This window comes from Enoplosus armatus, chromosome 11, assembly GCF_043641665.1.
Source record: "Enoplosus armatus isolate fEnoArm2 chromosome 11, fEnoArm2.hap1, whole genome shotgun sequence".
NCBI classification, from domain to species: Eukaryota; Metazoa; Chordata; class Actinopteri; order Centrarchiformes; family Enoplosidae; genus Enoplosus; species Enoplosus armatus.
In genome coordinates this window covers 14,436,095-14,576,218 of record NC_092190.1, presented here as the reverse complement: position 1 = coordinate 14,576,218, position 140,124 = coordinate 14,436,095, and the positions used below count along the sequence as shown (strand labels likewise).

At 42.1% G+C, this 140,124-nt stretch overlaps 5 protein-coding genes across 7 annotated transcripts; 4 read left to right on the top strand and 1 right to left on the bottom strand.

The window, feature by feature from the left end:
- Positions 1-28,895: 28,895 nt before the first annotated feature.
- On the top strand, positions 28,896-60,893 carry myo10l3 (myosin X, like 3). Its single transcript, XM_070914047.1, has 38 exons — positions 28,896-29,006; positions 30,088-30,275; positions 30,455-30,589; positions 30,954-31,078; positions 31,197-31,210; positions 31,347-31,431; positions 31,892-31,998; positions 32,313-32,442; positions 33,623-33,741; positions 36,236-36,382; positions 37,521-37,621; positions 37,968-38,034; positions 38,682-38,774; positions 40,006-40,074; positions 42,019-42,101; positions 42,215-42,323; positions 43,544-43,624; positions 45,509-45,633; positions 45,825-45,939; positions 48,626-48,732; positions 50,319-50,612; positions 51,039-51,816; positions 52,671-52,794; positions 53,184-53,427; positions 53,576-53,671; positions 53,886-53,979; positions 54,846-54,901; positions 55,001-55,143; positions 55,331-55,525; positions 55,728-55,885; positions 56,351-56,474; positions 56,660-56,957; positions 57,069-57,276; positions 57,461-57,597; positions 57,771-57,894; positions 57,981-58,436; positions 58,843-59,034; positions 59,131-60,893. Exons 1-38 carry the CDS (start codon positions 28,896-28,898, stop codon positions 59,233-59,235), a joined length of 5,937 nt encoding a protein of 1,978 aa, XP_070770148.1. The 3' UTR covers positions 59,236-60,893.
- Positions 60,894-61,990: 1,097 nt separating this feature from the next.
- pttg1ipb (PTTG1 interacting protein b) lies at positions 61,991-65,394 on the top strand. The gene is made up of 7 exons (XM_070914865.1): positions 61,991-62,113; positions 62,538-62,593; positions 62,716-62,824; positions 63,381-63,483; positions 63,867-63,932; positions 64,474-64,520; positions 64,861-65,394. Exons 1-7 carry the CDS (start codon positions 62,014-62,016, stop codon positions 64,902-64,904), a joined length of 525 nt encoding a protein of 174 aa, XP_070770966.1. The 5' UTR covers positions 61,991-62,013; the 3' UTR covers positions 64,905-65,394.
- A 1,133-nt stretch (positions 65,395-66,527) lies between these two features.
- On the top strand, positions 66,528-70,317 carry sumo3b (small ubiquitin like modifier 3b). 2 transcript variants are annotated; one of them, XM_070914152.1, is made up of 4 exons: positions 66,528-66,627; positions 67,622-67,750; positions 67,919-67,990; positions 69,055-70,317. In XM_070914152.1, exons 1-4 carry the CDS (start codon positions 66,607-66,609, stop codon positions 69,118-69,120), a joined length of 288 nt encoding a protein of 95 aa, XP_070770253.1. In that variant the 5' UTR covers positions 66,528-66,606; the 3' UTR covers positions 69,121-70,317. The 2 variants fall into 2 exon arrangements, with proteins under 2 accessions (XP_070770253.1, XP_070770254.1); XM_070914153.1 differs by lacking the exon at positions 67,919-67,990.
- A 4,222-nt stretch (positions 70,318-74,539) lies between these two features.
- fmnl2a (formin-like 2a) lies at positions 74,540-124,158 on the top strand. Its single transcript, XM_070914007.1, has 26 exons — positions 74,540-74,695; positions 91,395-91,478; positions 95,297-95,377; positions 100,220-100,296; positions 103,226-103,309; positions 104,353-104,508; positions 107,736-107,844; positions 108,075-108,151; positions 109,272-109,365; positions 110,840-110,914; positions 112,154-112,264; positions 112,568-112,717; positions 113,042-113,143; positions 113,541-113,862; positions 114,141-114,323; positions 116,374-116,498; positions 116,596-116,798; positions 117,094-117,328; positions 117,467-117,535; positions 117,622-117,702; positions 117,791-117,920; positions 118,029-118,192; positions 118,324-118,425; positions 118,902-118,997; positions 119,431-119,554; positions 122,789-124,158. The coding sequence occupies exons 1-26, from the start codon at positions 74,582-74,584 to the stop codon at positions 122,896-122,898; spliced, it is 3,258 nt and encodes a 1,085-aa protein (XP_070770108.1). The 5' UTR covers positions 74,540-74,581; the 3' UTR covers positions 122,899-124,158.
- Positions 124,159-125,686: 1,528 nt separating this feature from the next.
- Positions 125,687-139,829, bottom strand: prpf40a (PRP40 pre-mRNA processing factor 40 homolog A). 2 transcript variants are annotated; one of them, XM_070914057.1, is made up of 26 exons: positions 139,799-139,829; positions 136,811-136,954; positions 135,405-135,488; positions 134,758-134,776; positions 134,638-134,657; positions 134,455-134,496; positions 134,193-134,303; positions 133,738-133,858; positions 133,397-133,421; positions 132,959-133,174; positions 132,642-132,747; positions 131,185-131,249; positions 130,922-131,086; positions 129,737-129,845; positions 129,411-129,561; positions 129,113-129,246; positions 128,758-128,872; positions 128,373-128,464; positions 128,081-128,197; positions 127,680-127,817; positions 127,388-127,483; positions 127,210-127,296; positions 126,973-127,063; positions 126,813-126,874; positions 126,554-126,709; positions 125,687-126,301 (listed from the first exon to the last, which is right to left on the bottom strand). In XM_070914057.1, exons 1-26 carry the CDS (start codon positions 139,799-139,801, stop codon positions 126,212-126,214), a joined length of 2,559 nt encoding a protein of 852 aa, XP_070770158.1. In that variant the 5' UTR covers positions 139,802-139,829; the 3' UTR covers positions 125,687-126,211. The 2 variants fall into 2 exon arrangements, with proteins under 2 accessions (XP_070770158.1, XP_070770159.1); XM_070914058.1 differs by lacking the exon at positions 139,799-139,829 and adding an exon at positions 137,087-137,161.
- Positions 139,830-140,124: the final 295 nt, after the last annotated feature.

Sequence of the window (140,124 nt, the reverse complement as noted above, 5' to 3'; positions counted from 1 at the left end):
GAACATATAAGGTCAATGATTACTGATACAACAGTTAATGGGAAAGCTAAATGCTGAGCTGTCTGTGATTCACACAGTTGAATCATAAGACATGAGGCAGTGCTGCAGAATTCCCCACAGGTCTCTATATCATCCCTGAGCTCAGGACACTGTGAGGAATGTCCCCTGTCTGTTTTCTCAGGCTCTGAATGGCCAGTGAGTCACTGCAGGGCTCACTGATGCTAATGCGCTGGACTCTGAGAGAAAATTTCTCTGGGATACTAAACAATAAAGAACAACATCCCAGTAACGTGACACAGGTCCAGTGGCATGTTTGCATTATATAAGTGATTTAACTCAGCAATTGTTTGCATCCTCTGTGTCATTTTCCCGGTTTCTTAAAGCAATTAAGCCAGAGATAGGAACAGATAGGGAGTAGAATACAATCTTACTGTGGGAGCATTGAAATATGAAGCTTTATAAACAAACAGGAAGTTGACAGTGCGGGGGAGCATGGGAAGTGTGTGAGCTAGGCCTCATTCCTCAGCCTCAAGGAAGGTATGGTATGCGTTTGGAGTGCAAGCATGTCTGCGGAGGAATGTTTGTGGTGAGATATATTGTGAAATCCTGCTGCCTGGACTCTGGTTTAATTCCATTAAACCCACAGAGGTCCATCATAGCTAACGGAGGGGCTTATTATGCCAAATTAATCACGATGATGAACGTCTTTCTTCCGCTCTTTCCGCCTTCTTTTCTAGAGATATGTTGACTGTCAAACCATAAGCTTTCTCAATTTGTAGCTTTATTTTTAGCCACATTGGCAATTAGCTAATGTTTGCAGGGTCGTAAGCTAAGGTAAGATGGTGAACATGGTAAACATTATACGTGCTAAACATCAGCATGTTAGCATTGTCATTGTTAGCTTGCTGATGTTAATATTTAGTTCAAAGAACTGCTGTTAATAAGCACAGCCTCATACAGCATGGCTGTTGTGTTAATGTATTTATTTGTTTTTTGTTAATGTGTGTTTGCTTTTGCAATGCCCTGCATGTATTTCAGGCCTGTAACTTTGACATTTAGCTTTCACCTCTGTACCACATAAAGCACTTAATCTTTTACTTTTTAGTCTTTTTGAGACATTTTGAGTTGAGTTGAGTTTGTTGTTTTTTTCAAATTAAAGGTTTGTAAGATTTTTTAGATTAAATTTACCTTTTTTGATTGCCTTAATAAGTTTTCCTTTATATGCACCTGTTTATGGAAAAAACACTGACAAAAACAGTAACATTTTATTGAACAAAACCACCTATAATTGAATCCACTGAATTGTTACCACTTACAGAATGTTTTTGTGCCCTCTATCATAAAAACAGCATAGATTGTTGATGTAGGTGTGAGTAATGCTTTCAATTGGAGACCTGTTGGCTCTGTGGTGTTCCAGGATCAGCCACGTAATCTAATAAATGTGGCACCAGGATTTGCCATTGACCACATTAATGCGATGCTGCCAGCGAGAGTGATGCGATAAAGATTGGATCTTTTTTTAGTGATATTGTTACACATTTATCTCAATGTTCACGTTGTCTCCTCTACTCTTGCCATCCATCTTAGCCAAACTACATTTGTTTCAATCAATTTTATCCCTCCCTCCCTCCCTCTGTCTGTGTTTGCTTTGTTCCCTGGGTGAGTCCAATAATCCACAGCTCCCCTGACACAGCGGTCCCCATCCTGGAAGACGAATAAGCAATGATTAATTTCATTTGTTAAATTCAACAAGAAGAATAACTACATCATTACTCTCATTTGCATGAATGGCTTGACGAATCATGTAATGCGTCACTATAACTTCACATATTACAGATAACCTATACATATTAAATGTATTACACTTATTATTTACTTAATGTAGTCTGTACTTTATTTACTTAAATCGTGATTCTGTTTCTTCGTATTGTAATTCTGCTACTGCTGCTTGACATCTATGTGATATCTAGTGCTCTGATTATCTGTTGCTCTGTCTGAGGTTTCTTGCTTTGTATTCCTGTTAAAGTTTTTTTTTTCTATATTTGAATCAAGTGTCTATGGGTGTTGCATGTTGTACAAAATTGTAAAGCCCTCTGTGTCAAATTTGTGATTTTGGGCTATATAAATAAAATTGACTTGGCTATAATGCCCTGGTATCCGAGTGGGTGTCTTTTTTAATTTATTCATAGATTATTTATTGATATAATGACATTTCCAATAGTGTCACAGATGTCAAACACCCTTTTAGTTAACACCACGTCAGTATTTGCAGGTCTGACACCAGCCACGCTTGTGTAATATTTCCAGATAAATAACTGGAAACTGTGTCTGGATTTCTAGTACTTGGATTTGGAGGCATAAATCATTTAAAAAAGCAGATGGTGCCATAATGATACTGAGCGTGGATCAATGTTTGTGCTTGTTGTTCAGCTGGCACTCAGAGTTCAGGCAATAATACATGGATGGGTGCTTTTTACATAATCAAACCACCTCCAGTTAAGTGATTATCATGGTCTGGGTGTGACCAACAGCACATGGCTGTGGAGAGATTAATCAAACGGTCACTCTCGGCTCTTCAGCCGACCTGAATGACTTTGCCTGAGGTCTCGTCAGCCGATGGGAGGGTCATCATAGACTCTCTGTCTCCATTAGCCCTAAATACACAATTCCTCACATGTCATGCTCTGTTTTCACGCTTAATCAGATGTATATAATAGAGCTAGAACATTGATCTGAAATGGTCACATTACCCTTGCTTGGAACTTAAAAAACTGTCTTTCATGCATGAGGTATATCTAGAGCTCTGGCTGTGTCTGCTGGTGCCACTAAATGTGGCTGTAGACACCATTTCTGGAGCCACAGATCTTTCCACAAATGGACAGTGACTATAAGAGCAGGAAGTGGGGGCAAAGATTGTACAGTGTGTGTGTGTGTGTGTGTGTGTGTGTGCTGCCTCGAGACTTTTCATTTTACAGCTTGTCAAATACAAAACACTAGAGAGCATTTTAAAACATTTTGTTGCTGTTTTATATCCCTTACAGCTCCATTCTCTTTATCCTCAGCCTCTCCTGGTGATTTTCACTGGTGACTCACAGGGTGAAGGACTGATAAGCGTCCTGCATTATGAGAAGACATCTACTCGTGGTTTTCAATTTCACACTGAACACAAACGCTTTGCATAAAAAACCTTGGAGACCTGACACTCAGCTGATCATTTTGTGGTGTGCCTGGCGTCTCCTTCAGTAGGGTCACTGGTCTGTTTTTTCAACCGTAATTGAAAACTCCCTGACACTGACAGCCATATGTTAAAAGGTTAAGATAAGATAAGAAGATAAATTAAGCAATTTCTCAAGGTATGAGTGGAGAGTAACAGTAATTTTGATAATGCAAGTAGTGTAAGGTATTGTTTTTATTTACTTTATCCTTTAAAGCATTAAATATATGAATTAAAAGCACAAAAGCAAAGTACTATTGGCTCTCAATGCTATTCTAAACAAAATCAGGATGTTTTCCTCTTTAATGGGGAGTGATAGTCCACCACTGTTTTTGGATATTAAATTCTCTTTAAAACAATATTAGACTTCAAAAGCATTGCTCACACTTCACCTGCACGATTGTTCTCCTCAAAGGACCAAACTAGCATACCGGTATGTTGACTTGTGGCCTGATTGAGGAGTCAAGAACAGCAGGTCTTATGATCCCCGTCCCTTCCCCCGGTCCCTCTGGGGATCTTGATGACCAAATGGATGTTTTGTTCCTGTCCTCTTTGTCCTCTCAGGTAGAGTGAAAGAAGGCCTTGCTCTAGATCTACTCTCTCGCCTGCCAACTTGCCACAGTTTCACATCGAGGGGTCGAATTAGTGACTGACTCAAATGGCAGTTCTTTCACTATTGTTTGGTTTTGGCAAATGTGTAATGGGTAATTCTTAATCGGTGCAATGCTGACCATCCTCAGCATGCCACGTTGGCTCCTCTCAGTCAGGGCTGGCATTCATCTCTGATTGTATGATTAAGGTCAGATCACCTGAGACTTGATGTTCCTGCAGAAAGAATGTCATCAATATACACTGCCCAGTACAACACCACTCACAAATCCTAAAACGTCCTCCAAGCATGTTTCGATACTAAGCTGCGGTTTATGTTGGGGTTCATAACAAAATATGACTGTTCTTCTGAAGATACTTGCGACACATAGCTAGCACTGCAACTAATCATACATTTACTTCTAAGAACACTTAGAAACTGTATGAAACATTTGATTGTTCAAGTATTATTCTCTTAAAGTCTTTAGAGGAACACAAAACAAGGATTGGGTTGTTCTCATTAAAGCTGCTCCTAACCTTATAATCAGGAATTACTGACTCAGTACATTAAACTTGTCCAATCTCATACAGACAAATAACACTAACTCTACATTTTTATATGGATTAGAAACATTTTTTTTTATAATTGAAGTCTACCTTAAATCATTAAATCTATTACATGTTAGTATACTGTAAAGGCAAGGCTTGAGTTCACCTTCACATCAATAATTCAAGGATAAATTGAAGAGCATTTGCAATATCCTTTGGTCTATTAAGGATCAAATTAAGTGGTGCCCTAATCTTATGTAAACATTTTACTTATTTTTACTAACTTGCCTGAGAGAGATGTTATAAAAACAGCGCTCTTTTGGGTTTAAGCATTTGTTTCCTGTGGAGATATATGGGTTGTATTAATAAAAAACAAACATACCATATTTCCAAAAAAGTTACATTACAACAAAGTAGCGTGAACTATACAAGAGTAGTGTTAACCTACTAATATTGTTAATACATCCACAAAACTACCACATTTACCAGTCCAACAAAATTTAAAAAGGTAGAAGAGTTTAAAATGAATTGGCTTTAAAGTAAAAAGCTTTAAACAACATCATCAAATGAATTTCAGAGAAAAACATTCTGCCATGTCACTCTATTAGCTGCCACACAGTCAACACTGAGTACTTGACAATTTGCCAGACTGGATCTCTTACACGACTATTGCGTATAGATTAACTTGTGTCTGTTTATCTAACGTCCTCCACAGGTCACGACCGGGAGGCTGATCTTTCTGGCATAAGGTCGCAGATTAAAAAGCTTGTGTTTTTCCTCTTGTTCATAGGAACTGATTGCATAAGCTTTAAAGACAACCAGTAAGATTCCATCTGGTACAAAATGCAAGTAACAATGAAAAGCCCAAAATATTCCTTACCCTGAAAACAAGCAAAAAAAGACAAATATATTTTAGAAATACATGTAAGTAGTTAGTTAAGTTAAGTTTGCTACAAGAATAAAATGCTGACCTGAAATATATCCTATAAAGCTAATAGTGTCAGTTATGTGGGTTTTAAAGCTGTGAGAAGTGATTTTTGAAAACTAGGGGCCGGAAAGACTCCAAATGGCTTGTGTATTAGCAAACATCCTCCTTCTTGAAGTGTGTTCAGATTGAATGAAAAAAAGAAAATCAATGCAAAAACAGGAGTGGTCACAAACTGATGCAAATTCACCCTGGGCAATGCAAATTGAGGCAATGGTGGGTCCTCACTTGGTGAAAATGTTACTTGAGCGAAAGGTTAGTGCTTATCCCAAGTCTTTATGAGTCCACTTCATGTATAGAGAGACAAGAGGATACACAGGAGAGACACTGTGACACAGTCAAACAGCAGGACTTCCATGTGAGTTTTCATATCAGAGTCTGAGCTCTTACAAAACACACACAGTCACACAGGTGACGTGTACATTCTGAACTACACGAATACAAACTTCACAACCAGTCCAGTGGTCTAATTTGCACAAATAACGCATGGAAATAAATTCAAGTCCAATCTTTGATCTTTACCTAACTCTACCTACCAACTCATGAGAAGGTGTTTTGGTCGTTTGCATGCTAGGTGCTCAATTTTCTCCACCAGCCAAAGTTTCCTCTGACTCTTTTCTGTCAGTTCTCAATTGTTTTATGTACTCCGGTGCTGGAGACACATTTAAGTGCAATACCCCAGCCAGGGTTTCATCTATTGGACCAGTCTCACAAAGGTTTATCCATTTCCTTTATCACAAAATACCTGCATTACATAGCATTTACTAATGTCCTGCACAAAAAATCCAACTGCACATGTCCTGAGACCCACATAACACCAACAAATCTGACTTTCTCTCCCCCTCTCTTCCTTCTCAGTTTATTTTTCCGAGAGGAGGAAGTCAAAATAATTATTATCCTCAGTCTAGCACATGTACATCTTTGGATAACTGGGAGTTACTTCAGTGTGATGAAGCAATTGACCTGGTATCTTTCATTAGGCAACAACTGTCTTAAATATTTCTGTCTCAAATAAAGAGTTGACCGGGTGAGGAGGGGTGCACATCCTTTAAAACCACCAGTCCCTTTGTAGACATGGACACAAAGAGGGCGTATGCTGAGGGGAGGTCCGCGGCCCTGCAGGCTCCGCCTTTCTGCATAATGTGCCGGCTTCATTGAAACGAGCAGACAGCAGAAACACAGCACAGCACCGCAGAGGCTTCACGGGACACCGAGCAAACGGTGGAGAAAACAAAACTACTCTGAAGTGTAAGACGATAGGGCTGCAAAATGACCGGTCGAGTCTTTTGAGCGAAGGGGACTAAAAGAATTCATTTGTTCTGACTCTTGACGAAGCGGATGGAAATCATTTGGGAATACAGCTTCCTCTCCTCCTCAGCTGTGGTACCCTGAACTCAGACTACAAAGGGACGAGAGGTCGGGCTCTCGTTAACATGGATGCATTCTTTTTAGAGGTAAGTTAGACTACTTTCTCCGTACAGAAAGACGTTTAAGTGTTTGGATCTCTACTTTCAACGTGACTCCTAAATGATTTTTAGGACCGCGATCGGTCTTTGTTTCGTTTTATGTTGTGCGCGTTTCTCGTGCTCTTAGATCACTTCGCATTTAATCCTCTGCAAAGAGTTAGTTAACTCATCACCAAACAACACGTTTTTCCCACGTTTAGTCTGCTGTGTTTGTGGTCTTTGTGATGCTTTCTCAGCCAGTGATATGTCCCAGACCAGCGGTGGTGTGCCTTGCACTGGTCTACAGGATGCAGCTGGACACTGGTAACTTTAACAGCCCGACAAGCCTCGGATACATTGAAGGACACAGTGTGCATGACTTTCAACATCTCAATTTCTGCCCAGATATACAAAGACAAACAGGGCTCCAAGCACTCATGTGACAGCCTCTCTGCCATTATCTGTTTTTCCTCTTTTGTAGTTGTATTTATGTCAGAGAGTCCAGCACTAAATGTCTGTAAAAGCTGAGTGTGTGCCCATGTAGGTTGGACGTGTCATCCGCAAATCAGCCCAGACACCAGCACACTCACACACACATACACACATAGAGGCTGTGTAGAGACTGGCTATAGGTCTTATTTGTCATCCTCATCTGACTCAGAGGAGGGCACGCACACACTCACAGAGAGAGACACAGTGTGTGAGTCTCCTCCTCTCATGGTCCTCAGTGATGTGCTGGGTTGTGACTCAGTCTAGGTGCAGTGTTTCGGAGGTGACTCCTGGATTATGCTGTTCCCATCTACTCTTACAATGTTCTTTCCAGTAGATAGTTGTAACTTCTGCATATCGTTATTGAGTGAGGTTGTTTTTGAGTTGGTTGAGCACATATTTTGCCTAACAGGTATTGAAACTGTACAAAGAGTGAGGCATAGCTGATAATGTTGGACTAGTTGAGGTCACTCATCCTTCAGCATGACATGAGATTCCCGAAGCTATGGAAAACACTGTTGCATTTGCTATTTTTCACTCACGTTTGATAAAAGTGATATTTCCAATTCAGGAAGTGATTAGTCCCAGAGTTTCACTAACCTTCGTAAAAATGTCATTATCATGGTGTCAAACTGGGTTTTAGAAACTAGTGGTCTGATGCTGTTTGTTTCCACATTACAAGGATGGGGAAATTACTGAATTCTTGCTCATTTTTGGCAAGAAAGTGGTTTGACTGAGAAATATTTCTCCACAAAATACCATCATTTAGTCATCATCGCCAAAGTGCTTGCTCATGGTGGGAACTGTTGGGTCTCTGTAATAACATTATAAAGAGTCGGTCTAGACCTGCTCTATTTTGTAAAGTGTCATGAGATGACTTTGTTGTGATTTGGCGCTATATAAATAAAATTGAATTGAATTGAATTGAATAGTGACTTCAGCCTAAAAATAAAAGCATCAACCTTCAAAACCCATACAGGTAGAGACCGAAAGTACAGTTTTCAATATTCTGTTGTATAAACCAACCATGTAGCGAACAGATTGAGGTGAACTGGATTTTCGGTCATAATCAGATTTTTATTAGAGTGATATGCTGTCCGGAGGAAGGTTATTAGTTCGGCTCAGCTCAGCAGAGATCACTGTTGTAATTTGGTGTGTGTCCTTCGTCTTGTGCCAACTGTGTGTGAGATTTCCCCCAAGATTTATTTGAATTCATCCAGGCTGCGTTTGTTTGTTTCTTTTTTTTTCTTCTAATGTGGTCATGTAGTTTATTGCTTTTCATCCTGCGATACAACCAAAAGTGCTTCCCTGTGTCCTGACTGACACAATTTATTTGTGAAGAACAAAGTCTCTCTGTAATTTGGTCAGAATCGATTTGTAGTATTTACATGATGCTGTCAGAGGCTTAATTAAGTGTTTGATGTGACTCCAAGTCATCCTGAAAATGGTAACCAATGTCATTTTTTTGTTTTTTTATATTCAGATGGGAAAGCCTCACAGTGACAACATGGATTAGACAAATTAACAAAATATTATTCACTCAGTTCAATACAATAGTTGCAATGAATACTGCCATTTGTAATGCATATAATGCATTTTTCCTTGTAACCTCTGATGCTGTTACACTGAAGTTTTTTGGCTGGGGACATCTGTTAAAGGAAATTCAACTGAGTGTGTGTTTTTTTTTAATGACTTTCGGTTCACGGAAAGATGCCAGCATCCTGAACTCCTCAGTATGAGCAGTGTGGATTTAATTAAGCAGGAATTCTGGAAGTGAAGTAAGACGAGGATTAAACTCGTGAAAACAAGTGCAGCAGGATAAATCTTCATGGCATGATTCATTACTGTGCACCCAGTGAATCAATTTGTGACAGCTAACATGATGCGGATGTCAACACATGAATGACGCGATTGTCTTTTTTTTAAGCTGTGTTTTTTAAGCTGTGTTTAACCGTGTTTAACTCTGCTTCTTGATCTGAGACGATTCTTTTTCAGATCAAGTTTATTAAAATGAACACTGCCCAGTGTTTATCAAGTGTCCAGTTCTAATCTAGAGTCAACTTTCCCTTTGCGCGTCACTGTCCGTGATGGTGGAGACGTTGACAGGGTTGAAGATAGAGGCAGGGTAAAGAGGAGTGGCAGGTACGAGGGTGTGTGCTCAGAGGTTTATCCTGAAAGCTCATCCTGTCCATCAGTGTGGCCTTTCCTCTCAGGAGCTGACACAACACCATAAAACCCTCTTGACTCCACACCCAATCCGTCCTGAATGGACATGACCCACTAAACACACGAATACCTGGAGTGTGTCAGAGATCTGGGCCGTGCCTTCTAACTTCTAACCCGGCTGCTGGCTTTGGTCGTCCTAGACTTTCATATGTCAGCAAATATGATCCCTATATACAATACATTACCTTTCGTGGCTTGTGTGGCTTTTTGTATGTGTGTTTAAAGATAGATCTGTCTCTCTTCCTCTCTTTCATCTCTTCACAGACACACATAACACAACCCCGTAGATATTTTATGTCTTTGTGAAACATCCTGTTGACGAAGTTGAATCCCAGCTATGTGTATTTCTAAACTTGGTAATCAGTTCCTTTTAAAGCAGCAGCTGCTACACACTGTAAAGCCACATGAGGACCTCTCCATACCCGTTAACTCCTTCCTTGCATTACACACCAAATTCCTTTCTCTCAAAGACATTCAGACAGAGGGATTCCCAGATTCCCGGCCCTGACCCCTGAAGGTCCCGGTCATGGCCGCCTGTCATCCATGCATTGTAGAGCTGTGGTGACAAGGCTTTAGGTTTCACACCATCACCACCGCCCCACACACACACAGACAGACACATTCTCCCCATCCTGAAACATCCCTCACAGGCCTGTGTGCTGCTTACGTCTAGGTCTTTGAAGCCGGAGCCGTGGATCAGCATGCTCGGTAAGCATTCTGTGTTGAAATGGGTAATGTGAGAAAGGCCAACCTGCTCCAGAGGGTGGACTATTTTTCTACCCTAGGCTCTTTTCAACCCAGTTGTCACTTCCTCCAGCTGCCACTTTAGAGAGTTGAGAATCTGAGATCACCGCTCTTTGACTTCACAGCCATGCAGACGGCTGATGGAGTGAGGAAGGAAGTCAGGAAGTTAAGTTAGGATGTAAGGAAGGAAGGAAAGGTACAAAAATGGCTAATGGTTCCTGCATTCCTTTGGGTTTTTTCTGTCTTAGCTTGTAATTAAGCTTGAAGTGGTTATTGTGTGCATCAGATCAGGGGACTTTCAGAGAGTCTTGAAGTTGTGGTGAATTAACAGCTCTGGTTGTTCATGAGCAAACAGAGGGAGGTATTATTAAGGCAGTGGTTTATGTGTGCGTCAGCAGAACTCCTGCAGCTTTGGTACAGTCTGGAGGTGGTTTAATCTGTCACAAGAGCGCTGGGACTAATTAACAAGAGGCATTGTCTGACCACTCACCAAACAACATGGATAATCGTTTCTCATAATGACACAGATGCCTGGTGTTAGGGGAAGCGGTTCAGGTTTGGAAACCACCGCTCATAATAAGAATTTGGAATTTGTTGAATTTATCAAATCATTTTCTACATTTTTCGTCTTGCTTTGAAACTAGAATCAACTGCTGGATAATTGTCTGAATGTAGCCTTTTCACCTCACCTAGCTTGTGTTTGCATTTTTTTGTGTCTCTATCAGTAACCTGACCCCCGTGTATCAGCGGGCTGACTGTCACATGGGGAGCTCAGTGCTGTGATAACCTCCTGCTGACACCATGCTGTTGACTTTAGCTTTAACCTGCTGCATCACCAGACAAAGCTGTCTGTGTTTGTGGTGATAAAAGACAGTTTGTTCACTAACAAATAATGCAACGCAGGAGCTTGTCTTCCTGTCTATTAGCTCATGGTGATGGACAAACAGTTGCTGCATGAAGTGATGTGACAACTTTTTTCACGAAGAGAACGTGTTAGTGACCTTTAGAGGTGCTGGTAGGCAGATTTAGTTCCTTTTGGATTGAGCAAGTCATGCTAAGCTAAGCTAAACTGCTGCTGGCGGGAGCTTCATATTTACAGCTGACCTTCACTGACAACCAGCCTGATTCTGGTTGTAAACCCCATTAGTTACACCGCCTCCAGTCTCTCATTGTGTTCAACAGAAGAACGTCACATAATGTTATATGTTCACAAGACACAGCTCATAAAAAGATAGGCCTACTAGTAAAATTCAATCTACTCTCCAACACCCATCCTTCCTTCCCTCCTTGTGTGTGTGTGTGTGTTTCCCTATCAGGGCAGTCCTGGGTGTATCCTCTGAAATATAAATCACCTTAGAGCACATGAGAGCAGACATCCTCAACCACTGTCTGCTAAATCTGTGAATTCAAAGAGAAATGAAGAAATCATTGTTCAAGTCATGCAGAGTGGACTCGTCATGGTTTGATGTACTCGCCTTGTTCGGCGTTCAGGGACATAGAAAAAGTTAGGAGGAGGAGCTCTTTATTTTCATTTTTAATCTAGTACATTGTAAACACTTGAATGATGTGATGAGTGATGGGAAGATTGATACCACTCTCACGTCTGTACAGCAAGTATGTAGCTGGAGCCAGGGTATGGTTAGCTTAGCTTAGCACAAAGACTGGAAACAAAGGGAAACAGCTAGCCTGGCTCCGTCTGAAGGTAACTAAATCCACCCACCAACAGCTCTAAAGCTCACTAATTAACATGTTGTGTCTCATTTGTTTAATGGGTTCAAAGTGTAAAATACACCCAAAGTGTATTTGTTCTGTTTAGCAGCTGTTTGTCGCTGCTTAACCCTCTCACAATAAATGTCTGTTGGCTTTCACCTTGGCTGCCCTACCTGACAGACACAGTGAGCTGGTAATGAGTGTAGCTTAAATCCTCTCAGTTCGGAGGTCTCGTCTGGCAGCTTAATAACAGCCAACCTGTGATTACAGCTCCCAGCCCAGATGTTGACTTTCCTTTTTTAGCCCCCTATGATTACTGCGCTCAGAGGCGGCCTATTACGAGATGGAGTATGTGTGTCTCTGAACATACTTGCCAGTATATTACATTTTCCTATGTGTGTAAGTTGAACGCATCGCATCAACCACAAGGGATTGTAGCCTAAGTTAAAAAAAACAAAATGTAAAAATGTAAAATTGTTGACTCTCTCGTGATGAGGTTACTGCTACAGTTGTAATTTCAGGACTAATTGCATGATGAGCACCCAGCGGGGCCAATGTACACATCCCACACTGCATGACGGCCATGGCCTGAAGAGTCTAACTGGCACTTTGGTGCTTAACAGAAGCAAACAACACAGCATGGCACAATCCACAGTCATGACCTGTGAGCTTTCCCATCCATTCCCAGTCTGTTTTATTAGACATGAGTGTGTGTGGTTTGGCCTGAGGTTGTTTGTAGGATCACATACTGAGAGACTGAGACTCACATGAGGAGGAATGTTACGTGTTTTCATGTGTTTATCTCTCCCACTTGAACCCAAACTTCCTTCACATCCTCATCCTCAGACAGAATATAAAAATACTCTCCACATTCCCCAGCAAGAGAGAAATAATAGTCTTAGTCTTTGTTCAGCCATTTCTGGATGGAGGCACTGCAGCACCGTTTGAACTTTCAAATGCCTCACAACCTCATACATATGTGTCTCCAATGTGTCCAGTGGTTTTGGGCACAGTTACATCATCCTGACCACCAATGCTCCCTCCCGCTCCACCGTTATAAATTATTATTATCCGCATAATAATTATGAGCTTTAAATGTGATGTGTGTTGGAGACTGCTGTGAGAGTATTGGAAGTAGTTACATCATTATCATTATCGATTAATCTGCCGACTTGTTTTTTTTAGTAATGGATTAATCATTTGGTCTGTGAATGTCCAAAACTGAATTTCCCATCAAACTTTTCTACATCTTTAAATTGCTTGTTTTATCAGACAAAGATATTCAGTTTACTACCACATAAGACAAGAAAAGAAGCAAATCCTTGAAGAGTGATTTTCCTCAACTTAATCATCAAAATAGCTGCTTATTAATTCCCTGTCGATCAGTGAATCGACTGATCGTTTTAGGTCTGTGTTTGTGTAAATGTTGCCATTCTACAAAATGCTATCAAACTATCAAACAGAGAAAAGAAGGAACGTCAGGTGTTTGGGAAGCTGTAACAGGCAAGTCAGTGAAATAATGAGTTAACAACATTGTGATGCATTTTTTGTCATTCGATTAATCAATAATTTGTGTCAGCAATACAACACGTGTCCAAAATTATAAGTCGTGTAAGAAAGGAGGGTCTCCATGAGCCATAATGAGCGAAGGTCAAAGGCAACGTAACAGGAGCCAGGTCCCCTAGTGATGAGTCCACTCAACCTTAACAACCGACTACCCCACCGGCCAAGCCCCAGATGTCAGACACACACATCCTCAGTCTCTGACGGTCTTGAATTTGCAAATATCTCTGGGATTCCTGCTGTGTGACCCCATAACAGTCCACAGATGAGTACAGCGAGGGTTAGATATGTAGATGACAGACAGAAGTCATGAAGCTTAGCTGACAATCCAATCAAACCTCTTCGTCCCATCCCAGAACCCATTTTGTTGTTAGAAAAAGTGTCATAACCCCGAGCACAGGATCGCACTGATACTTTGAAGTGGAAGGAAAATATGTTCACACAGGATAAGGATGTAAAGCAGGAGTCTGTGGCAGAGTGTCAAGTGTTCCTCGTCTTTCTATTGTGCTCCTTAAGACATAATTTGTTATGCAAATCCTCTTCAATATACTCATTAGCAACACTAGCAGATTAGCGACATCAGATGATGACGGGGGAGGTGCTTTTTAACCCCCCTGGTCAGACAGACAGACAGACAGACAACAGACACACACATAAACCTGCACATATTTGCTGCACTTGCTTGATGAATGTTGTGACACAATTGTTCCATTTAGTATGTTAATGAAAACAGCTTAAAGGACAGTGATGACAGCAAATTGCTGCTGCGTTGGGTGTGTTTGATTTCCATTAACCCAGTGACACAGTTGTATTTATAACTTCATCATTTTCAAACCTTCTGCTTTAACAAAAACAGTCGCTGAATATGAAAATGAGGCCCGGGTTGCTTCACAGTGTTAACTGATGAGGTTGCTGCCTCCAGGCCATCCTGCTTTAAGTCTGTTCATAGCTTCCTCAGCAGGGGGGGGGTTCAGGCAGCTCCTCGGAGTAAAGTACAATTGACGAACTGCACCCTTTTTTCCCTTTTTCCTCTCACTCCCCCTCCACCACAGACTGGGGGAAGCCCCATTCCCCATGGGACTCCTCCTCCTCCATTAGCTAATTTCTGATCAGCTGCTCCCTCCATCATTTATTCATACGTCTTCTAGCACAGATGCTGAAGGTTGCCTTTAATCATCTGATTTCGCCCCTCAGTCACACACACCCTGCCCTTCCCCGCCCTCACCCCGTGCCGGCTGCGGGCACCGGCTGCACCATGTGCAGCAGGCAGACGTTACAGGGGCAACGAGGGAACAAAGAAACAAGAAAATGTAAAAAGGGGTACTTGTATTAAATCACAGTCAGTTATTCTATATTTCTTCTTTATACAGCGTGAGGAGCCTGATGAAAGTGGTCTGATGCTTACAGAAGCTATCATGTTGACGGCTGTATGACTGAATCCTTGGAAAATTTGTGCAAGATATATTCAATAACCCCTGAAGAGCTCTTGAGAATATCCAGTAACTTCCAGCTGAGGTTTTGCTGTTTGTAGCACGTACAGCTTTTGACCCACTGGAAAGCTTGTGGCCAAAGACCCAGAGGGACCTTTGCCCAGACTGCTCTCCCAGCTGCACTCAGCCCACTTGTTTAATCTCACCAGCTACTTGGCGGATTCCTCCTCATTCCACTCACTCAGCACTCAGGAGATTTGGTTACAATCCTTGAATTTGGCTGTGCTCCCTTTTGATGGACAAAGCAATAAAGTCCTGCATTGTTACCTGTTGTTTTCGTTCTGGACTGCACATCTGTCCAGGCACCTTAAGTGAGGTCACAAAGGGTTACTGACTTGGCCTTATGCCTCTCTATTGTTATGATAATGCTTTTATGTCTTGGTATTTGAGGACACGTAAATGGTGAGCTGGACCATGGTCCTCTATAAAAAAAAACATCTGCTTCTAAATGCAATAGGTCACAGAGAACAAATAATTATGAAGAACATCGTGAATTAACTCACGAAAGCAAGGGCAATTGAAAGGGACAAGTGAAAGCAGCAACAGCTACAGTTTCTCTTGGACGAATATGTTCGTTCCTGTGTTACGTTTATCCTCCTCCACGGCTGAGCACAGCAAATGAGATGCTTTGTCAGGATTCCAGCTGGACGTACTCATCTCTCAGCCAGTCATCAGTCCTGGCCAGAAGTCAGCCCTACCTGCAGCACCAACAGCCGTTCACTGCTGCCCGCTGGGCAGGGGTTCACTCACCGCTCCTTGAAACCGCACTATGATCCAAGAAATTGGCTTATCATAACTAATTGTTCAAGTGTGTCCAAGTCAGGATCAGTTAATTAGCTTTCTTTTGTTGTGGCTGACACGATCACCCGATACCGCCTGCGCTCAAGCTGCGCCAGACAGCAGAGAAAGAGCCGTGGCACCTTGTACTGTGTATGCCGTTAAATATTTAAGGCTCATTCATTAGCAAATCTCTGAGCTGGATGTCATTATACAAGCTGCAGAAACTCAAGCCTCCAACTCTGGGATCACATCGTCCGGCCTGAGTGGCTTCTGTGTCAGAAAGCGTGATGGGACGTTGGCGCCGCGGCCTCTTTTGGTGGATTGGATTACTATTGTCAGTGCTACACGCGCTCAGTGACATTCAGCATTAAGAATTTGAAATTAGTTTGAGCTGGAAATGTTGTGGCAGCTGTTTAGCTTTGCTTTTCAATGGAGCTATTAAAACATCTGGTTCACGGGACGAACAGGAGTGAAGTTAACCGAGATCTGATAATTGAACCCAGAGAACGCTGTGTTTCGTTACCAAATAAAACAAGAAGTACACAGCGTGTTTCACTGGTTTTAGACTTTACATGAGCCGATCCCCGTGTCCCTTTGCGTCCCAGCTGGCCTTTGTTTGGGATATTTCCGCCTGGTTAACTTCTCTCTGTCAGAGGTGGTTGCCTTTGTCCTGACTTAGTGACGGAGCTCCTGAGGATGGAGGGGACAGGGGGGAGGAGTTTTGGTGAGACCATCTGTTGCTGAGACAATTCATCTCTACTTTATACCCTTCAGCTTCAGACTCTTTAGACACACACACGCTCACATACAAAGACACAAACAAATGGACAAACACATCTGGTGGCGGCTTTCTTCCTTTCTTCCTGCAGAGCTCCACCACTTCTACCACTTAAATCTTACTGGCTGATAGTCATCCAGACAAATCCCTGTGTTTATTTAAGGCAGACCTAAATGTCAAAATGTTTTCAGGATTGTTTGACCATTCCCCCGCAGTTGATGCTCTTTATTTCTGACTCCTGACATTTCGGATGACTTTTACTTTGACAAGATGAAGATGATGAATGCCTCCTCATTCTGTGATGGCTTGTGGCAGCAGTGCACCTTTTAAAGAGTTAATCTTATAATTGAGAGCTAAAAAGGTAAAGCAAGTCAAATTTGGTATCATTTTCTTGCATACATTTAAGATGAAACATCTTGGAGAGGGTAAGGGATATTAGAGAACATTGGCAAGAACAAGTTTTTCAAATGTACTTGTTCTCTTATCTCTATTATCTTTTTTGTTTGCTTTTCTCCCTTTTAATTTCTATTTTTTAATATCTCTGATTTATTACGCTAGAATGTGTAAATAAATAAAGTATAAGTCTGTATTTTTGGATGTAGTATAATAATTTTTTTTTAAATGAATAAAAACTGAAATGACAAAAAACGAAATGCTTATGCTTTAAATGATTGGTAGAATCAAAATAAGACTAAGTGGTACAGCTTTTTGTTTGCTGCTTTGTAGCTGTCTCTGCTCAGCTTTGATTATAGTGCTTGGTGGGCAGTTCTCCAGAGAGCAAGTCACTCTGCACAGACGCTGGTGTACAAGCCAAACTGGAATTAGCATCTTTATGGGCCAGCTTGTTGCTGACTTTTGGTTTACCATATAGTGTTGAGTCATTTAATAAAACAGTTATTATGGTGATTATTGGGTCTCTTAATGCCCGATAAAGAACTACAACTGTGTGCAAAGGGCATGCTGTGTGGAGAGTTTTATTTGTCTTTATCTATATAATTGTTACTCTCAGAAAGTCCTTGCTCATGTGAATGGAAAAAAACCTCTGAGACTCTGACTCACAAACTGAATCATTCAAGTTAAGTTCTTGGAAAATTGTCCTTTTTAATATTTGCGTCACTGGAATTGAAGCAATACCAGGAATGTGGTGTAGAAACACAGTATTATGAGCCATCCCACTGCTTTCCATGTCACGACTTGCCTGCTCTTTTATTCTGTGACATCTCATGTTTTGTTACAACCTAGTCCCTGCATGTTTCTTTACTCTGTCAGCTCCACAATTGCAGCCTCTACTAGACCACGAGTACCAGCAATATTCTTTTGAATTCAAGTCCCTGTGATTTCTGGTTACATAACAGCAACTGATCTTCTTAAAATCTATAGAGTAAACACTATTAATCTGCTCACTGGACCTCAGCAAACTCACGTGAAGCAGCTTTTCCCTGAATCGGCCATGCATGCCGGGCTGGTACCAGGCAGACACAGTCGGTCACTGGTATGGAAGTCAGCAATCGTCTCATATCAAATGGAAACTGTGTTAATGTGTGGCCTCGTGCTGGAGAATACCTCTGTTATGTTTCTGTTTGCCTGCCTCTTTTTCCAGACAATAGGAGGAGGGGGTGGGGCATTATCAGGTGCATGCACCCTTCCTCTCCCCCACCCTCTCAGCCCCTTCCTAATTTACACGACCCCCTTTATCCCACTCACCGATGTCCCCGGTGGTTTGAGAGAGCCACATTTAGCTGCACTCCATTAACTGACTGTAAGAAAAAAAAGATCCTTGATGATGAAAGTGGGTTTGCAGACTGGCTGGTTGGGCTGAGTGACCCTTTGTCCAAAAAAAGGAAGCCCAAATCACAAAATAAAGAATGGAGACCAATTATCACTCTGAGCTGTTGAGCAAGTTCATTTAATGGACTATAATAATTATTCATTGACCTACTTTCCTCTTTGTCTCAGACTGCATTTCACGTAAACATCTTGTGTATTAAACAAAAGCATCTCGATCTTTGTTCTGACCCTGGTGGCAAACATACTGGTGCTCCATGGATGAGAGTGTGAGTGCACACGTGGCAGCCTGTTGTTAATAGTTAATGAGGATTGATGTCTGGAAGTGGTGACCTTGTATAAGGTTTCCTAGTGGAATCCATGCATATTGATCTCTTCAGTTTTATGCTCTGTTGGACACACAATTCCCTTTTGCTTTGTGTTTTCCTCAGCCACCTCAATGGCAGTCTTTCTGGTGATTAATGGTGTTTCAAAGACAAGCTTCTTATGAGAGAGCGTGACTTTCAGGTCAAATTTCTTCAAAGTGCACAAAAAACCAAAATGTTTGATTTGCATTGCATTACTTATAGTTGAGACCATAGATGGAGGAAATACAAACAGGACTCTGAAAGGAAAAGTTTGACATTTTGAGAGATACGGTTTCTTGGTTTTGTGCAGAAAGTTAAGTGAGAAGATGTAAGAGTAGTAGTAAGAAGTGTAGTAAGAGGTTCTTTTTGCTATCTTTGAAGTAGAACACACCCAGGCTAACTGTTTCCCCTGTTTGTGGTCTTTATGCTAAGCTAATCATCTGCTGGTTGTAGCCTTGTATTTAATGGACAGAAATGAGAGTGATATTGATCTTCTCATTTACCTCTGGGCAGGAAAGAAAATAAGTGTATTTCTCAAAATGTAAAATGTTCCCTTGAAGGTCACAGGTTCACCATCAGATGGTTTTCGATCTTTTATGCTGTTCAACCAAAGGCCACATTTGTTGTATTTGGCCCTGTCACATGTGTATTCAGTCGTCCTCAAAGATTTACAATCTAGACCGCGCAGGCGTTCGTTCTCATCCACTTCAGTCATTAAAATGCAGCCAGTTCTATAAATGCATCTTCCACCACTGTAAGGAAATGACAGTCCGTCTGAGCAATCAGCCTCAGATTCCTGTTATTGCTTCTGGTTACTGAGCTGCTAACAAACATGTCTGGGAAGGTCAGTGACTTCACATGGATACACAAACACAGGACACCGGACCGCCCCGATCATCTGTAGTGCTGGTGTTAATCTCCGTCTGGAACCAGGATCTATTCTGGGACTATAGAAAGAAGTGTGTTGTTTGCCTGATTCAAACATAGAAAAGAAGAATTTAAGTGAATCAACGTATTGATTTATTTGCTAAAGTGGCAAATGCTCATTTGGGGTCATATTCATCTCATTTTATGGAGTAAAGCAACCCTCCCAATCAAAGACTGAAAGCCTTTTTGACAGTTTTACTGAGTGTGTATGACTCTGAGTGGTAGTTTTAGTCTCTGACACACCCTCTGCGTACAGGCTTGGCAAACAACTTTTCTCTACTAAAAGGCAATGACACTTTAATAAGAGGATAACTGTGCCAGTTTGGTGTGGTGAGGGAGTAGCTATGTGGCACAGAGTGGTGAGCAATGCTGAGAAAAATGGGAAAAAGACATTGAAGGAAGAAAACCAGAAGGCGTGATCCCTGCTTTTCTAAAATAATCTCGGCTGTCTCTTCTGACTGAGCAGCGATTACTCACCTGACACCTAAATGGCCACGAATATTTCTTTGACATATTTCTGGGTTGATCTTTCCCTGCACTCCAGTAATGGTCTACACGAGCGACAAGCGCATCAGCAAAGTTCCTAAAATGTGATTGTAATGCAGATGTCCAGTACTTTCTCCAATAAACAGATGACTCCAGTATGAGCCCTGTGTCCAGATGCTAATGGTGTTGCTCTGGCTATTGTGTTGCAGGGGGCCCGTGTCTGGCTGAGACACAAAGAACAGCTCCTCCCCTCCACCGTCAGCTCTTGTGATGATTCCTCTCTGGTCCTCACCACAGACTATGGGAAGGTAAGAAGGCTTCTTTTTTCCCCACTGAAGCATTAATACTGACAAATGATTCACTTTAAACCACCCCAAACTCTCATCTGCACCATTAGGCATTTTTCATTGGTTTAATGATTTAGGCACTGTGTTTAGACTGTTCCCATATGATTTTATAAACCCCTTAAAGCCAAGAAAAAAGTCAACACACACTTTAACTGGTATAGTGTACATGTAAACCCTCCCCCCATCTTTCAGTTGTAATTTCCAAGGTTACATTATGACTTGGAAGGGGAGTGGCCCAGTATGTATGTGAGAGGGTTAATTGTTTGCACATGTGTTTCATGTCGGGGCTCAGCGGTGGGATCAACACCTTTTGTAATAAAGTAAGAATGACAGGAATGGGCTCCTTGTGTCAAGTCATTGGCCCGAGCTTATCTGTTTGGCAGTGCATGGTGGTCTTTGTGTCTGGAGGAAATCCTGTTCGACAGAGAGAGAGAGAGAGAGAGAGAGAGAGAGAGAGAGAGAGAGAGAGAGAGAGAGAGAGGGTGGCGATGGACGGTTAAAAAATTGTTTCTTGTTCATATGGGTCAGAGGGTGTAGATCGAAAATGAGCTCCCAGCACCACTTTTATCTTGTGGAATACCTTTGTGCCGGCCAATCCTGTATGTGATCATCTATGAGCTCCAGTTGGTCTTTGGTCAGGTCAGGGCCTAGTGAAGGAACAGGGTAGGGCCCAAGGACTGACTCTGCCTGCAGGATCTCAGCATACAGCATCATTTCCACATCCAGACTCACATCGTAACCTTAACGAGTCCTTGACGGTTCATATAAAGAAGGGCGATGTATGAAGGAGAGGTCGATGATACTTGTTTATGTTACTTTACCAGGGAAGTCGGCATGTGCCACGAGTGATCAAGCACGCAAATGAGCAACTACACAGGAGTTGGTCCTGAGGGCATGTGGGTGGTGCGTGGCTTTCTCAGCTGAGGCTCTCTGGACCCAGAGCAGGGTGGTGCGTACAAGGTGGAGAGGAAACATATGAACTCATGCCCTCATCCTGAGTCTATTTGCTTGCTGTTTCTGTGGTCAGCGTTGGGGATTCTTGTAGTGTGAGAAGTCAGCCACATGCTGCCAGAGGGGCAGGGGTGACTCTGACCGATGGAAACCTCAGGAAGGATTCACAGCACCAGGTCAGAGGTTGAGAAATGAATCAGACCCCACTTCTTATTTGTTGTTTTGATACGATCAGAGAATACCACAGGGTGTTGCTCTCAGTCCAAAAACATTTCAACCCCTCAGTGGGATTTAAAAAATATTTGGTTAAGGTGGCGTCACTTTTTTGTGACTGGGACTAGGATCTTAGTGTTGCAGCTGAACTGAAGCGGGACTGCCTCATATGATCTTCACATGTGAGCTCAGCATGTCAGGTCATTAGGCTCAGCATATGGATGTCTTATTTGTGTCCTGAGACAGCCAGAATGACAGGAATGTGAGACTGAAAAGCAGACTGTCTCCACCTTCAGGGTCGCTGACTGACCTTATGTTGATCCCCTGTTCCTGGATGACATATCTGCTGAGGTTTATTTGCATTTCCTTATTCAGTCGTAATCTTTATTCAACCCGGCTCCTCTAGTGCGTTAAGGGTATTGTGTGTGTGTGTGTGTGTGTGTGTGTGTGTGTGTGTGTGTGTGTGTGTGTGTGTGTGTGTGTGTGTGTGTGTGTGTGTCGTCTGTCAGTCTGTCCTGGTGTCTTTACAGCCATGTGCAGTGTCAGAGGTGGTTTGGTAAATGTATCCTGGCAGCATTGTCCCCTGGGGGGGGGGGGGGTATACCATTATCCATTGCTTCAATGCTCACACTAAGTTGCAGCTCCCTGCCTGAGTGCTCGGCTCGCAGACTCAAGACCCACAATACCTCGGCTTTAACAGGCTGACCTGGCCGCTGTCACATTACCCGTCATATCAGCATTCATCACTGTCTCGTCACCGGCACACCACAGACCTGAGTGGACCGGTAAGATGCAGCAGACACACTGAAGCTGAGAGATAAATGTCTTGTGGCTTTGTGTGTGTTTGGGGCATGCATCCATCCATCTGTGTGTGTGTGTGTGTGTGTGTGTGTGTGTGTGTGTGTGTGTGTGTGTGTGTGTGTGTGTGTGTGTGTGTGTGTGTGTGTGTGTGTGTTTTGTGGCCAGATGGCACCAGCTGGATTAACAGTGTGTGAGTTATCCCCAGAGGGGGGCACATGTAAAGAAAAGCAGGAAGAGGCTCTGTCACCTGAACTAAATTGCTGGTGATGTCATCTTTGTCTCACTGAGTAATAAATTGATCTTTAACTGTGTCAGTCCACGAGGCCCAAATACTAATACATTTTTATGCATTAATATTTTGACACATACAGCACGTAACATGGCTATAGCTCTCATTTTGTCTGTTCTTGGGTAAAGTGAACACAGAAAGATTATGGCCAGACATTGTTTTGTAATTAATGTAGAGTAGAAACAATTAATCAATTAATCTATTAGTCGGTCGATAGAAAAATAATCAGCAACTATTGATGCATTTTTCAAGCAAAAATGAAAGTAACGTCCCTAGTTACAGTTTCTGAATTGTAAGGATTTGTTGCTTTTCTTTGTCTTATTTTGTAGTAAACTGAGGAACTGGGAAGTATGATCGCGTTTTTTTACTGTGTTCTGAAATTCTAATCAGTTCATCCGGAAAATAATCGATAATGAAAATAAGCGTCAGTTGCAGCCTTTAATTCATTCTTTTCAAGAAGAATGCCACATTAGTTTATTTCAGTGTCTTCATTTAGTTTTGGTTCTTATGTTCTCTTCATCTTGTGCACAAAAACATATTAACCCAATAAACGAATCCTTTCTTTGGGCAGATGCTTTGCTTTCAACAAACTGTCTTTAGACTGAGTGAAAGAGACGTGTGATTTCTGAAGTTGTCTGCGGCCTGCAGCCATACAGCCTCTAAACTTTAAAATAGGTCATTGATGGCTCCTCAGTCTTTTCTGGATAATTGGTCAATGGAGCCATTATGTGAGCTTTTATGTGAGTGATGTGCATTCACGAGTGTGCTCACAGAAATAAAATGCTCACACAAACATTATTGTGAGCATCTGTGTGTGTTGTAGACAGATATTTTTTAGGATTTGGGTTTGCTGTACACCATGTTAGGGAATATCAGTGTGAAGATTTCTGAGCAGGTTGTAATGTAAAACTCTCTCTGTGTTATTTGTTTTCACAATTTTCACCATTAATAAGCTTATCTCCCTGTGACCCCCCACCCCAACCCATGTGTCCCGGGTCTGGGTGGGATCCCCCTTCACCAGATGGATTCACTGTAAGACAGAGAGAGAGAGAGTCAGACAGAGTAAAAAAGAAAAAGAAAAAGAGAGGGAGGCAGAAATAAACAAGACAGTGTTTGTGTCCACAAGCCTGTGATTTTGTATCTGCCCATGTGTCGTTTCTAAAGGCTCGAATATATCTGCCAGTAAAAGTCCACCGAGCAGCAGAGCCTGACGCCGCCTGTATGTGAATATTCAGTAGAGCTGGTCGAACAAAGCAGCAGCAGCAGCAGGGTGTGGTTTCAGCGAGGAGGAAACAAAAGGAAGGAGCGTTACAGCTGCAACAAAGTTTAAAATTCAGATGGTTGCTATAGTCAGGAAAACTGTTCCCACTATTTAGTCTGTGTCCAAATTGTCTAATTAAACTGAAAATAAAACATTCAACATTTCAGGATTTAGCACAACTCACTTGATAGTAGGGCTGCAGCTAACAATGATTTTCATTACCGATTAATCTACCGATCATTTTCTTGATTAATCAATGAATTGTTTGATCTATGAAATTGTCTGTAAATTATGGAAAATGTCCCTCACAATCATCAAACTGCTTGTATTTTCCGACCAACAGTCCAAAACATAAAGATATTCAGTTTACTGTCACATAAGACAAATAAGAAAAATGACTTAAACAATAAATTAGCAAAATAGCTCCTGATTATTTTTCTGTCGATCAACTAATAAATGAATCAACTTATTGTTTCAGATCTACTGTAACACTAATAGTGCTGGTAATATTTCATTTTATTATATATTTTATTTATCTTTGTCCATTGATTTTTATTATGAAGTATATGTTCTCTATCTGAGACTCTGAGTGTACATGTTTTTTTTTGCAGCAGACCAGACTGCTGTGCAAATTTTGTGAGGTTTTGTTTTTTGGCAGCTTTATTAGAAAAGGAAGGAAGGAAGGAAGAAATAAATGAAAAAAGAAAGGAAGAAAGAAGATAAGGAAATACCAGCAGAAACAACTGTCTGTCTCTCCGGGCTCAGTTGCTTAAATAGCTTCATCCCAAAATCAGTGTCTCAAAGAAAGATATGAATTTTAAATCGGCAAAAGTTTCTATCAACAGTGAGGTTTTCTGTGTTGATCATTTGTCTGCTTTGTGTTCAGCCACGTGGCCGGCAGCGCAGCGTACTAGTGTCAACACCAGGCTCCATTTGGAGAGGATTGATTTGTACAGCGAACATTTTCACTAATCAATCATGAGTCACATGTTGTTATAAGAGGCATGAAATTATCTCCATCGCCACTCAGATCATTAACCCTGATGGTGCTGCACCTCCTCACACTGACTGAGTGAAATAATCACTGCAATTATAGCTCAAAATAAATTACATTTGCTTTGCGAGTTTTGATTATGAATTCAGAGTTCAAAGATCCAAGCTGTGATTTCATTTGTTTTTTATATAAGTTGAAAATCAATAACTGTAGACACACAGTGTTACATCACTGTGCTGTATGACTGCTCTGCAGCTCCTGTAGGAAAAATGTTCCACTATGTCTAATTGTTAATACTAACAGAACATTATTGCACCTCCTACGGACTGAAATGGAAATATTAAGTAAAGACAGTATACAAGAAAGTATTAATATTGAGTATTAGTTTGTGTCTAGACCTCTGCTCTCGTCTTCCATCTTAGTTTCCTTTTAGCCGTATCCACATGGCGTCATTTAGTCACAAAGTTATTTGGAAACAAATGTATGAAGACTTGAATAAATATTGATGAGAAACGCTGTGACAACAGAGCTCAGTGACTTATCACACAGGAATTAAACCAACAGTGAAACCAAACAATGAAAGACCATAGTGGGGCAAAACAGAAGAATGTGAAACCTCTTTGCATGCTGGAAACTCCAGCTCAGTTTTCTCTGAGCATCTCTGATGTTTCAGGCATGAAGAAGTCCCCTGAGGCTCGCTGTTGTGAAATTTGAACCGTGAATTATCTGAAGAAGATCAAAAACAAAGGTCACATCACATACATGTATACTGTAGTGTCTGCACACACACACACACACACACACACACACACACATATACATGCACGCACCTAAAGAATATGAGGAGACATTCCTCTCCGTTATATATTTTTCTGGAGGAGTGGTGAGGGTGCTTTCCAAGTACGCAGCTCATTGTGTGTTTGGCTAGAGAAGCCATATTTGTTTTCCTCCCGTGAAACTTGATGTCCTCCCTGCAATCGAGAGTGTAACATGGACTTCTCCTAGTTGTTTGTTATCCTGTGTTATCTTTGCTCCCGGCCACCTCAGTGTAACTTTGGACTTGTGCAACTTGGGAATGTAAAGAATGCCAACGCAGGCAGAAGATGTATCTCAGATTTCTGTGGTTTGTTTGGGTGTTGGACTCGATGTCTCTCCATCAGTGTCAGCAGAAAGTGAACTCAGACCTGAGAGGCTGGTCATATTTTCCATTTTACAGCACATTATTGTTAATTAAATGAAAGGATGAATTGAAGAATTGAAAATGCTTGTAATAACGTTTGAAACATATGATATACATTGTATCATCAAATGCGCTGCAATACCATGTCCGACAAAGGCGCACAGCTACAACTGCTTTTTGTTTGTCTTGAAAGCGACACCATGTAACTTTTGAATGAAGAAATAACACATTCCTCTTGAAAAGTTGAATTCGTCAGCAATAAAACCCACATTTACTCAATTAAGGACACGCAGGGACACTCTGTGCTATGACTCTACTCGTGCCACTGTTACGTTTTAGCATTTACAATTATAGAGTGTCACTTCCTTTGAAGGTGTTTTTTTTGCAGTTGCACTTTTTGTTATTGTTTGTCAAATAATGTGCTGATTTGTTTCACGCTCACTCATTGTTAAATATGATTTTGTATGATGACACTTTAGGCAGTAATCCACCGGAGCCCAGGTGCTGATACTGACACCAATCACACATGAGTGAGTGATGTAATTGGATGTAAAATGATAATGCTGATTAAGGATGTAAAACAAAGCGAAAAGCCTGTTTGATTTATTAGTCAGATAGGCCCTGCCTGGTGAATCAGGGCCAATTTGCCGGAGAGGAGAGGGTGGGGTTAAAGCCGCCGAATGTTTAGGGACATCTGGCTGTAAATCTGCAAGCTTCTGCTCGATGGATGACATCACCGCACGCCTTTCTCCCCGAGGTCTTCACCCTTTCACAAACCTTAATACCACAACAACATGTAGCAACCCACTGATGACTGCCTTGTTATTGTGCTGTTGCCTCAGCAAACGCCCATTCTCTAATGGACATGTAGAGCTGAAATGGACACGGCTGCCAGGCCAGAGTCAGTTTATCATTTCACATACTTACAGCAGAAGGCTTTAATACAGATTCACTTTACTTAATGCACTGCATAAAGATGATAAAGATGGAATCCACACATACAAATCAATGCAGTGATTTATGAATACAATCAGTCTGTCAACAATGCAATCTCCTTCAGAGCTTTATATAAATATAGTATATAATAATATAATGTATATATGTGTATATATGCTGTGGCACGGAAGCATCTTCGAATTGACAACAAAGACAGTAAAGGAACATCTAGAGGCTTTCTTGTGGTGTCATTGACTTTTGTTAAAGCTGCACTAATCAATATTTTTATATTAACAATGGGTCAAATGACTATGTGTAGTGACGAACCCACAAAGAATTATCACCAGATTTTACAATGCGTTTTAGCATCTTTCAGCTCATTGTTTTGGTTTTACGGCCCACAACTTTACTGTTTTGGCTTAATCCCACTGCTCTTGTAAATGCCTTTTATTTAGCTGCAGCAAAAGCTCTGATAAACCCACAGTACGCTAGCTGGGGGACATAGTGGAGCATTTACCAGATATTTCCTTGTGGAGTTGGTAGTGACCAAAAAACAGGCTAATGTTGGATTTAGGTGACCAGAAACACAACTCCAAATAAATGAAAATGTTGCTTGGTATCTGCTAGATGTGTAAATATGAAACTATTTGTTACCATATCAACTTATTAACGTAATAATAATGTGTTTACACCTTATTCCACTGCCTCAAAATGGCCCCCCCAAAAAAATCAACCTTCAGCGAACCTTTTCAAACCTTCATCTACTCTCAATCAGCAGTCCACTCAGCAGTTCTGTGAAAACCAGTGTCTGCTCCCAACTGGGACACAATTGAACATGCCAGAGGAGCCAGCAGTAATGCACTGGGACACCGCAACCCCAGCTCCTTGTCCATCAGTATTGATCTAAACTCTGCTTCCCATCAAGTGACCAACACAGTTGTAGTCTGTCTGTTCTCTTATCTCATGTCTCTTCCATGAGAGTTCTGATAGCCAGAAAGTCTGCGAGACTCTGTTGGTTTATTACACTGTTTTACAGTTTCACTGCCACTATAGAGACGCAGGCTCTTCTTATTCCTTCCTTCGTCTTCCTCACTAGCTCCCTTTTGAGCCATTTCAACTCAAAATCTAAAAATGGGCCTTGAATGTCAAAACAAGGACCTCTCCAATCATCATACTTACTCTACTGCTGCATCTAATTGGCCTTGTTGCAGGAATATAACATGGTGAGAAGAAGTGAACTGATCAAATCAAGGAGAGAAGTCCGGGCATGAGTTAGATGGGGGGGCTCTCTAACTGTCAGGTATGCCTGCAGCAGGCACAGGCAGGCACACATCAGTGTCATCAGTCATTTTAACCTCACTTGTTCCTGTATAATCACTTGAATCTGCCATCTATGCATGCATGTGCTTTGGTCACAGTGGAAGTGTGGACTGATGTTGTGCCGGCAGATTGATTCAGATCTGTGTAAACTTGTCTACCTGCCCTCCTTCTGCACAAGGCTATGGGAAGTGTACAGCCATGGAGTTGTTGCTTCTGTAATATTTGTTATAGTGCAGTTCGCCACGACAGTAGTTGCTTGTTGTCGATCGTCACCTCACCTAAAACAAAGACTACCTCCGCCTAACAACATAAAACTTTAACACACTTTTATTAAATAAAACAGGGGAAAATATTACTGTTTCCAATCAGCTAATATTCAATCCAATTCAAGCGCTGACATACAGGATTGCAAAAGCTAACTTTCTGGATATGCGTGTGTGTTGTTCCAGGTGATCTACCTACAGAAGGCGGAGCTGAACAGGGAGACGGTGTACGCGATGCACCCCAGCAGCGTCCATGGAGTGGAGGACATGTCCACACTGGCAGAGCTGCATGAAGCTGCCATCATGCACAACCTCTTTCTGCGCTACCAGAAAGACAACATCTATGTAAGGTCTTAATCTGTGAGCACATGTACCACCATGATGTGCCTGGAATCTGTGGGTCCTTTGTGTTGTTCAGGGATGTGGTTTCCCTTTTTCTGGGGACTGGGATGTGCAGCACAGCTAGACAGAGATCTAAACTTGTAACAAACCTCAAACCAAAAACATCAACAAGTAACGGCAGTTTTCGGTATAGCTTTTTTAATGTAAGGCAAATGTAAGGCAAGATGTTTTGTTAATCAAATAATATTCTCTCGCTCACATTCTTGCTATTACTCTGCAGTTACTACTTCAATCCCTCTCTCCAATGCACAAATAAGCTGCACAGCTGAATAAAACAAGGAAATAGACACTATAACTTTAACAGAAGCAAGCAAGGCAGACTGAAGATAAAGTTCAAAAATACTAAATAACATACTCCTGGAATACTCTGAAGAGCATACAGAGCTGGATTTTCCTTTTAAGAATGCAAGATTTCAGCTTCATGTGTTTCTGACCCTGTCTCGCTCCCAGGATTATTTTCACTGTAGAGCACGGAAGTCCCCTTGAAACACTACCCGGGCTTTATTAAAATAAGCTTTGCCCACAGACTCACAGTAACTATGTTTTTTTTCCCGAAATCCTATCTCTTAATCTCATCTCAGAGGGTCGCCCTTTCTGTCTGCATGGCATCACAGAACGATATCATTGTGGAACGATGACCCACAAACACACTTTTGTGAGGCACTTTTCCCCAAAGCGCATTACCCGAGCAGGAGCAATGGATCCTAAAATATTACCAGCCTCAATGAAAACTAGGCCACATGCAGTAGTTTAAGAGTATGACTGGCTACAGGTACTGTGTCAGAGGAAGGGCACAGGAAACTGGGTGAATCTCCTGAACTGGTAGTGTGAAGGAATTTTACCGAAGATCTCATACAGAAAGATGTAAAAGCTGCAAATTCTAGTGTAAAATAACGTCCATTTTTTCTTTCATATCATGTGTATTCTTTATTCAGATAATCTGTGTTTTCCTCTCTTGTTTATCCTCCTCTCTCATCTCCTCTTCCTCCCTCACATTTCTGTCTGCTTTTTCAATTCCCCTCAGACCAACATTGGTTCGATCCTGGCAGCAGTAAATCCCTACAAGCAGATACCAGGCCTGTATGACGGCACTGCGGTCGATCTGTACAGCAAACACCAGATGGGGGAGCTGCCTCCTCATATCTTTGCAGTGGCCAACGAGTGTTACCGCTGCCTGTGGAAGAGACACGACAGCCAGTGTGTCCTCATCAGGTGAGGAGACAATAACGGCTTCACTTTAAAATTCAGATCCACATTTTATTAAAAAAAAAAACCCAAAAAACCCTGTTTTGCTTGCAAGAGAGTTCTGACACTGAAACTAAACACCTCATGGACATATTAGAAATACCTGTTTGATGAATCTATTTCTGTCTTTGTCTTTTTGTCTTCAGTGGGGAGAGTGGTGCTGGGAAGACGGAGAGCACCAAGCTGCTGCTGAAGTTTCTCTCGGTGATGAGTCAGAACTCAGCAGGTACTCCTCTGTCAGAGAGGACCACCAGGGTGGAGCAGGCCCTCGTACAGAGCAGGTATTGTTTGAACCCCGACCTCTGACCCCAAGTCTGTTTATGTCTAAAAGTCTCATTCAAGAATCTTTACATTGTAAAAGATAAGCATTCTTGGTTATTATTTGATTTGTTTTGCATATGTTAATATGTTTAGTTTTATTTCACTCATGAATCATAAACCTTTGGCACTTCAAGGTATATTTTGAATATTCATGACAAGCTAGAAAATACAGTGACACTAGTGCATACTTTCGCAATGGCTGCACAAAATCTACATCTGGATCAACATCTTGATCAAAATACACAGCGAGTCATGGGAAAATGTAAAAAAAAGGCTTCCTTAGTAGAGGTTTGATTTGCTTGATGGCTTTTCCTCTGTCTGCAGTCCCATCATGGAAACCTTTGGGAACGCTAAGACCGTGTACAACAATAACTCCAGTCGCTTTGGGAAGTTTATCCAGCTCCACTTTTCCCAGAACGGAAACATTCAGGGAGGCTGCATCATTGACTGTATCCTTCATCGGGTTCATTTAGATATACTGTAGAGAAATCAGATGTCCACAGTGTCTGGTTCAGATGACAGTTTCACTGTAAGTTTTCATTGTTCTTCTTGACTTTCAATCATCAGATTTGCTGGAAAAGGTAAGTTTGTGTGGAAACGTTCAGTCGCAATGAGTGGTATCAGCAAGTTGATTATTTGATTTAATCAATTCATAATAGCACAAAATCCATTTGCTCATGAAATAACATTTTCTTCTAACCATCTTTTCTCTCCAAGAACCGCGTGGTTCGACAGAATCCTGGAGAAAGAAACTACCACATCTTCTACGCTCTGTTAGCAGGGGCAGACAAAGACCACAGAGGTGGGTCCTTACAATACAACAAGTTCTCGACCAACATAATATCTACTTCAGACAGCACTAAAGGAAATGCTAAATATTTTGATTATAATTTAACGACAGGCAGCCAATCTGAAGGTTTGTGTAGAAAATCAAATCAAATACATGCAGAACATAATGAAAAACCACAATCTGAACAAACAGGAGCTAATGGAGAAGCCATCTTTTTTGGTTTCTTTTTACGGCAACAGAATACTTAAAATCATTATGCAGTGAATTAATATGTGGTTGTTGCTGATTTTGAAATATCTATATATGGCTGTATCAACTATCTCTGAATCTATATAATAACTAAATGCTCTGGCTCTGTATGCTTAAGAACTAGTATCATGAAGAGAAGACTCAGTTGTCTGTATGTCACACTGATGGGCATGAACGGGTTACTGTTTTATTGACCGTGATTCCTCATGTCTGTGCGTCGCAGACATGTACCTCCTGGCCGAGGGTCCCGAGTCGTATCACTACCTGAGCCAGTCAGGCTGCATGCAGGACAGCAGTCTGGATGACAAGCAGCTCTTTGACAGTGTGATGGTAAGGAGAGGACGAAAGGATTTTATTTCTTTTTTGTGTGTGTAAGTGGTTTGTTTTACCCCTAGAGGGCGCCATAGCCCTTTATCAGGAGTGTAACGCCGCCTTACCAGACAGAAAATTCAGTTCTAGAAAACATGAGCCTGATTGTGTCATTTTGGCTTTGGGGGCTTTTGAATTATGTTCATACGAGTGTTTTATAGCTTCAGGGAAAAATAAAATGAGGTTTAACTGCTGTCACATCCTGAATGGGTCTAGTGTGTTTCTTTTGTCCCGATAGTGACATGCAGTCTAACTTTGTCTGTGTTGTGTTGCAGGAGGCCCTGAAAGTGATGGAATTCACTGAGGAGGAGATCAGAGACGTGTTCAAGTTGCTGTCTGCTGTCCTCCAGATGGGCAACATTGAATTCATGACTGCTGGTGGAGCTCAGATCACTTCCAAAGGGGGTAGGGGAAGGAATTAAGAGAATAACATACAACAGATCTGCTAGCGCATTAGATTGATCCTGATGAAAGTGTGACACACACATCCTCAATCTGCACCGCACTGGTGAAACTTTGAAGGACACAGATAATTGTGATTTCTGAATAATCTCTTTATAATTTCTTAGGGATGTTTCAAGAAAGAGCTATGTTATTTGGTACTAATTCTAAGTAAAATAGAGACAGTGCTCAGTTTGTACACAGAATATTTTAGTCAGTACACAGCAGGTCAGATGAACACTGCTAAAAGTTTCCAATATTAAATGAATAACTTGGGTTTAAATGGAGCAGTTCTTTCAAGGAAGTTCCTGTTTCCCTATAATTAATACTAAATGACATAGTTGTCATGTCTAGGACACTTCCCAGGAACTCATTAGGAAATGATTTGGAAATTACAGATCCTTAAATTAAAGTGTCACTGAAATCACTCATTGCCTCGGAAAACCTAAGCATGTTTAATCATGAGAGCACAGTGCTTACCAAACAAGTTATCCTTTGGCAAAAAGACAAAGAAACAACCGTTTTTACCTCATGAGCTCTTTAGTGAGACCATCATTACTAACTCCTAAAAAACTTTATTTTAGATTCTGTTCCATTTATGTAGATTTTAAAACAGCATAACAGCAGTGTCATAGAAATGTGTGTATGAGCAAATGTTGTATATGAGTCGACTAATGAAAAAGAATGTATGTGACGTTTATCAAACAGTGGGGAAATATTTGATCAATGTTTTAATGCTATTTAAGTGTGTTAAATTGACCTATTGTTTCTGCTGGAATTTATTGTATAAGCAGATAATGAGCTCGCTGCTGATGTTGGACCACTGTGCAGTACTCCTCATGCCCCTGTGTTTGATTGACATTGCACCAGCAGACAGAGCAGTGACCAGGCTGTAACATGAGCTCAAGGCTCCTTTGTTCGCTGTGTCTGACCTCTTTTCCAAAGAACCAGTGAACTACAGTGAACCCTGCCAACAGAGTAGAGTTTCCTATAGACTGTATAGGATCACAGTCTATATGTCACTGTTGTTTGACATCAATGAGAGTCACCTGAGCGGTCTGTGTTCTGCTTTAGTTAAACATACACTACAACTTTTCTTACATTTGTGTGTGTGTGTGTGTGTGTGTGTGTGTGTGTGTTTCAGTGGTCAGTAATGTCAGCGAGCTGCTCGGCCTGGACTCCTTCCAGCTGTCAGAGGTGTTGACCCAGCGCTCCATGATCCTCCGAGGGGAGGAGATCTGCTCACCACTCACTGTGGAGCAGGTAACAACACATCCAACGCAGCTTCCTCCTCTCACTACTCGTGACAGGAATCCCACAGAACAATCCTGAAACATTTCCCCCGTTATTTCCCAGATTTCAGGGGTTATTCAGAGGTCTACGCTGCCTTTTCATCCTGAATTAAAGACACTGAAATATACAGTAGTTGTCTGTTTGTTGCCCCTCTGTCCTCTCTCCTCTCCCTCCCCTGTCCTGGTGACACACACACACACACACACACACACACACACACACACAGCCTTTCTCCGGCGCTCTCCCCCTCATGCCTCTCCAGATCCCTTGCGTGACTCTCAGCCATTTCCTGCTTTTTGTCTGCCAGATTCCTGGCACAATAAAGCCATCATGATAGTGATCTGAGTCAAAAGCACAATAGAGCCAATGACTGAGGGTGAAGTGAGAGTCTTCTCCTCAGCGCAGCCAGGCACCAAGACGTTGGCGTAATAATTCACTGGTCGACTTCAAATGTCCACTCTGCGGTCTGTAATTAATGGGAATATTTGCAAGTCTTTATCTGCATGTGTTATCCTTTTCACCATATGCCACGAGAACATTCTGACGCATGACACAATCCTTTTTTTGGCTGAGTTTGAGCTTTTCGGCCCACTCACACGCATAACTATCAGCGAATATGCAGAATGGACCTTTACTATTATCACAGGGACACGACAGTCACAAGAAAGCTTTTCATGAGCAGACAAAGAGCTTGTGCTGTCACCCTGCTGCTGCTTGTTCTGCCTGGCCTTTGAAGCAGCTTGTCTCTTAATAGACTTCATTATTCCAGTCCTGGAGTCGGTAAGAATGGCTTCTTCTCACAGTGGCCAGGGGTCACCCACCCCACGACTGCCTGCGCTAGCCCCCCCCCACCTCCCCTATCCTGGACAAACAGCCATTCTTCTCACCCCTGTGACGGAGATCCTGGAGCCACCAGCACTCTGTTCACACTTGCAAGTTGCAAGAGGTGACGGGGCATGATGGATTACTGAAAAGCCCAGGAGCATTGTTGCCCCAAATACAGTACACACCGCCACACTCATGTTTTGTTTTCAATTCAAGCACAATGCCTGTGGAGGAAGTGTAACTGGCAAGCTCAAGCTTCATTTTATATTCTTACGCGGATGGTGTCTAGCCGACTTCACGGCAGCTGGAGAAAATCAGAGCTGCCATTAGAAGGAGATTGTGTCATTTGTTTGACTTGTGTGGAGTTTGGCTTAATTAGTGGCACAAATCATGTGGTCTTCCTCAGCAGACTGAGTTTGATCTTGAGATGTTCATACTTTCTACGATTCTAAGCATCTCTAGGACTTCTCATCCATGTGGGCTTAAACATTTGTTGAGTTTGACAGCTCATTCTTGACCTTGGAAACTTGGAGGCTTTCAACCATATCACATGGCCTTCATCTGCATTTTTTCTCTCATAATGTTTAATTTTCATGAATGCATGTAAATAAAAATCCCACCGCGCTGGTAATCCCAGCAGGTTAAAATAGTCAAAAAGAAAAATTCAAAATATATATTTATATTGAATATGCATGATATTATTATAACAAACTCCACATTACAAGTTGTGTACGTCATCTGTCCAATGGTGGAAGGAGTATTCAGATCCTTTACTTGAGTAACAGCACCAATAAAACAATGTAAAAATACTTAATACTTTAATAATACTCAAACATCCTGCATTCAAAATACTACTTAAATAAAAATTCACAAGTATTATTATACTAGACACTGCTTTTTTGTCAGCAACTAGTTACCTGTCTTACACAGAATGATAACTAGTAACACTACCTGTCAAAAAATGTAGTGGAGTAAAAAGTACAAAACGTTCACTGTGAGATGTAGTGGAGTAGAAGTATAAAACATCATAAAATATAAATACAATTCTCCACCACTGCCTGTGTCTGCCTGTGTCACTGTGCCTCTGTTGGGCTAAATGACCTCTATATCTGTGGGAAGTGGGAAGAAAGGTGTAACAGCGCAGATGTAATTTCCTTGTGCAGGTTTTTTTTTTTTTTTTAAATCATAAAACTAGAGGTAATCATCTATGAAAGCATGTTTATACATTTCTCTGATTTGTCTTTGTTTTCACTGAATCTTTTGAAATACAACAAATACTGCCTGCAGCGCGTCACTCTGAAGATATGTAGGCGATAAAGGACGCTGTCTGTTGTGAAAACAGACGTTGTCTTACCTGCTGCCTGCAGACAGACGCTGACATAACACACCTGTGTCTCCAAACCACTAGTTGTTTTATGGACACACCACTGAGGCCTCTCACACCTCGTCAGTCAAACAATCAAACATATTGTGCGAAACAGCTTTAACCACCTTTCTGATAGAATTGATGAAACATATATGTTGACATACTGCATGTTGTGTTTAGTGTACAGTCTGCAAAGTTTCCTCTCGCTCTTTTTTATTTATGCATGACTTGGTATCCATGGTAACCTTCGTCTCTTTGTGCCATGATTTGCAGGCGGTGGACTCGCGAGACTCAGTTGCCATGGCACTCTACTCCCAGTGTTTCTCCTGGATCATAATGAGGATCAACCAGAAGATCAAAGGCAAAGACAACTTCAAGTCCATCGGCATCCTGGACATCTTCGGCTTTGAGAACTTTGAGGTGAAAGTTCACTCGTCCAATGAATTTAAATCCTTATTCAAAGCCCCTGGAAATATTTTCTCAATCAGCTTCTTGCTATGAGTAATTGGATCCAACATAGGTTTGAACAGTTTTAGTTATTTCACATGAGAGATTTGAGTATTTCCTTGTTCCTCTGCTCTTCCTGCTGGTTTGAAGTGGGCGGGCTCATGTGGAAAAAGGTGATGTCACACACGTCTTTTTTTGCAAACTCGTCAGTCACATATTTTGATGAAACATGAAGATGCACAGACGTTTACTGCTTTGACAGTGTGCCACCTTTTTCCCACTTTAATAGCACAATTTGGCAACATTTCAGTCAGAGTCTGATGACAGTTGATGGTTTGTTTGGTCACTGTCAATCAAATATAATCAAAACACACCCACACAGTCCTGATGAAGCGGATTGTAAGAGTATTTTTAAACATCACTTTATTTGTATTTGTAAGGTAGAGTGTTAAAGAAACAACTTGTCATCACTGGTTTAAATTCAAAAGAATTAAGCATTTTTAGACTTAATACTGAAATAGAATGGCTTGTTGACATGCATGTTATTCGCCGTGAAGAACTGATCAAAGATGACTTTCTTAAAGTCCCCCTTCTCTCAAAAATGTGTTTTTCTTGTTGTTACTTCATTTGGGAGTTTGAACTTTACTGTGCAGAATGATGAATGTGCGGAGCCTTTACACCAGAAGGCTGTTTTCACGTTCATCTGCTGAAAGGGGAAAGTTTCTCTGTGCTCAATCGAAATCTCAATCTAACACATAGCAGCAGGGTTTTGTGACATCAGAACTGTGGTCCAATATGCAACTTACACAAGTGTGATGTGGAAACTCGAAACCTCCACTGCACACACACTGAGAACGGACTTTTCAGTGAAGTTGGCGACATCTTGTCTACTAAAATCTAATTAGATTAGATTAGATTAAAATCTACTACTTAAAATCACATCACAGTAGATGTGATTTTAAGAATTTTTAACAAGGTCATTGAATTTATTTGTGGAAAAAACTAATTATTATTCAAAGCAGAGTATTGTTCTGTCTCTTAAAACAAGTCTGAAGGGGATCTTTAGGCTTCAAAACTGATGGCTTTGAAATCATATTCTTCCATCCTGTAGGTGAACCGGTTTGAACAGTTTAATATCAACTACGCCAACGAGAAACTCCAGGAATATTTCAACAAGCACATCTTCTCGCTGGAACAGCTGGAGTACAACAGGTAAAGATGTTTATGTCCAAACAACTAGAGACACACATGTCTCCTTGTGTGCTGGTGGATAGATTGAAAGTAAAACAAGACTTTTCATGTGCTGGAGACGGTCCCACAGACAGATAGGGCTGGGGATGGGGGTTGGGCCTCCTCACGGCAACACAGGCAGCCTGCCAGAGGTTTGGAATCAGCTCAGTTTCTCCCCCAGACAGTTGTTTTCTTGTAAAATGGGCCAGCAGTTTGGACATGGCTCATTTCATCACATGCTCATACTGGACAATGCAGCCATTGTGTCTTCCTAGTTGTTTATATTTATATATATACACGGTGTGTGTGTGTCTTTGTCCTCTCACAGGGAGGGGATCCAGTGGGAGGCCATAGACTGGATGGATAACGCAGAGTGTCTGGATCTCATAGAAAAGGTAACAGACAGTCAGTCGGACCCTGAGAGAGCAAAAAGTCCCCACCGGGATCAACCGCTAACCGCCAGCCAGAGCGCGCTGACCAGGACGCCACACTGTGCTTACATTGACCTCCATCGCCTACTCTATCATTACATAGTCTCAGTTTGCATGTTGTGTGCACAGTAATGTACACCAGTCCAGCGGTTGGAGGTATGGTTGAAGCGCAGCATTAAGGCAGTTCGTGTTATTTTATCACCATGGTTATAATGATGGTTAAAACTGAGCTTCTGCAGAGGTGTCTGAAAGGTTTCTGGGTCAAAATCACAAACTTGGAAAGTTCAGGGGAAGCAAAAAGACTACACAACAACCATTTTATCCAAGCATATGCTTTGATTTGGCTTGATGGTTTTTGCTGCATTAGTAAGACTGTGTGTAACTCTAATGTGAAGCAAGCTGTTGCTGCCAATGATCGTGCCTGCTCTGTGAACCTTCGTTTTATAAATAAATCAGAAAATTGAATGAATTACTATGCTGTTTCCTGGACGCATTGTTATAATAAAAGCTGCCAGATGTGCCCCAATGGGGATTATAACTAGTTCCATCATGACTGCGGTGTGTTTCACCCTCTCCTGCTCCTCTGTCTCTCTGTCTGTCTCGCCCTTTAGAAACTGGGCATGTTGGCTCTTATCAATGAGGAGAGTCGCTTCCCCAAAGGCACGGACTACACCCTCCTGGAGAAACTGCACAGCCGACACGCAGTGAGTCCACACGCACACATGAAAACTTACATACGTCTTTCACACATGCAGCAGTGCGTACACACCCTATCCCTCACAAGCAGGCACTCACAAAGACATAAAAATGACCCATATCCCTCCACCAAAGTTCCTCTGATGAAATCCCACCACCTCAGACACACCCTCAAGGAGTTAACCCTCCCTCCCGGTTGATGAACCGCCTGTTGCCTTTGGTGCAGCATCGAACGTCTGCGCTGCACTTGTACACGCCCCCGCGCGCTCTCACATGCAAACACAACAATGCTGAAATGTGATCAGCCATTCTCCGGGCCTGATCGACATTGTGTGCGTGAGAAAAGAGCGTCCTCAGAAAACCCAGTGGCATTTTCTATGGAAAACACAGGAGAGTTACAAAGTGAGACCTAAGAACTGCCTGACCTCTCCCTGAGGTGTCTGCCTTCACTGCTGCATATGTTTGTGACATGATGATGTGAGTTTTAAGGTCATAGACGAAGGGGTCAGAGATGACATCATTAGGCAATTAGTTGATTGACACAAAACAAACTATTTTGATAATCGATGACAAGGAAAAATGTCAAATGTTTCAGCTTCTCAATTGTGAGGATTTTTTCTCTGCATCGTATAATTGTGCATTGATTTATTGATTTTAATTGGTTTCAATATTGAGTCAAATCAACGGACATAGAAACACACTCAATACAAATGTAACATCAAAGCAACAAAGCAACCCCAACAAACAGAAATATAACTCAAATGGAAGAAAAAGAGAAAAAAGAAGCTACAACACAGCTGAGTTCAAGGAAGGTATCAAAAACCAATGAGTCCACTGACATTTATCTCGTCTCAAGGTAGCACAGAAAAGGTGTGGACCAACAGTTCAGGTTATTAAAACACGTTTTTCCAAATTTATGGCACAAATCAGTAGTACTTAACAGTACTTAATCGTGTAATGTCCTTTGGAAACAGGTTGAGGTTGTAAATGTACTGATTGATGTTTGGATATGGGACTGTTGGTCAGACAAAACAAGACGTCAACTTGGGCTCTGGAAAATTATGAGACATTTTTCACTCTTTTCTGACATTATTTAGGCATATATTCCATTGGTTTACTGAAAATGTAATGAACAGGATATTTGAGCAGCTCCCTCTCCGAGGTCTCTGTGTGCTATGTACTCTACTTCATTTGACATTTCCAAAAGTCAGTGGTCTCTTTGTCCTCTTGTCTCCTCAGACAAACCCATATTATGTGAAGCCCAGAGTAAACGACCACCAGTTTGGCATCAAGCACTACGCTGGAGAGGTAATCAACAACACTCACACACACAGATACAGAGCATCCTCTTCCTCCCTGAATGAGAAATTTGGGGAAGTGAGGTAGTTGCAACAGGACCGTCTTTGCCGAAATCTGCTTCAGGATGTTGATGCCGCACCCCTCCTTCGCTGTCTTTTTCCCTGAGTCAGGAGAAGCTGCTTCACCATCATCCTCTCCATCCTTTGCTTACATGATGGCAGAGGTTACTCCTGACGGAAGTGTAGAGAAGGAAGTCAGGGAAGAGGCACAAATAGATGGAGGGTGGGAGGGATGGGGTGTGTGTGTGTGTGTGTGTGTGTGTGTGTGTGGGGGGATTCGCCTTGATAAAGAATGGCCTCATGAAGCCTGCCTCAGACAAGGTCTCCTCAGTGTGGCAGCTCAGTCACAAGCCTGGCATGGATGTGTATGGTAATGACTTAGTCCAGAGAGGGCAGGCAGGCCAACCAGTTGTCTCTCTCTCTCTCTCTCTCTCTCTCTCTCTCTCTCTCTGTCTGTTTCTCTCTCTCTCTCTCTCTCTCTCTCTCTTTGTGCCTCTCTGGAGAGTTTAGTCGCCTCTCTGAAAGCTCCTTCTGTTATCTGAAACACTGCCGTGAGTTCATCGGGGTAAAATAGAAGCATCCTCCGGCAGATTCAATTATCCGTGTGGTGCCAGAGAAATGCGGTCGATTTAAATTAAATCTCTTGTTGTCAGACATGAACTTTAACAACAACAACAACAAAAAACACACCTTGTGAACTCAGGGGTCAAATATAAACATTTTTGTGTCTCAAAGCAATAATGCGAAGAAGCAGCTTTGCAAATACAGCGTTGCAGATGGACTTACTGTATGCATGATTAGCGCGCTCACCACCTGTAAGATTTTTTGCATTCAAACTGTGTGTAACTCCCCATTTCTCTGTAGCATCACGAGACCACCCTAACCTGAAACACAGAGAGCCTTTGTGTCAGTCTATTCCAATGAGAGGGGAATGGAGTGTAATTAATGTGTCTGTGATTTATAAATACATGCATCGTCAAGTTTGGATCTCATGGCTCCCCGTGAGCCTCAAGGCTCGGGAATGGAGGATGGGGGTTGTTATTGGATTATACACACACAGCTGTGAATGCAAGCTTTCACAAATGTGCTTGTGATGAGATTACAGCATGTGTTTTCATATTATTTCTATGCATTTTCTTACATGAAATACTTCGTATGCGCTTTTATTTTCATTACACGGAGACACGCACACAAGCAAACACACACAAACGCAAACTGGGAGTGCATTACTGTGGGTCAGGGCGAGCAGACGAGGAATGCCGTGTAAGATGAAGGCCAAACAGAACTCAACAGGTGACTGCATTAACACACATGCGCTCTGCTGCACTCGAAGAACCCCCCCCCCCGCGCGCCTTCGTTCACACCAAGCACTCAAACATGCATCTACAGTCCCATCTCATGTGCACATACGTGTGAATGTTCTCAGCTGAAAACTGAATCACCCAGTCTGGATAGTGAGCCTCCAAAAGTACAATGAGTTTTATTTCCAAATGAAGACATCAATGTCCAATCTGTACTGGATTGACAATAAACCTCTAAGCATTTAAATGACGGGTCTGTGATGACGCCTTTGTTATATCTCTGTGGTTGTGAATCATGAATCCCTGTCAACAAAAACCCAACAGTAAATCTGTCTTCATGATATATTCAATATTCAGCTCTAAGGATATTAGCCATTGCCATTTATGATTGGACATGTTTGATAAACCTGGATTATGTTTGACTAATGCTGCACATCATGCATATAATGTATATAGCTTTCCTTAATTTATTGTTTTGTTGTATTTATTGTTTTAAATGCTTTTCATTTGTACTGCTGTAACGTCAATTAAGTCTTATTTCACCTCAAATGTAAACACACTCTGCTCTTACTTCCTCCTCGCCTCTGTTTCAGGTGCTTTATGACGTACGTGGGATCCTGGAGAAGAACAGAGACACATTCAGAGACGACATCTTGTTCATTCTCAAAGACAGCAGGTAAACACGTCACACTCACGTCCTCTGCATGCTGAACACGCACCTGTGTGATTCGGGTTCATGTGCAAGCTTTTATGATCATGCTCCCCACGTTCTGCGCTGTGTGTCTGCAGGCTTGACTTCATCTATGACCTCTTTGAGCGCGTCGGCAGCAGAAGTGGAGACGAGACCCTAAAGATGGGCACGGCCCGACGCAAGCCCACTGTCAGCTCTCAGTTCAGGGTGAGACCGAAGCTCCTGCGATCTAACCATCACTCCCAGTTCAGCTCTCATGATTGTATGATTGTGTCATCACACATACAACGAGTTAACTGTCTCCCATGTGCCGCTGCATAAAATGATCACTTAACCCTTAGCTTTTGGCTCGTTTCCTTGGCATGATGGGTGTCAGATCGGGGGCACGGAGAAAAAGGAGGATAGAAATCATGGAGGGACAGAGGGGGAAGGAGAATGCAGTCAGTGTATTTGATCTGCAGAGAACGATGGGTGATGGGATGTATGAAATATGTGGTTGTGGCGGTGGAGGGGGGCAGTGGAGGGCTTAGCTTAGCATGTCCTAACTGCAGTGCGGAGAGAAGGAGCAGGGGAGGATTTGGCAGGCTGCCCTGGCCTACAGTTCCTAAAGCCAGGGGATTAGGGTTGATGGCTGGGCAGAGAGGGGCCAACCAGGGGCCAATCCCGCTCAGCTCTGCCAGGCCAGGCCTCGCTGGAGACAGACTGTCTGAGGAGAGCGAGGCCGACATAGACTGTGAGGTTCAAGGGTCCTCACAGTGTGTGTTTGTGTGTGGGTGTGTGTGTTAAAGTAAATATGGAGTAATAACCTGTACGAGATGGTGGGAAAAAAAGGAATTCCAATTTATCTGTACTTTTAGATACATTTTGTCAACAATAATTACTTTTCTGATACTGCACACATTGACTTATCATTTGCATGATAAGATTTTTCGGGACTTTTACTTTAGTATTTTTATGTTGTTTTATTACTACTTATTATTACTACTTCAATTTTTATTTAAGCAGGGTCTGTAAACTTCTTCTACAATGGGCTCTATAACAGTGGTAGGAAGTAACATTAAGTACATTTACACAAGTACTGTACTTAAGTACAATACAGTGTGAGTATTTCTTTTTGAGTCCTAAAAGTCTTATTTTCATAAAACAAGTGAACAAATCTGCCATTTTGTTGAATTTAACTAGTTTTCTGAATTTTAAAAAATAAGCCGACATTATTTTAAAGCAGTCCCCAGTGCCCTGTAAACACACACACACAGTAGGCAAAGTACTGAACAAATAACAAAGTGAGGCTTGTCTGCGTTGCACTTTTTGTTATTGTCCACAAGGTGAGAAGCACACGCATAAATGAATAAAGGAATATATTTAGACTGAGGAGACGGCCTCTCTGCTGTCTTGATCTTAACCGTCTTGTTGCTGATGTGTTTCAGGACTCTCTCCATTCCCTGATGGCCACTCTAAGTGCCTCCAACCCCTTTTTTGTACGCTGCATCAAACCAAACATGGACAAGGTAGGTCATGCAAAATTTCATTGCACCAAAAAAAAATGTCAGAAACCCTGCCAGGTCTTGTCAATGTCAGCGCCTGCAAAGTTAAACCTCCTTGGTGCTATTCATAGCTCCCATCGCTCAGAGCTAATATTTACTCATTTAGTCTCATTACCGCAACGTCAGAGAAATGTTCCACTTGAAAATCAACTCTAAAGTCTAAAAGTCTTTTTGTTTTTGCTGCAAATTTTCATCACTAATAAACTGATAATCACTCCCATGCTTCGCTGCAAAGACTCTCATTGTACTTCCTCAAATAAATGGGCTGCGTACCAGCACATTCCTACCACTTTATCCCCTTCACCAGAGGTCGGAGGTCACTGCCGGCCACTCCAGCTGCAGCGGCTTGGCTGATGCTCTGCTGATCTGGCTGCGTCAGTGGAATGCCAAGATAAGACCACAGTGCTGTGGCTGTGGTGCAGCCAGCGGGATGTTTATTTACTAGGCCTCTGTTCCTCCACTACTCTTGACCACACACCTACAAACCCTTTCAAAATCTGCACTGTTATCCAAGTATTGGTGATATTGTGTTTCTTTATTCTCTGTGTGAGAGAGTGAAGTGGCTGCTTTGCGATCCAGTGGCATTCTCTCTGTTACTGTTACTTATTAATGTACACAGTGTGGTGATCGTCCTCTTCTCTCAGCTCCTTACCTCCTACTCCCTATGCGTCATTCCACACCTTCTCGCTTACTTATTAGCATGGAAACTGCATCGTCTTTCTCTCTACCTGCCTCTTCTTCTCTGCTCTCTCTCTCACCGGTCCCCTGCTCTCATTGGCTCTGCCTCGCTTTCGCTCACCTGGCCTTGGTTTGGTCAAGATGGAACAAGCCGTGCCTCTGTTAATCCTGCAGAATGACAGGATTGCGTGCACAATCCTTTGACAGGATTGCGTGCATGCAACCACACACGTGCAATGTGTTTGTGCAATTTATGTACGGCCACCCTCCTCGGAAAAAATGTCACAGAGGGAAGGGTCAGCTTGTTTTCACTCAAACAAGTCAACATGCCGTACCTCTTTCAGCTGCCTAAATCCTCTGCTAAAGAGCACAGTTCAGAGCTCAGAGGGGTGCACGTTTGTGTGTGTGTGTGTGTGTGTGTGTGTGTGTGTGTGTGTGTGTGTGTGTGTGTGATTATGAACATGAACACATGCAAGCGTGCAAATGCCTTTATGTCTGAGCGTGTCTGTTACCATGCGTCGTAGCATTAGCCTGTAATTAGACTGACACATTTGGGGAATGCTACGGTCCTGTGTGGGGCTTATCCAGCGCTGTGTGCCCTCTGGGTGACTATAGCCTTCGTGTGGTTCCTCCGAGCGACCGGGCAGCCTGCGTAGAGGTGTGAGGCGGCAGACATCACAGATCCTTTTCTGATAAGCAGGCCTGAGGATCACTGGTGACACACGGAGCTTTGAACAATGCAGCTGATTATTCCAGAGAGAAAAGCCTCCCTGGTTGGCAAGGTCTTGCTCAACACCGTTCAGGTTTCTCTCTGATGGCGTGTGATTTCTTTGCAGTAACCTGATTGTTAATGTAAAATGATAGCAGTCACCATGGTAATTTACTTTTTAGTTCAAGTTTAACTTGACTCAACAGTAAGACCATTTGAATAGGTGTGTGGGCTCAACAGCCTGCAGTGTTTAGCTGCCCCAAATGTTCCACTAACAGATACTCACCAAAACATCAATTGGGATGAATGAGGTCTGTATGCAGGTCAACTATCAATGCATAGCTGCTAGAAAATTACATAAGGAAGTAAGTTAATGTAGAGCTGTTAGTGTTTCTATCCTTTGAGAGGAATTAACAGACATTTTGGTGTGTTCATGCTGTTTTCTTGTTTGTCATATGCAGAAGGCCAACCAGTTTGATCCTGATGTGGTCCTGAACCAGTTGAGATACTCTGGGATGCTGGAAACTGTGAAGATCCGCAGGGCTGGATTCCCTGTCCGCAGAACCTTTAAGGACTTCTACAATAGGTCAGCAAAATACCCCCCAAAGCTTATGAGTCACTTAAAAGTGGTTGAATTATGTCAACTGAAAGAAAAGATCAACCTCTAGTGCTGAAATCCCAAATAAGGACATTTGTCTCCTGCTGTTCTGTTTATCTAATTGCGTGTGTGTGTGTGTGTGTGTGTGTGTGTGTGTGTGTGTGTGTGTGTTTCCATAGGTACAAGATGGTCCTGAAGAACAAAATCCACTCAGATGATGAGAAGCAGAGCTGCTCTGAGCTCCTCACCCTTCATGACAAAGCCAAGACAGAGTGGCAACTGGGGAAGACAAAGGTGGAGCACACACACACACGCCCAAACTTGTTTTTGTCACTTAGGAGGACATTACTTTGACTTTCATTCATGCCCTGGATACTTACAGTAACCATAACCACTACCCTAACCTATCCCCAACCCTTAACCAAACTTTCAGCCATATCCCTAACATTATCCAAAAACAAAGTCTTAGCCCTAAAATCCTATGTTTTACTTTGTGTGGGGACCAGCTTTCTGTCTCCAAAATAGCAAGGCGAGTCCTCATAATGCAACTGTCTGAACACATATTTGTCCCCACAATGCATATATCTCAAAATCTATGGGATACGGACAATTGCAGAAAATCCCAATAGCATATTGGTTCAATCTGATGTTTTCTGGGACGGATTCTTTCTCAAGAAGTCAAGCTGCTGTCATTCCCAAGCTGTTAATGTGTGCCACAGCTTGGACGGCCCTGACTGTGACTCATGTCCCAAAGATGTTACTGGCCGGTTGTGGTCAATCTACTGCTCTCCTGTTGACGACCGCAGAGTTACATGGCTACTCCTAAAAACCCTGACACCAACAACTGTCACTGTAACTATAACCCAGAGCGGGGGGATTACAGTAATCCTGAGGCAGCCTCATTGTAGCTGGAAGAGAGTGTTAGCCTCTCGACACTCACCGAGCTGTTGATTTAATAAACTGAACTCCCGGCGAGTGATGAAGCGCTGCAGAGGTTAAAGGAAAGTCACATCTTTTGAAAAGTGATTGCAGCGTTACGGTCTCCATCTGTTGCAATACAGCTCTTATTGACACTTGTCTTTTACTTATCTTCTCTCTCTCTGCCTTTGTTTCAAACAATCATCAACTCCCCCTCACAAAGCCCCTCACTTTTTCTCTGCAGTCTCCCTGAATGATTAACCTTTTAATGACTCGTATGATCTGGACAGCAAACCCTCTTAGCTTCATGCTGAACTCAGTGTAGATGGCAGCAGAGAGGAGACATAAATAAAACTGTTTTATGGGCTTTCTTGAAATCAGTTAAATCCACATTTTGCCCCACTGTTACTTCCTGCTCTAAGTTGTGGTTCCTCCGTGGCCGTTAGATCACTGAGACGTTTCACATTTGTTGGTTCCTTTTTGGACAGTGTTCTTTTTTTTTTTTGCTGCACACATGGCATGCTGAAATATATGTCGCGAGCAAAAGCGTTTGATGTGAACCACATGTTGGTTCTTAATGAATCTATAACCGGCGCATAACCACTAATGTGCACATGCCTATGTATATTAAAGTTCTCACACATGCACACAGTATAAATCTCTGGAGTCACTGTGTATTACTGACTTCAGAGAGAGAAGTCATTTTTCCTCTGTGGGTAAAACTTCAATATGCTTCCAGGGTCAGCTCTTTGACCTTTAGGTGACTCTGCTGATGACTGCTCCCCTTTACACTGGATATACATTGAGACAGAGAAGGAGAAAGAGGGCTAGTTTTTCAAATTAAGATCCCAAAAATGCACAGAGTGGCTGAGTCTGTCCACCATCCACATGCTTGTGTTTTTGATGGCAGCGTAGTATTTTTGGGCTCAGGGAAATGTAGTGTGGGTTGTGGGAAGGGGGCTGAGAGACAGAAGGGGGCTACATTTCCTTTGGAGAAACAATCTGTATGTAATTATATACATGCTGATTGTGTGCAGAGGAAGTGTGTGCCCAGAATTAGGGGCTTGGGTGACGTTGCCATTTGTTTTACAGACGAGGGAAGGATGTGGACGAAGAGGAAACTTCCTCCTCTCACAGACTTAACAGTGGCGGGCAGGGCTGCAGCTGTGGGATCCTTTGATTAGTGGAACATCTGGGACACAAACACACACACACACACACACGTAGCCAATCAAAGCCCCCCCCCCCTGCCCTTATAGGACCAGTTGATCCCTCGGGCTAGCAACAGATATCGCATTATCACATTAACCCAGATACACAACTGGTTGGTTCTCCCAGCCTGCTAACATGGTCAGACAGACAGAATCTGATTATGTTTTATAATGTCATGTTGCGACTGTGTGTTCATTTCTCATAAGCGTTTTAGTCTAAGAGGAGCCACAGGCTGTCAAAAGTCCCTCAGAGACATGCACCAACTTTTAAAAAAGTCTCCAGGAGCGAGGGAAGGGTTAAATAAACTCTTTCTCCTTCCTTCATAAGAGCAAGGAGGGGTGTGGCTTTCTATCTGGACACCAGCCACCATCCCTCCCCCTCATCCCTCCATCCCTCCTCTTCCTACCTCTCCCCTCCCCTCCCCTCCCTCTCTGTGCCTCTCTGCCTGTGCACGTCAGTTGAGCTACCAACGCAGCAGCAGTAGCAGTCAGCAGCAGCAGCAGCAGCAGTAGGGAAACGCTCAGGAAGGACGCCTGAACACAATGAGGCTCTGCAGCAGCGGCATTAGCAGCAACACTGCAGCACTCGTGCCAGTTTTCCCCTTTGCCCTGCTCTGCAGTCAGGGAGAGCAGCTAGCCTGTTAGCCTCAGCTGCACCACAGCTTCCTCTGCAGTGGGCACAGGGTGCTGCCAACAGACAACAGGGGCCCTTCACATCTCTGTGGGCCCTCTTTTGCAGCCTTACCAAGAAGAGGAACTAACCCATCCCTTTTCCTTCCACCCCAACCTCCCTCTCTGTGTCTCTCTGTCTCTGTCACTCCCTGTCGGCCGTGGCGCTGCTCGTCCCGCAGGTGTTCTTGAAGGAGGCCCTGGAGCAAAGGCTGGAGAAAGAGAGGGAGGAGGTGCGGCGCAGGGCTGGCATGGTGATCCGCGCCCACATCCTCAGCTATGTGGCAAGGTGAGTGGTGGAGTGTGGAGGAGGGGTGGAGGGCTGAGTGGCAGCAACAGTTGTGTCAGTGTTTGTTTTGTAATAGAGGTGTACAGCCTGTGTGTGTGTGTTTTGGGGAGGGGGGTTTATATGCATATGTGCATGCCTTTGCACGTGTGTTTACCTTTTTGTCCATGTGTGGGTTTATAAACAGTATTAGCGCAGAAGTTGCTTTACAGATTCTCTAATGCAATAAAGGTGCACAGTTAAGTTGAGTCAAATATGTCATGCAGAAATGTGTAGCACTCACTACAAAGTTCCTGCCCTCTAAACAGTCTTATAGACAGGTGTATTACCCTCATGAGGTAAATGAAGTTCAGGTACCATTACATTTTGAAGGTCTGAGGGACAAAATATCATTAATAAAGTGAGTACAAGATATCAATAGTGTGCAGCTTTCTCTGGTTCTTTCACAGTTGGAGAAATGTGTATAAATAGATGCACAAGACATCTAGAGTCTTTGGATCAAATATTTTGCTTGTGTAAATGTCCCATAGTTTCAGATAGTGAGAAATAATTTTGTAAAGAATGATTTTTACAACCTTAAAGCAACTTAAGGAGGGAAAAAAACTGGTGTTAAGGGGTATCTACTCTGACTGGTATATCTTGAAACGACTGTGATCTGGAATGAGGTACAGGTCATGCCCCTCAGTTGGACAGACAAAGTTATCTGTGAGCATGAACAAGGCATTGATTCATTGGTACACTATCAGCCGTACAGTTGATGTTTTTATTCACTGAATAAATCTCAGTCTTTTCAGCCTGAGCAGTACGTTTTCCACCTCTCCACTCTGCCTGTCAGACAGAACATCCATCACTATGGTGGTTTATAAATCTGCACATACAGACACCCTGTAGGCATGTAATCTAGCTGTGCTCCACCTGCGTGTTACAATATACAAGGCCACGTACAGTCCTCCGACAGGCTCTGTTGGGAGAGTATAATGGGACTGATGACAGCAGTCAAGTTGTGAGTTCCCTTCCCTTCAGAGACGCTCATACTAAAGACAGAGGGAAGTTCCCTAAAGACACAAGTAAAGCCTTTGTATTATTATATGTAACATTATCTCTGTCCTGAGACCAGTCAGAGGCCATGGAGTGATTACTGTGGAGACTAGGCCAGGCTAAGGGTCAGAGCAGTGTGTGTGGTCCTTTGCAATTGCAATCTTTGTGTGTGTGCATGTTTATATGTGTGTGTATTCAATGCATGTGCAGTGTGTGGGTGATGGGGCTTAGTCACAGGGCTAAACACAGCAGCCCACACGGCCACAATGGAACAGCACAGGCTCATCAGACTCTAAACACTGCACAGTTCACAATGCACAGGCTTTTGTACTAGTGTGTTTATTTAAACAGAGAAGAGGGTGTGTGTGTGTGTGTGTGTGTGTGTGTGTGTGTGTGTGTGCGGGGGGGGGGGGGGGGGGGGGGTCATGTAGTGCCGTGCAACGTCACAAACATGTTTGTGGTGACACACAAGCTTCTCAGATAATGTTGCATCATATATGGGACTGAGCTTGATGCTAACTAGGAATGTGTGCGTTTTATTTTCTCACCAGGAAACAATACAAGAGGGTTCTGTCCAGCGTCGTCACCATCCAGAAGAACTACCGCGCTCACTTTTGGAGACGCGTCTTCCTGCGCCTGCGCGTGGCCTCCATCATCCTGCAGAAGCATCACAGAGGCCAGCTGGCTCGCTCTCTCCATCGCCAGCTCAAGGAGGAGAAACAGAAGCGAGAGGAGGAGGAGAGGAGGAGGAGAGAGGAGGAAGAGGAGAGGAAGCGAGTAGAGGAGGAGAGAAGGAGGATGGAGGAGGAGAGGAGACAACAACAGGAGGAGGAGGAGGAGAGGCGGCGACTGATGGACACGGAGACAAAGAGGAGGGAGGAAGAGGAGGAGTCGATGAGGAGGGAGGAGCTGAGACTGATGAAGGAGGAAGAGGAAATGGCAGCAAAAGCGGACGAGAAAAGGTAGAGTGAAGATACATTTCTTCATATCAGATGACTTGATCGTTCCTTTATGTGCACATTTGTCATCTCAAATGGTTTTCATTTGGTTTTTAGGAACTCGCTGGTGAACGGTGTTTGTCAGAAGGTAATTCCTTCTCAATAAACCATAAAAACATGATAAATCTTATTCACATAACAAAACACATTATGAGGTGTGAATGTGGTGGCAGGAAGTATTTAAATGTTCTCTCTATGTCTCTTCCTGTTGGCCCGTCTACAGAAGGAGCTGTCTGAAACTTTGTCCTACAATCACACCTCTGAGGAGGAGAGCCGTCAGATGGAGGAGATCCTGCGGCTGGAGAGGGAGATCGAGCGTCTGCAGAAGCAGCAGGAAGACGGCGTGTCCCTTCTCGGAGACGTCTCCCATGAGGAGCTGCGCCAGATGAGGGACGCTGAGATCTACAGGCTGGAGAAGGAGGCCTCCCGTGTGGCTACTGAGTTTCTGGAGCTCCTGGACTTTGGTGGTTTGGAGCCGTCCCTCTCGAGTGAGGAGAACCTCCACGACCCGACTGAATCTACCGCCCCTCTGGCTGAGGAGGAGGTGGACGAGGGTTTCCACGCTGAGGACGAGTGCGTTCCTTTGCCTGACTTCCCTCCTCCTGCTGTGGTTCCTCTGGACAAGGAAGTATTCCAAAGTATTCCCCCTCCTCCGCCTGCCTTTGCAGAAGGACTAGTGGTCCCCCCCTCCTCGACCTCCTCGCCTGCACCGGCAAAGCTCTCCCCACTTACCCCCAACGGACTGAGTCATGCCCCTGCTCCTACAGAATCCCAGACCTCCAGACCTCCTCCTCCTCCTATAGTCACTAATGGGGAGAGGCGGCCGTGCCAGAAGGCCAACAGGGGGTCAGACTTTGAGCCTGTGAGCGAGGACCCGTCCCACTCAAACCTACCGGACACAGAGTCGGACTACGACCAGGAGGAGTATGAGGAGGCTCATGGGAGCTCAGGTGCTAGCACCAATGACGGCCATATCACAGATGAGGAGGTGTTGCGAAAATCTTCCTGCACCCAAAACAGCCTGGACTCCTTCAGAGGCAGCTCGGACTCGGTGAGAGCTAACAGGCTAAGAATCATTTCTGTCAAATGCTACAGATCTAATCCAGATGGGTAATCCTTGGAGCACCGTCAGCGGTCCAGTAGAAGTAGATTTTGTACATTTAGCCAAGAGGCATTCCCTTTGGAAAAATTGAATGTTATGTTTACCAAACTAAATTATTTGAATTGCAGTTGAACTGAACAATTCTGTCTTTTTAAAGTATATTTTGCCCTCAAACATGGAATTTCTTCATTTTTCATTTCCATTGTTCACATATATACCGACACACACCTAGCTTTCCTCTGGGCATATTATTCTTCCCACGCTTTGACTCAACACCTAAACTGCACCCCCAATATTCAGTGTGCACGTGTCTTAACATATCATAAGGCTCAGCTCATGTCAGAAACACAGTGGAACACTGTTGCAGTTATTTGTTTTGGCTCTGCTGATGAGCATGTGAATCTATTCCCAGATACTGCGAGTCAAGCGCAGAGAGAGCTCAGGCCTAACACTGTCAGATCAGCAAAATGTCAAAGGGAAAGGAGGCAGTGCGTGTGTGTGGGTGTATATGCCATGTTTTATGGCAAGGTTGATTAACAACAAAGTCAGACAGGTTTTTGGCACTGATTTAAGTACTGAAATAGCAAAATGAAGCCTCTGACTTCCTTCAGTTTTCAGAAACAAGGTCAGACAGTTTTCAGAAACCTGAACATTTGTTTTAACATTAAATATGTGCTACATTTGTTGCTTGTAAAATCACCTGCTTTTTATGTTGTTCTTTAATCATTTTTATCATGAAAGTGACTGCCAAGTGCTCTCATGAAGGACGTGTATTGTCATAAATGCTGGTGTTTGTGTTTCAGTTCATTGACAGCGACGAGGACAACGATGGCTATGTGGACACAGACGAGGAAGTTTCCAATGGGAGAGTGAATCTGCTGAATGGCAGTGGGCCTCCATACTTCCACGGCTACCTCTACATGAAGAGTGAGTAGCTTTACCAAATCACTGCCCAGCAGGCATGCAGATGACTTCTGCACAGCTGAACACAGCTTGTTTTAGAAATGTCTTAACAGGCTGTCTTTTTCTGTTTCTTTCTCATTTGCTTTCTTTCTTTATGTTTTAGTACTTACATTGTCTACTATTACTGTGTATTTTTGTTAAATGTAGTTTATTGTTCATGTATTATATGTGTTGTTTCCAGAGGATACTTGTATATATATGTGTGTGTGTGTGTGTGTGTGTGTGTGTATGGGTGGTGTTAAAGTTGTTTAAGGTGTTCTTACTTCTCCCATCACACTGACATTTCACATGAAACAACATAAATCAACGTCTCTTCTTTCTCCCTCTGCTCTCTGCACCTTTCCCTCTTTCAGGTGGTCTGATGATCCCGTGGCGTCGGCGCTGGTGTGTCCTGAAGGACGAGACCTTCATGTGGTTTCGGGCCAAGCAGGACTCCGTCAAGTCCGGTTGGCTTTACAAGAAAGGAGGAGGAATGTCCACCTTGTCTCGGCGCAACTGGAAGATGCGCTGGTTCGTTCTGCGGGAGTCGAAGCTCATGTACTTTGAGAACGACAGCGAGGAGAAGCTGAAAGGAACCATCGATGTGCGCACAGCCAAGTAAGACTCTGTGCTCAGTCATTGGGGTTAAAAATCATGTTTTTCTTTCCCTTTGTTCACTTATTATAGGGTCTAATTATTATTATTCAAAAGGAGCAGAGCAATATATGGTTCACTAAGTTTTGGTCTTCTCTGGGTCTGTCTGTAGGGAGATAGTGGACAATCACGAGAAGGAAAATGCACTGAATATTGTGACTGAGGAGAGGACCTACCACATCTATGCAGAGTCTCCAGAAGATGCCAGGTACATTATATCCACATATTCTATAGAAATCGTCAACTTAACTCTGGCTGTTTTCTACGTAGTGTTTTACTTTGTCTCTTACTATCATCTCTCTGTAAAAGTGATGTGTGGAAATGAAGTTCCCCCTTGTGGTTGCCAGTGGAAGTTCACAATGTAATTTTCAATTACATGTTTCTTCACTTTCGCTTTCTGAACTCCCTCTGACCCCATCCAGTGGTTGGTTCAGTGTGCTGAGTCGGGTCCACAGCGCCAGCCCGGACCAGCTCATGGAGATGCACCATGAACAGGCCAACCCAAAGAATGCAGTGGTTAGTGCTGTTTTACCTCTCTACTGCCTGGGCCCCAGCCTCAACTCCATTTTAATGATGGAGGGTGTAACTGAATCAGCTGAAGTATCAGGGTCCGGATTTGAGTCACATAAAATTTGAGCAGAAGAAGCAGAATGCACACATTGGTGTGTCATTGTTCATTTTTATGGATGTTAGATGATTGTGGTATAGTTAATAGCATTTGCAGATTTAGAAATTAAAAGAACTAGAAAACTCTATAGAGTATAACTAACATATTACTATAAACACCCACGTACTTCCCTTCAATCGACCCCCTTAGTGGCTCAGTCTGCTTCAAACGAAGAGCTTGTTGGATTGATGAACAGCGTCTGAAACCCCCTCAAACCTACATCTTTCTGACGTTGGAATTTGGGGACTGCATCCAACAATTTCTGTAACTTTCCAAAACTGACAAACGCAAGCATACCCTGGCCTTTAACCCCTGAAGAATCCAGTATGCTAAATATGCTTGTTTCTATATCTTTTTGACACCAAATAAATTTTTATGCCTTTATTAGTAAGAAGACAGAAGAGAGATGAAAGGAAATTAGGAGAGAGAGAGATGGGGAATGCAGCAAAGGACTGAATAAACTGTAGGAATGCTCCCTAAACCACACACGCCATTAGGGCACCCTGACAAAATAGTCTTTTTAATTGAATCACACTCTTAAAAGATAACTGCTTGGAGTACCAGGTGTTTATGTTATCTGTATCAGGGGAAGTTTGCTAGGTTAGTTTTACTCCAGCACAAACTTGAGTGTCATTTGAAGAAAACCCAACAGGGAAAATAACAAACACAAACAAACAGCTAATAACATAAATTCACCCCTCTTTCCTCTGTCCAGGGCACACTAGATGTGGGCTTGATCGATTCTGTTTGTGCATCAGACAATCCCGACAGGTGAGGAACGGCCAATAAACCTACAAGATGTATTTAAACTGCAGTCCAAGTACATGGTGTAACAACATGTGTGTGTGTCTGACGTGTTGTGTTTCACAGACCAAACTCGTTTGTGATCATCACGGCTAACCGGGTGATCCACTGCAACACAGACACACCGGAGGAGATGCACCACTGGATCGGCCTGCTGCAGAAATCCAAGGGAGACTCCAGAGTTGACGGGCAAGAGTTCTTAGTCAGAGGTCAGTCAGCTGAGACATTTTTACGTTTTGAGAGCTGATTCATGTACTTATGCATGCAGTAGGATACCTCTGGTTAGCTCCATAAATGGCTGATATTGATGATTGGATTTGTTTTAGAGATGGAAATAGAAAAAGGGAATCATAATTTGTTCTAAGAATACTCTAATTATTATTTATCCTCCCTCAGGCTGGCTACATAAAGAGATGAAGTCAGGAGCCAAAAGCACATCTCTGAAACTAAAGAAGCGCTGGTTTGTTCTCACCACTAACTCTTTGGACTATTACAAGTCGTCGGAGCGCAGCGCCTCCAAATTGGGAACTCTGGTCCTCAACAGTCTCTGCTCAGTGGTGCAGCCAGATGAGAAGGTCTTCAAGGACACGGGTCAGTTCATGGTTAAAATGATTCTCAGTCATCTTGAGCAAGGGAAATATACTTAAGAGTTTAAGTTTTAGTCTCTTAAAGTTTGAAAAAAAACCTCCTGTGTGGATCACTCACCTTTTACAGTATTTCTTAACAGCAAATCTTTCAGGTTTAAGCACTTTGTGGGGAATTTATTTAATTACTTTCTGCCTTGTTCACCCAGGTTACTGGAATATAATCATCCATGGACGTAAACACTCCTACCGTCTTTACACCAAAATGCTGAATGAAGCCATGCGGTGGGCGAATGCCATACAGGGAGCGATAGACAGCAAAGTTCCCATCGAAACGCCAACACAGCAACTCATCAGGGACATCAAGGTATGAAAGGATTAACTTGACTGTTTCTCCTTTTATTGTGGCTAGGTTGCTAATGTCATGCTAATTGTAGGCGACACGTGTCTCACTAAATGTGCTTATGATCATTTCACTAATACTTCTGCATGGTATTTCATTAACATACTGGCATTGATGTTATTTAACTCCAATTCTTTTCAGTCATGCAAACCTTTGGCAGGGACGCACACTTTAGTAAAGTGAGGTACTTGTACTCACTGAGTGTGTGCCGTGATCTTCTTTAAGTCTTTGCCTGCTTCAAAACACTTCTGTTTACCTCTTTTCCTCACGTATAGCTGTTTCCAAGCTTTACCGCGTTGATGATATTGATCACTGATGTTAAACTGACTCTTAAATACAAACTTCTGCCTATTTAACTCTACTTTCTTGCAAAGATAATTCATGACCACTTTACTTTAAGATTACTGATCCGGTTTTCTGTCCATCCAGGAGAGCAGTTTGAATGTGGAGGCTGTGGAGCAGACATACTGGAGGAACCCCATCCTGAGATATACCCAGCATCCTTTGCACTCTCCTCTTCTACCTCTGCCCTATGGAGATGTCAGCGTCCACTGTGAGTGCTCTGGTCTGCTGCTACTGTTTGCAAGCTATCGCTATTGACTTCTGTTGATCCTGACAAAATAAAACATTTGAAAGTGCTCTAATGTAATTTCTTTAATTACGCCTTGATGTAAAGTAAAGGAACTAGCTTGAAAAATAATTTCCCTGGTTGTCCCCCCCTCTGTCTACCTCTCCCAGTGCAAAAGGAGAAGGGTTACACCAGCCTGCAGGATGAAGCCGTGAAGATTTTCAACTCACTGCAGGAGATGGAGGCAGTGTCAGACCCTGTGCCAATCATCCAGGGAATCCTACAGACCTGTCAAGACTTGAGATCATTAAGAGATGAGGTTTACTGTCAGCTGATCAAACAAACCAATCACGTCCCGCACCCAAACAGTCCTGCCAATCGGGCCCACTGGCATCTCCTGACCTGCATGAGCTGCACCTTCCTGCCCAGCCGAGGCATTCTACGCTACCTCAAGTTTCACCTCAAAAGGTACAGTGTGTTTTTGGACGCATGACATCATTCATGACAATCCTATGGTCGCAGATTACAACTGGTTGTAACTTATAGTTCACCGTGTTTGTGTCTTTGGGTGTTTTCCAGGATTAAGGAGCTGTTCCCCGGTACAGAGATTGAAATGTTCGCCCATTTCATCGGCGAGTCTCTGAAGAAGACCAAGGCCAGAGAGTTTGTTCCCTCTCAAGAGGAAATCATGGCGCTGCTTACCCGACAGGAAATGACCACCACAGTCTACTGCCACGGAGGAGGCTCCTGCAAGATCTCCATTAACTCACACACCACCGCTGGAGAGGTGAGCAAGACACAGTCATTGCTACACAGGCTATTTTTAATGTTCCTCTGCGAGATATCACTGTGAATATTTGTTGTCAAACTCCGATACAGATATTTTGTCTTATAGCACGGCAAGAGGAGGAGCCATATTAAAACACATACCAAGCATTGTGACTGTTGTTATCTTGGCTTGCTTTGTCCAGGTGGTGGAGAAGCTAATCAGAGGTCTGGCTATGGAGGACAGCAGGAACATGTTTGCACTCTTTGAACACAACAACACTATTGACAGAGCTGTGGAAAGCAGGGTTCTTGTGGCTGACGTTTTGGCTAAATTTGAAAGGTATGTTATACATGATTATGGGTTACTTTCTATTACATACAGCTTTTTTATAATATTATCATAAATTCGGGTTCCTGTTACATAGGACACTTGTTGAGGTACACCTGTTGATAATGATAATAAATGACCTAAATTTGGATATGTAAGTGACAGGCTTGTGGCTTTCCCACCAGACTGGCTGGCAGTGAGGAAGCTGAGGATGATGGCCAATGGAAACTCTATTTTAAACTCTACTGCTTCCTGGATGTGGAGAGCATGCCTAAAGAAGGAGTGGAGTTTGCATTCATGTTTGAGCAGGTGTGTTTTACTCCTCCTGTTACACTTTATTGAGAGTCACGAGTTGCAGCTGGTGCTAACGATGAACTCTTCTGCTGTTCCTTCAGGCCCATGAGAGTTTGACCCGGGGCCACTTCCCTTCCCGAGAAGAGACCCTGCAGCACCTGGCAGCTCTGCGGCTGCAGTTTCTCTGCGGGGACAAAGCACGAGTCACCTGGAGCCTGGAAAATGTCTACCCGGTGGGCCGCCTGCGTAGTCGAATCCTCCAGTTTACCAAGGTGGGAGGAGCCTCGGGGTCGGGACAAACTCTGGAGCGTCGGAGGACTAGCTTCTTGGACGGGACCCTGCGGCGGGGGTTGAAGACGGGCTCGATGAAGAAGCAGCGCATGGAGGAGGAGCAGATGTTGGAGATGTGGATAAAGGAGGAGATGTCTGCCACCAGGGCGAGCATCGTGGAGAAGTGGTCCCGCCTCAAAGGTCTGGACCAGCATCAGGCCATGCTCAAATACATGACCATCATCAAAGAGTGGCCTGGATATGGATCCACACTGTTTGATGTCGAGGTACGTTTACTGGGTCTTTGATTGTGGTTTAGATGTCAGTCAGGGTTTTATTGTTGCCTGTAGTGGGATGCACTTTATCATTCAGGATACCTCAACTCATGGTATCCTTGGATACTGAGTACCAATCCAATACCAGTGCTCTCTTTTTCCCAAATGTATCATCTGTATACCTCATTATACTCATGTTACTGGGTAACATGATAGCTGTGGAGCTAAAAACCTGAGCTCAGCTGGCCCACTGGGATTTAATGAATGTGACTGAAAGAGAAATACAGAAATAACCACACTGATGAAGAAATGTGAGGTCAGTATCGGCCTCGATACCGATCCAGCAGACCAGATCACTTCATCCCTAGTTTCCAGTCCCAATGATGTTCATGAGTTCCTGTGTTTGTGTCTTATATAGTGCAAGGAAGGAGGCTTCCCTCACGATCTCTGGTTGAGTGTGAGCGCTGAAAACGTGTCTGTCTACAAGAGAGGAGAGCCCAAGCCTCTGGAGACCTTCCCGTATGAGCACATCATTTTCTTTGGCGCTCCACAGCCCTGCACCTACAAGATCACCGTGGATGAGAGAGAAATGTTCTTTGAAACACCACAGGTACCTGATCTTTTCTGTAGATATTAGATTGTGCATGTTTGTAAGAAGAACCAGGATTTCAGTGTGTGACCTTGTGTTTCATCCTTACATTGGCAGGTTGGAGAGATCACAAAGATCATGAAAGCCTACATAAACATGATCGTGAAGAAGCGCTGCAGTGTGAAGTCTGTGTCCAGTTATGGAAGCAGCTGGATTAGGTGATTGACTCAACATGACACATCATGTACTCAGCAACCGTACACCCGACGGACAACAAGCAAGCATGGACAGAAGATGCAGAGATGGCAGAAATACTCCATCCAGGAAGATTGCTGTCTATATTTCTGTGGGAACATTCAAGCATCTGCACCATTTTAAGCTTTACAGTCGTCCCGAGTGTTGCTTCCCTCCATGCTGTCTCCAAACATGTTACTCGCTCTCATTAGTTACACTGGTCATTTCTCACATCTTGAAATGTACTTCAGGTATCTTTTCATGGATTTGTTTTTTTTTTTTTATATCCAGGAAAGCCAGAAAGACCTTGCCTCTCTTTTCCCACCAAACCCGATGTCTCACAATTCAAAACACACATTCACATCTGAACTTGGACTTTTTAATTTCCAAAAGTGTACATTTTCTTTAATCATACATCCAAACTAGAAAAATGAATGTGTTACAATATGTGGCAAACATACTGATATAGACTGATATTGCGCCCCGTTATGATGAATGTTCTCTAGAATGGAGATTCCCTCAGGTTGATGTGTAATGAGATGTGAGTGAGATTGTCTCCCTCATCTTGCCTTATTTAAGTTTTTATTGTAGCTATTCTGGACTAATAGATTCAGTGCAGATGCGGCCTTTCAGGAAATTTTGGGGTATTGAGTATCTTAATCAGTGGTAGTTATGGCTTTCGCTGGTGCACGTGCCACAAAAGCACACCTCTATCTTTAAAAAAGAAAATGCTAAATCAAATAAATGCAGCAAACAAAGAAATTCAACATGAATAACCAATGCGTCACTGGAGATGCAATGTCTATAACCACTGCAGTCGAGTATTTTCTCAACTAAAAATCAGTCGGACTATTTGTGCTTCTATCCTAGATCAAGTACTTTGTGTTGAGCTGTTTTATTGCGTGCTGACTTGAGGGTGTGTCTTTGAAACTTTTTGTAGCTGAGAACGATTTTCAAGGATGCGTTTTGAGAAACAGGCAGGATGTCGCTTGCTCAGTACGTCTAAAGATGTGTCTAAAGATTGTTTTACTGTGTTTTTTCAGTGACGTCAAAGGCCATGAGAGGGTGGGGTATTTATTTATTGAAGTATCGGTGGATTGGGAGAATGAGCAGACTGAGTGAGGTGTTCCAATGTGTTGATGCTGTTTTGCTAGTAAATTTGTTTTTCTATTATTTGTGCATTCAGGGACACAAATTAAGATTCAAAAATAGACAAGTTGTTCATAACTGACTATTGACTTTCTCCATTTTGTGCCCTGTTTCTGTTTCTTTAAGTGTGTTGCCCTCAACACCCAACATGCTCAATTCCTTTGATTACCTTGCCAACCTGAGGACATGTTCTCTCCTCCGCTGTAAATGAACACAGAGGATTGAAGCCCATGCCAGTCGACGTACAGTGTAGTTCCTGATGAGAGTATGATTCAAACATAATGAGCTTAGTATTTACCTCACATCGCATCACTGTCTTCCATTGCTCTCCAATCGTATTCACTTAGGCGATCTGGTCAGCTGCCGGCGGCCACACCAGAGACCGATCTTGCCATTGACGATGACTGTATTTCTGAGATTTCTGATTGTTTTGAAGAGGAAAAATCAGAAAATGTTTTATATCAGAATTTAAAGATGCTTTAATAAATTATTGTATTTCAAAAGCCGTTTTGTGTTCGTTTTTATTGTCTCATATTCTGTCGTGTTGGACAAAATGGTACATACAGTAAATATGTCTGCCAACCCTGTGGATCTCAATCTCTAAATAAAATTAACACATTGCTACAAAAATACATTATATTGAGACGGCTAATACCAATACTAGTTGAAACACCAGAGCAATTTGGGAAAAATGCCCATATGTACTTGCACTGCAGTTAGAGGCCTTACACATCCATTTTACTTACGCCTGAACAGGAAAACCTCTCCTTATTTCAACTTCTTCACTTTATTATTATTCCAAGTTGGTCCCACTGTTAGGGTTAGTCACACCAAATAAATAGCCGAATTAAACTTTTGTGTACGTATTCGTGGTGGTTCCTTAAAGCACATACAAACAAACAGTGCATTGCTCCTTTTAAATAAGCTGTTTGGATGCCATTAGTGTTAATATTGGATTTTATTTATGGCTTTGCGAGCAGAGTGTTGGTACTTATTCTTTTTTCCAAGTGGGAGATATTGTAGTTCAGGTCTCTCTATTTCTAATGCGCCAACAGCAAAAATTAGTTCTGAAACAACAAACGTATGAAATAGCCATTAATAAAGGGCTTTTCACAACAATCTGCCTGTAAAAGTCTACAGCTGTGAATGTTAATAAGTTGCTAATAAATTAATTTTAGAGACTTTTTCCAGAGACACAGTCAAACAGTCAATTTGTAGTGTTTTACATGTTTTAACTAAGAGCAAGCTAAAAAAAAGTTGTGTCTTGCTGAGGGAGGATTAACTGCTACAGGGTTTTTTCACAACTTGGCAACCCCAACCTTGTTGTTATTATTGGCTTAAAACTGATTTATAAGAATTAACAAATGATAACGATGAATAAAGTTTGTATTATGCTGGGATAGTGCAACATAAAGGAACGGACACTTGGTCTTCTACATGTGTTGAACGTCTCCTGGCATCACTGAAGACGATGCTTCACTCTGCAGCTGTTTCATGACACGCGCGTCAGGAGCTGGTGACGTCAGCCCGGGAGTCCTCCCTTCACTTTGACTCTTCCTCACAAACGTTACTTCGCCCCTTGTTTCCATGCAGCCTGTGGCTTCCGTTGGCCTCACGATGTCCGGAGTTTGCAGAGCTTCAGTCTTTGTTTCCGTCTTGATTTTCTACGGTTTTATTGAAACCACAGAGGCGCAGACACCGACTCCTCCAGCTCCGAGTAAGTGTTTCTTTTTCTTTTCCTTGTAGCTTTAGCGGTTATGCTTTGTGTAGTCCAGCCAAGTCAGGAGTCTGTCACATGACAGCTGCAAAATGGATTTTAACCGATCAAAGGAGTGAAGATAATCATCTTAATTCATGGTTAATTATGGACTGTTTGTTGTTTCAACAGAAAACAAACTAAACTCTTTTTTCTTGTGGTAAAGTGTGTCAGTCTCAACCACTGCAAACTCTGTTGTCCTGAGTACTGCTAATGATTTGTCACTGTGGGCAGAAAAATAAACCAATCGTAAGATTTTATTGTTGTATTTCCTTTGTTGTTAGCCCATTTAAACAACAGCTTGAACCTTCACAGTAAAAGGAGGGCCAGTATGTCCTAAACCCGGCAATATAACACCGGCCACTGAAACTTGTCTCTGTTTCAGCTCCTTGTGTCTTGAGGTCCAACACTAGTTGTGCTGAATGTCTGCAGAATGTCACAGTAAGTCGCATGAAATTCAGCCGAATACAAATACTACAACTGTCTTCAGTTTTGTTAGTCGTGCATTACTATAAATACCAAACATAAGACACTAAGCACAGTGTTTGTTGTTTTTGTTGCAGTGTTTGTGGTGCACACCAACCAAACAATGCATCGACTACCCAGTGAGGAACATCCTGCCCCCCAGCAGTGTGTGTCCACTGAACGATGCACGATGGGGGCTGTGTTGGGGTAAGACTGACTATAAACCAGGCCTCAGATAACCATGATGTCAAATCTGAGTGTGCCTGCAAGTATTTTAGATATTTAGGTTTGATGTTTGGGAATGCGTGGGGGGGCACTATTTTGATAATTGATTGTGATTTTTCAGGCAAAAATGCAAAACATTCTCAGTTGTGATGATTTTCTGTTTTTCTTTTTCTTACTTGATAGTAAAGTGAACGATTTAAGGTTTTGGAATGTCAGTCGGACAAAAAAGTAATTTGAAGACTTCACCTTGTGCTTTATTGATGGGCATTTATTATCGTTAATTACAGCCCCAGTAAAGGACTTTCTGCAGATAAAGAAAGTCTTAGTTTACTTATAGTCATAAGATGCCTCTGACTAATCAATTACTTGACTTAATGATTCAATACCTAATTATGGTGCTTATTCTTCTTCTTATTCAACTTCTAGCTGGCAGCCCTTGCAGTGTCAATTTAACAGGAAGGGTAATACAATGTGTGGCTCATCATGAAGTGAATTTCAGTGTTTCCTTTTTCTCTGTGTGTCCGCCCTTGACCTCCAGTAAACTTCCAGATTTTGATCATCACCATGTCGGTGCTGGCTGGCGTCATCATCATTGCAATTCTCGTTTGCTGCTTCTGCTGCTGCAAGTGTGAAAGAGTTGGGTAAGTATTAAGTTACATGAAGTGTTGGTTGTGAAATCTGGTTCAACATGGGAGGAGAAGGAGGAGGAGGTGGAGGGGCGGGGGGACACAATGGATTGTTTTTCTGCGAGGCTGGGCTGATACCGCCGTCTCCAAAAGCCTGCCAGAATTAGTGTTACTGCAGCTTAGCTCTGAAAATAACTTTGCTCTTTCTATAAAGATGTGCTGTAGCCTCTTCTAAAGACTAGTTAATTTAATAATGGATGTTGGATAAAGAGGAAACTGATATATTTGGCTAAAATCAAAGCACATCAGACCATCAGTCTAACTATTGTCATTTATATTGCAATGTTTTATTTACATACAGAAACATAAGTATTGTGTTATGTATTCTTATATTCCAGGACCAAGAGAGAAGACGCAAAGGTGGAGCGACAAAACCGCGCGAGGAAGACCCGCCAGAAAGCAAAGTAAATGGCTGTTGAGGAACTACTGTTTATTCAGATACAAAACACAAACGCTAATTAGTTTCACTAAAACAGACACCAGGGGGGTCTCTCCTACACCTCACACTGTTGCCTGCACTCATCAGCATGTTTATAAACATGTATTCATTATGATAAAAGTTGCAAAAAGTGACAATGGGGCCTTTTGCCTTTCCGAAAAGTGGTGCAGATAGAAAATGATTGTTGTTTTTAAGTGGCAGGCACATTTAAGCACATCTAACTGATCACCTCCATGCAGTTCTATCAGTGTTTGAATGTTATTTCAATGATCATCAAGATTGTAATGTGTATGATTTTGGTCTAAATAATCAATTGAAGACATATCTGCACATGCCAAATGATGAGTTTTCTATTGCTTTATTTTGTAAAGTTGTTTAAAATGTGAAAAGGGGTTTTGGCAGTGCTTTGTGTTGATTCTTGAGCCAGGATTCAAACACTGCAGGCGCTAGAGTGCGGCCTGTGTTCTCTGCTATCAAACAATTTGTCTTTGTTTGTTCCCCCACAGGAGAACAGAAATGCAGCTGAGGCATGATGAAATCAGGCAGAAATACGGTGAGACACATCGCTTGTTTTTGTGGTTTGAATGGGTTAATAAATGTAAATGTGGAATATCAAAGATGCTTGTTTTCACCGACCGAGCTTTGTTTACATGCACAGTGATAATAAAACAGTAAATAAAAACAGGGCAGGGCAAATATAAAATAGACAAAATAAAGAAATAGAAAATAATATGTTGTAGTTTTTAATCCAGTAGCGCCATCTACTGGATAAAAACTACAATGTACATACCTGATATACATTAATTAAGTTCCAAACATTTTGATTACAAGGATTTTGGAAATAAATTGAACCCACAATTTCAAAATGTCAATCTCTCCATTGTTCTTTTCAGGTCTGGCAAAGGATAATCCATACTCCCGTATGGACGATCATTAAGAAGAATCTCAGCGATGAGTCCTTAAAAAAATCCCTTAAAATGGTCTCAATGATGCCAGTAACATTGAGATACACATGTAGCATATGATAAACTGTGATTATCTGATTTGATTTCAGTGAGTGAGTGTGCACTGGCAACCTCTAGTGCATTTTAAACATGGTCCCTTCACCTAACGTTTCATTTTTTATACACGTCGCTCTCTGCTATTATGCTAGATTAATATTTCTTATGTCTTTATTTTGATGTAAATGATTATATGGAAATCTGTTCAGTTAACTTGTTTTTCTGTCCACACAGGAAACTAAATATAAGAGCAAATCTGTCAAAACATTGTCCACCATGATATGCAAACATCATTGTGTTATTTTGCATAAAATGCAACATCTACATCTACTTTTTATAACTAGCAGCTTTCTTTTCACACTATTTCACTTATCGTCATTCAAGTACAACATATATTTTTACATAGTAAGTTCATTTATGACATGTAACACATTTTACAAGGTTTTTACTGTTTTAAATATTGATAAATATCAGAATCAGTGTTTGTTTCAGAACTTTCTTGGATAAAAGAAATGTGTCCATGAACTACGTGTGAGGCATTTGATTCTTGTGCAGCTGTTGTTAGAAACAAATTGTGACCATTTCAAAATTAAATGAATAAGATTCACAAACATTCTCAATACCCCTTCCCCATCCAAACACAAATACAGAAACAAGAGGGGTCAACCAAAATACAAAGTGGCTTTTTAGAAAAGAAACTATTCAATACTGACAGAAAGCCATAAATGGAAATCAGTCATTAATGTTCTTGCGCCTCACACTTTCACTTTTATTTATTAAGGAAATACACACTCCCCACTTGCGGAAATATTTTTCTGCCCTATTCACACATCCCATATGTCATTCTGTCGTATGCAGCAATTTTTCCTAAATCTATTACCCCCCTGAAAAGGAGGCACTTCATGCATGTTTCAGTTCCTGAGAATAATTTGCCATTCAGTTATTGTTACCATCTGGGCCCAGCTCTTCAATGATAGCAGCATTATACAAATTATACTTACAGTTTCCTAAAGACTACAAACTGCAAACCTGTGAGATACACAGTATGACAATGAATCTTCATCCAGAATTGTTGTCTATATAACCTATTGACGGACTAGACACAATGTAAAATTGTATGAGCCTCATGCCAAAATCTTTTGAAGTGACTCTCCTTTTGAGAGTTGCTTTAGATATCAACCCAAGAATAGGAAATGTTAATCCTGAGACCATCTTTATTTAATAAGTAACCCCATGTTAGAGAGAGTCTGCTTTCTTAAACTATGGATAAGATAAAATGATTACCATCATATTTCAGGTTTGTTGTGTTTGTGGCTCCCACTGCAGTTAGGTTTAATTAGTTAACTATGTGGATATTAAGTTTAATGTTTTTGAGTGCCCCTTGCCTGGATTAAAGGGCTGTTTTGCTGAAGGGCCCTTTTGTGTCGCCTATCTCGCGGGAGTGCGCAAATTATCTTGCGCGCTCACGTATCCGCGGCCCCGGAGAAAAGTGGAGCACGTGACCGTTTTGGTCGAATTACATTTTAAATTTCAGTGCGCGCTCCTGGTCCAAACGAAAGAGCCGGAGGAACAGATAACCCGCTTCACCATCAACAGTCCGTCTCCACGTTATTAGTAAAGCCCTGGGAAAATAGCACAATGTCCGAAGAGAAGCCAAAGGTCAGTACTGTGTTTCTTCTTCGAGGGAACATCTTGCTGTTATTTGATTAATAATGTCAGATGCAAGTTAACGTTAGCACACTCTGCTAAGCTAGCCCTGCTTCCAGGCTACAGATACCGCATTTGAGCGGGTCGACGGAGAAAACAAAGGTTGACCAATTTGCGGCTCTTTCGGCTTTAGGCGCACAGTTTTGTGTTTGCAGTGTCCCACAAATATCAACATCCGCTGTTGCTACTCGTTGGTTTACCGCTAAGTCAAGCTATGGTTGCTAACGTCTGTATTAGAGATTGCCAGTGAAATGAATGATTTGTGTTTTCCCCTTTTCCTTTGCGCCATTGTGGCTTTCTGCGCCAGTTTGAACATGGACTAGCTTGCTATGCTAACCAAAGGAAGAACCGAAAGGAGCAGCTTTATGTGTGCGAGTGCGATGTTTGGATGGCGGCGCCCGCCTTTAGGAACACGCTTGTCTTGTGAATGTAGCTAGCTAACTGGAGTTAGCTGGCTTGTTAAATTGTAGATTAACGTCATACTACCGGACACCGGTGTCCAGATCAACCTGTGGTCAGATTAACTGGTGGCGATCGCACGAATGTGTCGGTGGTTGCTTGTAGTAACGGCAGATGTTGAAAACAGGAAGAGGAAGCGTTGCCGTCTTCCTGGATGCTTTTTGTCCTAATTTAATTACATTTCCAATACAGTCCCATCTGGTCTTTTTTCATCTTAGCTGTTCATGTAAGTGAAATGGTGTCGCCAGCAGGATTCACTAGCTGCACTTTGAATACAACGTTATTTATTTATTTATTTCGGTTCTCTATATATATATAAGATAAGCAGCCCGTGGGAGTCATATCATTCCTGTCAGTATAAAATGTGTCTCCTACATGCTGTTGATTTCTTTTTTTCCCCTTCGACAGTCAAAGTGCAGCTAGGGAGTGTTGAAATGTGAAATGTTGCTTCTGCTGCTGATGCTGATGATGACGGTTTGTGTTGCAGGAAGGAGTGAAGACGGAGAACGACCACATTAACCTCAAGGTAGCTGGTCAGGATGGGTCAGTCGTACAGTTCAAAATCAAAAGGCATACTCCGCTCAGCAAATTAATGAAAGCATACTGCGAAAGACAGGTGAGTTCATTCTGAAAGACGGAAACATACACTTTGAATTCCCTCTGGTAACGGTAGACTTAATTAATAACACAGTCATACCAACAACCTGTTGTTTATATTGTGATGGTGGCTAACTGGATGCAACCTCTCACTACAATGCCATTCTGTCTGCTCTGTCTTTTTCAGGGACTGTCAAGTCGTCAGATAAGGTTTAGGTTTGATGGACAGCCAATTAATGAAACGGACACACCTGCACAGGTTGGTGAAAGCTGGACTCCTCAAAACACAAAATGTGTTCAAATGAGTTAGTCATGGAAATGATGATCACTGTTGATGATTGATCACAGTACAGTGTTTTGAGACAAGAGAGTACTGTGTCATAAAGTTGCATTAGTTGTGATGTGCTTTTTTCCTTTAGCTACATTTAAAAATAAAAACATATAGTCATGTTGTTTCTAAAGTATTATGTTGTACATTGCTGTCCTAGCACCTTTTTGTTTTGAAATGACATAATCTGTGGTCAGATGAATCAAATTCATGTAACAAAGCATGGTCATAATAAGTCTTAATTGTTGACTTATTTTGAATGGTTGCATTTAATGTGATTGTCAGTGGAGTATACGTTTATTCAGTAGCCAATATTATATTGATGATGGAAAGTGTTCACAGACAATTGTGCCTTCAGCAGTGATTTTTTTGGAATTCTTAAAAAATATTTATCAGCTGGGAATTGCACAGTATTTATCTTATCAGTGTCTAAGTTACAGTAATCATTAAGCATTTGCACAAAGGAATCAATTGTAACAGGTATGCACAATAATAAAACTAGAAATAATCACAACCCACTCCATCAGTTTCCATCAAATAAGGGTATTTTCCCAAAAATGAGAAACTTTCTTCAAAGCTGCAGGATTGTTTAGATCATATCGACATATAATATATGTAGCTGGTAGAAAAAAAACAATAATCTTTATCAAGATCATTGTTTATGTCCCCGGATGGGTGTCATCTTCATTGGAACAAAGGTTGAATGTTGTCAAAACACAGCCATCCAAAAAATGACCTAAAATGCAAGAAATACCTAAATAAATTTGAATCAGGAAATTACAGTAAATTAACAGAATAAATTGTTGTGTAAATCTAACCAGACCTTTAATGCCAGTTGATGGTACTTTTCGATGCACATTGTTGTCTACCAAAATGTACTGAGGGTTTGATACCCAGCTCTACTTCCCTTCCTAGAGGACAACTTTTATGTATTTGCTGTAGAAAAATAACTTATGTTCCTAAATGACTAATATGTACATATTCTGTTATTGCAGCTGGAGATGGAGGATGAGGACACTATTGATGTATTTCAACAACAGACAGGAGGAGTCTGTTCTTAAGTGAGATGTGGACTCTACTCTTGGAAGAACATCCATACCATTATTTTCATGTTGTCTTTTGTTTATTTCTGTTTTTACTTAATCCCCCCCTCCACTGTGCTTGGCTAAAGGTCAGGCTGTTCACAACGTAAAAGAAGGTAGAGCTTTTTCATTTGGGGCCAAATCCAAACTTTGAGATGCAGGGTAAATTTTTTTTTAACGTGTGTTTTATCCACATAAATGGATGATTTGAAATTGTCCAGGGCAGGGACACGTCTCAAATAGGATATGGCTCGTAATGAAAAAACCCATTGCATTCTTTTTGATATTGAGATTACCTCCTGCATGTCTCATAAACCATAAGCTGAACTACATGCCAAAATATATATATTTTTCTTTTTGTTTAAGTTTTCCACATTGTTGTAAGCATTTAAATTCAGGATGGGCTCAACTATTTTTAATTCATGTAGGATCGCTGTGGAGGAAAACTGCTGTATGGGAGCCCGTGGTTTATCTCCGTAGATGGGAAAGAGGTTTTTGACATATTTCTCATGTAACAAACTTTTGGTAGTCTTTCTTCTCTTTTCTTTTTAAAGAACATTCAATATAATTTCATGTATCCATGCACATTATACCTTCAACATTTGCAAAGAAAAAATGCAGAAAAAGATCCATATGGATGGTTTACCTCAATACTGTCACCCTCAAACCCAGATTTAACTGAATGGTAATTAAAGTACAGTAATGTTTCTGGACCAAAAAGCTAAATGAATAGTGTTTTATAAAAGGGTTTGGTTAATATATAAAATGTCAATGTAAAGGGTTACTGTGACTGTAACAGTGGTCTTTGTTGTTACATAGCAGGAGAATAATTATCTTGTTGTGTAAATTGGTTTCTTTTCCATCTTTTCAGGACTTTAGAATAAAAATAATTCACATTTTACCAGTCCAGAACTTGAGTGTCTCATCTAATTATATATTTCAGTCAGTGTATAAACAAATATTGAGTCAATGCTGTGTTGCCAATTTGAATACATTTGTCCAAAATCTATCCAAACATTATCAAGATGCTTAGTTTGTTTGACTATTTTGTGTGTTGGTAGAAATCTTGTTTTATAAGAATGTCCACCTTCATTTTAAAAATTAACATTTGTTAGATTTGCAAAGTGACACTGGCAGATATTCCACAATTTCTTTTTTTTGATTTGTACATTTGTTGTCCCTATACTGTATACAATAAATATAGTTTGATACTCAGCCTCTTGAATTATATATTATCTTCCATTTGTGTGGCCCAGCTGTAAAATTAATATTTCAGCTATGCTGTTCTACACAATGCGGGGCAACTGCATTGAAATATTCACATCATGGGTGTAAACGAACATGCAGCCATTAAGAGGCCTCAGTTACAGGGAGGACCACTGACTGCATGTTGAAATGGCCGTTCCTAACCTGGGTGGTGGTTTGAATTGTGGTAACTGTCTCCTGTAATGAGAGAGTCAAATAAATATTCTGGCCACTAATTGATGTTATTGAGGAAAATAAGAGTCATTGTCTCCAGATGTAAAGCCCTGGGACAAAGGTGAATTTGTCCAAGCCCATAATTATATGTTTATTTTTTATCTCCCTTGTAAAAGTTCACCTTGTGTTTATAGTAAAGCAGTCTGATCCAGGGTGAGTAATACACTTGACGTACAACAGAGGGTGCTGCTGTTCTGGAGATTCAGAGGATCACTGCTTGCTCTGTTGAATCTACATCTACATGGTTGAACCACTGATGTCTCCAGCCCTTAAATTAAAACACAAAGACACAGTTGTTGCTCCACTCCAGCCTTGTGAAGGCCAAAACTACACGAGTTTTCTCTTATTTAAGAGGACTTCATTTCACAGATGTTACTAAACTCTGCAGCCAAATGAACTCCCTGTGAGCCTCCTCACACAGTGGTCTGATTGTGCTGCCTTTATTTTTGGCATCTCCTTTGCATTTTATATTTCCTCGCGGAGATATCTGAAGCCTCTCATAATTTCCCCAGACCTCTCGGAGATGCAGCTGCAAGGTGCCCCCTCCACCCATACATTCAAACTCCCTCTGGTCTCTAATGCACAGCCTCTTAGAAGAATATATGTTGTGTTTGGTGAATGCAAAGCTGTTGTATTGCACCAATTAAACTGAGAAAATAAATATTTTAGGGAAAGTTTGTTTTATTTTGTCTTCCTGGTGCCATTTTCCCAAATCATTTGTGAGGATAGATGGAACCTGAGGGCCTTCTGGAAAGAGGGACAGGCCCAAAGATACTAATGAAACATATTTTACATATTTAGATGGCCCTGTGATTACTCCTTGAGTCTGTATACAGTATGTATGCACTGTATCACCCAAACTCTGTTGAGCAGTAGAAGAACACACAGACATCAACTGTAACAGTCAAGACTCCCATCAACGTATTACCATTTTTTGTTGTTGTGCTGTGAGTCACCATCATCTGTGTCAGGGACGTTTGTCAGGCAGCACATACCCTCAATTGTTTTTTCAATGCAGTCAATGGGGAGACGCTTTGTATTATTGTTATTGTTTTAAAGTTCATTCATTGTCTATCTAATGTCACGAGCTGCTCTGCTGTCATTGTACAGTAAGGCCCATTTGTTTATTGACAAGATAATAGTGGATTATTGAATCCAACTACACAATCACATAAATGTCTTAACAATAATAATAATAGTATATATAGTATGCTCATATGAATAATTAACATATGCTTCTGTGTATGGAAGACATCATTGCACTAGAATTTAAAAATCACTTTGTGAATGAAACTCCTTCAAAGTACACTTGTTACCTGCCTATTTTCTGATCATTCGTCTCACAAGATTCAGACTGCAATTTGTAACAAAGTAAAACACGTTTCATGATGGAAAAGAAGCAGAGAGAAGAAGACATTTATATTACCTTGCCCCCTGCTCAAAATAAACCTGAAGGTCCGCCAATACTTTCAACAATCTTTTCCTGGAAAGATATGTTCACACTAAACCAAAACAATAAATGAATATCATCAAATTACTTCTTTTTTAAACACTTTCTTAAATTGAATAACAGTTGAACAACATTTTAAATCATTCCACAATTTGAACCCAGCTCATGATGAACATGCTCATCTGTCCTCATTATAGCTCAAATGTTGGATCTGCGTGTATGTATTTGTTTTTGTTGGGCTAAATTCTGATCTTGAAGCTCGTTCCTTAGCAGCGGTGGCTGCATTCTTGGTGTGTTGTTGCACCAGTTTTGTAAATAAGTAAATAGAATCCAGTAAGTGGTTATACATGTAGTACACAGTACATAGAGAACACAGAACAGGGGGAAGGGTCTTCAGATGAAGCAAATCAACTTAACTTGGGACACGTAATGACCATATGAGGTCAGTCAGCTGTGCTTCGCATCCTCAATGTGCCCAGCCAGCAACCTCAGATGTGACACCCTCCCTCCTCCCGTTGAATCAGTCCAGCAGCCTGAATGAAACCACTGTGCATCTGGAGAACCTCTGGATCGTCTCCAGAGCGCTGCATGCTGATGTCACCCTCTTGTGTGTAATGTGGTCTCCACCCTGTCAGCAGATCAGGTTTCATCCCAATGCCTGTTCTGTTGCCTGATCTTAAAAGCAAAAAAAGAATAGTGACAGTGGCCCTCAAATACAGCTAAATACAAGTATTTGCTATAGGTTTTGTCCCAAGGATCGTTGTCTGAGGATGTAAGAGACAAAAGTAGGAGACAGAAAGAAGGAAACTTGTGACATTTTGACTTGTGATAGTGGGAAAAGCACAAATTCTTCGATTCAGATGTCACAATAAGTTGTGGACCCTGAAACTGAAGCAGCTAAATGGAATTCGGCCATCATTCATTTCATTATTTACTCCTGTGCTTTTTCTACATCAACGTGTCAAAATGTGCAGTTTGTTATCATGAAGACACGTGAAGGAAAACTTAAATTGAGATTATCGGCGCAGTAACACTCATTAGACACATATATACAGTAATAGAGTTATATATCCTCTGTCAGTGTGATCTCACATGAAGGTTGTTTACACGCCTAGTTTAGACTTCTCTCACAGCAGAGATTATCACAGGTGTAGTAACTGAATACTGATTAATGTTATTAGTTACACCTGTGCTTTTCCTGCTATGACAAGTCAAAAATGTCTACAGTAAAAAAAGGAGAACTGTAAAACTGGATGGAAGTTTGGTTTATCATGACTAAATCTGCTGCTGTGCGCATTCACAAGCTATTTTGTAAAATACCGTTTAATATGATGGTCAGTTTGACTGACCTCACACATGAGATGACAACTCATGTGTGAGTGTTTTCTCACTGCTGGCGGACACAAACATGAGGTTTTCCACAAAGTTGAGAAAGATCATGTTAATTAGTCATAACCCTCTCACAGCAGACATTTTGACACAGGTGTGACTAATAACAATCATATCTTATCAATGACTAACCTGAAAGGTTGTAACTGACTGACACAAATATCATACTACAATGCAGAGGAGCTTCAAGTTATTGAGTAATTACTCTAAAACTCTTGGTTCATGTAAATATTCTGAGTAGATTATTTTCTACTGAAATGGTCCAATAATCAATAAATCAATAGTTTACATATAAATGCAACAAATGAACAACTTTGAACACACCTTTTTATCACTACATGTATATAAATTGAGGAAAAAACATACATTGAGTAAGCTGGACCCCAGTTTGTTGTCCCTCACACTGGACTCAAAGTACCACAATGCAACACAGAAAATATCGTCTCCTTAGCTACGGCTTTGGGAACTACGCCCCAAGAAGAAGAAGAAGAAATAGAAGAAGAAGAAGAAGAAGAAGAAGTGGGAGGCTTGCTCCTGAAAGGGCTCATTGTAGGGAGGGATGAGAGTGTGTGCAGCCGCGGTGTGTGTGGTGTGAGTGTGTGTGTGTGTGTGTGTGTGTGTGAGGACCCCCTCCTCCTCCTTAACTAGCTGGTCAGCAGTGGAGGGATTAGTGAAGCCAGCGCCACTCACTACTAACAGACCGCAATACGCGTGAATCATGCCCGTCGTCATTACTACCGGCTGGGAGTGGAGCCGAAATTGTGCAAGATACGGATAACAGCGAGGAGAGGACCGTGCGGGTTGACTCAAGTTTCCAGGTCTCCTCATTCCGCCGTGGAAATGCCTCACCGGGGGCTCCTCTTCTGCTGCCGCCGCCGCTGCTGCCGCCGCCGCCGCTGCTCGGACCCGTCGCATTACGCTGCCTCCCTCACATGTGCTCTATGTTGAAGACGCAGAAGTGACCAGGACAAACCTGTACAGGAGCCTGCGAGACCAAAAAAAAACCAAACCCAAAGGGCGTGCGGATATTTTCCTTTTCGCCGTGCGGAGATCTTTCTCAAGTGGAAGAGAGAGAGAGAGAAGGGGGGGTGAAAAGTTGTACTTGTTGGTCAAAGAGGAAACATGGGGAACGCAGGGAGCATGGACCAGCACACTGATTTCAGAGGACACAACATGCCTCTGAAACTGCCCATGCCCGAGCCAGGTGAACTGGAGGAAAGATTTGCAACCGTTTTGGTAAGAAGGAAAAAACATAAAGTGGTTTTCATCTGTCTGCTCGCTCTTTGTTCCCCTCCATGCTTCAGTGTCCTGGGACGGGACAGCTGTGTGTAGGTTGGACCTCTTGTTTGTCCAGCACGCCTGTCCTTTTGTTGTTCAGAAAAATGGGTATTCCGACCAAAACAAGGCGTTTTAAAAAAAACAAACTTGTGTCAGATGTACAAGAGGTCTGCATCTGTTGCACTGCTAGTGAGGCAACATTTTCTTTTCAAGCCACATCAAAGTAGTGTTAGAGTGGTAGCAAGACTGTGAGCATATTGAATTCAGCAGCTACTTATATCAGCCTTTTTTAGACTCAACAAGTTTCCCACCTGAACATATCCATCAGCCTTTCAGCTTTCTGCCAAACCATGTTGACACACACCAAACATTACATTTTTTGTGTCTCCCTTGACTCCAAATGCAAGATACCAAATGTTTGCTGTACAGTAGCCTGCGTCCAGCCTCAATGCTTCTGTAAATTTCCAAGTGTACTCGCAAGAGAGACACCTGCAGTCATAACACGAGCAAGTTATTGGTTTTATGGCAGTCTGTTTTTTCCCCAACTTTATGAGTGCAGACGCTGGCTCACGTCTGAAGCTCTGAGTGCCCAGCATGCCAGGTCCCCTTTGAAACATCTGTCACATCATAAGGTGTCAACAGCAGTCTGTCAACAATTATGTTACCTGGTAGTGAACGCTCGACATTCCTGGTGTTGTTGAAAGAGCCTCCAGATTTTTAATAGTGTAGACTTGGTTTGATGTAGGATGGACGCTTTAAGGTCATGTTCTGGATGACAAAGACAGAAATTAGGATGAAAAGTGTTTATATTGATGGTTGTCACTGGCAGCTGGTGTGTACAAAAACTCCCATCACCAATATGTTGACTGGGAATTTGGTTGTAAGCACTTTTAAAGCATTATTCACCAAGTTCTTGTGTGCTCTCAAGCTCCCAGTACACAGCAGCTCCCCAGTCAGTGAATAAAGATCTAAATAGAAGAACAGTGGAGTGACGGTGAAATTGGAGAGCTGGCAAAATGTGGGTCAAACGTGATTGTCGCCTGGCCTACTGCTCTCATAAACATTAGCCGCTCAGCAGAAGGAGTCGGACTTGAGCAAGCCGCCGCGTGATTTGTAAACTCTTTATAAGATGAGGAAAAGGTTTCATTTTCTGTCTTTGCTGCTTGTGTGTTTTTTTTTTTTCTGGCACAGAGCTTTGTCTCTTTGGTAATGTTGGTGGCACAGATCTTTCAGCCTGTAAGCCCATTACAAAAAGTGGATCAAGTTTAGGTGCAAGTCAAATCACTGTGTTTGTGTCACAGCGTTGTGTTGGGGTGTGATTGCTGCTTGTCAGACGCTGATGAGTCCCATTCTGTGCTGATAGGGGTAGAGAGGTTTGACGTCACACCACAGAGGGGATTTGGGCCTTCTTCTTAATCACGTCTGCTTTTAGAAACACCTACTTCTTACAGTTTCTGAGCATCCCCTCCTACATCAGGGTTTATTAACACTCAGATCAGTAAATTTCAGAGATGAGAAGATCATTAGGATCCATAAGTTTGGTTTACAAAACTAATTCTTAATATGCTTTCCAGAATAAAAAAAGATCTACCTGTCTAAGTTGAGGATTTCGTGGGGCTGGCTGCCAGAAAAGCCGATCCTCATAGCATCTCAGCAAGCATGTCCAGTCCCCCCCGCTCCCTCCCATCCACCTCCATGCTGCCAGCATGATGCCTCAGCTCTTGGCGGGATGGAAACCCTCCAGCATTAAAGGAATTTAGAGCTATAATCACAGCATGTAGTGTTATTTACTGCCATTTAAACCCTAATGTGTTTCAGCCGTGCCTGATGGCAGTTGGCTCCATTGATTTGGTGGAGCGAGTGGCACTGAGTGACTCTGATGACCTCACTTCAGTTTGAATAGCAGATGATTAGGATGATACCTCGTTGTCACGTCTCTCTGTCCTCTTTGTGTCTTTGTATGTAGTGGTTACCAGCGCTGATGAAGCAAGATTTAAGTGTACTTGGCTGCTGATCGACGATCCTTTCACCCTCTCATTAATCGTTTCTGATGTTGTTTGACAGTGTTTTGATTGATCTGTTTGGCTGGTTTGTTCCTTTTTATCAATCATGAAATATAACTAACATACACATTTTTAGTTAACAATTCCATATATTTTGGACTTGATGCAGTACCGTAGTCTTCCTTCAACATGTTCTCGGCCTAGATGTGACGGAATAGCAGCAGGACTGTTTACCTGCCACTCCTAATAGGTTTGACCAACAGGCCGGCCCAGATCACAGTGGGGCTCGTTTGGATTAAAGGCTTGTGCTGTGTGTGACCACACTCAAAGCACTCACCTCGCTAAACCCTCAAATTTCTTATCAAGGACATACAGTATTTGAATTTGGGCCCAAGCTGTGTGATGTGAAAAGCCTCCTTTCAAATATTCACTCATGATCTCCACCATCTGACCAGACCACATATATGTGTGTAACCACACACATGAAATAAGATTTACATAATAAACAAGGCAATTCCTACAGTAAAAATGGTATATAGATCATCAGCTGCAAGTGATGCAAATCAAGTTGATTGATGATAAAGTGAAGTACCTCATCAGCAGCTGAGCTATAGATAGTTTCATGGTGTTATATTAATTTAGATGGCAGTGTTATACATTTCAGGAGCATTGTACTATCCAATCTAACCTTCAAAAGAGATTAAAAGAGCCTAATACTCCTTGTGTCAATTAGTCAACATGTGCTTTCCTTCATCATGTAAAATTAATGTTCACACACCTTGCTTGGATAAGGTTGTGTGTAGTATCATGCCACATGCATATCAGTAACTCTTGACCAGTCACATACACTGACGTGGCTTCGTATGATTGTAGTGCCTCTTTCTGGAAAAAGTCGGGGTTTACTGCCCTCTGAGTCGGCATTTTCTACTAAATGAAAAGCTCCCATTGAAATCTTGTGAATCCCTGGAGCCACAGGCTGAAATAGACTTAGGCTAATTGTAATGCAAGGCCTTAGCCATGATAAGAGAGGCTAATTCACATGTGACCTTGGCCCTGAAGCAAGGTGTAGTTTAAACCCAAATATTCAGGTTTGCTGTGTTTTAAGACCTGCTCTTTGCTTTCCATGTCTTTTGAATGTTACTTTGAGGGCTTAGGTTTTCCCATACAGCAGCCAGGGAAAATGGCTGTGTAGCTACTCTAGAAGGCATGTTTGCAAGCCTTCACCTCTCTTGTGGTTGCCATAGTATTGGTGAGACAAGTCTACAAGAAGAAGATGGGTTGCACATGATGATTATCCAGTATCGGGGCAGCCCTCTTCATGTTTACTTTGCTGATATCCCTGTGAATCTTCTTTATGGCTGGTCATATCAACATCCTGGTAGATCAATTTGCTCTGCACTTATTGCCTAATCAATCCAACATTGTCATTTAGCCAACCATTAGTGGGTATAAGCAGAGCTTCAAAGTGTCAATTTTATCTCTTGGTCTATAAGTGCGCACTGGCTGAAAGCACGTGAAATGACTGCGGTCAATCTCTGTGAGTCACATGAACAGTATGAGCCAGCCTATATGCTTCATGCTGAACCACAGGAAGATGACTCTGTGCAACAGGAATTCAGCTCAGGCCTCATGTCTGCTCCTCTGCCTCAGCTAACCACTGAGTTGACATCAAATGAAATTGTACCCACATCCAGGATATCATCCACTTCAGTCTCAGGGCTGTAGTGTTTGCTGAATATCATCAGGGAAGTTCACAGCCTTTACTTGTTTAAATGCCATATGGGGGACTATAGGCTTAGCTGTTGTTGTAGCCGCTCTTCTCAATAGTCTGCCCAGATTACGTCTAAGCTGCTTTGTTTAAAGGCTGCTGAAGTACCCCGATCTGCTGTTATTTGTGCTACGAGGGCCTCCATCTGAAATCTACTCCCTAGATTAATCACATGAGTAGCCGTCATGTTCAACTGAAGTCTAATTTGTCAAGCTAGCTGGGCTTTTTACCTGCACACCAGTTCAACTGAAACCCCTCCCAGAAGTACTCAGCTGTACTTCAACTGAACAGTTTTAAGAATCAGACTAAAGGTGTATTTAAAGCTGCACTAATCCAATATTTTTAGATAAACAATGGGTCAAATGAGTATGAGTAATTTGAAAGGTGTCACTTGTAGTGATGAATCCACAGAATTATTCACCAACTGCAGTTCCCTTCAGTCCTACGGAGCATTTTAGTGTCTTTCAGCTCATTGTTTTAGTCTTATGTCCTGCAACTTGACTCTTGGTTCACTCACACCGCTCTCATTGTGTCATTTCGCAGCTGCAAAAACGTTCTGATAAACCCACTGTATGCTACCTGCCCAGCATCAAACGACACCGGTGAAGTTAGCAACTAACTGGTGAACATCTGGCAACTAAACGCTCAGATGTTTTTCTCAGGAGTTGGTACCAAAACAGGGCTAAGGGAGAGTGAATAAATGGTAAATGGTAAATGATCTCACTTATATAGCGCTTTTCAACCTTCACGGTTCCCAAAGCGCTTTACAGCTAAGTCTTATTCATCCATTCACTCACACATTCACACACCAATGGCGACCAAGCTGCCATACCCCCAACCCGCTCTAACCAGCTTTACCTCCCGCACAACAGTGCTAACCACTGCGCCACCATGCCGCCCGCCCATACTGGACTTTCAATTGTCAGGTGGTCAGAAACTCGACTCCAATTAATGCAAATGTTGCTTCCTATCTTGACTCAAGAATTTTGCCTGTTGCCTTGTGATTCGTCTCTCCCAGTGCTGCCTACTTTTTAACCATTGTGGAGACGCAGTGATCCCTCCATCCCCTACAGTGCTGTATGCGACCCAGGAAATGACTAAGCTAACCCTCCTAGTTTTTCCATGTCGACTCTTCTTCATTAAAAAGCAGAACAATGGGTATTGTCTGGGGAGCAGAGGGTGAACTGTGACTGAATCCCGTGCAGCAGGCCCGGGGAACAGAGCTGCTCTTTATTCTGTGGAGAGCCCAAGACGGAGCCTGGCACTGGACCCAGACCCGGCAGGCTGCGAGAGGCCACCACACATACCCAAATACGTGTGGGGTGTGTGGGTACATGCTTGTGTATGGGCATGTGTGTTTCTGCTGCTTCGGAGCCCCAGGATGCTCACCCACCAATTAGCCGTAACAGAGCTGAGCATGAAATGCTCGGGGAGCGATGAGATCCGGAAGCCAGTGTGCTGCCTCTGAGATGGGATGTGAGGTGCTCCAAACCCCGAAGCGGGGCCTGGAGGCATCTTGCCTGGCTGACAGAGGGTCAGCTGATTAAGTGGGAACAGGTTTCTTGGCTGTGTGCAAGCACCGCTGAGTTGAAGCCACTGGGGCTTCAATCAGTATTGTTGTTGTCAGTTCAGTTTTGACATTCGCACATTTGGGGGTGGTTTGGTTTTCTGCACTGCTGCGTGGGTGGCAGAGACTGCGTAGATTACTGACCCAAGCAAAGCGATACTGACTTTAAAATGTCTCTAAAACCTTTCGGAGGGTTTTCAGTATGATCATACCTGATTACAACAGTCTGTGACCCTTGTGTGGGCGCTGGATTAATAAGAAGAGTCTCAGGAGTCTTGGCTTAGTGACCCTCTGTCTCAGTTACAGAACAGCTGAGCTTTTCCTGAAATGTTGTACTAAATGCCAGCTATCAATAGAAACTGTTTTGAAAGAAAGAGAAACTTTCCTCAGCAGCTTCATCATCATTTAGGTTTGGATGTAGCCATGAATATCTTTGCTGTAGGTCTTCCTACAGGAGCAGGTGTCAGATGATTGGAAACGACCAGCCCGGTCTTTCATGCTGGTCACCGCCAGTTGCCCAGTGTTGTCCAACTGGACCGGTCCAAGGGCCACACAAAAGGACAGGGGATTCGCTGCTCTGTGTGGAGAAGTGCATTATGGTCAGGATCTGTCCAGCCTCCAAGGTGGCAGCTGCGCTATAAAGCGAGACAAGAGTGGGTGTTTTTGTTATGAACTGTTAAGCATTAGTTGAGCTTTATCAGAAACCAAGTCCAGAAAAGCCTTCAAACGTCAGTGTCATTGTGACAAATCAGTGGCGTGTTGTGGCTTCAGGGCCAGCTTTATCTTGTGGCATTGATATTATTGTCGTTCTCGTTTAGGGGCCTTGAGCTTTATTGAGTATGTTTACAGTGTGATTATAGGCTGAATTGCAGAATCATCATAATGGCTTCATCTGTTGGCCTATTTACCCCCATTGACTAGCTTTAATAACTGAATAATGTGGATCTTTGAGGCCTGTATAAACACGAGGACTCATGGTCTGTCAGCTGACATTTTGGAGTTGTTTGTACATGTTGTCCATCTTTGTACTTTTTTACAAGCTCGTACAATATCAACTCTGTGTCCTTCCATCCAAATGTAGGAAACAAGCAGAGTTGTAACATGCCGAATAACACCATGTCCTTGACTGGAACTTGTACTGTAATACTTTGGTTGTTGAAAAGGCTCAACAGTTTTCTTTAATGTTGCCTCACTTCTTTTTAGGCTTCTCTACCTGAATGTTTTTTTTTTCCTTGGGACATATGCTGCTTTTGAAGCAGCCAGAGTCAAAAAGGCAGGTTTTGTCGGGTAACGACTTGCCAGAATTAACATCTGCAGAGCAGAATGGGAGGTCCTGTTGCATTTGAATGTACTTCATTGCTCTTTGCCGGAGTTTGATATAGGCCCCATCACAGCTCTAGACAATGCAGCAGTCTGTTGTTTCAGGCTTTACTGGACAGAAGATGTGCCTCTCACCCTGGACCCCCCACATGAAACCAAAGCAGAGTGGACCAGCCAAAGTCTCATGGGTTAAGGTTTAGATTAAGTCATTATGTATCTTCAGTAAAACTCAAAAGCCAAAGCAGGGACTCGACAGAATGTCATCCTGAAATGAGCTTATTCTTTAGAGGGTCTGAAGATTCACAGCACCTATTGTTTTAGTGGGCTTTCTTTATTTTTTCCTATTGTTGGAACAGTTTATTCAACTGGTGTTTGGTTAAAAACACACACAATACAGCAGATCACAGAAGCCACTATTGCAGGATCAAAGCCATAGGTGAGCAGGTACATTTCGATGAAAAGCCTGTAATAACTGTCTCGTGAGTCACAATGCTCGACAGATGAATGGGCTTATCAGTTTCTTACAGTAGTGAGTGAATAGGTTCAGTCAGTAACACCTGGTTCAGACGTTTTAGCTTTGACAAATTTGTGACACAAGTTGGAATTTGGCCAATCATAATCCACACTGCTTAGTGGGTAGGAACTTTATCCACGCTGTATCCATGTGCAGCTTACTCTGCTTGATGCACTTCTGCCAGGCCCCCAGGATTTCTGCTTGCTGCTTGCTGTTAAAGCTGCTAACTATGAAATGATGATAATTTGATATCTCCAAACACCAGTAAAGCACGCTAGATCATTTTCCATATCAGCAAAAGCAAACAGAAAACACACAGCTTTCAGTATGTGGGTGGATGTTTGTGCCTGTTATTAGTGCCAGACCGCTTAAATAAGTTTGAATCTATTATTATTTCATTCTGCATCGGACATTTTTAAAATCATAATGCCTGTTTTATGAAGTATGAAAATTACTATGTATTTCTTTAAAAGTAGTCTTTAAATTTTCCATTGTGGGTATTTTAGTTTCCCTTATAAGATGTTGTATTGACTCTGTTATAGTTCCCAATGTTTTCAGCACTTATTCTATTGTTCTGTCATCGCAGAAACAATTCCCATGTGATGAGGCTAGAATACATGGGACTATATTTGTTATGATGTCGTGCTACATCAAATCGTTCCCATAATTTAAGAGAAGATGCTGACAAAAACCTTTGAGACTCTTCAAATGCAAAAAAAGGATTATAAAAGGATTTATAACATATCCAGAAGTGTTAATAATGTGAAAAAAATGAATGTTTTGGTCATAGGGCCATCAACACAACTTGTGTGTGTGGTTGTATTTGGTGGGATGTTGTAGTTAATAGAAGACAGATTAAAAGCTCTGAAGGATTATACTTAGCAGCATCATTAAATTAGTCAGCCTCCTTTTTGTGAGCTCATAAACGTCCTGTTCATCCCACTGCCACCTACTAAAATAAAGTTTATTAATGTAGAAGTAACACAACTTCTATCTGAAGGTGTTTTCTTCAAACCTTACATAACGAATTTCAAGTAAACTAATGATTTCATTCTATAACCCGCTGCATTTACACTCCCATTGGCTCACCAATATTTATCTTGCAGATAAACAACTTTTCTGATACATACTCTTTGTTCGCTTGAACAAGAACATGGACTCCACCTCAGTCCAGGCACTTTCGCAACCTCGCAACATCTGGCCTGGCTAGAACTCCTCTGTGTTCATGTATCACTTGTTTTATTTGGACAACTTCCTGCTGCTCCAAACCATCTCCATAATGTTTCCGGTATTTGGATAACATCCAGCGTGAAGTCAAAGGGATTTTACCTACAATATAAACATTGCACCAGCCTGTCTGCAATGTGTACTGTGTGTTTGCCCACAACACAGCCTAGTAAGTGATTTTCAAACGTCTTCCCTTAAGATACATTGAACAAAAGCTGAAACAGAGCAGCTTGGCTTTACGCTCAAATTGTAATATTTTGCACAGAGGAAGTTATATTTGATTCCTCCTGCATGCAGCTGCTGTGTTCTGTGTATATCACTTGATTTCACTGTGTCATTAATCATATGCAGTGTGGTGTTGCATGTCTGTGGTAAAGGCTCCCTGAATGCACTTGGTGTGGATGACAGTAGGGAAGATGTGGAGAAAATTACACCAATGAGGTGATATCTCTCACCAAGAATAGCTGGTACAGACTGATGATGAGCTGTTAGTGGATGTGAGGTTGGCAGACGGTCTGTTAAGTACAGTAACATTACGCAGTCATCACACAGAGGTAAATGAATGGAATTTCATTGGAATGTGCTTGTAAAAGGGGGAAAATGAGAGGCCAAGCTCAAGCATTTGAACTCACCATTTGGTCGAGAGGCATTCCAGTGAACAGCTTCACAAACATAAACACTACTGTCTCGATGGAGGGGGGCTGCTGAGCCGGAGCGGGGGGTCCCGGGGATTACAAAGCTAATCTGAGGACAGACAGGGGACACCTGTGCCCTCAAAGTACGCCAAGGATTACGGATCCACGTTGTGCTAATGAGGGGAGGACAGCTCGGTTTGGATAGCACATGCCTCAGGGCCGTCCTGCTCCTTTCTCTCTTACGTAGGCAGTTATTGCTCTCTACCACGAATATGACAGATTTAGATTCTTATGTGTGTGAGCCGCAGGGCTCCTCCACTTTCCTGCAGGGTAAATGAGAAGAGAAGTAGCTGGTATATAATGCAGTCTGTCATGTCGTAGTAGTATACCTGGGGAGATGTTTTACAACACAGAGTAGCCTGCAGTGCTAACCTCATTATATCTGTGTAAATACCTTAAAAACATAAAGTATGCCTGTGACTGATGCAGCAAGCTTTGGGAGAGAACTGTATCTGTAGCATCCAGTCATTTCCGGAGTATTGAGCAATTTGCAAATATTTGTAATGACTAGTTGTCAATAACCGATGCAGTCAGAGGTTTTCTTGCTGTGGCATGCAGTGTGGTGTGTGTAATTTAAAAAGACAGCAAGAGGTTTTAAAGAAACAGCAATAAATTAGAGGTTGGAACATTGCTTTGAATGATGCAAACTGCGTGTTTACGACAGCAAGAGATGCGATCCGTTAAGGTCATTAGTTTGATTCTGCCTGGTGTCACATTGCTTATAAGAGCAGAGAAAACAGTTTTGATGATTTGGATCAAATACTGCTGGTTCTGCTGGCTCGGTGTGAAAGATCGGCGTTCTCTCCGGTTGTGGTGCATTAGCAGGGAAAAGAGATGGAAGGAAGAGGAGAGCGTGGGCGTGTCTCAAACTCATTGCAGCCCAAGTCCCCAAGGACAAATCAATCCCTGCTCTGAAAGATATCCAAGAGGCGCTGCACTGCACACTTTTGTCAGTTTCTGTCTCTTGTTAATGTGTATAAAGTTAACACAGTGACGCATGTGCCTGTTTTCACCTGTCATCACTTAACTGCTTTCAAGAAAGATAGTTTTTCATGCCATGGTAGCTTGGTTTTGAGATTCTGTGTTGGAACAAGAAGGCTATCTAATGGGCCATGAACAGGGAGCAAATTGAAAACACATCACTTTCACCTCCAGTGTTTTACTTTGCTCTACACATTTTTGTCCACAACACATCGCATTTACTGCAACTTTGCTCCCCTCCAGAAACTCTTAACTTTTCCAGTTGTATTTGGCTCTTTTGTTCAAAATGGCTTATGTGTTCGAGAGCACTTATAGACAGTATTACTCAAGAGCCAAGTGATGATGTGAAAGCCAGGATGTGGAAGTTAACTGATGCACAGCTATTGTATTATTGTGTTTATCCCAAAGGGTTGCAGAACAGTCCACTTTGTCTGTCGTGCTGCTGTTTTATTCCTGGAGAAGTACTCCATATATATTGAACCTGTTCAGTAGAGTTTTCTGATGATGCACAAGAACAGAAAACACAATTCGCAGGCCATGAATAAATGAACATATTCTATTCAATCATCACAGTCACCACCAGTGAAGGCTGACATTATTAACGGATATTCAAACTTTCTTACAATATGTGCACACGCTATCTGCAAGAAGATGAAGGGGATAACCGAGCTGATCACCCAGGCAGGCAGCCTTAGATCAGCAGACACCTGAGTGTAAAAGTGAACTTGCATCATTAAAGGTATATTTTTTGCTTTTGTGCATTTAGTTTGTAACAGTTCTGTGACATGTTTGAAGGTCTGTTCTGAGCTGATTGGTTTGGCAACAGTCAGAAGAGTAAAGACAGAACCGGAGGAACATTTTCCAACCACTGCAACAGCAATGTAAATGTGTGCCTGTATTCATTTTCCAGGTTGTACAAGTTCAGTATTAGTTGGTTTCTATATTGCAATTTTTTTTTGTTTCTTCAAAAATAAATGTGATTTCAGTTGTTGTGTGTCTGTGTGGATTGGTGTCTCTTGTTTTTAGTTCAAAGATTTCACAGATCTCTTGATGAGCCAGTGGTCAGTTTGCACACCTGGGCACCGCCATTCAAATGGATAGCTTCTCGGTTTTGTTAACATAGTCTACATCTTTTCACAGCAACGGCAACTAAAGCAGGCCCTTCATGTGGGCTGTGTGTTTGCTTTTGTAGCCAGCTTTGCTTTGGGGGCCGTGCCTCCGCAGACCTCCTGGAAGGTAGTGGGTGGTTGGTGTACTTCTAGCCAGCTGCCTATTTTTACTCTTTTTATGACTCAAGCAGCTTAATGAGAGGATACATGGACACTAATAAGTTCTGTCCATATTCCTGAGCCGTGTGGCCTTACAGGAGTTAAACATTGACATAGACTGATATCAGTAGTTGAGCTGCTGAAGTTGAGCTACTGATTGTCATAGTTACAGGCTCTGATTGCTGTTGCTCATGGCTCGGCTGGGTGTTGGTATCCCAACTTTATGGAAACATGCCAAAAGTATGTGGTTTTAATTTGCATTATATTATATAGATATATATATTATAGATGCAGGATGACCATTAGAACTGAATATGAATTAATCCTCACTTGTCAATGGCCAGCATGATGTAGTTGAATATATTCACAGTGGGCAGATTGTGTTTAAGGATTTAATGCTATTCAGGCTTCATGGTTTATTGTACATACAAATATTAAATGTAGCATGAGTAGTGCTTTTAGGATCATTGGTTGTGGCTGACCTTACAACATGCCAGTGAGCATAGTGCATCAAATGCTGAGTAAAACATTTTTTGCATCTTTGCATTTTTTGCATCAAAGTCTGCAGCAATAACTAATATGGCTTTTAATCCAAACAGGTTGAGGTTTATTATCCATGCCTTTTAGGATATGCAGCACTTTCTTTGGCTTGGCGTCTTTGTCATTAATTTGTGTTGTCCCATTTACTCAGCAAGATTTTTGCACACTAAAACCAAAGAGGCTACAAATACTGTTAAATTGGTGAGAAAGAATACCAGATTAATTTCTGATACAATACTACAATCTGCCAATAATCCAGATACAAATTTTTCCTTTTTAATATGTAATAAAATGTCAATAAGCAATTCATATGCTCTTTGCTTAAAATATGGCTATCTATAAATATTTTACATTTGAATATAAATCTATAAATATAAAATGTCCTGCACTGTAGTCTTGCTATGCATTGAGGCAGATATACATATGGGATGTGTGAGCCCCATAACTGTAGCCTGGAGTGGTTTTTACAATGTAAAACCAGAGTCTGTCCAGTGTTGCAGCTGGACAATAAACAAAATGTATTGATTAAACTGCATATATCTGAAACAGCTAATGCCATCTTCATCTTCAACCAACCCACAGTCAAGACTAGAACTCCCTGGTCTTTAATATAATAATTCATTGTTTGAGCTAAAACTCAAAGCTTTTTCCAAATGTTTCCGAAGGAATTCACTCACTAGCAGTACAGATGTGGGACAGCTGCTCTGGAGATGAAATGTCAGTTTGGCAGTGTGAAGCGAGGCGAGAGATGTTGAAGCGTTGAAACCCCACATTTCACAGGAAGGGGTTGGTCGTCCAGCACAGTAAAGTCCATGATTTCCCCCCCTTGGTATCTTCATTTTGTTGTTGTCTGGTGGGAGTTTCTCATGCTTTGTCATTGTCTCCTACAATGTTTGTTGCTGTCTGCACGCTCTTCTTCATGATGCTTGTTGCTTGTTCAACTTCATCATATTCCTTTGCATGATACTTGTGCAGGTTTTGTCACATAACAACTAACATTCCTTTCCTCAAAACACTTAATTACTGTGAGATTTCCTAATGAGTGAAATTTAGGTGTGTGTGTGTGTGTGTGTGTATTCGTCAGGGTGGTCTGCCATCAGGTGTTGGTGAAAAGCTGCCACACCCTTCTCAACATCACCCCATTAATACCACCGATGTGCGCGCACACACACACACACAGACACACATGCAGAAATAGTGCAGTTGTAGACATGGGGTAACCTGACCCCAGTGAGCTGAGTGCCTGTCACAGCTCATTAGCATTGGGATGAAATGAAGGCTGGTAGAAGTGGTGCTTTGCTTGAGTTGGAGCCTCACCAAGCAGGAAGCCCACAGCTCAGTGCACCCACAGCGACTTAACAAACCACCCAGCCAGTCTGCAGGGGCACAGCACCTACACCAAGCACCTACATCATTACCACAAACCCATTTGTTTCCAGGCCAGTAGTCCTCCAACATCCAAACATAACAAGGCAGAAGTCTAGAAATAGCTTAATGGTTTACCCTCCTTTTAATTTGAGCTTGCCATCCACAAAACATAAAAGCCTGTTTTTACTTTTGTGTGTGATACAGTGAGACTGCTAGTAGCTTTCTGTCATTTAATGTGACCGTCTGCTCAGGTGTCAAATTCTGTTATAATGTGTTTAGGGAAGGAACGTGGGTACTAACTCTAGTCATCTGGTTAGCAGCCAGACTGAGTCAATAGAAGCCTCTCTGACTCCCAATTCCCTGCAGTCAGCACAGCAGCAATCAGCCGGCTGGCAGCATCTGCTGAATACTAATGTAGTTTCTTGCTTGCCGCTGTATTGGAGACTGGACGGGCTACAACCTGTTTGTACCAAATAAAACCTGTTGTGCTTCAAATTGATTTTGAAGCATCTAAAGACATGAATAAACACTGAAAGCAAATTGTACTATTATATCAGGATTTCAATTCATTTTGCGGGCTCATTGGCACACCTGTGGAGGAGCACATTGAGCTTTATCAGTGTCTAACTAACTTGCAAACAGCTTTAACTATAGGAGGGACAGAACACGATATAATGAACATAATGAAATAATCAGTTTGCATAAAAGTCTACAAACTGCCCCTTTACTGTCCTCTCTAGTTCTGTTGTTATCAGTATTAACCTCATTTGTACAAATCTATTGTTGTTTGTCTTTACGTTAGTCTTCCTCTCAGTAGCTATGAGTAAAATACAAACGTGTGCAGCCATTTCCCTGCGCCTCCTGAGCAGCTCTCTCTACATTGATTTTCTCTCACAAATGCACTCTTTCAAAATGAAAATGGATGATTGTATTGATCAATAGCGTAACCACACTATAATATGCAATATTGAAAAACAAAATACTTCTAAAACTCTAAAGCAAGTTAGGGATCAGACTACTCGATCAGTGTCCGATTCTATCCTGGTATTACTGGCTCATGGAAAGAAGCTGGATCACAGGATATTCCTCATCCATCTTCCTCTTGCTCCCCCTGCGAGCTCTGCTGGAAAATCCAGTGGAGGAAACGTGGAGGCTGAGCGCTGAACACACGCTGATGGATGATCCAGCCCATTGAATGTGGAGGGGAAAAGAACCCCAAGCTGAGCGGTGCATGACGGCCACATTTTCCCCCTTTTTCTATCCTTAGCGGTGGAAAACATTCTCAGTAAACCTAATGTGTATAACTGAAAGCTGCAGATGAAATGCGTTGTGATTTGACAGCTTTTGCCTGGAAGGCTTTTGTTAGAGGAGCATGCACCTATACTATTTTCATGTTTTTAATATATTTTTTTGTGTGTTTGCTGTGGGTGGCTAACTAATCTCCTGCTGGGCCGCATATTTTTTTGAACATTTTTTGCTGACATATTTGCATGCTCTGTTCTCTTCATACTGTAGGTGGTACGATTAAGTGCTGGTTAATTGTTTCAAGCTTTTCTAATTCACATGGGGGTGGGTTGAATCATGCTTGTGTTAAACCCAGTCCAAATTTTAGACAACTGCAGAAGGTGTTTGTATATGAAGGAAAGAAGAGAAAGCAGGATGAAGAGAGGAGTTGTGTAACAGTTTCTGGATGATTGGGACTTATTTTCAGACATGGTGTTAACCAACACATGGGTCAGATTAGATTTGTCCCGAACAACACGCCCTTCTCAAGAAATCACTCTGAAAAGAAAAGAGGAATATCTTATGTACTGCATTCAGGAGAATGAGAAAACAGTGCTGACAAACATTCGGAGCATCCCCCCTTACTTCAAACCCACTCGCTTTTCACTTTCATTTCCATGCTTGCGCTCTCATTCACCCTCAGTGCAGTGTCTTGGGATATCTGGTCAACTGACTGGTGTCTAGTGACTACTGGATACATTTGATGCAGTTTAGTAGGATGGGGTCAAGCTCGGTCCCCGGTTCTCAAATTCAAAGCGTCAACTCAGACAACAGAGCTTAGATGTTTCTCCTCTCTGCCTCTGTGTCGCAGCCCAGCTCTCATTAAGGAGAGACCTCCTTCTCCCAGCTGTGTTTTAAGACTCCTCTGCAGCACTTCACATGGCAGATATTTTGGGATTTTCTCATTAGTGGCTTTTTTTTGTCGGCCATATATATTTGGAAACTGTGTTGTAGGAAATGGGAAATAATTTAAGTAATATGTTTTTAACCAGGAGGAGTCGGGGTGGTTGAAGGTTTGGATCAGGGTTTTAATCCTAGACGGGCGGAGAAAATCTTGGCAGGGAAAGTGAATGACGAATGTTTTATCCTCCTTCAACAGCTGTTTCTGAGGTGCCTCTGAGCAAGGCACTCACAACTTTCCAGTGTCCACCACATTAGATTACTGTGTTGAGCTGGGCAGCTCACAGTCAGGAAATAGTCTGAAGCAGAACAGGGTTTGTGGTGCAACATGTTTTACTGATTTACTTTGCACAATAGGACTTCGTCCCTTACCTCTTTCATTTTATGATGTCTTCTGCTTGCTGGTCATTTATAGTTTCAGACATGGACTGGGTTGGGGCATCCCTTAAAGACTATATACCACTTAACCGCAATGTCTTGTGTTCAGTTTCCCTGTGTTTGCTCTTTGTTTCTACTGAAAAAAAGAACAACCAAGAAGTCTAAAAAGAGAGAGAAAGAAGTAGGCTGGCGTTCATGTTTACCCCAGCCAAGGACAGAGCATATGTGAACTCTTTTTTCTTTAATTTGTTTATCAGTGATCAACACACTGTGACCTGAAAACTAATGGCCAGTTGGCATGAGGTTTGCTTTGTATATTCTTCCTCCAGAGAGGAAGAAACCTGTTAATTTAGGTGACCTTTCCCTAGCAGCACCATCACACACACACACACACACACACACACACACACACACACACACACACACACACTTTGTCCAATATAGCTCTTATCATCTACTCATTGCAATGTTGAGTGTGAAGATAATGGCAAAGTAGAGAGAGCTTAAACTGGTGCAGGTCTGTCACTCATTGTTTTGGCTCAAAGTGCCATTAACCAGTTCTCAATCTAAAATCTAAAATATTTGAATTCTGTACATACCCTGATGTTGTGAGTGTAAATGCTGAAAAAAGGTGAAAGATCAGTTCTGTCTTCACACCAGGTAAGTGTAAAGAATCATGCATCTTACCAATAACGATAGATAATTCTCTTGCATACCTTTTCCTCCTGCGTATGAGCGTCATTGTTTTTAGTTAGTCTGGGATGTCAGTTTTTAACACGCTCATGTGACTGATGGTGTTTCATTATCAACATCCAATTAACTGTGACCTTTTTGTCTCTTTCAGAACTCGATGAATCTTCCTCCAGACAAAGCGCGGCTGTTGCGGCAGTATGACAACGAGAAGAAGTGGGAACTAATCTGCGATCAGGTGGGCATCAGTCACTCATCTGTATGATATGATGTGATGTAGTGCTGTACAAGTCAGACTTTAATGCACTGGGGCTGCGTGATTCCTCAAAAAACTCAAAAGAAAAAAATGATTGGAATTAATGAAGCTTAGGTACGCAGTTGTATGGCTGTAAAGTTTTGTTCACTCATCAAATAATCGTCCTTCTTTACCGTTGAACAAAGTGATCTGATATGTTCGGTCTTACCGATCTACTGAATATCTAATCCTGGTGAAGGTCTGTCCCACTGCGTGTCGTGATTACAGCACCCATGCTCCATTGCCCTGCCTTTATCCTGTAAGCCTTTCCCGGTCTTTACACACTGCCCTGGCTTCCCTGGTCAAGTGGGTTAAGTGGCGCAGCAGGGCGCACACATCAGTTACTCAGTTAAAAAACTCTTGTTGTTGGCGTCAGTGCTGCATGTAGGAAATAACAGAGGGTGCACGTCGTGCAATGAGCTGTGGCCTGAGTGCTCCACTCAGCCCGCAACCTCCGTGCCAGAGAGTTTTTCTGCCTCCCTGAGCAGAGGAAAACGGAGACAAGATCAAGACCAGCACCCACTCAAACTGTATTGACAGCCACTGACCCTGAAGGGAACAGTGCCAGAAAGAGCTCACCGACCTCCTGACCAGCAGTCAGAGATCCTCTTTTAGTTTGGAGTGGATTCCTCTGTCAGACCTGAAGTGAAAAAAGTTGTTTTCTCTTTTATTGTCAGTGAAGTGGTTTCCAAAAACATTGCCCAGTGTTTTTGATGACAAGCATCTTGGTTTCTTGATACTTTCTCCCTTACTGAAAGAGAAGTAAATGCAAATACCCTCAAAAAGTGCTCTACCTCCGTGTGAATCAGTGGGGTCCATGTTTAAAATGGCTGGTATCTACTGTAGGTGTGAAATTATTTAACTATAAAGCATTGTAAATCCTTTGCTGGTTGATAAAGTTGCCAAAAAGATGACGTTTTCTCCCCTTAGTTTTAACAGTCAGACATTAAAGAATATTTCTAAACTAGTCCTCCAATGTCTTTATTTCTCTCTTGTTTTCCCAACAAGCCTATACCCATGACGGCAAAGGCAGCTCTGGGACTAAAGTATTTTCTGTGTCACACTGAATCTCTTTATGTAACCATGGCAACAGTGATGGAGGGAGGCAGAGAAGCAGAGATGACAGGTACATCCCCTTAAGAAAAACAGGCCCTACAAACGGCCACCAGAGGTTAAAATATTAAACATTTTTCAGGCAGTTATGGGAATTTATGAAAAATGGAGGATGCTTGACGTGAACACAAGGTTAAAACTATACAAGAAAGGGATATGATGAACTCATCACTGTCAAACTCTGAGACTTCTCAGAAGTTGTTGCAATCTTGTGGCTTTTGTTCATATAGATGGGTCTTTGTGTGCACTTAAAAGCACCCTAAACTACCTGCCCACTATCATGCTAACTGATTTCCCCCTCTTGAGTCTCTGCTCAACTCCTCGGGTGCAGAGGGGGAAAGTGTACCTCACCTCTCAAATTTAATCCAAAGCAGCTCCCCCAGACAAACTGTATAATTGCCATAGAGCACGTTGGAACATGTGCGCCTAAAAACCAGACGTGTGTTCTCTATAATATAGTCTATGTGTTTACTGCCCTCCATTCCTCACATTTCTTTGCATGCAACAGGACTATATATATAAACACACACACACAACAGGATATGTACTTGTCAACTCATTTTTTATTTTGCAGACTTGCAGATAGTTCTTTAGCAATGAAAGGCTCAGATAGGGTTGAGCCGTCTGTCTGCTGTCAGCTGTGGCCATGAGAGCCAGCTCTCTTTGCTGACGCCACTGTCGTCTTTCCTGTTTTTGTGAGAAGGACACACTCTGGCAGTGATAAATGTGATGTTGATGATAATACAGCGCAGCCCAGAGATTTGATCTGATCTCCTTTTACAATACGTGATCCTACCTTGTAGGAAATGCTACACTCATGAAGCTGATAACTTATTTTGTTTTGGCTGTCAGAGAGGTGTTGTATCAGTTATGTGATCATTTTGTAAACTGTTTGTGGTGCTGTTGTGTTGAATACATTTTATTATATTTCTGTTAGTTTGGCCATCTTTTAAATGCACAGAGGGAACAAAATATGACACCTTACAAATAAATCCTTTACAGCCTTCTCAGCAACAGGTCTATATCCATTGCCTTTAAATGACAACAGGCATTCTGGGAAAAGAAGGAACATCTGTAACTTATGTAAAAGACAAGGCAGGTTGAAGGAAAATGGTTGCACTAAAACAAGTGTAATAGCACTTTGTGGTGTGTAATAAGGAAGTAAATGTATCTTTTCCAGCAAATTGAACACAGGTGCCGCTGGGGAGACATTTTCACCCACCCCTGCAGAGATGGGGCTCAGTTTCCAGTTATGGAACTTTTGACTTGTGCGATCCTGTGAACACAACTGGCTGTTCATCGGTGGGAAGGCCATGAAGGATCATGTCCTTGTTGCTGCACTTCTACTGGTTGGTGGGGGCGTCTGAACAGTGTGGGGTTGTATCTGACCAGGATAGTGAGCCTCTTTCTGTTGAAGGTTATCACTGGCAGGTGAAAAGAAGCAAGGAATTAGAGGAGAATAGGACATTACAGATTAGGGAGATGACAGAGAAAATATCCAGCCAGCACCAGATAGGATATGTCTTGACTGTCTTTGCCCACATCATATGAAGAATACATTTCCTCAACGACAAGCTGTTCAGTCTCACACTCTCCAATGCAGCGCAGTGTGGTAAATCACTGAACAGAACCATTCATGCTGCTGTGGTGTGGTGCTCAGCCTGATCCAAATACTGTTTCCCGCTCAACACACTGAACCAAATCCAGCACTAATCTCTTGTATTTATATTTAGAGCACAATGATGAGGGATTTGACCTAAAACCTGTTTCTGGCTGAACTTACTGTAAGACACACGACCACACACGTTTTGGTCACAGTCCACAAGCAGGTTATGCTTTATAGCACATTAAAACTAATCACCTTCATTAACAGCAAGATTGTTTATGACCTCCTGCAGGCTGAACAACCTTAACAATCATAGTCTCCTTCCTCAGTGTTATCATAGTGTGACCAGGTATCTGAAGAGTGCATCGCCTTCTTGCTCTCATCTATTACATCGCAACACAACTATTGACGCAGAAATCACTTTTAAGCGTTGAATATTTTGCTAATAAACGAACATTACATTGGCAGTTACAAGTGTCCACACAAGAGCCACTATTATCCTTGAATAAGCCCAGAAGTGAGTTTTCTGAGAAGCAAAGTAAGGCTGATCTCCAGTCAGATCTCCAAGAAAGACGGGGCCACAGAGTGCTGGTTCATTACACCCAAGGTCCATGTGACCTCATGCAAAGGCTTGTCATGTCCACTATAGCAGGCTCTGAATGAAGGAATCATTGTTGTTATTTTCTTTCCGCCTCTTTAAGTAGAACATAATCTGGGGTTCCCATCAACTGAAGGATGACTCACAATGACTGTAATTTACTCTAAGCCGGTTCAGTTTTAATCTGATGGCTTTAGTGTCAACAACAGTTAACCTGGAGATGTGTTCAGACTTGTGAGGGTGTGTGTCACACAAAACTACAGAACTGCCTGAAATCGAAGCTAAATTCATAATATTACTGTAAATGTAACTTCTGTCCTTGTTAATACATTTGTCATATGTTTAACGTCCTGTCTTTCTGCTCTGTACTCTCTCCTTTCTCTCATCTTTATTTCCCTTTCCCTTTGCTCATCTCACGCTTTTGTTTTTCTTTTTTTTTGGCAGGAGCGTTTCCAAGTGAAAAACCCGCCTCACACGTACCTCCAAAAGCTGAGGAGTTATCTAGACCCAGCAGTCACAAGAAAGGTGAGCACCCTCGCTAACATGCTATCCTGTTCCACTGGCCTGGTCGTTCCACTGCTGCAGCTTTTCCTCCCCCCTCTGACCCCTCTATCTCTCGTCCAGGATATCCCTACAGCTGAGGAAAGATTGCACACAGGGCCTCTGGAGCAGACCGCTTGGGAACTTAAGTTACAAAACAGTCAACAGTGTGACTTGGTGAGAAAGGAGACAGTTGTTTATCTGGAACGCCCAGGTTTGAGAAACCTCTGCCCAGCTGAAGTGTCATTAAGCAAGACATTGAATCCTTACCAATCCCTAGTGGTGTTGTTCTGTGGCTGACATCGTGCTCTGACCTCTCTGTGAGGACGAGCAACAGGAAAAGACGTAGTATTGAGTGTCTTGAGGACAGAGAGAGGGATCCAGTTTGCCAATTGCTGCATCTACGTTGCCTTGCAGCATGGCAGGAGCTAACAGGAGATATCACAAGTGTCTTAGCAACATGATAAAGATAGTCTTATGTCATCTAAGCAGCCAGCTCTGGCTGTTTCCCTGGCTGCTTGGAAGGGAGCAGAAGGGAGTAAAAGGAGGGGCTCCATGAAGCAAAGCATCAGCCAGCTCTCAGGCGTTTGCCAAAATTAAGTCTTTTTGGCCTGTGTGAGAGAGCTGTGGGGGGAGTGCTGGGAGACCGGTCCCTGTGATAAACAAATTAACCAATAGACTCTGCCAGAATAACAACAAATCGCTGAATAATTCAATTTGCACTGACTGGAGTTAAAATTTTACATCACAATAAGCCAGCTAGAGCAGCATGAACAGAGCTATAATGACTGTGGCAAAAAGAGAACGACAGTGGCTCATAGAATAAATGTAGCAGTTGGCATAGTTAGCTAAAAGTAATGGATAAGTGGTTAAAACTCCCAGCAGTGCAAATTCAAACTTGACCAAACCAATCTAAATATTCACGATTCACAATTCAATTTGGAACCTGACGAGTGGTGATGATGAAGGGCTACTTGAGTTCATCTCATAGGCCTGTGTGGTGTATATCAGACAGAAAAGGATGGGAACCACTGGTGTGGTTGCTACACTCCTGTGGTTCTGATGCTTAATGTAATGCCTGATAGATTACACACACAGGAGATCTGATAAGAGCAGGAAGCAAGAGGGCACTGACGCAGGTTAACACAGACAAAACACTGTAAAGGTTAAAGCGTGCCAGTTTGTGCCGGTGCAGTGATAGTCTCAAGGTTAGAGACACAGGCTTGTTGAACGCTGGTTCGAATCTCTAGAAGGGCTGTGAACATCTAGATGGTATAAGTATTCCTCTTCCCCTGCTTCTACACCTACTGCTGAAATGCTTTTGAGCAAGGCACTTGGACACACAACGTCCAACTGCCCCATGGGAGATCTGCCGTCTGTATGTACAGGACCCTTTTGCTAATTTCCTAACTCAATAAGAGATTTAAGATGTGTTCCCTGGGTATATAAAGGTGTTTTGTCCTGTTTGTTTGGATGTGATAAGTGGAAGGATCAGTCCCATGTTAAAACAATAATTTGATTTGCGCTTATTCACTATAGTTAGAGTTAGACCGACACCACTCATGTCTGTCTGTTAAATATGAAGCTACAGCAAGGAGATGGTTAGCTTAGCTTAGCATAAAGACTGGAAACAGCTAGTCTCTGTGATTAAGTCCTCCTAGCATCCTCCTAGAGAGTAAAAACAACACATTTTGTGAGATTTGGCTCTGGACAGAAGCAGTTTTCAGTGTTTATGTTAAGCTAAGCTAACCATCTCATGATTGTAGTTCATATTTAGTGTACAGACATGAGAGTGGTATCAATCTTGTCAACTAACTCTTGGAAAAAAAGTGATTAGCGTATTTTCCAAATGTCAAAGTATTCCTTGAAGGAGATGGTGAGCATGTTTAAAGCTCTCTGGGTGCAAACACTCAACATGGTTATGACTGAAGGACCTCAGACAGACTAGACACCATCTACTAGAGTCACATCACTCTTGACTAACTGGTTGTTGGGTCTATATTAAACCACTCTAGATGAGACTTTCCCAAACCTCTCTTTGGTTATTTATCATCTTGTTTTTAATGTTTAATCTCATGGTCCGGCCGAGACACGTGGGTTTTTTGAAAAACCAGCCTGCTTTGAATTGCTGCCTATTCCTTGCCTTGATACAAAAACTTGAAGCAGACAAGGAAACAGGAATTGCACGAGAGAGTAAAGCGAGAAGGGCAATGGAGAGGGAGGGAATGAGAAGACTGAATAATGGAGAGAGGGTAAAGGGGGAGAAAGAGATGGACAGAGAACGAGAGAGAGACAAAAAAGAAGCACAAGAGAGCGCGGAGGAAAAGAAAGAGTTATGGGCTTCTTTCTACATTCCTGCTCCATCCCCCTTTTCTTCAAACTCAAAACAATTGCCACTTTGTGCCGCTGTGAGAGAGCTGGAGGTCATTGCCTCTGCTTTCCATAGGCAGGCTCCGGTGCATTCCTCTGGGCAGCTCCCAGCCAATAGGCAGCCAAGGAGGAAGAGCTCCAGTCCAACTAGTCCCCAAGAATGTATCAGCCATTGATTTGTTTCCAGGATGACCCCTCCTGAGCTCACACTCCCCAAAATCTCTCTTTTTTTCCCCCTTCCACACACGGAGAGTGGAGAGAAAAGCACTAAGATGCTTTTCTCTACGCTCTCACTTTCCCCTTTCACTGTTCCCTCCCTGTCTCCTCCTCTCCCCCCCCACCACCACCACTGTCGGCTCCTCTCCTTTCCTGCTCTCTCTGTGTTGCAGCTGGTAGTACTTAAAGTGTGGAGTGTAGGGCGTTTGGTGGGAGAAGAAGGGGGGGGGTTGCCTCTGGGAGCCTGCGCAGTACCCCTAAATATGCTCTGCTTTCCACACAAACACACAAAGGGCTCCTCCCTAATAAAAACACTCTGTTTCTCATCTCCTCATGTGCCAAACACACGCCCAAGCCCAAAGACACAGACTAGAGAGAGAGCGAGGGAGAGAGAGAGACCCTAGCTGTGGGAACAGCTCTCTTCTCTGTGGATGTTAATAATAGGTTAACAGGGCTGAGCTCTGTTTCCTCCCTGATACAAACGCATCATGGAAAGGGACCAGGCCCTCCAACCCTGGGTGGATACTTCACTTCTCTCCTCTCCTCTCCTTATAGTTTAACGTGAAAAAAAGTGAACCGAAAATCAATTATTGTAGAAAGTTTGACAGGGAGGTCATGATCAGAGCTGCAATTAGCGATTAAGATTAAGAGTCGAAGTGACGTCTTCAGGTGTTGTGTTTTGTCTGAGCAACAGTCCAAAACTTTACAGTGATGTAAAACCGAGAAAAGCATCAAATCCCCACATTTGAGATGCTGTAACTAGGGATTTTTTAGGCATCTCTGCTTGAAAAGGCTTTAATGATTAATCAATTTCAGTTGACCAACTAATTGATTAATCAACTGATCGTTTCAGCTATAGTCGTGATTATTTCAAATTTAGATATTTTTGATTGTTCCCTTCAGTTTACACGCTTAACTTTATTGTGCGCTGCACATAACAATTTCAACAGCTCTCCCGACTTTCTCAACAACCATATTCTCCGGCAGTCGTGAAGCTGCCGTGTTTACTGCAGCAACTACAGCCACGACCGGTGTGACTCAACACTGAAGAAAGATATAGTGAAACATGTTTAATATTAAATAAGTTTCTCTTAAAAAACTCTTTTAAAAAATATATTATAGAAAAGGAAGAATTTTTAGGCTTTGTGTTATTGTTATATTTTCCCATAAAGGGAAAAAAGTAGTGATGAAGTCCCAACACCCTTTTGTATATTGTTGCAGAAAGTTTGAGGAGGTCATCATTATTTCAAATGGTGACAGTGAATTTATTTGTTTGGACTGGGAAATTGTTGGAAACCATTTTTTATATTAGAATAACTTGATTTGTGGTCATTTTCTTGAAGTAACATAATTTACTATGTTTTACATTTTTAAAGAGATGATTTTTGACTTTTCTTCCTGTTGACATACTGTAATATTTTTAACCTCACAAGGATGGTGACGTATTGAAAGATGAATTTCTTTCCTCTCCTCTGATGCAACGGTTTCACTCCCTCTCACCAGGGACGCCCCCCCCCCACCCCCACCCCCCCCCGTTTGATCACCACTGGTCATTTGCGTCACTTGTGTTGTTGCTGCGGTTGTGTAACAGCCTGAAGGACCTTTTTTGTTTTCGGTTTTGCAGATCACCTCAACCAAAGAGGAACCCGCTCACGTTCTCTGTTCTGTTGTTTTCTCTGTCATTCACTGGCAGCTCATACCTCCATGCACGTCACTCACACGCTTCTCTCTTATAGCTGTAGCCACAGTAACGGGACCGAGAATGTGTGTGTATGTGTGTATGTGTATTTATGTGGCTGCTGGGTGTCGTGGTAGGCCTTGAGCGGTAACCAATTAGGTTACTTGATTTTATCACGGTGCTACCACGAGGGATTACTGCTATATAAAGAACCAATGTGAGCAAACAAGATAACGGGAACTGTTCCATATTCACAGTTTCCAATGAGTCAGCTCGCCTTCTCTTCTAGCCTGTTGAACGGTTACTGGCGAGTAAAAAGGCCCACTTAAAAATCTTATGAAAACAACCCAATCCCAACTTTTGATTTTTTTTTTTGTAATCAGCGCACGGCTTGCCTGCTTTCACATTTAAATGTCACTGCGGTTGTGTCTGTCTGTTTGTCTGACCTTTCTGTCAGAAAAAGTTCTCTCCAGCCAAAACATCCCTCTGCACTACCACTTGATGATTTACAGTTCTAGTGGTATGATGAAATATTAACTCCCCTCCCTTTTTTCCTTCCTCAGAAATTCAGACGGAGAGTTCAGGAGTCCACCCAAGTCCTGAGAGAGCTGGAAATTTCGTTACGGACCAATCATATAGGGTGAGTCAATGCAGGATTGTGTGGCTCTTGTGTAGTGTTGAATGTCTCGGAGCTGGTTATATTAGATTCAGGGGGAAAAGTCTGACATTCCAGACACCCGGAGACGCAGACATTGACACTAACCACCACCACCTTCCCCCATTCATCTCGGGTGCTCCGGCGTAATATTACTCAGAAAGCCATGTGGCGATGGAGAAAAGATGAATCAACTGATTGTTTGGGGCGGCGAACACATGAACAGCCTCTGGAAGGAAAACACATTTTTGTTGCAGCAGTTGAGCTCCACAACTTGTTATCTCAGTGTTTCAGTCTGCCGTCCTGAAGAGGGGTTATTCTGGGTGTTACTACAGAGATCATGATTTTACAACAGATAATAACACCCGAGTATTCATGACTAATTCCAGGTATTCCAGGTTAACAAGCCCTGACCTGCTGTGGCTGATATTGATTCAGTGTCGTACAGTCATCCTCAAGGAAAGATCAATATCTCAACGAGCGTCACACAATGTCTCAGTGTTTTGTCTTGCTCTAGATCACAGGGCCGGTCTCTTTGAGATTAGAGACGCTGATAGTTAAAGACTGTGATGGATCGCTCGGCATCATTAATGAGGCTTAATGCATGCTGGGATCTGTAGGATCCAGGGGCCTCATTTATCAACTTCTAAATGAATAAAGATACAGCATGATGCCTTTTTTGTGATGGTCAAATATAGAATTGCAGTGCACAAAAAAAGACATTGGGTACAGTACAACATGAGTGTGAATCATAGATTATCAATTAGCTTTTAATTTCCTTTATGGTCAGGAGTGCTTCACCATGCACTTTATATGTGTACAAACACTGTGCGTACGGATGGTTCAGGATTCTTAGGAATGAGGATGAGGCCTAGCAGCTGGGAGGGATGTTGAAGTTGGAGACCCTGTCGAGGACAGGAAGAGGCGGCCATGAGAGCGTCCGCTGACCACAGACTGTTCTGACAGCAAAGATGCAGAGCTACACCGGTTATACAACCATCACAAGATCTCAAATACACACACACACACACACGTTATCTGAACTACATCTCCTAATCCCTCTGTTTTTCTCGTTTTCCTCCCTCCCACACGCACATATTACTTTACTTCAATTCGTCTACTTCACTGACTCTCACACAAATCATCTGGTGTTTCTGACAACACTGTCTCTCACACTCCTACACACCGATTACACACTGATCAGATTCTGCACCGCAAACCAAAATAAACTCCAGCCGCAGCCAGAGACGGTGATGTCCATCTGGCAAATCAGTCGAGGCATTGTTTATGTGGATTAACTCTTTTAACAGACCCTATGTTGGTAAACTAGATTACATAAATAATCTACCTAATCTAGATTAGACAATGAAGCATTACCATAATGGCAGAGGGACAGGAGGGGGTGGTGGTGAGGAGGGCAAAATGTCACCCGCTCAGACAGTGAATGATTACTGCTTCTTTTCAGAGGGGAAACAGAGAAATATATCTATCATGTAGGCTGTGTATAATGGGCAGATTGTCCCTATATGAGCACTGCTGATGCTAACCCCAGCTCCCCCTGCCTGCTCCTCACATGTTGCTCAGTGGTCAACAACATGTGGTGAATGGGGGGATTGTTAGTTAGTGTCCTGTGGTAATGATTACCATGTGGCCCGACAAGGCCACACCTCCAAGCCCTTTTTTTTTAAAAAACATGCCGGGCCCCACCAGGCACCGCTTTACTGGCCGCTCTCGTTAGTCTTACTCGCTCCCATGTAGTTACACCACAGGGGAGCTAATAAAGAAGCAGCTAGTGGATTTTTAAAGCAGTTTACCCTTACATCTTCATCAGTGCAGTCCCACTCAAAAGCCTGCCTGTGTGTCATTATGTTTATGCCCTGCAAATTTCTCTAATCACTGAGCAATCAGGCCTGTCGAAGCAGTTGGGCTCCAATAAAAAAAGACAGGGCACCTTCGTAGGATGCGATTAAATAAAGATGTTCAGTGATTTGGCTCACACTGCTTATAAATATGGAAGGAGAACAGCACATGCCAAAGGTAGCGGGAGCTTTCTGTGAAAAGCTTGGCTTTTCTGTGCAGAATAAAAAATGAAAGCATGCGGAGTGCTGAATGGGTGGCCCACTTCAGTGCCTGTAAGGAAGGTGAGAATGGGCTTTTGATCATTCTGGGGGCTTGTCTTTACCAGAGTTAGAAACGATGTGTGTGTGTGTGTGTTAGAGAAACAGAGATAGAGAAAACAGGCAGACTCAGTAATGAGATTCTGTATACGTGTGTGTGTGTGTGTTTGCTGCTCTGAGCCAGGAAGCTTTGAAGTCTGTCAAACGGGTCATTACAATTCTTCTTGGCAAAGGGAAGTGAATAATCTGAAAACATCTGTTTAACAAGGTTAGGTATGGTCCGAGCTTGCCTATTACACATTATATACTATACAAAGCATCTCAAAAATATCAATTTTTACTGTTGTGATTGTGAGGCATGCCGATATTAGACATGTTAAACATTGATACTTGCGTTTTTATTATTATTATATACAAACTGAAACATTGAGCACTACATAAAACCAGTGATGTTGTTAAGAGTCTGGTTTCTTTCCAGATAAGAGACAAAAGAATACTGCATTTAATCGAATTCTTCAAGTTTGTCTTTTAAGGCATGTTTGTACTGTTAGGTACTGGTCATTTCTTCAAGCCACTTCTTTACTGTAGACATCCCAGCCCTTTTTCTAGACTCTGAGAATGAGTTGAAACTGATTAAACTCCCGATATTATAAAAGCTGGTTGCGGTCTAACTGCTGATCAAGTATATTTGAAAATGTGCCTCGATCTCCATCCAGAAACCGACCAAGTGATTTTTATAAGAGTCTGTGTGTTGATAAACCTTTTGTTGAGTTAAACTTGTGTTCGTCTCTCTCCAGGTGGGTGAGAGAATTCTTAAATGAAGAGAATAAAGGCCTGGATGTGCTGGTGGAGTATCTTTCTTTTGCACAGTATGCCGTCACGTAAGTCACTACCAGCTCTTTCTCTTTATACCACTATAGTCTATATGCAGAAATGACAACCAACACAATGCTGCTATTCTGCACAGCCGCTGATGCAGCTCCACACAGCACCAGCACCACCACCACCACCGGTGCTGCTGCTGCTGCCTGGTTGTCAGAAACACTGAGTCACTCGGGGCCCATTGCTGACACATTGGCACTGTGTATTATACCATTATACCATAGGCTTCTATTCATAGATTGATGGTGTGATTATTAGTCAGTCACAAGGTCCCTGTTCAGGGCCAAAGAGCCACGCAGTTAAATGTTTAATTCACCCCCCTCCCCCCTCCACTTCACCATATGTTATTATGGTCTGTCCACATTATGAATGGTTAGCCGTAAAAGTGTGTTTACCCTCAGTACCACTGCAGCAGCATTAAAAAGTCAGGGAAACGTGCAGTCTAAAAACTGAAATAGATCAGGTACGCTGTAACTACCAGCTCTTTCCAAGGTTTCTGCCAAGTTCAACAAAACATGAGACCTTTTGCTCACCTATCATGTCCAAACCAAAAACCTTCAATTCTAGCTGCAGCACTGGAGTTGAGTACATTTTCACTTCTGCCAACACTCATTAAAACTAACGCCTGACCGGTATATGAGATGCACTATACAGGATATTGACTTAGCTCCTATCTGTTTTTTTTATATATATATTTATATTTGATCATGTTAGCTGCTGATGTTAAAAACAGAAGTGTATGCTTAGTGGCTCGCTAACTGATGAGATTTGTTTTAATGGCAGTGCTGGCAACATGCTGGTTAGCTTAGCATGTTAGTTGTCTTAGCTAGGCTAGCTTAGCTGGGATGGTTAGCTTGGCCATTGGTTGATGGTATGGCACTTTGATGACTTGCAAGGAAAGGCCCTTTGTTAGCACACATAGCATTGTTATCAAAGTTTTATTATATGATATCATATCGGCTTTAAAAATCGGTCAGGCTTTAAACTTAACACTTTCTGTGTTGGTTTCTTATTTTCTGTCTTGTTTTCATGGTTGTGACAGGTTTGATGGAGACTGTGTGGAGAACAACCCAGAGGCTGCGATGGATAAGTCTAAGCCCTGGAGCCGCTCTATAGAAGACCTGCACGGAGGAAGCACCCTGCCGTCTCCCATCACTGGGAATGGCATCACACGCGCTGGGCGACATTCCACGATACGGTACGATAGACACACTGATGGTTAAAAAGATTCACCATTAACAATGTGCTTTTCACAGCTAACTTTTCCTTTCACAGTTCTTCCCCCCGCCCCCCCCCGTTACCTAGTGTTAAGCCGGAGCAATGTGGTTGTATTGTGATTATTTTGAGAAGTCACACATTTCAAGTCATGATGCCTCAGCAGCCCCTTTATATAGTCATGAGGTCTGTAAGACTTTAAATGGCTTAAGACACATTTCTGCAGCAGGCGGCAAATACCATTTGTCTGGACTTTTTAGATAGTTAAACTCAGGCTTTGGTTTGATTTGGCACAAGATTGTGTGACACATGATTACCAGCAATCATTCATGTGATAGATGATGTAGCAGAAGGAAAGATCTCTTTTATGGAGCAAATCTTTTCTGTTTTGTTTTTATGAACACCAAACAGACCATTTTAACTCCAAATCGCGTGCACAGAGGATTTCACAGCAGTTAATTCATAAACCCATGCTAATATATGCTCTGAAGCACAAATCCCATTCAGTTGTGCTTTATTTCTAATCCTCCCTGTTCCATTGATGTTTTGGTACAGCACTCACCCTTAGTTAGAATGATGCATGTAATTGTTATTTACATCTTATCTGTGCCTTATTGGTGGACATTTCATTGATATTATATATATATTATCAATATCGGCCCCTAACTGACTTTGTACTCCTGCGTCACCTCACCTCACCCACACATCTGCGGACGTACCCTTGTGTCTTCACTTTCAAGCATGTACAGTGTGTGTAACAGGTCAGAGTGCCTTCAGTGAGGCTGACTGTCTCTTCTGTTCTGTCCTGGTGTTCCTCCATAGTCATCTGCTCTTCTGTCTGCCAGTCTTCGACAGCAGGCAGGTCTCAGGTTCACTTTGCTGGCTCACAGTGAGCTTTCTGCAGCCTCTTAACCCTGCATCCCTGCTCCCTCCCAACACACGCACACGCACACGCACACGCACACGCACACGCACACGCACACACACACGCACACAAGCACACAATCCCCCTGCCTCATTGTATGTTATACCTCCCTGCTAGCGCTGCCCGGTTTATTTGTCCCGCTGTCTGTGTCAGGGATGTGAATTATTTGTACTGCCAGCCTCCCCTCCTGCGCTTGAGACTGAATTCTCCTTTTCCTCGGAGCAAATGGGTTTTTCTGCACTCATTGTTCTTGCCTCTGTGCCTGTGTGCTGCTTGTGTGGCTCTCTAAATGCCATTCTGTGCAGAAGCTAGCCTAGTTTCTACAAAAGCCCTTTAAGTAGTAGGCTACAACCACTAAGGATAGATTAGGTAGCCTCCGTAGATCTTCTGTATTTTGGATGCAGTATCTGTTCTCCTGCTTAATAAAAGATGTCACACTAATTATGAAGCATTTTATTTAGTTTACTGTCAGTGGTTTTATAATTCTTAAATGTCCATTATACAGACTCATTGTCCCGTATTGTGTTTATCTCTCTTTAGATTAGCTTTAAAGTAGAATACTATAACAACAACTGGGTGTCAAATTAAGATTTGTATGTCTTCTTCAAACTGCCATCTTGAAGGACACCGAGCACACTGAGCTGTCCAAAGTGCTCCCAAATAAGACGGTATGTCCGAAGAGCTACATGGAGTTGGCTAGAAATACGTAGCTGTATTAGACCTGTATTTTATAGCCTGTAGTTATAGTTGTAGTGATGTTGTTCTGTGGTATCTGTTATTGTGGTCATGTGAGAAAAGCGGTAGGATTTTTTGTGTGTGCATGTTTTGTAACCAGGACATTAAATCCTGGACGGTACAGAACTTTCTCCACAGCACCTCACACCTTCCTTCAGTTTTGGATGTCTTGTCTCCTTGAAGTCATATTTAGCACTCAAATCTGACAGTTCAATCCAGCTTCAGTAATCACCATATTGAGGGGAGAGAGAGAGAATGACATGTGACAAAGGGTCCCTGGCCAGACTTGAACCAGAGACGTTGCAATGATATAGTCAGCACCTCAAACCCCCAAATCTATTGTATATTTTTCTTCTTTTCTTCCCTTTGGATCAACTGTGTAATATCTCATGTGTTACATAAAGCTTAGTTGAGTAATTTCTGACAAGTCAAAGCAGGTCAAGGTATTACATTTAGCTGGCATTATGTAATCATGTATCTTTACCTCGGTTTTGAGATTAAGAAATATTGTTACTCATTTCCTCCTGATTGTGCCACGCCTCAGTTTGGGTGTTGATTACTCAGGAGAGGAAAAGCTCTGGATGAACTCCTTTTTTTTTTAAGATTACTTTTGCTGCTGTGTGAAGCAGGAGCTCCAGTTCTGTCAGCGAGTGTCTCATGAATCGACTGCATTTATGTCAGAGAACTTGTTTTGCACCCGGCCGGCACCACATCCTGCTGAACATGACATGCAGGAGTACTCAGAAATACAAAGACACATAAACATAGTCAATGGAAGACATACACAAACAAAACAATTTTCAAAACATGACTTTTTTTTCTAGTAGTTTAGTTCTTAACTATCTATCTTTATTTGTATCAGCTGACTCTTCCTTGAAAGCTGTAGTCTTTTTCTGACTAACACACACACACACACACACACGTTGTGACTTACAGAGGAGTCACGCCTTCAGACATGGGAGGTGACAGGAATCGGTGTGTCTGTGCCTGAAGACACATTTTCCCCCAGAACTCGGGCTGGTAATTGAACCTTGTGACAAAAGTCTGAAAATAAACCGTTTAGCTCCGACTGGCTTCGCATATTATTCAGTAATACTGCTGCTCCAGCATTTCTCTTGTGTTGTGAGAGCAGCTCCAGGAGAAAGGGCCTTGTTTTTGTCCACATAAAGCTGCACAATCACTGTGCTGCATGCAAATGACTGGCTTGTATTGTGTTAGCTGTAAGTGATATCTTTGTGAAGGACATAAAGTTAAAACAATTGAAAGAGGGCATTCTGTGGCCCCTGGCAAGGCTGTAGATTATATGGCCTTTGGGTGTGTGTGTGTGTGTGTGTGTTAATGTAAGGTGGCGTGGCAGTTTAACAGCCTGCCTATGTGAAGGAGGGTGGTGTGTGAAGGAGGCTCATTCACAAATGGCATCTGTTTTCTTATTCATCCAGGCCTCTTGTTTGTGTTCAGATGCTCATAGACTCAACTCGTCTTTTAGTAAAACAGCCCTCGTTTCCTGTCATCACTGAATTGTTTTTGTCTTTTCTGTCATTTGTTTTTAGTTGCAACACACTGCCGAGCCGGAGAACTCTGAAAAACTCCAGACTGGTGTGCAAGAAGGACGACGTCCACGTCTGCATCATGTGCCTGCGTGCTATCATGAACTACCAGGTCAGCCCTCTGCGCTCCCCAGAGGACGTCCACACAGACTGCATGTCCCTCTGGACTAAAGCACACTTATCTAACTGAAGCCAAATTCAATTTGTTCCACTGCTAGTTCTCCATGTTTCATTTATTATGCAGAGGAAATGCGCCTCTCGCTTATTCAGTGGCTCCTCTTCTCTGTTAATTAGCTTATTTGTCTCCGTCCTCCTCCCTCTCATTTGTTTTTCTTCTTCCAGTACGGCTTCAACATGGTCATGTCGCACCCACATGCTGTGAACGAAATTGCACTAAGTCTCAACAATAAAAACCCAAGGTAAGTTAAGAATAACCTCTCTAAAGATTGACATTTAAAGAACTATTTATGTTTTTCCAGATGGATTATTTATTTTCTCTTTATCTAAATGAATACCTGAAAGTTGCTCTTTGCTAATAAAGGCCAAGGATATAAAAGATTTAATAAGAGATTTGTTACATTTGAAGCTCCACAAATTCAGATATTTTACCAACAAAGACCCAAATCCATAAAGGAACATTCAGAGAGTGCCACATTAGCCTCAGTGCACCTGCACAGTCTGATCCAGAGTGAGTGTCTTTGGAGCTCAGGGGCACATTCATCCCGACAGACGGGTCAGGGCACCGCTGGCACACTCCACTACACTGGCAGCTGCTTACTGAGACAGCCACCAGAAGGACTCACTTCTGTGTGTGTGTGTGTGTGTGTGTGTGTGTGTGTGTGTGTGTGTGTGTGTGTGTGTGTGTGTGTGTGTGTGTGTGTGTGTGTGTGTGTGTGTGTGTGTGTGTGTGTGTGTGTGTGTGTGTGTGTGGGAGGGTGTGTGTGTGGGAGGGTGTGTTTTCACTTTGTGCCCGAGGGCTCAAGGATTTCCTCAAAAGTGGATGTGAAACCACTTCGCTTCACCTGTCACATATCATCTCATCCAGGCAGAGAAATGCTGCATGAATGAACTGGAGACTGGACGCACAGAAAGTTGCTGTCCTGTGTGCTCCCACACACACACACACACACACACACATGGATTAAGCCTGAAGTATTCATTTTTTATACCGGCCTTTTAATCCGGTGGATAAGATGAAAATGTGGAGGTCTTTTATTTTTTCCTCTCAGGCTGCAAAACTTTTTCCAGTGAGTTACTTAAGGAGACCTCATATCCTCGACGTGTCAGCATAATAATACATTTTTCTAAATTTGCTGATTAATATTTATAAAGATGTGTAAACTTAAAAAGACATTCATTGTAATAAACACTGTAGTTGCCATGTCGATCCTTTTCCACACAGAGTTTTCAGCATCGGCAGGATGTTAAATTACACTATTTTCCACTTTGTTTGCTCCGTGTTTAAGTACAGGTTTGCCGCAGTGCTGGCACTTGTCATTTACTAACCATTCCTGCCTTTATTTTCTCCCTGTTTTACAGAACTAAAGCTCTGGTCTTGGAGCTCCTGGCGGCAGTTTGTCTCGTGAGGGGAGGCCACGAAATAATTCTCTCTGCGTTTGACAACTTTAAGGAGGTATGAGCTGCACAGAGAGGGGAAGTGGGGTCTGAGGAGACGAATATGTCATTACATTTTTGACTATGCAATTTTCAAACAGTGACTCAGCCGTGGAGGAATGCTCCCCCGGCAGATGTGAGACCGGCAGATTCCTCATTCCTGCAAAGGGGATAGCATCTAGGAATTATTAGCTCTTTGTCCACTGATTACAGACAGCGGTTTAGCTGCATAACACAGGAGGGACCCCCTCAACCTCCAGAGAAAACTGTTAACGTGTGTGCTAACTGGATTTGTCAGACACATCAAAGCTCGGAATAGCAAAGAGAAAGATGCAACAGACAGCCTTGCCTGACCCTTGCCTGTCTGGATGAGGTATTCTGGCTGCTGGAGCAAAGAGTGCGAGGTTTATGATGGAGAGGGCGCTAACAGCAGCCCCATTTTGTAGCGTACGGCCCGCAAAAATGGGCCGACTGCAGTTAATGCAATATTTACACCCTTGGATGAAATATTGAGTGTTGCTCTCAGTGGCATTAGCATTAGTGGGAGAATAAAGCTCAGGGAGAATGTAGCTCGTCTAATGAGATGAAGGTTAGTTTCATGATGGCGTAGGCAGCTGGAAACATTTGTGGACTCGAATTTTTGCATCTTTTTTTGCAGTGTTGTACAGGCAGAGTTTGGTTGTCTATTAGTTAAAAAGTGACACTTTCAGTTGTGGTGTCATTAGATCTAGTTTGCTAAGCGACTTTGAAATCCTGTGTTTGACGATGGGGCTGCAGTCTGAGGCTCGAAACATTACTCAGAGGTTTTTGGATACTCACCCCTCCTCTTTCCTCCTCCCTTCCTTCTCAATTGTTTATCATGCTCCGTCTCCCTCACTGCCCTCCAGATGAACTGTCTGAACTGCAGAGCATCTCTCTCCCTCCTTTTTATCTCTCTGTCTCTGTTCTTTTCTGTCTCCCAAATTCGAGTTCAAATAATCTTTACTGGCAGGACTAAAAAACTACAGTATATGCGGTAAAGTTGCACCTCAAGTAACTCTGAACACAGATGCAATGTGTGCATACTCAGGCGGCTTTCTATAAAATCATAGAATCATTCAGCAGCAAGTCATGAATAAGTGATTATAATAACTATCACTCTCTTTCTTTGAGGTTATGACGAGCTGTGATGTATTTAGCAGCTAATGTCATTTTCGTCTTCACCAAATACTCTGGTTTTGTGACAGGGTAATGGGGACATTTGCTGAATTTTGTGGTTGAAAGGGTTCATGAGGTAACAGGGGAAGAGCATTCATTTCTAGTGTCACCGTGTTTGTGCAGCACTGAAATTCAAGCTGAAGTCAGGAATGTTTTTGTCTCAGGCAGCGCATTCATGGTTTGTGTGAATTATGAGGAGTCTGTGGTGTCATTTATGCAAATCACTGATTGATTGCATAAATCACTGTGGGCCGCTCTCTACACCTGGAATAAGGGAGATGTGGTTTGTTTTGCAGGTGTGTGTGGAGACGCAGCGATTTGAGAGGCTAATGGAGTATTTCAAGAACGAGGACAACAACATCGACTTCATGGTATGTTCACACACACACACACACCCTCCTAATGACTTATTGATCGCACTGCAATCCCTCACAAATCCTACATCACCAGGCAAGCCCACGGATGGCTCAATGGCACGAAGTTAGTGAATGTTGCTTCTCTCTCATCACTGTCGAGCATTTAGCTTTAACTGTAATCTCCGGGTTAGACAGGTGCACAGGGAGCTGCAAAGGTCCAGATGGGATGAAATAAAAACATGAATCATATCTGTCAGCTGGTCAGAAATATAGATGTTTTGAAGATTTTGAACACTGCTGCACATGTGTCCTTGTATGTTTGTCCAAACTCAAACAAAGGGACCAATTTTGCTTCCATTTTGACGATATACACTCACAGGGCTATCAGTGTTTTTGCAAGCACTCTTATTTTTCTCACCACAGCACAAACTACAGATATGTGGGTGCTGTACATCAAACTGGAGTGGCCCTAAGCGAGGAACCCTTGCCAAGTCTGTAATTTCCAGGCCGAGTGGTGCTAACTAGCCTGGCAGATAAGAATAAAAGGCACTGTGAAGAAAGGGCCAACTTACACATGATTTTATCCAGTGTGTGTGTGTCCATCTCAGTGTCTTAATTGATGTGAGGCAAACACTACATGTGTGTGTGAGTGAAAACCAACCGATGCTGTGTTTGAATAGGCATTCAATAGGACTTCTGTCACCAGTCCGCACACAGTCCCTCGGCAGGCCGTCGTGTGACAGCAGCACTAAAGCAAACAGACTTTGTCAAAGCTGCCATGTCGCTCAGAGACAACTGAGCTTCTTACCGGAAGTTCATTAAGCCAGTGTCTGGCTGAGGAGAAGTGTGTGTGTACATTAGACACTGTGAGGAGATCCCTCTTGATCTGTTTATGCGGGCTCCCATAAGGCGGCCGATGGAGTTGAACTGGTTGTTAATTTGTTTGTTTTTTTTCAGATCCTTTAATCTGCCCGATAAGCTACTCTGCCAGCCAAGCAAGCACAACAATGAGGATTTATACACACAATTTCAGTGGAAGCCATATTAAAAGGAAATGGATGTGATAATGAGCATTAAACCATTTCATAGAAGCACCAGGCTGTTGTACAAAAACCTCAAACCTGTTGTAAATGTGTCTATCTTACAATGTCAGCAGTTTGTCTGGATCTCATTGAGCATATTATATGCAGAGAAAGCCTACTGTTTATTCTGTGTCAAATCCTTATTCACTCATTTTCTGTTTTTATTTCCTAGGTGGCCTGTATGCAGTTCATCAACATAGTCGTGCACTCGGTGGAGGACATGAACTTCAGGGTTCATCTACAGTTCGACTTCACCAAGCTGTGTCTGGACGACTACTTAGACGTGAGTTGAGACATAATGCTGCAGGAAAAATGGCCAGACTAAACACTGCCACTCTTAATATTCAGCCCAGTCCAGAGCATAGGTTGTCATTACGGCACCCCTGAGACAGCAGCCACAGAAAAGCAGTCAATAATGGTTTTTCCTTTACTTCAGTAAAAAAACAGTCAGTTCTGTAAATCCGGCCTAGCTGCGTAGGTGAGATCAATGCCGACCTCGTGCAGTGAACTGAAAAAACAAATATCCCACTTCCTAACTGCCCGCTCTTATCATCACTATATCTCTTTTTGTGTGCATGTTTTCCAGAAACTAAAGCATACAGAGAGCGACAAGCTGCAGGTTCAGATCCAGGCCTACTTGGATAATGTGTTTGACGTGGGAGCCCTTCTGGAGGATGCGGAGACCAAAAACGCTGCCCTGGAGCGGGTGGAGGAGCTGGAGGAGAACATGTCGCATGTGAGAGCCCTCGACTGTTGATTTTACTCTCTGAAAATCCACAAAACTGACTCCTTAGTCTCATTCCTCTATTGTGCCGTGTGTCCCCTCTCACCGTGGGATTTATTATGAGCTCATGCTTTCCCTTAACTGTCAGCCACCGCACAGACTGTGAGGGCACTTTATATATACACACACACTCACTTTCAAATCCTCACAATTTGTTTTAATCCTGAAAAAGATATATGATACATGCCCCACTGGATCTCTTAGTTTGCATATTGAGTTAGATGTTGTCATGGCAATCACCGTGTGACCTTTTCCTCCTGGCTGTTGTTCTTACAGATGACAGAGAAGCTGCAGGACATGGAGAACGAGGCCATGTCAAAGATCGTGGAGCTGGAGAAGCAGCTGATGCAAAGGAACAAGGACCTTGAATCCATCAGGGTCAGACTGAACATTCACATTCATCTTTCAAGTTGTCATTCAAGAACTCACAGTATCCACTAAATACAAACTGAAAGGTTTTCCTCCTACTGAATGATTGTTGGATTTCCACTCCCAAGGCAGAAATATAGAAAAATATAATTCGACAATACGTTTGCATCCACATATCCCACATTAGATGCACCGCACATTCATTTTTTACAGATAAACCATATGTTTGTACCGAAGTATTTGCAACAGTACCACAAAGTAGTCAGTGTATAATTTTTGTAATAATATTCAATTATTTCTCTATTCCTGGTTTTGAATTAGCTAAACTTCGGAAACGTCTTGACCTCTGTGGTTCCTCTTCCTCTCACAAATCATAACTCCCTGTTTTTGTCCCTCTCCCGCACAGGAAGTCTACAAAGACACCAGTTCGCAGGTACTCTCGCTGCGGCAGATGTTGAAGGAGAAGGACGAGGCCATCCAGCGACAGAGCAACCTCGAGAAGAAGATCCACGAACTGGAGAAACAAGGCACCATCAAGATCCACAAGAAGGGAGACGGAGACATTTCCATCCTGCCCTCTCCACCCTCCGGTGTGGAGGGCTTGCCGGGTGCCTTGATGGGAGGAAATGGTGCAGCTGTCGGTCCAAACCATGTGGGAGTCGTAGCGGGCATGCCTGCTCCCCCACCGCCACCTCCTCCACCCCCTCCACTGCCAGTGAACGGCACATGTAGGTTTAACATTAGTCCAGTTCATTAGCTTATAAGCTGTTAATCATGAGATGCAGAAGAGAGACGACAGGAGAGAATATGTACACGTCTGATAAAAAATGATACTAAGCATTACGCTGGATAACAAACATGACCTGTAATAGTTTAGTATCCAGTACTTCATTTAAACTATTTTAAACTGAAACTTTGTGACAAACACTCTTCAATAGCTGAACTTTCCAAACTTCTTTTGAACACACGGTTGTTTGTTTACCCTTCCGTCTGTCCTCTCTCCCAGTGTCAAACGGACCATTGGCCATTCCTGCAGCAACAGCTCCCCCACCTCCACCGCCTCCGCCTCCACCTCCACCTCCTCCCCCAGGGCCGGCCTCAGCACCAATGGCTCCTCCGCCTCCTCCTGCAGCCCCCCCACTGCCTGGCTGTGGGACGCCCACTGTCATCATGAACTCTGGGTTAGCAGGTATGGTCCTCTAAGAAAAAAAATACACACATTTGGCGTGTTTGTGTCTATATATGAGTAATGTGATGAAAAATGTTCTATAATGGGCATAGCAGTTTATATGTTTAAACATGGTAATGCTGGATTTTTGGCAAAACAGCTTCTTTTATGACCTGGACTTCTCTGCTGATGTCTCTATATATATATATATATATATATATATATATATATATATATATATATGACAGTGGTAGTTTTTCTGCACATAGTAGGAAATTATTCCACAATAAACGCATCATTAAGAGCTGCAATATCAGTACAGACAGATAATCATACTGCAAGAAGCTCCTGCTGCAGCTTCGTTTGCATTTTCAGAGCTATAAGGAAATTCAGCTGTATTCCAACTACTTTCCTCCACTGCAAATATTTAATGTTAATGCCACCTTAACACTGCATCTGCTTCACAGTAAAAGCCTTCCTGTTGCTGGGAATGTGATGAAAGAGTAGGCTCGAGGGAAGAGGTACTGCTGTAGGGCTTTTACTGTGAATCAGCTGCATGCGTGTGGTGTATGGTGTTGAGTTAGCCACTGATTAGCTGCGGCTTGTTGCTCAAAAAAGTTAGTCTGAATCTGCATTCGTGTGTTTTTCAAAGGTGTATTGGCTGGTAGACCAGAACCGTATATTGCTCAATGATAACTGAACAAATGGAATATTGTAATCTAATGTTAAATCTGTTGAAAATGTTAAAAGTGTGAAAATAATTTAGATTTTATCAACAGCGATGAGACCGTATATCTTGCCAAATGATGTAATTTATATATATATTTAAAGACGGTTTGAACTAAGGTCTCACATCAGTGTTGAGTTGACAGTTTTCTCATGATGAGTATTGATAAGCAACAGACTTTTCTGAAACCAGATCAACCTGTACTGTGCTGTATGTAGATGCAGGTGCATATTTCTGGCGATGTATGCATGTGTAAGCTAACCTTTTAGAGTGAGGAAACGGTTACTTACATCAGTCAGTAAAACAGCGGAAACCCCTTTTTAAGTTTTATCTTTAAAAGCACAGAGCCTTTACTGCACTGTGTGTTTGAGATGTGCATGTGTAAGCTTTCTCACTAACTCAATTTTCTTAATGATTTGTCTTTGAATTGTTTCTTTTTCTGCACACCAGAGGGACCCATCAAACTTTTCTGTAGGTTCTGCTTGTCATGTATGGTGTTTTGTTCTCCCTCACTGTTCCCTTCCTTTATCACAAGTTTTGAAAATGGTATTTTCAGTCTCTGAATCTCAGTAGAAAACACAGGAACATGTCCCATTTGTGTAATTCAAGACTCTTCTACTACTTTTCCACTTCTAACAAACATGAACTTGGCAACATATAAGCAAGACTTTCTGTGAAACATTTAGATGCTTTTAAACAACAAAGAAAATACCAAATTTCAAAATCCTGCATGGTTTACTTTCACTCTTCCTGTAGTTTTGTTATTGTGTGTGTGTTTCTACGAATTTATTGCGACATGTCAAAGTGTTGGTTGCCTGCTGAGACACAATGACCTGCTGTGGCATGCAGATGATGGAAAGTGATAGGCATTATGCAGAGCAGGAATGCTGTTTACTTCTCCTATGACGGCCTTATCTTTCTGTCCCTGCTGACACCTTGTCTGTGCGGCAAAGCAGGGCGCCACCTCAATGCTCAGGTTCACTGAGTCAGCCCAGGTGGTCCACAAATAGCCATAATCTGTGTTTGTCACCAGGCCAGGCAGGAAATCCTCACCATATGCCCTGTTTACTGTACAGGTGTAACCTCTGGCCCTATTCTCCTGCCAGAGGCTAACATGCTTCAAGTGTCCTTTTGTTTACTGTAAAGGCAGGAAGCGTTCTGTCAAAATAAATCAAAATAGTGATCAACTCGATCAACTTGTATGTTATTTAGCAATAAGACAGTCATGTGTGTCACCAATCCCAGATACCTGTCTACCCTTTCACCTGCACGTGTGTGAATGTATGTGTGTGTACTCTGATAGTAGATAGGGACGCTGTGCTGACTCTTTTGTGTCCTGTGTAGCTGTTAAGATCAAGAAACCCATCAAGACAAAGTTCCGTATGCCCGTCTTCAACTGGGTAGCCCTGAAACCGAACCAGATCAACGGGACTGTCTTCAATGAGATTGATGACGAGAGGATACTCGAGGTGAGAGTCTTCTCTCAGTCAGCAAGCATTGAGTTCATTTCTGGCCTCATTTCCACGATAACGGAACATTAACTGATTCCTCATTGCCGTCTTTAAGGACCTGAACGTGGACGAGTTCGAGGAGATGTTTAAGACGAAAGCCCAGGGCCCGGCAATCGACCTCACCATGAGCAAGCAGAAGGTCATCCACAAGGGGCCCAACAAGGTGACGCTGCTGGACTCCAACAGAGCAAAGAACCTGGCCATCACACTGAGGAAAGTGGGCAAGACTCCTGAGGAGATCTGCAAGGCCATTCAGATGTAAGACCTCAATCCTTCTGGTGTTCTTGCATGCTTTCTCTGCATAAAACCTTTTCCTGAAGGAGACATTGTTTTGAGTGTATGTTCCACCTGTTTCATTAAAAAATCACTTTTGAATTAATGTTACCTGCAATTTACAAGTTAATGTATGATTCTTTACTATAAAATACTTTTAACCATACGTTTCAAAGTACAAATGTTCTGTGTCTTTTATGTTGGGTTTCCAGTATGTAATTGTCGTTATTGTTGTGTGTATCTCTAACCCCCCCCCCCCTCGTGTCTCTCCATCTGTCAGATTCGACCTACGAACTCTGCCGGTGGACTTTGTGGAGTGTCTGATGCGCTTCCAGCCCACAGAGAACGAGATTAAAGTCCTGCGGCAGTTTGAGAAGGAGCGCAAGCCGCTGGAGAGCCTGACGGACGAGGACCGCTTCATGATGCAGTTCAGCAAAATCGAACGGCTCATGCAGAAGATGACCATCATGGCCTTCATCGGCAACTTCTGCGAGAGCGTGCAGATGCTCACACCGGTGAGAATGAGGATCTCTTTTGTGTGGGACACCACATTTCCAGACTGAAAGTGATAAGAGGCGCTCTATAGTGATGTTGTGACCACAGAAAGTGACAATGCTGAATCTTCTCACGTCATCATCTCTGTTTCCCCGCAGCAACTTCATGCAGTCATCGCAGCGTCTGTGTCCATCAAGTCATCACAGAAGCTAAAGAAAATTCTAGAGGTAACTGAATCATTTGTGTCTGGACTTAACATGTTAAATGAATGCATGCTTCCTTTTTCACATTCTTGTTCCTTCTTGTTGGTCAGATTATTTTGGCACTTGGAAACTACATGAACAGCAGCAAAAGAGGAGCGGTGTACGGATTCAAGCTGCAAAGTTTAGACTTGGTAAGTTGCCTCCTGCTGCCTTTTAAAGCCTTCTACTTCCTCTTTCCAAATGTTTTCCAAAGTTTTGTGTCTTTTACTTTCTTTACAGTTACTTGATACCAAGTCAACGGACCGTAAGATGACATTGTTGCACTACATAGCCAATGTGGTGAAGGAGAAGTATGCACAAGTTTCTGTCTTCTACAACGAGCTGCACTATGTGGAGAAAGCTGCAGCAGGTGAGCTGTACAGAGGTTACAAGATATCTTGTGCTGTGCCGCACATTGACTATTTACAGTTCAGTGTGGGATTTGCATGCGTACTCATGCATCTGCTCGCGTTCGCAGTGTCGTTGGAGAACGTCCTGCTGGATGTTAGGGAGCTGCACAGAGGCATGGAGCTGACCAAGAGAGAGTACAGCATGCACGGCCACAACACCATGCTCAAAGACTTCATCGCACACAATGAGAGCAAGCTGAAGAAGCTGCAGGACGATGCCAAGATTGCACAGGTAACATGAGCACACCTCGCTTTGTAATTGCTCTAGTGCCTATTTTTAATTCTTTTTTTAAACTCTGTTGAAGGTGAGTCAACAAGTCATCTGAATGTTTTCTAAGTAAGTCCGCTGTCTGTCTTTGAAAGGATGCCTTTGACGAGGCGGTGAAGTTCTTTGGGGAGAACTCCAAAACAACGCCGCCCTCCGTCTTCTTCCCTGTGTTTGTGCGATTTGTGAAGGCTTACAGGGTGAGTTGAAATGATCATCTCTCACACGATCCCACACAAAAACTCACCTCCACAGCAGGTTGGACTCTAGACTTTAAAAAAGAGTTCTCCAACTTAGAGCAACGATGGAGAGTTTTAAACAAAGATCATTTTTTTCTCGCATCTCCCTCTGGAGCCATGAAAGCTCTATACAACTTTTTTTCAATGATACAGTAGTCCTCCCTAAGATCTGTAAACAGACTGTGATGTGTAAAATCTGTGGCGTTCCCTTTAAGTCACAACAGCGTCTGGGGAGGGTCAGTGTGGGGATACTCAATAATACATACATATTATAGAAGCACATTTTAAGAATGATTTACTACAGTACCACAGAAACGAGTGAATGTTTTTAAAATGAGAGTGTCTTATATCATGATAACATCAGTTTCCTCTTTGGTAAACAGCAGCATTTTTAAACAGTTTGTAACTGTGTGCACATGTGTATGTGATCTCCGCAGCAAGCAGAGGAGGACAACGAGCATAAAAAGAGACAGGAGCAGATTATGATGGAGAAACTTCTAGAACAGGAGGCCATGATGGAGGAAGACCAGAAGGTAAGTCTTTTTGTCCTCACCCCTCCCTCTCTATGCCCTCCCGCCTGCTTAGGGCAGCACGACGACCAGAAGGTAAGCCGGTTCCACTTCCTCCCCTTCCGCTCCATCCTCCCTTCCTCCAGACTCCTGATCACAGGATTAGCTGCCTGGCTGGTGGTTATATCTGCTTCCACAGTCTGACACCCCGCTGGGCCTCTTCACATCAAGTCAGGATCAGCTGCTATACTTCCTAAATGGTTCAATTAACTCACACATGCAGAAACTTTCAGAGTAAAGGGATGGGTGGAGCAAAGGCATATTTGAGCGGATGGGAGAATCCTTTGTAGATTATGCTGTACTCAGAGACTTATTAATAGATGTTAAATTGTGTGTGTGTGTGTGTGTGTGTGTGTGTGTGTGTGTGTGTGTGTGTGTGTGTGTGTGTCCTCCTCAGTCTCCATCTCATAAGAACAAGCGGCAGCAGCAAGAGCTGATCCAGGAGCTCAGGAAGAAACAGGTGAAAGACAGCCGCCACGTCTACGAAGGCAAAGATGGAGCAATTGAGGACATCATCACGGGTAACGTCACCTGGGCCTGGCTGCAGTCTCCTGCCACACACACACACACAGGGCGCTCTGCATGACGGTCCTCTCCGGTGCTATACATTCAGTCATTAACAAAGGGATCTAAGCTAACTAACACAATGATGTCAGCTGTCAGATGTTTGAGAACCAAAGGAATAACCTAAAGAGTACAAACATGCACTGACAGTCCAGCTAATCCAGTGAAGCTCAAATGTGTCTGATGATCATTGCTTATCTTATCTGCTTTGTCATTGCTTTGTAACACCATCTGTACATAGACACGGCCGGGTGGTGACTAGCTCCTAGAATATTAATTAATCAGAAGGGAATAAATACATCTTGTGTTTACTGAAGGGCGATGAAACTTGCTATGGGAGTGGTGGAATTTATCTAAGTACATTTACTCAAGTACAGTTTGGAGGAATATATACTTTATACATTTTATTATAATATTTCCATTTAATGCTACATTATATGCTTTTTTTTTATCACATTTCATTTATTTTTTCTTTAATTTTGACCAAGATAAATACCGAGCAGAACATTTTCCAGCTGAAAAATGAACTTGTCAGCGCTCTCTGGTGAACAAACTATATTTCAAAATGATGTCAAACCTAGTTTAAGCATTTCTGTACAGAAATTTCTTGGTGACATATACACCGATATGATATATATCTGCAATAAGCTAATATTGGCCAAAATAAGTCAAGTAGTTACGAATTTCTTTGCAAGATAAGATTTTACCTTCAAAACATGTGATCACACAATGCATTGTCCCAGATTATAATTAATTAGTGTTTTCTTCAATACTTGGAATATGTTTTGTTGTTAATACTTTTACTTGAGTAAGATTTGAACTGCTTTTACTTGTAATGGAGTATTTTTACATCGTGGTTTTACTATTTTTGGGAAAGGTTGTCCATGTTTTTTCCACCACTAGCCACGAATAATCTAAATGTGCTTCTAGTGTTAACGACAATCAGACAACTTAAATTCAGATTGATCCAAACATCTGAAACAATATAACTATCCAGAAAGAGTTTAAAACTAGAAATCCTGGAATTAAGAAAGTTTTTGTCCTTCAGTTGAGCCCCCCCACCCCCGATGCTGTTGTTGGATATTTGCTTAGTGCTAACCAGTGCTAAACCCCTGTAGGTGTCCGCTTTTCTTATATTGTGTTTGTCTTGTCTTGTCCTGGCTGTTGTCCTTGTTGTTCTCAATGCAGTGCTGAAGACAGTGCCCTTTACCGCCCGCACAGCCAAGCGTGGCTCTCGGTTCTTCTGCGAGCCCGCCCTCAATGAGGAGTACCATTACTAAGCTTGTAGAACTGTCGCTCTTCTCTAAGGTTGCTGGAACAAAACGTTCTCCTCTTTTATGTCTCTCTCTCTCCTCCACCCCTGCATGCCTCTTCACACCCCTCCTCTTTTAATTGTCTCACTGGACACTCACACATCGGACCTGAGACGCACACACGCGCATTAGTGCGTGTGTTTGTGTGTTCACGTGTTTTCTCCCTCCTCAGCATGACTCTGGTGTTGGGGTAACGGTTTTCTCTGCCCACCTGCATGAAGTGTGACACCCTCATTTATCATCATCATTTTATCAACCATGGCAAACCATAATGTCACAGAGGAAACTGTCTCCAAGGTCACACTCTTATCTGTCCTGACAGGAGATTAAAAGTGTACTTTTTCTCATCAAGTGAAGCTGCGAGCTGCCATCTAGTGGTGACCCATTGAAAACAAATACTGACTTATGAATCGAATACTTTATATATATATAATACTTTAATACCAGTTTGGTCAGTAGCACCCAACATGTTACAGCCCCATGTTGTAATATACAGTAGCGTATATACAAGCTTCAGTCATCATCTACATGGCAGGTATGACTAACGTCATGATTGTGTGTCTGTGGCATTATAACTTGCTTTTCTGTGTGTTTCAATCAATGTTTTAATTATAAATGAATGTTCAATGTGTGTTCATTATCACGTTATCACTGCTGCTGATACAGCTTCATGCATGCTGATTGCTTCATTCCTGCCGCTTCCCACAATGCATCCCTGCTCTCCCAGTTATCCCATAATATGCTTTGCTTGCTCCTGCCATTTACTGATCACCTCTCTGTGATCTGGCTCACTAATATTCTGCACGATGTCCACATATTAATAACCATTTACATCGAGGCAGTCTGTCTTTGCAGTTGCATGCTGTGTGTGCTGCTAACATGCACCCAGGTTGCTTTACTGAATTTACACCTGGTTTGTGGTAATTAATTCAGTGATAATTAGTGTTTTCTGCACGCATGCTTTGGTTTGGTTTTTGGTCAAAATGCTGTTTAACGTAACAATCCTGCTGTGTCCTGGAACCATATTTGTTTATTTCAGTTCACAATTGCTCTGTACTGGAAGTTTGAAACGGGCTCTTCTTCTGTCCTGCTGGTAGCCGCTCTGCAAAGCAGACTGGGTTTAACACAGAAAAGAAAAAGCTACAGAAGCTTTGATCCTCCTCCCTGCCAGTTGAACCAGTTAACACCCTCCAGCTCTGTCCCCTCTCGTGCCCTTACCTTACTCTGGCCTTTTCCCCCATGCAGCCTGCTGCCACTTTGCTTTGCAGTGCTCTCTTAGCGAAAGCCAGTGTGAAGATGTTGGGCTGACATGCTCTGGTCAGCCCCCTCCTCCTCCATTTTTAACCTTCATTTTGTCTTCTCTTCATCTAGCCCTAAAGAAGAATAATATTACTAAATTTCCCAATGTCTACTCGAGGGTAAGGAACTCCTCCAGTAGCACCCCTGTAGTGGTGGATGTGTCCCAAACCTGGCAAGCATCTCTTTATTACCTCCCTTCCTTTCTTTTCATTTAGGGTCCACTCAGTATTGACCTACCTCTCCGTCTGGTTTCTCCTCTTTTTATATCAGTAAATTTGAATGTCTGAGTTTTCAGTAATTTAGTCCCCCTTTTTATGGGGAAGATGCACATGCAAGGTCATCTAGATTTCTGGCAGAGGCTTACAAATCAAAGCCCTGTGGCCTGTCTCTGTCGTAACACCCAGAGACAGCTGACCTGCAAGGCTTTTCTTTTTTTTTTTTTTTCTGTGTAGAACTCATGCTGCTTTGAAAGACAGGCTGCCAGCACTCCGAGCATGTGGGCTCATCAAAACGCCTTGACACGATGACTGACAGCTCTTTTATTCACCCCCTCCCCCCCAACCCCTTCTTCCCTCTCAGATTTGAGGAATCAGCCTTACAGGCGAGCAGACGCAGTGCGGAGGAGTGTCAGGAGGCGCTTTGATGATCAGAACCTGCGGCCGGTGAACAACGGCGAAGTGGTCATGTGACGAGGGAGCAGTGCATGTGCTGGGTTGTGAAGGATGTGTGACGTCGAGAGGGGGAGAGACAGGAGGTTCAATGCAGAGTGAAGGATGACAAGTGAAAGACGAGCGTTGTAGCAACCATAGAGATGAGTATGTATATATATTACATAAGAATACACGTTATTCCATGTCTGTGGTATAGTAGCAGCTTCTCACTATGAAGGACTGGGACGTGTGTGGGACTGAATTGAAAGCGTCTGAAAGGTTGATTTAGAAACCTTAGACAAGCCAAGTGCCTGAACTTATTTTTGTGGGCCGTCTTCTGTTTATCTGATGACTGTTCTTTTTTTCTTTTTTTAATATTCCCCACTTCAAGCAATACAACTTGACCTGGCTTTAATTTTAAAGATGTGTAAAACTGGACTTGCGGTGGCCTTTAAAGAGCCACGTGAAGAGATGCTTCCTTGGAAACATAATGTAGAATGTATGGGACGCGTTCCCTTTAGTTGTTACAAATATGACATCTTTTAGTGTTGAGTTTGATACCCTGTAGTATCTCGGTACATTCCGGTGCTCTTTTCCATTCCTCTTACTACACAAACACGTGCTCAAACTGCACTTTTTTTTTATTTTTTACATCTCATGACAACAAAAAGGGCTGGTGATCAGGCGTGAAGAAGGTGATCAGAAAATAATTCTCTATATTTGTACTAAAGTTAGTATAAGGATGATGAAGAATGAACAGAAAAGACACGAAAAGCAGTAATTCATTTCAAAACAACACCAGGCTAATGTGAATTGTACATATCAGGCCTCTTCACACTCACTTCTCTTTCATAAATTCTCACTGCGGTTAACGGTTCAAGCCGGATTTTGTAGCTTTTAATCTATAGAAGTAGGCTGCTTCCGCTCATAAAACTCTACCGTCCATTTAAAATGTTGCATTTCTGTAGCAGCACAGCAGTTTGTCTGGTTTCTGGGAACAAGTTAAACCGACGCAGAGTAAACGAGCCCGCAAAGCAAATACATTTTCTACCAAACGTAGAAACTGCATGAAAGATGAACCCTAATGGATGATCTCATTGTCTAAACTGGATATAACTTTGCATTTCATCATTCATTTTTTTTACAGCTTAATTATATTCCAGGCTACGGTGTCTACTCACTTTATTGTAATTTTAATGTATAGTATTTAACCACTGAAAGGATTCCTTTTAAGCTCATCTAATGCGTCCATGGTCATTAAAAACATGGCAAAACAAAGTACACAACACGAAAAAGTTTCCTAAATGTACAGATATTTTGCTATGTTTTCTTTCTTTTTTTTTTTTTACTTAATTCACATCACCAGATGGTTAATATTGTACATATTGTTTAAACAAAAGTTTTCATTGCCTTGTGCTATACAACTTGAATGTTATTTTAACTTATAGTTTTTGTTTCCATTTTTTGTATATTTAATGAAGCCAAATGCAGCCAGAATCTACAGTAAAGTGTGCTAAATCATGACGTCTCACTGAATTTGCTTGTGGGTGTGTCACAGGTGCCGTCAAAGCCAGCTACGAAAACATGCAACATGTTCTGATTTGCAAGTGTTGGTACATTTGAACAGATTTCAAACTCATGCACATTGTATCTAATAAAACTAGCTTCTATTAGTTTGACCTGTGATGAGCTGGTTTTGTGGCTTCGTGATGCACCTTCCTGTAATTATCTCCACTGAAGCACATGCTGCCGTTCATCTCCTTTTTCTCTCAACTTCACCGTCTGTAATAGTGACATTTCTATAACTGGATAATACTGGCATGTTTTTTTTGTTTTTGTTTTTTTTACTTTCACCAGAAATGTATTTTAGGCAGTTTGTGCTCATTACAAAATAACAAGCGTTTTTTAAAATTAGGTGATGAGATTTTCAATGAATATGATCAAATAAACTATTTACATTGAATATAGAACTGTTTTTTTCTTTTTGAAATGTATGTGTAATGATGGAGAGCTTTCAATACATTACACCATTACTATGGTAACAACAACTGCAGCAAGTCATTTCAGTTTTTCTGACAACAGAAAAAAAAAATCTCCCGGGGGACTACAAATCAAAATATCAATTCCTTGATGAAATGCAAGACTTTTAGCATTTATTTACCTGTTACATGAAGAGCAGTACTTAAATCATACAGTCTAATACAACACCCTTGCAATAAATTCAACCTTCATTAAAGTTATAATGTTCAGTTACACTGTGATAGAGAGGTGTTTATCCAATTTTATGGTAATTTTGCAGGCTGCAGTTCGTGGTGCTGTTTAATTGTATTGTTATACTCCGAGGTAATATCTCGTCTACCCTCACTGATATAAATGAGATGGACAAACATTAAAAAGACATCAGTATAACACAGTACAATTAACAGCTTTATATAAGCATCCAAAATGACCATAAAGTTGAATGTATATAACCTTCATGAAGGTAGAATTTATTGCAGGACTGTTGTTAGCCTGCATTAGTTTCAGCTGGGTGTACCGGATAAACTGGCAGCCAAGAGCAATTTTAATGTTTTATACATCATTAAACTGAATTAAATACGAGTCATCCAGTAATATGATGAATCCCCCCACTGATTAGTCGTCCTAGCAGCTGGATTATCTATTAATGAAACACTTACTGTCAGTTCTTTCTACATCTGGTAGAACAGCAGGCAGATGCTTTGGAGGGTTTAGTAGTGGGTATATGTGAGATGGTACACAAATAACACAAGAGAACATTTGCCTTTGACCTTATTGATCTCCTCAAAGTATCCAATTACAGACGTAATCCATTGAAACAGTATTTTATTACATTTCACTACAGTATATCAGTTCAATTAAAACCTTTTTGGATCATTCTTCAAGAATACAGCTCCAGTCAAGTTGGATCAAATCAGAAAGATGTTTTCATTATCAGAGATAATGACTGAGATGTTGCCCTTAAACTTATTTCTTCTTATGCTACTTTTTCCAGGTGAAAGACAGTTGGTGTGACATTAAAGATATACTTTTAATTGAATATAAAAAAATATTAGCAATGGAAAAACATGTACAACTACAGTCAACTAAAAAAATACTTAAAGCTAACAAAAGCAACAAAAAGACAACCTGACATTTAACAATTGATCAGTCGATCAGTTTCCTGATATCAAATTAGTCACCAAATAAGTGTGTAAGCTCATTCCCGTAAAAACCAGAGAAAGGTGTTATCTCACACAGTCCGTCCAGGGTGGTACGACCAGTACAGCCGGATGAGCTTGGAGGGGGAATGCATGTTGGTAGAAGTGTACAAAGGGCAGCACGGGTGTGATCATCAAGGTGCATCCAGCTGCTCCAGCAAAGTTCTTCTCCTTTTCTCCAGCTCTCCTTCACTCAGCTCACTGCCTGACGTATCCCAGCCGCCCTGAATACAACACAGACAACACAAACACTCAGTAACGTCATAAACAAAGAGGAATGAAACTGGACTGGTATAAAGATGAAAGTGAGTCTTGCAAACACACAAAAAAAGAGGCAGTCAAAAGAGTTGAAATAATTAAACCGAATTTGTTCTAAAACACGCTTGTGTTGTTAACTTTCACTACTTAAATCTCCAACTTCAACATCCAGGTGGAATTTAAAAAATACATTCATTTAGTAATAAAAGAAAACCAACCTCCTCTTTTGCCGCTTTTCTTTTCGGAGACTTCTGTTTCGAGTCTGAGCGAGATTTCCCCCGAGACTTGTCATTCTCTTTATCTTTCTCTAAGTCCTTTTCACGCTTTCCATCACGCTCTCTTCCTTTCTTCTCATTGTCGGAGTCTGGCGATGCCTGGGTTACATAATCAACCATCAGTCCACACACAAACACAACATTCATATTATATATATACACACAATAAATGGATTTTGTACTTCCTGTACAGCATACTTACAGACTTGTGGCGTCTCTTCTTGCCCTTCTTCTTGTGCTTCTTGGATTTTTTATAGCTTCTCTCTGTTTTCAGGCAGAAAATGTCAGTTAATGTCAAAAGTGTTGCACTTCTTCCAGACAACGATAAATAGATCCTTCTAAAAGCTTTGAAAGCCACTCACCAGATTCTGCACTAGACGAGCGTTCAGAAGGAGATTTGGACTGCGACCTCTTTTTCTTCTTGTGGTATTCCTCGTCCTCAGACTCCGAGCCCTGTCAAAACATTAAAGTGGAGTCATTCAGAGATTAAGGAGGCATGATATGAAGTATTGAAATAAAGGCAAAGGCGGTATTCTTGTAGATTGTTGACTGCTGAATTATTATTGTGTCGTGTAAGCACAGTGGAGAGGACTACTAACAGATCGAGAGCGGGATCGTTTCCTGTGGTGCTTCTTGGACTTCTTCGAATGCTTCTTTGTCTTGGAGTGGTGATGTTGGCATTCGTGCTGTTAAAGAAAAAAACATGCCATGTTAAACCTCTTCTTTGTCATAAAGATTGATAAATTTAGCTCATTACCGCTGTCATGGCAGACTTACCTCTAACACATGCATGAAGTCTTTGAATATCCTTTTCCTCTCCGACTCCAAAGTCACGTCCTCAAAGGCTGATTCTTTTAGGAATCTCTCTCTGATCTGAAATTGTAAAACAATTCATCAGTCATCACAACACCCAAGTACAATGACATGATACTAAGTACGATCAAAGACATGCTACGGTTTATTACTTTTACAAATAGCTTAGAAATGTAAATAGCTGGAAGAGGGATATAAACAGAAAATAGTTGGTGCTGTGAAACTATAAGAAGATTATTTGCATAAAAGGACGTACCCCCTCCCATGTAGTCTCTGGCTCCAGCGGGGGTGTTGCCTGCTTCAGCATGTTTTTAAAGGCTGCTTCTTTCCTTTTCATCTTTCTGGCCTCCTCCTTCTCACGCTCTCTCTCTCTGGCTTCTGCCTTCTCCAGTAACTGCACAGAAAGGGGTTTAAAAATGGGTTAATCTGATGAACATAAACAACGAAAATGTGAAAACAACAAGGAAAAGGCCTTAACACAACACAAAGGTGAGTGTTTAATCCTGAGATCCAAAGACACCATGGTTTGCTACATTTGGCTTCAACTTTGAAATGTTATCCTTTCAATATACTTGTTTATACTTTGTGTTCGTCTTAAGGAACTATGCAGGATTTGTTATCTAGTAAGGAAGAATGTATGTAATACAGGAGTCTTACACTGTTGAAGGCGAGCTTTATGTTTCCTGCATCCAGTGTGGTGGCTCTCTTGTCTGAGCTGATGACTGATCCAAAGTCATCAAAGCTAGTGTTGACTTCGACCAGAAAGCCTTTGTCCTGGCAGCACAAGCAAGAACATACGAGAACACGAATGATATAAAATATTAAAATATCAAAACAAATCTCTTAAAAAGGAAACACTGATATGAGCACATGAGAAGTCAACAGTTTGTTCCTTTGACACTATGTAGGACATAAGTTAGATTTTCAGCAGAGGTACAAACGATCTTACCTTAAGAATATCTTTGATGATCCTCTTTTCATCGTGGTAGCGGGCCTTCAAGTCTTCCACATAGAATTTAAACAGATCTAAGGGAGTGGAACCTGCAGAACGGACAGGATAAGTCAAAAACTAATAACAATCATACAGGACTCTGTGTGTACAATGTTTTTGGAAAAATGTACAAAATATATACAAAATACAATACATGGGGTAAAAAAGCCCTAATGCAACAGTGCGTTGTTGTGGTTCATACAGTATTTACATCCTGAGCTGTGTATGTTTTATTTCTGTGTTCATGTCATGTGCTGTTGTCTGCATGTCACATCCACGTGCTTCAGAGCTTTCAGCTCGTGCGGACACGTGAAGCCACGTGTGCTGTGGCCTGCTGTCCTACCCGGCTGGCCCAGCATGTTGGCAAAGCGGATGTCTGAGCTCAGGGTCGGGTACATCTCCATCCAGGCAGACATGGAGTGAAGCTGACCGTGGTCGTGGAGCTCATCCAGGAATTTCTGAGAGGAAACGACAAAATATGAATTCAGGACAGCAACTGCTATCGATATGTTCATATCTTTTTGTGACTTGGATTTAGATTATTATTAAACCTTTTTAATCAGAAACAGAAAATACCCAACAGCTGAACAGCTTGATGTAAATTTAGGACATTAAGCCAGCATTTCTTTCCCTGACATGGTGACTTCCTGTTTGTGAGTGTTTTGAGATTCACATGTGTTGTCCCTCAATTCCCTCACCTGGAAGGCCTCTCTGTTCTTGCGTTGTCGTCTCCTCTCCCTGAGAAGAGTCTTCTGTTTCTCTTCCTCCTCCTCCTTCTCCAGCGCACGGATGTGCTCCTCAAAACAAATGAGGGCGTCCTCTTTGTCCATATCTGTCAGCAGATAACAACACAATCAACAGGGAGCACTCAAATAGTTTACGCATCTTCACGTAGAACCAAGTAAAACCTAAAGTGAGGAGGAAACTTTGTCTCACGTCTACCATCTGTTTCAAACTAAATTAAGTAAACAAAGACATGAATTTCTGCTCTCATACTCTGTAGCTCCTCATCCTCAGCAAAGGTAGGGTTGTCTAGCAGGTACTGCTGGGCCTCAGACCAGGTGGTGCGGTATGTGACGTTGGCCATGTTGTCCAAAATGTTTTTCAGAGCTTCCCAATTCCTCTTTCTTAGCTGCTTGGCTTGCTCCTGGAAACGGTTTGTAGAGGAGGAAACCAGGATGTTAATTGCGCCAGTGTTCACCCCCCCCCCCCCCCCATCTTAAAAGAACATCATCTTTGATACTTGAACGATTCTACATCATTATGAGAAACATGCAGACTGAAAATGTCTTCAAAGATGAAAACGTTTTGGCTGAACTTACCTTCTCTTTCTTAGCAAGGTAGAACAATACATCTTCATAGATCTCCAGCCTGTCTCTCTCTGGTACACAGCTCCACACCTCAAGCTCACCAAACATCTGTTCTGCTTTCCTGGATTGAAAGTACACACAAACTTGCTTAGGATATATTCACACAATAACCCACATGAGGGCAGCATTTCACAGGCCAAATTTAAGTTTAAAACATTGGTTCTTAATGCTTAGTGTAAGCCATCAGTTATGTAGAGTTAATACAAAACATATAACATGTTGAAAAATGGAAAAAAGTACAGCTGAAATTCTTAAGAAGTACAGCCTTTGAGTCTTTCATGATGTGTACTGAAAAGATCTAATTTCCTTAACGGCTGTTCAAAACTTGATGCTCAGAAAAGTCAGGAGCTGCGGTTGATAGTAGTGAAATAAGGTATCAAATGTAAGGAGACACACACACAATCAGACAGCCTTGCCATCCAGTCTAACTGCCTGTTGTCAGCCATCCCAGATTACAGCCTCAGTCACCACAACAACCCCAGTGCCAGCTCTGAAACTGTCCCTTTGTCAAGGTCACCAGTCGATCCGTCTGTCATGATGACTTACACCCGAATGTACTGGAGAACTGGATGTCACAAGCAATGATGTCACATGCAAGACCAATGATCAAAACTGAACCATTTTAAATGTTGTTGGCATCAATTCCAATGCATAACTTCTTACTACATGTTTAAGGGTGAAAAGAAAAACCCTAAAGCAACTGAATTAGTAGATATTTAGTAAAAAAGATGCTATTTCTAGTTGTAGTTTCTAGCATCACTGTTGTATTGTGTGAAATGTATTGAAAACAGTGAGAAACAGGATAAAACAGAACACCAAGGTTGTGATTTAGATCCAAATCCAAGATGTCATATGTACCTTAGTCCCAACATCAGAACCAACAAATCACAATGCTCTTAAAGTCCGCTCACTCACTAGATTGTGATCCAGAAACATGTCATGGAGAACACAATTAAGCAAACAGTGTGACAAGAGCTAATAGGTCAAAGCAGTTAAAGTGGAAGCTAACAGCGCTGTATCTACATGATGGCGTGCACAAGCCATAGATGACCTTTCACTGATCCCATCTGCATAATCATATTGACAATTCAGGGAACCACAAATCAATACAGGGAAAAAAATCACTGCAGCTCTTACTTGTATCTGGTGGTAGATGTCATCTTCTCGTGGTTCTCCAAGAACCTCTGGAAGGTCTCTTTGGACTCCTTGTATTTAATTCTGGCCTCCTCTTTTTCTTCCTTCTCTGTTTGGACTTTGTAGGCATTGAACGCCTGTTTCTTCTCACTCAGTTTGGGAAGCGCGCTGTGTTGACAAAGAAAAGGGAGAGTTTGGGGTCAGACGAGCATTGCTCTAACCTGCTACTGTAAATAGGATAAACTGATCCCAGGAGAATAGTGTACCTGTAGCGAGGATCATTGATAATCATTTTCATAGCCTGTTCCCAAGAGGAGTTGGAGGACACACCCTGAAATACGGAGAATAAGATTCAAAGTCATGGTGGTCTGTAAATTTCTAACATATTCAAACAACAGATCAAGGAAGATTGATTGTTTTACTGCTCTTTATTAGAAAAAGCATATGAGACAGGCGACAGGCAGAGGAACAATGAGCTGTGCTGCTTTGTCTCCTAGAAGTCATACATTTTCTTAATTACTAATAGATGCCGGGTTAAGAGGTGTGGAGTGGCAATAATTCAACCAAGAGCCACTGAGGATTTATGTAAGCGCCCTTTCTGCCACTTGCCTCTCCCAGGGAGTGACTCCTTCATCCATTATGAACTGATTCCACGGCGTGCCTCTGTCTTGTCAGTTGTCACAGTTATTCTAACTCACTGAGGCATGCCACTTTCTCTCACTGTCTTAATCCCAGCCAGCCTTGTGCCTTTGATCCAATAAAGCTAATCATAAAGACAGAGCCATTAAGATCTTGCAGGAAATGGCAAGCAATCTCAGAGGAGAGCTTTGTGCACAAAATTAAAAAGAGCCTAAATATAGCAGCATTCAAGGTGGGTGGTGCTGGGAGGCCTTGCAACCGAACACATCCACAGCAACAGGAGGTGAAGCTTAGCAATCGTGCCAAGACCTCCCAGGGGTTCACGAGGAGGGACAGGGATTAGATCCAGATCAAAATGCAAATGATGTGCTGGTAAGCACATCTGGCATTAGCAGAGGCTGACGTGGTACAATTAACTTTAAAAACAGACTTTCTATGTGTAATGGCATTCAATTCAATCATCAAAACACTTGTTGTAGTTACTTTGATGAAAATATATTAGGCTGACTTGTGGGCCCTGAGTTCACACTATTGTCTAATAAGAAAATAATAAGACAGGTTAACATGGCTGTATCATGATAATAATTAACTAAATTTTGTCAACCAAATTGTATTTTATAGACGGTACTTTTTAAAGAACTAAACAATTAGTCTTTAGGGAAAAAAATGGCTTGCGCACCAACAATTTAAAAAAAACAAGTACATAAATCAATCAATGGCAAACTACAGCCACCATGATGGCGAATTGTCGGGTTTGAATCTTTGGATATTTTACATTGCAAGTGATGAGACAGTCCTCCCCACAGTCTTTGTAGCTGCCATGGCACATTCAAAATGAAGTATTTTAAAAACCTTCGGTCTGACCAGCCAAGACTGAAGTACTTGTGGTGCAGGTCACAGCTAAAAGCACATTAATGGATACTCATATATGTCCAGGCGAGCATGCTGATACAAGCACAAAAAGACATTTGATCGGCTAAATGTCAAGAGGTGTGAACATGCACTACAGGCTGACAGAGACAACACAGCCTCTCCATTATCCTACAGCATGTGGCCTCTAGTTCATCTACGTGTTGAGCCTCACCTTCTCCTTCAGCAGCTCCTTGAAGGCCTGCTTGGCCTCCTCTTTCGTGTTCCATTTGTAAGTTTTCTTCTGAAGTTCTGGCCGTTCTTCCTTTGTGACTTCAACACTGAGGGCAAAAGAAGATGTTATTTGATTCATTTAGCTGTGTTTGCATGAAGCATTTAATATTTAATATACCTCCTCATCCATGAATACATTAAGTTGAAAGGGTGCTGTGTATAGTGTCATTGTGACTCTATGGTTCTGGCTGGATGTATATGGTGTATATCTGAGTACCGCAGACAGTACCCGTCTCTGTATCCGACATAAATGTTTACCTGGCTGCGGCCTCTGTGGCTACTGAGCTCTCTGAGGAAGCCACAGGTGCATCTGCAGTCTTGACCTCAGCTGCGTGATGCACTGCCGCCTGAGACAGCTGTTCCTCTGAGACTGCTGTTGCAGTTTCCGCCTCCATTACGGTTGCCATAGTGGCTGTATTATCCACTTGCACCGCAGGAGCTGCTGCGGTGCCAGGAGCCACTGCCTCCGCCGTTCTGAAATCAGACCATGACAAGTCAAACCACACAACATGATTGGAAGTATACCAGGACAATATAGCTGACTGGAACATAAAGGGTAATACACAGAATAAGCAATAAAATAAAGAGGTTTTAGATAATGGAGAAACAAATCATTTTCGATAACTTCAGTATTTGTTGTTAATAATACATAGTGCAGCAGTGAATTGTAACCGGAGGTAAACAAGAGGCTCTTACCCATTCTCCTCTGCTTTGATCATAGCTGAAACAGACAAAAGGAGATAGCTGTTAGGGTATTTGTTTTCATTTCAAAGCATCCTGCAGATGAGAGAACAGCATTTATCTCTGATAAATGTACTGCAGGAGCCATCATGTGCTCATGTATTTGTGCCTCCTGTGTCTGTACATCAGTGATGCCCAAACCCCCTCTAATGCATGGCGTTATTCGTCAAAAATGCCAGCGGCCTGCCATTCATCACGCAGTTAAAGGCTCATCCATGGAGCGCAGCGTTTCTCAGTATGGAACATCACTGTATTTCTCACTACAGAATTGACAGCATCAGACAGCAGCTCTTTACCTTCAAGATCCTCCAGCTCTTTGGGTTTAGTCCATCTGGACTCCTTCGTCTGAGAGTTGTAATAATAAGGCTTCCCTGTGTCTGACTTGTACTCCTTCCAAGGGCACTTAGACAGCATTTGCTAAAAAGGGGAAAAACACAGAAGGGAAAGTATTTTAGTAGTGATAAACTGCTTAAAGATAACTTGTGTGAATTAATTATTTAACTAATTGTATAACCTTTATATATATATATATATATTTAGAGTGTGAGACTTTTCATATATGCAGATAGGGCCTTTCATTATTCTGAAAAAGGAATGTAGATGAAAAATAGTCAACCTTGTCTCAATCTGGCACATTTACAATTTATTTCATTTTGATTAATGTGTACTGTGATACAATCTAGAAGTAACACAGGGTAGAAGTTATGCTGAATTGTCGCAGAAAGCACCTGAAAGTGATAAAGGTTTGTACCTCTGCAGGAGATTTGAGTTCATCCGGTTTCTCCCATGTGGACTGCTTGGTCTCAGTGTTGTAATAATAGGTCTTCCCATCCAGTGACTTGTGCTCTGTCCATAGGGACTTCTGAGACAGACAAAAACAACAGATAAATCAGCTGTTTCAAGAGAGCAAGAAACAACTTAACTTTGGTTTGGTCAATTTTAAATGCTTTTACAGTTCCTAGTTAATGTTAAAGTCTTTCACGTCTATCTTTCCATTTTCACTGTGCACAAACCTTCTTTTGCTGTTCATCCTGTGGAGATCCATTTGTGGTACTCTGCAGGGACAAAAGAACAAATGAAACGTTGACAGACTGCAGTTAATGAGAAGACAGAAGACTTAATACTAGAACCAATGATGAGAACTCAAATTGAACTTGCAATTACTGCATATAAAAGAAAAATGATGTTACACTTACAGCTGTTCCAGGTGCAGCAGCTGTGAGGATAAAAACACAAATCAGTCAGACGCTGTACTAATGAATACAAAATATGTAAGAATATGATTTGTGTGTAAAGTGACAAATTAAGGATCGTACCTGTGGAGTCAACACCAGGCTGTGGAAAAAAGATTATTATTAGTGGATTACTTCCCCAAGAAACACTCAGAAATCTGGACGTTCACATCAGCACATCTTTACCACTGAATGATGAATTCAGCTGGAAATATTGACTCATCATTCACAATACATAGTAACTGACAAAGCTTTCCTAATTAGAACAAAACTCCACATCCCCGGAGATGCAAAAATATACTTGTGATGATTAAGTGGATGTCTTATGATCTCTAAAGCCGCCTGGATGTTGTCACAATAAATATCAGATTGCTCATTTGCATAACTTGCTTGTTACTCAGTAAAAAAGACAAATGAACAGAACATCAACAGTGAAGGACTCATGTGTTTCATTACGTTTAGTGATTCACAGCTGAACCAAAGCCAAAACAAAAAAGTGACAATAAAGGGACATATTGAACACAGCAGGTGTTCATTCTAATTTTAATCAGACACTGTATTTAATGGTGTTTTTCAGCTGCTTCAGTTCAATGTTTCAATGGAGAATATACAGAACATTTTAACAGTTTTACTTGACTGTGCAAATGCTTCATTTAGCATTTCACAGATTGCAGTGTATTTTTAAGAAGTGTGAAGCAGAGCACTGATGAGAAAGTAGTGAGGAGAGTTACCGGCCCTGTTGGTTGTACAGCCGCAGCTGGCATGCGAGGGGGCATCATCATCCCTGGCATCATAGGTGGCATCATGCCTGGCATCTAATAAAAGAAACATCATGAAATATTCATCTGGCATTTCCATACCACCTAGTGCAGGCAGAAGTATTAAGACACAGTGTGAGTCAAGGTGTTGCTGTCTGTGTGGAAGGCTGCTTGCAGCTGGGGGGGGAGAAGGTGAAACAGAGTCTGCTCTGCTTATTTAATGGTGTGATGCCACAGCTTGCGATCTGTGCAGCAGCAACACACCAAACTACATCGCCTCTCCACCTTTTCAGACTTGTGTTGTTGGCACCTTGATCAAACACCCCCCCCCCCCCCCAATATCACACCTATTTATATGCATGACAGGGCCACATATGCTTGCCAAATGTGATCCATTTTTGCTTTAAAAAGAGAAATAAATAAATACACAAAACTTAAACAAAAAATAGTGTGACTACCACAGCAGTTTTCAGTGGCAGGGGTTCAAATTGATGAACAAGCAATCTTCTTCAGTTAAGTGGCATCTCTTTAGAGGACTAAGAGCCCTATATGAAATAATTGCAAACAAATATCTTCTGTCAACTGATATTTTTCAAGTGCTAAACAAAAAAAAAAGGAGTTAATAATAACAAATAACACATGACTGAGTTGAAGAGAAAACTTTTTATTTAACAGTTTATTTAACAGTTTTTATTTTTGTTTATTTCTGACCATTGGCTCTATCAGTTATGATAACGCTGTACTCATCAAAGTAACAGTAACATTGCAAAAAATAAAAATAAAATGTACATATATATATATGTATATATATATATATATATATATATGGCAGGGTTTCTGGTGTTTCTTACCAGAAACAGGGTAAGAAACACAAGCAGTCAGATGATCAGACAAAAATTTGGCCAGATCAGCTGCCACTTTATTTTTCGAGGTACAACCAAAAGTGAACACACCCATCATTTTGCAAGTCATCCCTGATTGCACAGCAAAATCCATGAGAGCACACATCTACAGCAACTACAGTAGGTCAAAGTTAAACCAGGAAGTTGGTCTGTAAACTGAGATGGATGTTTGTTCGTCTGACCTTTCATGTGTCGAGCCCCATTGACCTTTTTTTTGTGATGTTGCCACTTTCCGATATCTCAGCCATAACTTTGGTAAGTAAACTTTTATGCTCACCAATGACCAGATAAAACCAATGACCAGAGCAACTCAAGTAAAACCCAAATTGTAATGACAAAGTTTTCCTTTAACTATGTAACATATCCTAATGGACACTTCTCACTTTTCAGAGCAACAGAAACACAGGCCACCACGACCTTTGAACTAACATCCCCAACACAATAGAAACAAACCTTCAAGCTTCTTACAAGACTCACCTGTCCCATTGGCGGTGCACCCATTGGTGGCATTATACCAGGGGGAATTATACCAGGAGGCATAGGAGTCATGCTGGGTGGTCGCTGTCCCATAGGGGGCATTCCAATAGGAGGGAAATGAGGCGGTATTCCTGGTGGTCCCATCTAGACAAAGGAAAAGGGAACATTAGATTAGAGTGAACATTAATGAAGACCTTTAATAATTACTACTCTCAGTACAGCCCTGTATGACAACTGGAAAGCTAATTGTCATAAACATATCTGTCACTGACTTACAAATGGGGGAGGTATCCCTGAGGGCGGTACACCTGGGTAAGGTGGCGCTTGGCTCGGGCCATTATTAGCCTCCGATGAAGACTGTCATGAATAAGAAACACCACACAGAGTTAGTGAACTCACAACAGCCAGTGGTGTGATGCGTAGGTAGCTGCTTTCTTAATTCAATAAAGCTACCAGTACGGTTTCTCCAAATATGTGCTTAAGGTTTTGAAATGTTTTTAAATTACAGTTAATACTGTAGTTAAGATAAAAATAAAGTTTTAAAATGACATGCACAACCTCATCTAATAATGAGGACAAAAGACTAAATGATATGTTTCACATTTAAAGTTAAATATGATCAAAGGAATACATGAATATCCATTTTCAGAGTACAAAAAATGTATCATTCCACAACATTTATAAAAAGGAGGGTGGACAAAATATAAGAAACACCTCTCAGCATAAGGCAGCACAATTCAACAGCACCACAAACAGCCACCAAAATCACCATAAAGTGAAATCAACACCTCTCTAAAACATGATAACATTCATGGTGATTTATTGCAGGGCTGTTAGCCTGCATTTGTTTTAGCTTGGTGCACCTATATATGGAAGTATGTTAACGACAAAAGATTTGAGAGAGCTGCAAACAAACTGAACACTACTCAGTCTGCAAGTCAACAATTAGATTTGTAAGAGCAGAATTAGATTGTGCAATCCTGATCATGCACTCGAGATCACAAACGGTGACTAGCCAACCATTTTTGAACAGCAAGCTGCAACAGGACACAGCCACACCCGGACGCCAGGGTCACATCTTTCAAAGTTGAAGTCCGCACAAGGAAACAACAGTCAGCTTTTGAATGTATTGCTCCTCTGTAAGGGGCGATTGGCAACCATATGACTATTTAGGACAACATGTGATTTACATACATTATGCCTGTATGGCTTATGGTTTAGCAAACAGTTTCAATTATTTTGGGCGTGTGGATCTGCACTACTGATTGAAGTTCAGCCACATTCTGGTGGTCCAAATGATCCCCTACCATGGCCTACTATTCATACTGGTAGGTCGGATTTGTGCCACACATTTTCTGAAAATGCTGTCATTCTGAATGTAGCCACAGCCCATTTTATTATTATTTGTTTGAGCCATTCGTTTTTTGAATCCCACAGAGTCAACCATCCCATACCAGGCTCATTAGATTTCGGAGAGCAGCAATCTAAGATGAACAAAGAAGTAACAATGAGCCTCATTCATAAATGTTTTTCTTGTATTGGTTCTAATCATTTTCTTTGTTAAAATGATTCATCATAATGCAAAAAGAAAAAATACTAAAAATGGTTAAGAAAATCACACAAAATAGGAGTTAAATATGACATATCTAGTAACTACGTTTATAAACTACATCATTTGCAACCACATTGAATGTGATTTTAGTCATTTAGTGTAAACGCAGTTTGATTTTCACGATAATGACCCCAAATACTGCTCTGTCTCCATCTGGTGGTTAAAAAAACCTGTCCCCAGCTTTTATTTTGAAAGTAGAAGGAAGGCACTAACCCTCACTGACCCTTCACTCCCAAGTGAAATTGAACAGGTGATGCTCTGCTCGTGCAGATTTCCAAAAGTGGCTCAAATGTAGTTAAACGATCCCTCCTGCATGGTCAAATCATCTGTAACGCGCACAAAGCTAGCTCCCTCCTGTGGACTCCCTATGCTGACTTGCAGACTGCGTAACTTAGCGCTCAAATTTGTTTTGTGTTCTCTTAAATATTTCGTCGTTAATATACTTCACTACACCTAGACAGTAATAGACTAAATAACATAGCGTTACTCCACATTTCGTTTCATAAATCCAAAGTACACATGACTTTAAAAACAACCCTAACTAATTAATTTCTGTGTGTTGGTCTGGTTGACGTAACTTAACTAATCCACTTGTAATCAAGTCTTGTAGAAATGTTACATTACTTTAGCTAATATTGCTGAGGACTCCATTAATTTAAGTTTGTGGATTTTACTTTTAAGTGATTTAATATGTAAACGATAATGCATACATTGACGTTCTCATAAAAACTACTTAATTAGTTAGTTAGCTACTAACTTAACGCTAGCTGTAATGTTAGCCTCGTCTGTCAGGCTGTCTTTCAGCAGGTTACTTTAATTTGCCTTTGTTCATTTTACCTGACAATGATTCTCACCTTTGCATCTGAGTAATGCCAGCTTGCTAGGTAATTGCTAACGTTACCGTGTAAAATGCTGTTCGTAATGAATGATCTCCGACTCCGTCTAAGCCCTGGCAAAGAATAATGATTTGCATAAAGCTAACGTGAGAGTTTAGCTAATTAGCTAAGCATCCAGCTTGCTAAATACGCTTTTTACCAACCTAAAGTTCTAGTTTAAGAATACCATCACACGTCTTTACTATTGTTACATGTAACCAAGGCTAACTGCCTGTTGGTGGTCTCTACTTTTATTTTGTGCTAAGCATCAGTTCCAGGACATAGTCTGAACCATGACGATATGTGTCTGCCGCTATATTAGCTCAACGCTAACACGGCGTGCTAACCTGTGATGTTCTGGGACGTGCAACGTTGTTATTGCATCACGGAGACAAATAGTTGGTTATTAACTAAACCCCCAATAGGTAAACCTACACTTACGACAGTTATTGTTTTTTACTTTACTGCAAATAATCTATTCTTTGGAATGATTGTACTCACCATGTTGGCGAGAGGGTATGAACCTCCGAGAAACTTGAGCACCTCTCAACAACGAGCAACACGATTGGTTCAACTCCCTCCCATTGCAGAGAGGTCAAAGGTAAAGATTCTGTAGCGTCATTCTGCGTTAGTAGTGTGCAGAAGTGCGCAATAAGAGAGTGATAATATTGTGATTCTATAACTGTATGAGTTTCAGAAATGTACAGCGGGCAACAACAATATGCAACACCGGAGCCATCCCCAAAGGAAATGAGCAAACTCCATCTGCCGAGGAAGACTGAAAGATGCCAAAAAGCCAGTTACTTAAGTTAAGTTTTTCCTCTCAA

Bases quoted from the DNA above. Each gene is read 5' to 3' on its own strand.
- pttg1ipb (XM_070914865.1), top strand. From the start codon at position 62,014: ATGTCCGGAGTTTGCAGAGCTTCAGTCTTTGTTTCCGTCTTGATTTTC. The intron at 62,114-62,537 runs GTAAGTGTTTCT...TCTCTGTTTCAG, and splicing joins ACCGACTCCTCCAGCTCCGA to CTCCTTGTGTCTTGAGGTCC. The intron at 62,825-63,380 runs GTAAGACTGACT...CTTGACCTCCAG, and splicing joins ACGATGGGGGCTGTGTTGGG to TAAACTTCCAGATTTTGATC.
- myo10l3 (XM_070914047.1), top strand. From the start codon at position 28,896: ATGCACCCCAGCAGCGTCCATGGAGTGGAGGACATGTCCACACTGGCA. The intron at 31,999-32,312 runs GTAAGGAGAGGA...GTTGTGTTGCAG, and splicing joins AGCTCTTTGACAGTGTGATG to GAGGCCCTGAAAGTGATGGA. The intron at 52,795-53,183 runs GTGAGTAGCTTT...TCCCTCTTTCAG, and splicing joins CGGCTACCTCTACATGAAGA to GTGGTCTGATGATCCCGTGG.
- fmnl2a (XM_070914007.1), top strand. From the start codon at position 74,582: ATGGGGAACGCAGGGAGCATGGACCAGCACACTGATTTCAGAGGACAC. The intron at 110,915-112,153 runs GTATGTTCACAC...TTTATTTCCTAG, and splicing joins ACAACAACATCGACTTCATG to GTGGCCTGTATGCAGTTCAT. The intron at 117,329-117,466 runs GTGAGAATGAGG...GTTTCCCCGCAG, and splicing joins GCGTGCAGATGCTCACACCG to CAACTTCATGCAGTCATCGC.
- sumo3b (XM_070914152.1), top strand. From the start codon at position 66,607: ATGTCCGAAGAGAAGCCAAAG. The intron at 66,628-67,621 runs GTCAGTACTGTG...TTTGTGTTGCAG, and splicing joins TGTCCGAAGAGAAGCCAAAG to GAAGGAGTGAAGACGGAGAA. The intron at 67,991-69,054 runs GTTGGTGAAAGC...CTGTTATTGCAG, and splicing joins AAACGGACACACCTGCACAG to CTGGAGATGGAGGATGAGGA.
- prpf40a (XM_070914057.1), bottom strand. The intron at 127,297-127,387 runs GTAAGTCTGCCA...TTTCTTTAACAG, and splicing joins ACTTCATGCATGTGTTAGAG to CACGAATGCCAACATCACCA. The intron at 126,710-126,812 runs GTAAGTATGCTG...TATGTAACCCAG, and splicing joins AGAAGAGACGCCACAAGTCT to GCATCGCCAGACTCCGACAA.